The 120089-nt window shown below is 36.1% G+C and overlaps 1 protein-coding gene and 2 pseudogenes across 1 annotated transcript; 1 reads left to right on the top strand and 2 right to left on the bottom strand.

Annotated features, from left to right (window-relative positions):
* Positions 1-8429: 8429 nt before the first annotated feature.
* Positions 8430-9414, top strand: LOC122749532 (annotated as a pseudogene).
* A 37416-nt stretch (positions 9415-46830) lies between these two features.
* Positions 46831-111175, bottom strand: ARSF (arylsulfatase F). Its single transcript, XM_043993441.1, has 10 exons — positions 110997-111175; positions 77760-77909; positions 74888-75009; positions 66245-66376; positions 60193-60616; positions 55644-55780; positions 53354-53488; positions 49887-50049; positions 47794-47915; positions 46831-47198 (listed from the first exon to the last, which is right to left on the bottom strand). The coding sequence occupies exons 1-10, from the start codon at positions 111173-111175 to the stop codon at positions 46831-46833; spliced, it is 1932 nt and encodes a 643-aa protein (XP_043849376.1).
* On the bottom strand, positions 76350-77138 carry LOC122746018 (annotated as a pseudogene).
* Positions 111176-120089: the final 8914 nt, after the last annotated feature.

Raw genomic sequence — 120089 nt, forward strand, 5'->3', positions numbered from 1 at the left:
TCCAAGTTTCTATTCTGCATGCCAGGAATGCATTTCTTCTTACCCTAGCAACCTAGACTCCCCTTCTGTAATCTTCATCCCACCTGAAAGATGGAAAAAATGTCTCTTTCTCCCATCATTTATTTATTGAGCACACATAATATGCAAAAATATAAATAAATAACATTTATGTAGCACTTTCAGTTTTACAAGGCATTTTATATTCATTAATTCAATCCTTACAACTCTTCTGTTAAGTTAGGTACCACAGATTATATTATTTGCATTTTATAGATGAGAAAATTGAGTCCTAAAGAGACTTGTGACCTGACAATGGTCACATAGAGTTAAAAGAAAGATTCCAGCCCAGATCTTTACTAATTTCAGATCCAGTGTATTTTCCACTCTACCAGTCAGCATACTGGTATGTTATCAGCTAGCTGGCAGGCAAGGGGAGGAGATGAAGATGAATAAATCTCAGTTACTTGTTAATTCACATGTCATAACAGGAATGATGTGGTGACTGCATGGACAATTTCAGAAGGACAGTTCTACAGAGACTCCACTTTGGGCAGTGGAATGGTGGTGGTAGTGGTGATGGTGATGATGACAACAATAACAACAAAATAATAATAGTTAACATTTATATTATCTACTACTATATGACAGTCATTGTTTTAAATGCTTTAAAATATAAGCTCCTTTGATTCTCACCATAACCCTATGAGGTTGGTGTTATTATTTTTTTTTCATTTTACAGTTGAGGAAACTAAAACAGGTTAAGTGACTTGTCTAGGGTCACATAACTAGTAAATATCCGGAGGCTGGATTTCAACTCAAGTCTTCCTAATTCTGTGCTACCTAGATTCCTATAAAAGAAAATAGAGATGTGATTTTATATAGTCTGTAGAAGACAAGGGGTCCATGGTTGTCAGTTCCAGTGGGTTTCCATCAGGATTTCCTATGGTTGGGGAAAGACATATAGTGATAGTTGTTGGCAATCTATAAGTAGATGAAAAATTGAGTATTAATCACAATTAATCCCCTTTCATCTTTTTTGGTGAGGCAGTTGGGGTTAAGTGACTTGCCCAGGGTCACACAGCTAGTAAGTGTCAATTGTCAGAGGCCAGATTTGAATTCAGGTACTCCTGACTCCAGGGCCGGTGCTCTATTCATTGTGCCACCTAGCTGCCCCAATACCCTTTCATTAAAAAAAAAAATTACCTTTAACCAGCAGCTGTCTCTGATTAAAATGGTTATTTCCATAAAGATCATCTTTCTAGTTAATTAACTTATTAACATTATATAATATGATGTCATTTTACCAGTAACTTCATGTATGAAACAGCATGCTGAATTTTTTCATTCAAAAAATTCATCTAAGGGGTAGCTAGGTGGCACAGTGGATAAAACACTGGGCCTGGATTCAGGAGGACTTGAGTTCAAATCTGGACTCAGACACCTGACACTTACTAGCTGTGTGCCCCTGGGCAAGTCACTTAACCTTCATTGCCCCACAAGAAAAAAAAAGTTCATCTAATAACCGACAATTTGTTCTTATGAAATGAATTCTTAATAATGCATATTTCTTCAGGATTCATTAGTCATAGAATCAACAAGTTGTTATTAGCATTGACTATGGCCTGGTTAATTAACTACATCTTAACAATTTTCTTATTCACTTAATTTTATTAAATTCAACTATTTTTTATTATGTGCAATGTGCAAAAGACAAAATATTAGGTCCAAATATCCTGCTCTTAAGCAACTTATACAAATGAAGTTTAAGGCATAGTCAAAGGATTTAGAGGTGAAAGGGATTTTGGAGTTCATCTAATTCAACTCTATCATTTTAGTTTTGTGGAAACCCAGATTAAGTTAAATGACTTGCCCAAGGATAAACAGCCATTTTCCTTAAAAGTTACATTCCTGGGGCAGATAGGTGGTGCAGTGGATAGAGCACCAACCCTGGAGTCAGGAGGACCTAAGTTCAGATCTGGCCTCGGACACTTGGCACTTACTAGCTGTGTGATATTGGGCAAGTCACTTAATCCCAATTGCCTTACCAAAAAAAAAGGTACAGTCCTTGAGATGAAGGGTTTTAGAGTTCTTATTGTGTTTGCTTTGTTTTGCTTGTTTTCTTTGTATCCTCAGTGCTTTACACAGTGCTTGGCATGAATTGAATGATTAGTAAATGTGTTGACTTGATTTGACTCAAGGAGTAAATGGCATACCTAGTTAAGGCAAAGTCCTCTGATTTTAGACTCAAAGATCTTACCAATATGCCAAGCTGTCTCCAACAAAATAAATAAGTAACTGTAACTCAAATTAGAATACATTTATCCCTTTCACATTATGACTGTCTTCATCTCCATTTCAATATATCATGGGTCAGCATAAGAGATTAATTTTGGGAATTTGGGGAGGGTTTTGTGGAAGCTGCAGGTGACACACAGAGGCCATCACATGACACAAAGCCTATGACCAAATATGACAAAAATATTCTGTAAACATCCCATTAAAAAAAGAAAAAAAATATCAAAGTTCTTATCTGGTATAAAGGGAGGAACAAAAAACTTTATGCAGAGTTTTCCAGATAGTGTGATGTGAGAGGGATAGCTGTAATTTGAAATATACAGAGAAGGTCTAGAAACAAAAGAATTAAAAGAGATCTGATAAGGAAGATATTTGTTATACTTAATTTTTCTCATTTTTATATACAACAAAGCTTAGATAGAAATGGTTTAGAAGAAGTCACTATTAGTATTCATATAGTATTACCTGAATAGTTGGACAGGTGATTAAAATAATTGATTTTTGAATGTGTCGGGATGCAAACTTATTGTCTATAAACTCCCTGAATCTGATTTTGGGATACCCCCATTACAAAATAGGCTGAGAGATATGCTATATAACTTTCCCACATGGTTTTGATTTCCTCTGACTAGTCTATTTTTGTCCCAGAATTTGGAAGTTATGAGTTCTCAGGATGGAAACATTTATAAAAAATTATTGTTCTTAATTTTTTGTAAGTCAATGTTATATTCAGATAATTGTACATGATAATTCTGCAATAAGCTCTGGCTCCAGTACAGTGTATTTATTGAATTCTCAAGGATGTCTTGGGGTTTATACTTGTAGTACAGAGATTTGTCATTTTTTTTTTTTTTTTTTTTTAGGCAATGGGGGTTAAGTGACTTGCCCACAGTCACACAGCTAGTAAGTGTCAAGTGTCTGAGGCCGGATTTGAACTCAGGTACTCCTGAATCCAGGGCCGGTGCTTTAACCACTGCGCCATCTAGCTGCCCCCGATTTGTCATCTTTTAAACTATAAAGAAAAGAAACCATTTACTACAAACTTTTTATCTTTTTGACTGTTTCCTTGTAAGTATGTAGTGGGTACTAAATGTTTGCAACTAGCAATGAATGATATGTTGGACAATTTCTTCTGTTATCTTTGAAAATCTTGTAACTATCTTGAATTCTGGACTTTTTAAGGATGCATATTTGCTAATTTCTCATAGCAATAACCTGACTATTGCAATCATGAGCCCCTTTGTTTCCATAAATAGAACTAGATTCTTGATGCAACCATTTGTGTTCAATGTACTTTGTTAATATATTATCACCTAATATTATGGAAATCATTCCAGAATTATGTAGAGAAACTAACTATAATTTCCAAACCCTTTGGCCCAGAAATTCCATCTCATGGTGCTTACCAACAAGAAGAATATCACTGGGATGAAGTTGGTAATTTCCTAGAGCCTAGAGGAGCCTCCATCCTCTTCAAATGACCCTTTGAGGCTTAGAAAAGCACCAACATAAAAATAAATAACAAGAATCATCTGTAAATTCCTCTACCTTGATCTGGGATCCACAGAAGGACCCCAGAAATCCTCATGAATCCATGAGGTTGACAAGCAGGTACAGGTACAAAGCAGACCTCAATGAAGCCTGGAGAAACTTGGGAAGGATCCAGGCTGTTAAAGGGTGGAGAAAGGCCCCAGACAATGATCTACATTGGTGTCTCAAAAGTCAAAAGTATGTGGTTTGGCAGGGAGTCACAAGTGACCTGAGACCAGAGGCATGAGAACATCCCTAGACAAAACCTAGCCTGGTCTCCTAAGTCCTTGGCTGGAGCTCAGTATGTAGGAAGAACCCCTGAGCCCATCAACAAGGGAAGAAAGACAGCAGGCAGATTAGATCATTGGAATAAGTCATAGAGTCCTTGGAAAAGACATATCAGACTGAGTTCAGTTCTTGAAAAGCCCAAAGTCCCTTATAGTAGAAACCATACTCAAGACATAACAGGTCTACATCATTACATTAAAATGTGAAGTCTAGGGGGCGGCTAGGTGGCGCAGTGGATAAAGCACCGGCCCTGGATTCAGGAGTACCTGAGTTCAAATCCGGCCTCAGAAACTTAACACTTACTAGCTGTGTGACCCTGGGCAAGTCACTTAACCCCAATTGCCTCACTAAAAAAACAAAAAAATGTGAAGTCTAGACCAAGGACAGGACTGGTTTAGCTGCTAAAATAGCTGAGATGAACAAATTAAGGACATCTCTGAATGTTATGAGAAAATACCTTTTGTTTGAGAGATAACCAAAGGATAAAACCTCAGTAGGATAGTGATCCTATAACAAGATTGTGTAAAGCCTCAAAGAAAAATAAATGTCCTGAACTGAAAAATTACAGGCCTTCCTGGAAGAAATAAAGCAGGATACAAAATGGAATACTCAAGGAAGAAAGAATTGCAAGAAGTGATACCTTTGAACAGATTGTGGAAAATTTAATAAAAAAAATGTTCTGAAAATTAGAATTGGTCAAAATGAAAACTACAACTCAATAAGACAAAAATAACTATTAATCAAAATCAAAAGCTTTAAAAATTATCAGAAACAATGTATGAAAAATATACTGGAAAACAGGTCAAGGAGAAATAATCTAAGAATTATTGAACTATCCGAAAACCACAACCAATCAAAAATCAAATCAAAACACAATTCAAGAAATAAATTACAAGTGAAAACTGATGGGAACTTTTAGAACAACAAAACAGTGAAAATAGAAAGACTATACCGTTCACCTCCTGAAAGACACACCAGAATGAAACTCTCAGGAATGCCATAACCAAAAGCTAGAGCTTCACACTCAAAGAAAAATTATATAAGCAGCCAAAAAGAAACAGATGCCAAGGAGCCACAGTAAGGATCAAACAAGACTTGATATCTGCCACACTTAAGAAAAAGAGAATTTCAAATAAGAAATTTCAAAAGGTAAAGAAAGTTTAAAATAAAGAATGATCTATCTGGCAAAATTAAGCATAATCATAATTTTAAACAATCTTTAATGGAATAGAAGATTTTCAAACATTCCTTATGGAAAGGCCAAAACTAAGTAGACAATTTGAAATTGAAATAAAGGCACCAAAGGAAATGCAGATACATACATATATTTGCTTAACTGGAAGAATATGTGGTGGTTGTTTAGATAATAGTAGGAACCCTAATGCCTTTAAGGTTCATAAATGAAAAAATTACAAAGTAGCTGTTGATTTTTTTTTATATGTTTGATGATCTTAGTGGAAGACAAAAATGTGAGGGAAAGGAACCTAAAGAAAGGAGGAAGAGCAAGTTTCTCTGATAAAGATCTTGTATCCAACTGACTCAAATTTATGATTAAGAGTAATTATCCAATAGATTAATGGTCAAGGGATATGAACAGAGTTTTCAAAGGAAGAAATCCAAGCTATCACTAGTCATGTGAAAAAATGCTTAAAATTACAAATAATTAGAAAAAAAAAGAAAATTAAAGCAGCTCTCAACTTCTAACCTACAGTCATCACACTGACAAAAAAGAAAAAATAAAATTACAAATTTTGGAGGGGTTATGAGAAAATATACACAATGATGAACTGTTGGTGGAGTTCTGAAATAATTCAGCCATTATGGAAAGCAATTTGCAAATATGTCCAAAGTGCACATGCCTTTAGATCCAGCTAATAATACTGTTACTAGACCTATTCCCCAAATAAATCAAAGAGGCAAAGAACATATCTGTACAAAAACTTTTATAGCAGGCTCTTTTTATAGCAGCCAAAAAAAATGGAAACCAAGGAACCATCATCTTATTGGGTAATGAATAAATAAATTATGGTATATGAATATAACAGAAAATTTCTGTGCCATAAGAAATGATAAAATGAACCTTTTAGGAGGAAACTGGGACAACCTTTATAGAGTAATGCAGAGCAAAATGAACAGAAAAAACAATTTATAAAATAAGAACCTAAGGTGGGGGGTAGGGAATCAACTATGAAAGATTTAAAAACTGTTCAATGCAATGACAACCCCAAAGATGAAAAGACTTAAGATGAAACATTCCATTCATCTCTTGTTATAGTGGTACAGAATTTAAAGCTACAGATCTCTATCTCTATACATATACATATGTATGTATATATATACATAAACATATACATATATATGTGTATATACGAACATGGCTAATGTGGATTTGGTTTTGCTCAACTATGCATATTATGATTAACGTATCTTCTTCCTCTCTTATTTTTCTTTGTTCTCCATAAGGGTAAGAGAAAACACAGATTCTAAATGAATATAAAATAAATATTTTAAAAGACCTTACTATATGCAAAAATAGAAATACTCTAAATAATTCATAAGAGCACTTTTTGTAGCAACAGAAAAATGTGGACAATGTTTTAATCTGTGATAATTGTATATTGGATTAGTTTTCAAAGATCTTTTGAGGTTTGTATTTTTGTCATGGAGACTTGTCATCTGTTGGTTCATGAAAGATAGTGAGCTTCAAATGTGTAATTCTGACCACCAGGCCATGCATTGCTAGGTATTCGGGAGGGTCCAAAATGTATAGCCTTCAGTGATGGACAGTATTTTATCTCTATTATTCCTTTTCATAATCTACATTGATGACTAAATCTGGTTTCCTTATATAAAACTTCTGTGGCTTTAGTGGCAGTGACTTGATGCTGAATTACCATCATAAACCACTCCATTTCCATAAACATATTCACATGACTAAGATATTCGTTTTATTTTTCTTTGTGACACATTGGTGGTTGGGTTCATGTGAATTTCACCCATTGTCTTCATTTCAATTATGGATGTTAGTCATTCCACAAACTATCTGTAGCTAAGCCATTTATGTATACATTAAATGAATACACTGTTGTGTACCTGATATCACCTTTTTTTTTTCAGTTATAAAGTGATATCTACTAATGCTTTAAATATTTCTTTGGTTTTTAAACATGTGTTCTGAGTGCCTATGAATTATTTTACCCTCTTTTGTTACAGAATAGCTAATTTGTCTGTTCTGTTTAATGATGAGGATTATTTAGAAACAAAGCCACAAATCATGCTACAATAGATTAATTCTGATCCTGTGTTTGCATTAGAACCCCCCCAAAATTCCTTACATGCTACCCCTTGACTTAAGTATAAAGAAGGAGGCTGATGCTCCATAAATATATAACATTAATAAATATAACATTAGCACAACTGGTGATTTCACTGAGGGGAATGTACCAATCTCTGATTGAATTGATGGTATATCAATTTCAAATAACATATAGCCATCAAGTGACCACAAATAGATATAATCTGTACTTACCCAACTATTACCACCAAAAATAATGTGTAGATGAGGTAAGATGTGGGCAGCATGACTATAGCAGCAAATAATAGCCCTGAGAATCATGCAATCCTTGTGACTGACTTCTAGAGAGGGAGACATAAAAATTGGTGCTATAGTGTTTTTAAGTCTAACCCCTTATACTGTCAAAAAAGTTTGTATCTGACTCTCCCATCTTCCAAAAGCTGTTCCTACATTAACTTACATTTGGTAATAGATTGTCTTTATAATATAAGTTCTTTCAAGATAGGGAGCATTTGGATTGTGTTTTGTTATTTTATCTGTGTATTTCTGGAGCCTATTAGTACCCTTTCACATAGTAGTTTAGAAGTAGAGAAAGGATACAAAACATAGGGGAACAGCATGAGCAAAGACTGGGAGTCTAGAACTTGTGTTGTAGTTTCAGCTACTGTATGACCTGAAACAATTCAATTATCTTCTTTGAACCTCATCTGTAAAATGAAGAGGTTGACTGAGATATCTCTAACATCTATTCCAATTCAAAGAGTATAAGACTATGATTCTGTGTCCATTTTTCAAGACTGATCTATTTCTTTCTGGCCTATTTTTTTTTCTAAAACACAGCTGGTCGATAAGCACATTTTTAGAGGTTCATTTTATTCATCTCTGGTTCTAGAGCTGTGAGTCAGCATGGCATAATGTTTAAGGAATTAAGAGTTAGGAAGGGCATGAGTCCAGAAGCAGCAGTCTCACATCTAACTCAGAATTCCCTGCAGCCTGACGAGGACACTAGATTTCCCCCAAAATGGCAACTATTCTCAAGGATCAGCTGATTCTGAATGTCCTAAATGAAGATCAGGTTCTCCAAAACAAGATCACTGCAGTTGTCATGGCATGTGCTATCAGTATCTTAATGAAGGATTTGGCTGATTAACTTGCCCTAGTTGATGTCATAGAGACAAACTAAAGGGAGAGATGATGGATCTCTAACATGGCAGTCTTTTCCTCAAAATATCAAAAATTGTTTCTGGCAAAGATTACAGTGTGACTATGAACTCAAAGCTAGTTGTCATTACCACTGGGGCACATCAACAGGATGGAGAAAGTCATCATAACTTGGTCCAGTGTAATGTGAATATATTTAAGTTATCATTCCCAATATTGTTAAATACAACCCTAATTGCAAGGTCCTTATTGTTTCCAATCCAGTGGATATTTTGACATATGTGGCCTGGAAGCTAAGTAGCTTTCCTAAAAACTGTGTTATTGGAAATGTTTGCAATCTTAATTCTGCCCATTTCCATTACCTAATGGGGGAGAGAGATGGTGTCCATTCTTCAAGTTGTCATGGATGGGTCCTTGGGAAACATGGAGATTCCAGTGTTCCTATGTGGAGTGGTGTGAATGATACTGGAGTGTCTCTGAAGAATCTTTATCCTGCTTTGGGAACTGATTCTGATTCAGAGAATTAGAAAGATGTTCATAAACAGGTCACTGAAAGTGCTTGTGAGGTGATCAAACTGAAGGGCTACACTTTCTGGGCCATTGGCTTGTCCGTAGCAGATCTGGCAGAAAGCATTATGAATAATCTTAGGAGAGTGCATCCAATTTCCACCATGATTAAGGGTCTATATGGCATTAGTGAATATATCTTCCTTCGTGTCCCATGTATCTTGGGGCAGAATGGTATTTCAGATGTAGAGAAGGTAAGCCTGAATACGGAGGATGACACCTGTTTAAAGAAGAGTGGAGATGCCCTTTGGGGAATCCAGAAGGAACTGCAATTTTAAAGCCTTTTAATGTGCTGCCACTTTATTGTCTAGAGAACACGACAGTGGTTAGGGGAGTAGTTATGATGTGCTTTTCATCTAGGTCAAATCTTTCCTCTGATTAATGACACCAGAAATCTAAAACCTATGAACACACTCTTCTTAAACTTAGAAATGGGGGAATAATACAGTGAGGCTATTTGTTAAACCCTGTTTGCCTAGTGATGCTGGATATGGCTTGTACAGTGTTGAAGTGGTTGCTGTTAAGTAGAGCCAGCACTGCTCCCCCCAGGAATATAACTGCCTGCCTTGTAGGTGCTATAGGTTCCTGTAGGTCTAGAACACTATATAGTAGTAATACTTCATTGATACATTGATTATGTTTGATTAGCCTCCTTTAGGGCTCTCCAGCATGGCTCCATGTATCACCATTCCAGAGGACCTGATTTTGTATGTATGTATGTATGTATGTATGTATGTATGTATGTATGTATGTATGTGTTTACACACATAAGTATATACATGTACATGTATACCTACATATACATATATATATGTATGTACATTTCCATTTTGTATTAAAAAAATCTATCTACAAAGATTCAATTCCTCAAGTGTCAAACTAACCCAAATATTGAATAAACAAAAAATAACTGGGGAAAAAAAAGAGTTAAGAAGATCAGGATTCAAATCACTCTTCAGATAATACCTAGGCATATGACCCTTGTGCAAGTCACTTAAATTCTTTGTGCCTCAGTTTCCTCATCTGCAATATGATGGCATTTGACTTGATAGCCTCTATAATTCCATCCAGCTATACATCTATGATCCTATGATTAGCATCTGAAACATAAATGTGATTAGAGCAGAGGGTTCCCCTGAGGATAAAGGAAGGACCAATGGTTATCACAAACTGTTATGGCCACCTCACCATATTGTAGGCATGCCTGTGATCTAAATCTATTATCTTAGTGGTCATGTTGCCTTAATAAAATATATCATATTTCTCAGGTGTCTGTCTGCATTATTGCATCAGCTCCTTCCAAGAATGAAAAATAGCCTCTATCTTATTTACTTTAAAGTACACTCTAATCTTTGGGACCATTCCCTAAATGTCTGTTTTTTGCCTCAGAAACAGGTCATTTGAAGAGGATAGATGTCTTTTGTGTCCCGAGTTCCATGAATGATTGGTCAATGATTCCCCACTTCAGTTGAATAATTGTACATGCACATATGTATATGAGCACAGATGTATAAACACATAGATTTAGACATACATGTGCATGTAAAAATGTATAACAATTACATATGTTTATCATATATTTATTTATTAGCTTTATGGTACTTATTCTCTCCATTATTAGAAGGTAAGCTCATTTCAAGTAGGTGTAATTTTATTATTTGTACTTGTATTTTTAGCACCTAGCAAAGTGACAGGCACATAGTAAGTGATTGAAAAAAAATGCTTGTTGATTGATAGATTGATCAATGACTCATCATTCCAGTGTCCCCAGGGGAAGGATAATCTAGAATCCATCACTATGATTTTATAATAACTAAAATAAAATAAAACACAAAACAACATCCATGTTTTCTCCAAAATATGAGGAAGTTTCCTTGGTCTCTGTGTTCAGCAAATATTTGTGAATTAATTAGTTCATTAGATATACATATATAGTGCCTTCGATTACCTATGAAACTTGAATTTCCATTTGAGTTACTTTAGAGAAGACAATGAAACCTGATCCAGTATGATTCTGGTCATTAGCAGAAAATTTAATTATTTCCCAAATAACTACCTCAGGTGAACAACAAAATATATCTTCTAATTTCACAAAATCTTTTAAGCAACAATCTTTACTCACAACATTTTATATAGATCAAGGCTGAAGCTTGCATTATACCACACTTGTGAATTAACTAAAGTCATTGAAATATCCCACTATTTTACAAAAATGATGCCAAATATCTAGTGTGTTTTTCTGTGAGTTGACTACATTGAGATGTTGTTTTGGCTTTATATAGACAGGCCAAGTAGCAAAAGCTTATTCTTAATGAGTTCCAGCTGTTTGTTAGTTAACAAAAACCATACTAAAATTTCAAAACACACAAATTAAATTCAACAATAAGAGGAAGTTTTGGCTTCTGAAAGATTGGTAATAGGCATCAAGAAAAAGTATGAAACAATTATTTTTTCTGGGGCTCTCTTTGTCAAGACTGATGTTCATCTAGCCAGTCTAACAAAATGGTCTTCATACCAACTCTTTCAAGGAATAAGGTTGTATCAAATGTGAATATTTTAATTTTCAATGAAATGCACTTTTCAGAAGGTAAAAATACTTCATAATTCAGAAATCTATCATTTTGTTGATATGAGTGTACATGTTTCACTAATTGTGTGCTGAAGCTTCTCAGATGTTCCCTGAGAGTCACTATGTCCTTAAAACTGATTACCCTATGGTCAACTTAATGATGAGCCTGAGCTTACTTACCTAGGCTAGTGCTCAGGCAACAGACATACAACACAACACCAGGTTTGAATTTGGTTTTGGAAACTTTCCTGGTTAGTAGAAGCTGTCAAGCTTATATTCCACTCATATTTCTTTTGAGAAACTGGGATAACCTTCACAATATGATGAGGCATTGAAATTGGACTTGAGGAAGAAGTTAAAAGTGAAAAGAACCATATAAAAGAACATGGCACAGGTAGGAGGAGATGAAAAAAAAACATCAAAGATTTAATTTGGTTAGTGCTAACATAACATTTTGGTCTACTGTTTCTAAATGTTTCACTCCATCTTCTATCTCTATGCCATTTTGCCAGATATTTCTGATGCCTGGAATTCACTCTCTCCTCCACTTGATCTTTCTGAATACCTAATTTCCCTTTAGATTCAGTCTAAGCACAGCCTTCTACAAGAAAACTTTCTTTTTCCTCTCAAGTGGTAGTACCTTCACCCTAAAATTACTTTGTATTATTATATGTATTTGCACATGTTTACCTATACATATATCACTTTTTATTCACATGTTTATGTATGTATGTATGTATATATAGAGATATGTATATACATATGGACTCAGCTAGGTGGCTCAGTGGATAGAATACTGGACCTAGAATAAGGAAGACCTGAATTCAAATGTGGCTTCAGACAATTACTAGCTGTGGGACCTTGGGCAAGTCACTTAATCTCTGTTTGCCATAATGCAATGGAGAAGGAAATGACAAGCCACTCCAGTGTCTTTGCCAAGAAAACCTAATGGACAGTTTTATTTTGCTATGGTCCACAGAGCCATAAAAAGAGGGGATGACTAAATGACTAAAATCCAACATACATATATACACACTAACATTGCTTTACTTGACTAGGTTGTAAATTGATAAAGTGAAGAGAGTGTTTCAATTTTGTCTTTATATCCACTAGCATATGGATGCTAAATAAATGTTCAGTTGGTTTATTCAAATTTAGAACACATAATCATGAAAAGGTTTGAAGGAGGGGGCTGCTGTGCCGAGGTAGGAGTAGAGCCCCACAGTCACAAGCATACTATCCACCTCCAGAGAAAGAACTGATATTGATTGAACACAGATTAAAGCATGCTATCCTGTGCTTTCTCTCTTTTTTACTTGATTTTTAAAATTCAAAATGATTAATGTGGTAATGTTTTACATATTTACAAATGTATAACTTAAAAAATAAATTAAAAAGGAAAAAGAATATATATTCACTTTAATGATTAACTCTACCTTTTCTCAAATGAAAGTTATATAACTTGAGTATATATAAATCCAAAACCTGATTTTGATTGTAGAACCTCGGGAATAAAAAAGAATGAAAAGAAAAATGCTAGAATAACTAGACATGTTGAAACAAGAGAACTCTTTATTCTGAGAAGACTTAAGCTTGTCTACAGATAAATAGAAAAGAAGCAGTAGGAAGGGAAAACTTGAATGTGTTACAGAGAAAGGCTAATTGATGGAACAAAGTCTTGAATAAACTGAGATGGAATCAGGGGAGCAGATGGGAGAATCATCCTTACCAAGGAATATTTTTATATATGTACCTTATCCTTTCAGAAAGAAGGTAGGGGAAGATAAAGTAATATGCCAAAATAGTTTCAAGTATGAAGAGAGGAAGTTAATGGAATCCACATAGGAGAGACTTGATCTTCCAAATGAAATAGATGAACTCATTTGCTATCTGTGTGTTTGCATATGTGTGTGCATTTGAGTGTGCATGTGCCTGTGTGTGTGTGTGTGTGTGTGTGTGTGTGTGTGTGTGTGTGTGTAAAGAAGTGAAGTTGGGAAGTTTGAGAAGATATTTTTTTGAAGGCTCTGAATAGATGATGTGAGTAATTATATAAGTAATTGGTGATTGAAGAATGAGGTTGCTAAGCAGTAGGAAAAGACAGCTTAGGTTCTCCACAAAAAAAGGACAATGGGTGACATTCATCTTGACTGCTACAGTGATGCTCAATAAGCATGGTACAGAAATGAAAAAAGTCAGATGGTGGGCTACTCCCATTTGATAATTAGCAGGTGTGGAACAATGAAAATTGAATGTTTTTATGGATAATGGAGAACACTGGTAAAACACAATTTTGTCATTCTGGGCATCCTAATCTTCTGTAGGGCTAAGAGGTTTTAAATCCATCAATGTGTTTGCAAGGAAAAGGGCAAGTGAAAACCTTGTCTAAGCATTTCTCAATGTCTTCTCCTTAAAAAGCCTTATGTGGGGGCAGCTAGACGGTGCAGTGGATAAAGCACCGACCCTGGATTCAGGAGTACCTGAGTTCAAATCTGGCCTCAGACACAACACTTACTAGCTGTGTGACCCTGGGCAGGTCACTTAACCCAATTGCCTCACCAAAAAAGAAAGCCTTATGTGGGACACCTAGGTGGTGCAGTGGATAGAGCACCAGCCCTGGATTAAGGAGGACCTGAGTTCAAATCCAGTCTCAGACACTTGACACTTACTAGCTGTGTAAGCTTCATTGCCCTGCCCCCTGCCAAAAAAAAAAAACAAAAAACAAAAAAACAAAAACCAAAAAACACCTTACATGGTTCCTTGGAATGAAGGGTAAAAGAAAGCAGAAATGGGGAAACACTGATTCCTGAATATGAAAATTTTGAGCAGAAAAATAAATTTCAGAGCAGTTTTATTTAATCTGTATGGACTAAGATGAATGACATATGTCTATTATACTGTTATTTATAGAATTGTTTCCAACTGATTTTTTTCCAGGTGACCTATAGCAAATGTGGCAGAAAAAGTAAAAAAATCACAGGCTCATGGATTTAGAGATGTAAGGGATCTTCTTTCCCAAGCCTTTCATTTTATATTTGAGGACATGATGACTAGTTAAGTGACCTGTTCAAGGCAACACAGTATGCAGCTGAGCCAGGATTTGAATTGAACTCCTCCGACTCTAAATTCAACACTTTCCTCATTGTACTACATTATAATATAGCTTTGCGACCCCCTCCCCTACTAGCTAGCATGGGCTTTGGTAAATACACCACAGTCTCTAAGGATCTGTTAAAGGGCTAAAATTCTAGCTAGTCTGTCTAAAATATCTAATGAGTGGTCGCCAATAAATTATAAGCTTTAGCAAGAGTTAGACTTTTAAGCATTTATTAAGGAGAATAAGAATTTGGTAAAGAGAGAGAAAAAGGCCTAGATTCCTATCTATTAAAGGGAGAGCACATTTCTAGCTCCCTTCTCCGCCAGAGTCCAGAGGAAAGAACACGAGACTGAGCGCCAGTCTCTTCCTTCCTCCTCCCACTAGCCCGCGTCACTTCCTGACTCCTGGTCTTGCCCTCAAAGACCTTCCCTTCATGGGCAGAACTCTTCTACAGTAAGTATCCAGCAGGTGGCGTCATTCCAATCGTTACAGATCCCACGTCCCATTTGTAAAATCAGGTAATCATGACTTTTTAAAGTAGGATTCAGGGATTATAGAACTCCAGATTTAGAGCTGGGACTTAGTCCAATACCTTTATTTTTCTGATGAGGAAACTGAGGCACAGAGAAGTTGATAAATTGCCCAAGATAATATAAGTTCTAAGTTGGAGAGTCCAGATTCATCTAGCTTGTTTAATTGTATCACTTAGGCACCTTTGATTTTACTCATTATGCTTTTTTAGGTGTATCAACTGATCTGGGCCCTCACTTTTACTCAACAATTCTCCTAAAACTTAATCATGTGATATTGTGAAAGACTGCAAGTTCTAAATAAGAAATCTGCTGAATGAATTCCAATGAAATTTATTCTATGTGCCACAAATTTGTCATATCATATATTGTCTTGTACTGTTAGCAAATACTTCATGTATGCATGACAATTTCCAAATGACCTGTGAGAAAACTAAGGGCTATGGTTTCTTTCTTTCTTCCTTTCTTTTTTTTTTTGTGGGGCAATGAGGGTTAAGTGACTTGCCCAGGGTCACACAGCTAGTAAGTGTCAAGTATCTGAGGCTGGATTTTAGCTCAGGTCCTCCTGAATCCAGGGCTGGTGCTACCTAGCTGCCCCCCAGGGCTATGGTTTCTTGGCACCCCTCTGAATGCCTCAGAAGGTGCCTTTCTTCATGGAGAAGACACTAAATAAAGACTTGTTTCACTTAAAGGAATCCTCAGCTTTGAGCTATGCTAATATTCAAAAATTCTCCCTAGGCAAGGTATTAACAATTTGGTACTTGCCTTCATATCTGAGAAGCTACTAAAAAACATCTTCCCCTGTGCATTTCATAGATTTTTTGTTATCTGTGAGCTCAGCAAGGAATAAAATCTTAAATTGGAGCAACAGAAATATACATTGGGCATAAGAAAGCTGTTTCTGGTGAACAGATAGCAAAATAAAACATCAAAAAACAATGGCACATTGTCTCTTACTGACCCTTAACTGCCTATTAAATGAATAAATGAATGAACCTATGAATGAATAATTTAATGAAAATATTGAATGTGTTATTGAACAAGGTATTAACTCCCAATATCCAGAAATATACAATAACTATCTGTCAAAAAAAAGTTTACTCATTCATTTACCTGAAGACTGGAGAAATTTCTTGAAGACGCCACGTGAGAGAAAAACAATTCTCTTCTCAATAATTCTCAGGAACTCAACAGCAATGTGACAAAGGCTCTTTTATTTCCTTCTTGTCAGAAGGAGGCACCCTAGTGTGCAGCTAGTGGGTGCAAAGAAAGGGGGCTTGCAGGCCCTGTTTTACACCCTAGTCCCTAACGTGAATGGACCCTCCCCTTTTTCATCATGGGTCCAATTACTCAAGGGTTACAATCTATGCACAAAAACTAGCTAATCAGAATGCAGTATTCCCACCCCTCTTCCTTGTATGGGTATAACTCAGGGGTGGACCTTATTCTTCCTTATATGGACACAACTCCTGAGACCAGGGCTCCTTGAACCATGTGATTTTGTTAGCCAGAGAGGGGGGAGGGGATCTGAGACCTTTGTCCTACAAACAGGTCAGGAGGAATATGATTGACTATTATATCCTCCTTGAGAGGAGACAACTACCCATTTTCTCACACCCCAGCACTTCGATGATTTTAGGATTTTTAAATGGTGATCCTGTTGCCATTAATGACAGTGGGTAAGGCTAGCTCCAACATACTTTTTATGGGTTAAAGCCCACATGATCATAGCTGATAACATGTTCTCCAACTCTTACCTCACTATAGCCACACTAGATATGAAAGGTAAAATCTGAAAAATCCCACACAAAATTCATTTTTGATAGTTTTTTTAAATAGATTTTCCCCTATCCCTCCCTTTCTTTCAAGGGCACGAGACAACAGCACATATTCACTGACTGTCACCTACCTCAAGGAGATTGTTGTTGATAGTGGCTAGGTAAATCTGAAAAGATGGAAGTTTTCTGACCTAGTTCCTAAGTCGCATTTGGTGACTGTCTTGTGTTTACCACTCCTTCAAAGTTTACCTAAGACTAACTAGGTATTTTTATGCAGAAAATGACCTATAATGACCCTTCACCCTTTCTGCCACCACTAAGCCTTAGAATCATTCCTCTCCTATATGCCATATCCTTTAATTCCAATGTGTTGGGAACTAAACTAATTCAGGGTCACCAGTATGGAGTGTCCACCTTGCATGAAAATTTCTGCCAATCTCTGATCTTAAAGAAGTTTACTCAGCAACTTGGGACCCAACCCATCTTTGTTGTGTTAACATTAGTCTCCCTCTTAAGCCTCCAGTTAAAACTAAGTGACTCCAAAGCACAGTGTATCCCAGTCACCAAGTCAATGGATGTCCCCCTAAATAAGCATGCTCTATCTTTGCATTTGACAAAGCTTCCAAATTTCTCCATAATTATCATTCAAGAGCCTAAGACCTCCTAGGGCAGGGTTATTCAAATTATTTGGTCTGCTTTGCACTACATAAAGAAGAAAGGAAGACTACCAATCCTTTACCATATGCTGAGAAAGTGGAGAAAAGAGAGGGCAATTTAGAGTAGAATCATGATAATATAATGAACAGGAAGTAATATAGGCATAATAAAGAGCATAGCTCCATCAATTCTTTCTAGATCCTAGCCCACTAATATTTTTCTCACTTTCCCCAACATTCCATCTTATTTTCTTTCTTTCTTTCTTTCTTTCTTTCTTTCTTTCTTTCTTTCTTTCTTTCTTTCTTTCTTTCCTTCTTTCTTTCCTTCTTTCTTTCCTTCTTTCTTTCTTTCTTTCTTTCTTTCTTTCTTTCTTTCTTTCTTTCTTTCTTTCTTTCTTTCTTTCTTTCTTTCTTTCTTTCTTTCTTTCTTTCTTTCTTCCTTCCTTCCTTCCTTCCTTCCTTCCTTCCTTCCTTCCTTCCTTCCTTCCTTCCTTTCTTTCTTTCTTTCTTTCTTTCTTTCTTTCTTTCTTTCTTTCTTTCTTTCTTTCTTTCTTTCTTTCTTTCTTCCTTCCTTCCTTCCTTCCTTCCTTCCTTCCTTCCTTCCTTCCTTCCTTCCTTCCTTCCTCCCTCCCTCTCTCTCTCTCTCTCTCTCTCTCTCTCTCTCTTTCTTTTTTCTTTCTTTTGCATCTATCCCTTAATTTAATTTCACACAACATTGACATCACTTAAGTGTTTTCTTATGGGTTTCAGTGAATAAAAAGCAGCAATGTGAGGAAAAAAGACACATAAGAACCAGTACCACATGTCTTTGGCTTGATGGAGTTTTTGATTTCCCATCCAATCATCAGAGCCCTAGTGGGGCTGGGTATAAACATCGAGTAAACAATACAGCATGTCTCTGCCTCATAAACCAAATAGAGTAATTAAATCAAGAAGCACAACTACTCATTCTAATTCTCAAACCTCTCTTCCTTTCATCTATGGCCCTCCTATACAACTTCCCTGGCCAGATTTCTGTCTGCATTCTGCTCAGTTTCTTTGTCCTTTTACTATGAATGAGAAGAGAGCTTCACAAATTACTTATTGCTTCCCCCATACATTCTCTTTTCTGACTATATCTTTTGATTTGAAAAGTCCAGCTGGAGTTGTAATTTGAGTCAAATTACTCCCAAGTGTTGTTGGAAATTTGTAGGTGGAACGAGAGCTTCTGCAGATTCTTTTCCTTTTTTCCTTTTCCCATTTTTCTAATCTTTGTTTCCTTACCTTGTCCCCCACCAGCCCATTGAATGAACATTTTCTAGTGCTTTTCCAGAAGATCATCTAATGTTTTATAGATGTGGAAACTGAGACCCAGAGAAGTATAGATTATCCAAGCTCACATGGGTATTATTAATGTTTAATTGAGGTTAGATCTTAACTCCAAATTCTGTGCTCTTGTCACTATTCCAACAATACTTCTCTGGTTTTGCTTTGTGTTTTGTTTTTGTTTTTCATCAGTTTAGGGATCTTTGAAGCAACTAAGTGATATTAGAGTAAGTAAGGCCTGATTTTAAATACAACCTCAGACACTAACTACTTTTGTAGCCCTGGGCAAGTTACTTAACTTCTGTTTGCCTCAGTTTCTCTATAAACAAAATGGGGATAGTAATAGCACCCAGGAGTTTTCCTGATAATAAAGTAAAGTAATATTTGTAAATTACTTTGCAAATCTGAAAACTCTATGTAAATGCTGGCTATTATTATATTATCATATTTGCAATCATGAATAAGCCTCACAAATCAACCAACCAGAAGCTTAGAACTGCAACAAATCTCTTATTTTAAAGATAAGCAAACTAAATATGTAGAATATGAATTGTCTTATCCAGGGTGACAGTCAGATGGTTCAGACCTTGGAAAATGTGAGGTTCCCTCATTGCTGGAGGAGTTCTTTTTGTATTATTTCATGTTACTATCTCTAAGTCCATATGCCTCCAAACTCTTCTATAAAACCTATATAGCGTTCCATGGCTCTTATCCATATGACAATACCAAAATAATATTTGTATTAAAAAGATGAACCTTGATTTTAGGGAGAGATTTGGGGTCATTAAAATAGAAATGTTATAATTGGCCATAGAAAATCCAATTGGGCTTTATAATTTCTCATAAACAATCCCATAATTCTGACCCAAATCTACCATTCTGCAGTTGCCACCCATTGTTTCTAGTTTGGCCCTTTGGGAAAGAACAGTAGAAGACTTATCTTTCTTCCACATGATCCATTTCAAATTGGTGAATACTTTTGTCATGTCACCTCTAAATATTCTCTTCTCTAGATTAAACATGCTTAGTTCTTTCGAGCAATTTCCATATGTTATTTATACTTGTCAATCTCTCACCAACCAATTATACTCTTGTGATAGGAAAGTTTTCTTAATGTCTTTCCTAAATTTTGACTGCTAGACCTCAACAAAAAACTTTAAATCCATCCTAACTAGGGCACAATAAAGCAAATTTGTTGTCTCCTTTGCTCTGCATGTGACTCTCTTAATGTGGCCTAGTATGGAACTAATTTATTGGCTGTCAAGACAAACTATAACTTGTTAATAAATTTCCAGTCTCTAGATCTTTTTATAGGAATTCGTATTACCTTGTGACGAACCCAGAGGGCTCTCTGTCACCCCTCTGACTGAGTTCCCCCTCCCCATACTTTGGCCGTGGCCAATGAAGCAGCAAGAGTTTCCTGGGAGAGTTTTGCTTGGCCGGTCTCCCAGGGTCCAAGGACTCAGTTGTGCTAACCTTGCCCTGTTAAGGCCTGGAACAAGTTATGACAGGTCAATCCTGAAAGGTTGAAAATTTATTCTCAGAATTATTCTTGCAGAGACTTTATTTGATTTCTTTGTGTTTTTTTCTTTTTTTGCTTTAAATACTGAGCTATCCTGAATAAAAATCGCAAACAGTTATTCACCCATTAGGTGGTGCCGATGTGTCAATTATTTATTGTCTCTGATCCTCAAAACCCATCGTAGAACCCACGACCAACATTACCCAGCTAAACTTCCCTGATTTTTGACTTGTAGTGAATTTTTAAACCCAAGTTTATAATGTAATCTTTATTCAGATTAAATTTCATCAAATTCAGTTCATATTATATTTTTCAACCTGCTGAAATCCTTCATCCATATCCTCCTCATCATCCTCTTATTTGCAAATTTGACAAGTATGCTTAGTATACCTTCATCTAAAACATTGTCAAAATTTAATACAATTATAAAAGCAAAGGTCAAATTCCTGAGGCACTCATCTAGAGACTGTCTTCTAAGTTAATGGCTAATGTCTATCCATTAATGACTAGTCTTTTGGGTCTGGTATTTCAACCAGGGAAGCTAACTGGCACAGCAGGTAGAGCACCAGGCCTGGAGTCAAGAAAATCTGAGCTCAAATCTGGCCATACTAGCTGTGTGACCCTGGGCAAGGCATTTAACACTGTTTGCTTGTTTCCTCATCTGTAAAATGAGCTGGAGAAGGAAATGGTAAAGCATTCCAGGAATTTTTCCAGGAAAACTTCAAATGGGATCACAAAGAATCAGACATGATTGAAACAACTGAACAATTTCAACTAATTTATAACTCAACCTTACATAACTGTAATATAGCTCCTTCTTCAATATTGTTCATAAGAATATGATAAATATGTTACTTTTTCAGTAATTTGCCCATTCGTTCCACTCCTATCATTCGTGTATTTTTTATCATTTTCACATTTTCCTCTTGCCATATTTTCTTTAACTTCAGCATTTTTGTATTCAAAATTTCTCTTTCTCTGAGCTTCAACTTCCTTGGAGATATTCTCTGCCACATATTCAAATTTAACTCTGTCATTTGTAAATTGTTGAGACTTTCACTGGCAAGTGAAAGTCCAAGGGGTTGTGACTTCTTACTGTATTATTCATAAGCTTTCACTCACTGAACTTCTCCTCTGATCTGAATAAATCCAGTGATTTCTCATCAACATCAATAAACCTGTTGCTATAAGGAAGCTTTTACAAAAGTATATTACTGAGAAGGTTGGGGTGGGAGGAGTGGAGAAATATTTCCTCATTCCAAGAAAGGCCCACTTCCTTTGGGACAGAGACCTCAAAAATAGTGTGGTAGCCTCAAAACATTAGCCCACCAACTGGAAGGAAGAGAAAATAGAAGACTTCTGATCTGGGATGTTCTGGTCCTGGGAGATGTCTTTGCTATTTATAGAGTCACCACCAAGTTACCTTCTTAATGTGGAATGGGCGATAGATGACTTATTTCCTTCCTTGTAAAATACAATGTCTTTCCTATGCGGGGGTGGGGGTGGGGTTCAGTAAAGCAGATTGTTCCTTAGAGCAGGCCCCTTAACAGATCTGGCTGTTGCAGTAAGCATCCTGTTATTGACTCCAATTGGCTACATCTCTGATGGCTCTTCTAATCTTGTTAATTTATAAATTCTTAACCCTGGATGATCATACAACCAAGATCAGCAAAGAATAAGCATAAGGGACAAAGCAGAGGGAGCATGTCCTCCTACCTGGAGACCAACAAAAGTTCTTTTTCCTCACTAAAAGGCCAAAAGAAAAGAGAAAACATGAAATTTTCCACAATTTAAAAAAATTCATGCTTAGTTCAAGTTCTGTGGAGAATTAAAAGTGTCTTATCATTATTGAGTAAGCCTATCAAAATACAGGATGCCTGTACACAATCTAAAGTTTGTTTGTGTACCTGTGTACTTGTGTAGGTGTGTGTGTGTGTATGTGTGTTGGGAGTTGTGAGGAAAGGTCCCTCTGTTATTAACATGTGTAAGCAGGCTCACCAAGCTTCGATATGTACTGGAGCCAAGCTCACATGCTCTACAAACTGGACTCTGACTTATTGCAGATTTTAAAAAACAATGCATAAGTAAGCTTAAAACTTCATTAAAATTTTTGTACAGTGCTTATTCTTTAATAGAAAATGAAACAATAAAGTGGGCCATCAAGTATGCATTACATTACTGACTATAACCCTACAGCATCCTATTAATTCTTGGTTACTGTCTTCTGGTGATAGAGATGAAATTTCTGACCACTCTCTTATTTTTTAAAAAATATATTTTTAAACGATGAGCAGGCAAATTTCAGAGAAACCTGGAAGGACTTGCATGAACTGATGATGAGTGAGATGAACTGAAGCAGGAGAACATTGTACACAGTATCATCAACATTATAGGTTGATCAACTGTGATAGACTTGATTCTTCTCAGCAATACAATGGTCCAAGATAGTTCCCAAGGACTCATGATGGAAAATGCTCTCCAAATTCAGAAAGAAAAAAAGAACTGTGCTATATGGATATAGATTGAACCATACTATTTCTCTTGTTTTGGGTGCTGTTGTTTTTCTTTTTTGAGGTTTTTCCTTTTTGCTCTGATTCTTCTTTATAACATGACTAATGCAGAAATATGTTTGATGTTATTGTACATATATAACCTATATCAGATTACTTGCTGTCTTGGTGGAGGAGGGAGAGGAGGGAGAAAAATTTGAAACTAGGAATCTTATAAAAACAAATGTTGAAAACTATTTCTATATGTAACTGGAAAATAATAAAATACATTTATAGTTTTAAAAATATATGTATTTATTTATTTGTTAAATATTTCCCAATTGCAAGTAAAATGTTAACACTCTTTAGGATTTTGAATTCCAAATTCTTTTCCCTTTCTCCCTTCCTCCTCCTTGAGAAGACAAGTACTTTTTAATATTTATACACGTAACATAATGCAAAACATTTTCATATTAGCCATGTTGGAAAAAAACAGACTAAAATTTGAGCAAGGCTTTGTTTTTGTTTTTAGTATGCTTCAACCTGCATTCACAGTTTATCAATTCTCTCTCAGGAGATGGATAATATTTTTCATCATGGGTTTTTTGGAATTGTCTTGGATCATTGCATTGATCAGAATAGCCAAGTCACTCACAATTGATCATCCTTAAAGTATTTCTAGTACTATTTACAATGCTCTCCTGGTTATCACAATCATCTACCCTGACTCATTCATCCATTTCCCAACCGATGGGCATCCCATCAGTTTCCATTTTGTCACTATAAAAAGAGCTGCTATAAATATTTTTATAAAAATGAGTCCTTGTCCCATTTCTTGGTTCTCCTTGGGATACTGATGCAGTAATGGTACTGCTGCACAAAAGGGCATACACAGTTTTATAGCCCTTTGTGTATGGTTCCAAATCCTGCTTCAGAATGGTTGGACTACTTCACAGTTCCACCACCAATACATTAATGTCCCAATTTTTCCATATCTTGTCCAGTATTTCTCATTTTCCTTTTCTGTCATGTCATGGTACCTCAGAGTTGTTTTAATTTACATTTCTCTAATCAGTAATGATTTAGGGAAGTTTTCCTATGACAATTGATAGTCTTGATTTCTTCTGAAAATTGCCTCTTCATATCCTTTGGCTCTTTCACCAACTGGAGTTTGATTGAGTTTCTGATTTGTTTAAGAAATGAGGCCTTTATCAGAGGAACTTGCCATAAATTTATATGATTTTGTTGTGGATCCTGTAACTTTGCCAAATTTGTTCATTGTTTTAACTAGCTTTTTCATTGATTCTCTGGGTTTCTTTAATTATACCATTATATCATTAGCAAAGAGTGATAGTTTCATTTTGTTGTCTTTTATTCCTTCGATTCCATTTTCTTGTCTTATTGCTATAGATAGCAATTCTAGTACAAAATGGAATAAAAGTGGTGATAATGGATATCCCTGCTTCATCCCTGATCTTATTTGGAAAGCTTCAAGTTTAACTTTATTATAAATAATGCTTGCTTTTGCTTTTAGATAGATGCTACTTACCCTTTTTTTTCTTTTTCTTTCTTTTTTTTTTTTTAGTGAAGCAATTGGGGTTAAGTGACTTGCCCAGGGTCACACAGCTTGTAAGTGTTAAATGTCTGAGACTGGATTTGAACTCAGGTACTGCTGACCTTCAGGGCCAGTGCTCTATCCACTGCGCCACCTACCTGCCCCGCTACTTACCCTTTTAAGAAAAGCTCCATTGACTCCTGTGCTTTTGAGTATTTTGTGGGAATGGCTGTGTTTATTTTACCAAAGCCTTTTCTGCATCTATTGGTATAACCATATGATTTTTGTTGGGTTTTTTATTGATATGGTCAATTATGCTGATAGTTTCCTTAATATTGAACCAGCCCTGCTTTTCTGATTTTACAATCAACTGGTCATAATTTTTGATCTTTGTAAAATATTGCTCTAATTTCCTTGCTAGTGTTTTATTTTAAATTATTCTATCAATATTCATTAAGAAAATTGACCTATAGTTTTTATTCTGTTTTTTATTTCCTTGGTTTAATTATCAAAACCATATTTGTGTCATAGAAGGAATTGAGTAGAACTCTTTCTTTACCTTTTTTTTCAAATAGTTTATACACTATTGGGATTAATTGTTCCTTAAATGTTTGTTCCAAATTTTGTAGAATAGACTCTTAAATCATCCTATTAACTGTCCCACTGAGCTAGTGTTTCAGGTACTTCAGTTAACCATTTGTAATCTGGACCTGGACCCTGATGTCTAGCATTTTGTTGTCTTCTTAGGGTTTTTAAGGATGGCTAATTGTTGTTCAATCGTTTCAGTAGGGACCAACTGTTCATGACCCCATTTCGTGTTTTCTTGGCAAAGACATTTGGCATGGCTTATGATTTTCTTTTCCACATCATTTTATAAATGAGGAAACTGAAGGAAATAGGGTTAAATTACTTGCTTGGAGTTATACAGCTAATAAGTATCTGAGGCCACATTTGTACTTAGGTCTTCTTAACTCTAGGCCCAGCATTCTATCCACTGGCCCACCCAGTTTACCAAGGATTAATTAGGCAACTGGTAATTCAGCCTTTTTTTAAATCTATTCTCTTGTATACCCTGACATAAAGTACTTGGGGGGAATACTATATATCCCTAAGCGATAACACTGAAACAAGAAAGGTTAATTCTAAAGATATGGAATCTGATACAGCTTGGACCAGAGCCAGCTACCACCCAACTTTCCCTGACCCTCTTTTCTATTGCTTTCAAATTTTAACCCTTTGACACAACAAATGCAATAGTAATAAAAATTTATTAAAACTGATACAAAATATAAGTCTTACTCTAAGGCTTCAACTTAGCGTGGAACAGAACCTGAGTTTTCAAAGGTTATAACAACAGATACAGATTGTTATCTCTTGTCCAAGAAACATTCTGTCAACCAGCTCATAGTGGGAAGATTGATCATATGGTGATAAATCTCTCTAGCCACTGTTACTCTTGGAGATAATGTCCTAGGGTACTGGGTATACTAAGGCTTGAGGATTTATTAATAGAATTAATTAATTAATTAATTATTAATTAATTAATTTATTAATAGAATTAATTAATAGAATCATGTGTTTATATATAGTGCTAAATACTATTGATGTATTCCATATGGCACATCAATATTCTATTGATTGTTTCTTCATACTGAGTAATTGTCCACTATCAAAGAGAATGAAAATGACACCACTAAGTTGGGGTCAAGGTACAATGTGTCCAGCTATGGCTCATAAGACCAATATGTGTTCAGAAAGCTCTAACACAGGTTGGTGCAAATAGTCCAAAAATAGTTGAAGTGGAGATATCCCTAAATTTGTACGTCACTTTCTTTTGAACTACTGCAATTCTGGTTCATTCATAGAGCACAGCATCTTCTCTGATGCAGATATGCCATGCTGGGTGGTCCTGTTCCAGTGTTTCCCTTGTCTCACAATCAATTCCAAAGTTCTTTACTGAGAACTTGAAAGTGTACTTTTATGTCTTCTTCTGACTTCCATTTGAACACTTATCTTGTGTGAGTTCTCTATAAAATAGGCTTTTAGGCAAATGTATATTTGGCATTTGGACAATATGGCCAGCCCATCAGACTTGCCTCTCTGCAGTAGAGTTTGAATGCTTGGCAATTCAGCTTGAGAAAGGACCTCAGTATCTAGTACCTTGTCTTGTCAGGTAATCTTCAGAATCTTCCTAAGACAACTCAAATGGAAGCAATTCAGTTTCCTAGCACAGAACACATATGAGAAATAGAAATAAGAGGCATCTTGAAAGACTGCTTTTCCCCTGCTGAAAATGGGTGTTCCTCCTTGTTCCCATTCACTCTCCATATAGAACACAATGTTCCCCCAAAGGAGAAAAATAAAAGACTCTCCTACACATCATCATGTTCTCTCTTAGAACTGAGCTAATTCTAAGGGTCTATAAGTGAAAAATGTATCCTAAGTAAACTATTTGTATATAACTATTGTATGCTCCTGACACTTTTTCAATGTCAGAAACCAATGGTTTGGCACCTGTTAGAATACAAGCATGGAACAATTGTGCACAGAGACATTCAACTCCCACACAGATGTTTTCCCCTCTATCACTTCCCTCTTCAGGCCAAGTTTGTGTCAAAAGATTTGCCTACCAAACATAACAAAGCCTTGGACTTACATTGTGTGTCTACCCCCAAAAAATATTTAAGGAACTTTGAGATATGATTTCTAAATACTGTTTCATCTTTTTATATAGATATATGTAGATTTGTGTATGTTTTTTTATCTGTGTGTATAACAGTGTGTGCATATATATTCAAGAGAAAAACCTTCACATAGAACACAATATCTAAGCTTATGAGGCTGGATACCATTATTAGTCTCAATGTACAGAAATATAATCTCCTACCCTGAGAATTTATGTGTTCTGCTCAGGTTCCACAGTTTAACCAAGGGCAGAGAACTAGAATGAGAACCTAGGTTTCATGACTTCCCAGAGTCATCATCTTTCTAATTGCCAAATCAATCAGGCTATAATAAAACATATTTAAGCAGAATAAAATTCTGCCTTCAGAATGGAGTGGAATGGAAACATACCACACCTGATGCTATTGAGATAAAGCCATATGTCATTTATATTCCTGGCCAATCCAGTCATGAGATCAATTAACCTTTGTCTTCTTCAGTTCCCTCATCTGTAAAATTGGGGTAATAATTTTACCTATTCACAGGTTTGTTGTGAGGATCTGAAACTTAAATCATATATGTAAAACATTTTTCAAACCTTTAAGTATTATCAAAATGTTAGTCATTATTGTTGCCAATAAATAAAAAACTGAAATCAATTGGAAATGAATCACATCTATTAATGATTCTAGGATGATTCAAGGACATCAAAACAGCTTGAGCTACCTTGTAGCCACAGTGGAGAAGTACATAAAGCTAAAATTTCCCCTTTATCTCACTGATTGTTTGAAATGTATCCAAATTGGCACACCAGCAAAAAGCAGTTGTTCAAGATTGTACCTGGATAATTTTCTCCAAGAAGCAGGTAGTGAGAAAGGAGGTATTATAGCATGCCCCTGCAAAGCTGAGCTTATACCCATCAGAAAAATAATGATGTGGAAGGGGGAAACAGTGAGTGTAAAAGTACAGTGCCCTAGTCCATTGCAGTTGTCTATTTAGTACTTAGGCCATAAACGAAGCAAACTGACCAATAATGTTAAAAGATCTTGGATTTTGGCCTGTTTTGCCCAAAACAAAGAAAAGTATTTAGTTTGAGACATTAAGAAGAGGCACAATAGAAGACAGGAAGAAAGGGCAAAGGTCCTGTCAAGGGTCTCTGTCACACAAACACAAAAAATGACACAGATGAACCGCTGGAGGGGGCAGGTTATATTGGGTCTTAGATTTGAGTGTGTTGATTTTTTGACCTAGCAGCTAGAAGAATGGAGACCAATGAACTAAGTGAAAGATGCCCTCCTTCCTTGATACCCATATTATTCAGGTTTTCTGACATTCTTCCAGTTCTTCAGTGTGGGACACCTAGAATATTCTATTTTATAGGGTCAGGCCTCAATGGTCATAGAAAAGGTTGATGGAGTGTTGTCTACAAGGAACAGAAGGTCAGTATGATTTGGCCAGAAAGTAGATTAAGGGGAGTGATATGTGAAAAGATAGGGGAAAATATGCATGTGCAGCATCCATGGAAAATAGCTGATACAACTTTTAAAAGAGGAAGGGAGAGTACACATATGAAGAGATTACACAAATTTTCATCTAAGATACTCATTGTCAAAAGGGGAGAAGGTTCTGGACATTGGATCAGAAACTACACCTGAGCAAAGAATCTGCTAGCCAGGTTGCAACAATCCTTTTCTCAGCCAAAACATCCACACACACAAAAATACAAAAAAAAAAAAAAAAAAGATTTTCTGATTTGCTTTGCCAGCTACCTTGATTATACCTACAGGGTATTTAAAACATTTATTTAACTCAAGGGAATAATCACATAGAGGAAGAAGGTAGGGAGGTGGGGAATGAGAAATGCTGATTGCCCTCTGCTTCTGAAAGATTGTATGATTCATGTTTTCTAAGAAAGGAAATCAAGTTCCTTAAATATGGTCTGTTCTTTATATTCATGTCCAGTCATTTAGAGAAGAAAATTTTATTTTTATTTCTTTTAATTTCAGAAAAACTCATGTGTTATTTCCCATATTACTACTACATGGACCTAATAAAATGAAATCACCAAGTAGCCATTATATTTTGATCAGAAATGTGTTGTAGAGGATGACTTAGTGAAGATTTTTCATCTCTCTACCTCCAGGAAGTGATCTGAGCCATTTGGCATCCAAAGCTAGCAAAGCTGGGATTTCATTTGGACTTAATAAACTTTTCCATGTAACTCTGCAAAAACAACAAAGGAATCTAGATTTCATCCATAGTGTCGCAAGGTCTGGAATATGCATTAAGAGAAAGCAGTGATTAATTTAGCATTTGCCCATCCTAAAGTAAAATGTGCTATTTATCTACGTTAATTGGAACTCAACTTCAGTTGCAGCATTAATTTCATTAACATCTCTCTTGCCAAGTCTGGGAAAGATTCATTCATGACTAACTCCATATGAGAGTCAATCCCCACCCCCAAAAAATATATGAGCAGATAAATCCTGCAATAAATACTATTTTTAAAAAGGATACTACCCAATTCAATTCAGAGAAAGAAGTATTTATTAAGCATCTAGTGTGTGCAAAATACTCTAACCTAACAGGTTCTCAGAGAAAGACAATTTTCAGATGAGATATATATTCCTAAGCTTCAAAGAGTTTATATTCTAGTAGAGGGATAAAAGACATGCATAGATAACTATAACATATACATGAGAAATACATTATAGAGATGAAAATAAAATACTAACTTAGGTTTGGAGGAATGTTTGTTATAATACAGGGACATGATAGAAGGCTTCAGAAAGGAAATGCCATGTGATTTGGTCTTTAAAGTATGGTTAGAAATTCAACAAATAAACAAAGGAAAGGAGGAAATTCCAAACATAAGGGAAAGAGTGAGCAAAGCAACAGAAGTGGAAATTTGTAGCATATGTTGGGGGAAAGAAACTAGTCTAATAGAGGTAAATGTGTGGCTAAGCTGGGCTGAGCTAAAGCAAGAAAAATTGGATGGCATCAGATTGTGCAGAGCATTTAATTATAAGCAAAAGGTTTTGAACTGTATTCAGTAAGCAAGAAAGACACACTATAGACATTTGAGCAGTGTATAACCTGATCCATGCATAAGAAAGATTAATTTTGTAACAGTATGAAAAAATGAAGAGTAAAGGTAGGAAGATCTAAGCATAGATGTCCTATAGGCAGTTTAAGATAAGAATATGACATTCAATAGAAAGGTCAGAGTTAGCTGCATAGATAAGAGTCATCTAAGAAAAATTGGTAATTGAAGGTAAAGAATTCTTTAGAAAGAGAACAAGGGACAGCTAGGTAGCACAGTGGATAAAGCATCAAACCTAGACTCAGGAGGACCTGAGTTCAAATCCAGCCTCAGACACTTGAAACTTACTAGCTGTGTGACTCTGGGCTAGTCACTTAACCCTAATTGCCCTGACCCAGAAGAATAAGGAGGAGGAGGAGGAGGAGAAGGAGGAGGAGGAAGAAAGAAAGAAAGAAAGAAAGAAAGAAAGAAAGAAAGAAAGAAAGAAAGAAAGAAAGAAAGAAAGAAAGAAAAAAAGAAAGAGGGACAGCTAGGTGGTGCAGTGGATAGAGTATGGGCCCTGGAGTCAGGAGAACCTGAGTTCAAATCTGGCCTCAGACACTTGACACTTACTAGCTGTGTGACCCCGGGCAAGTCACTTAACCCTAATTGCCTCACCAAAAAGAAAGAAAGAAAGAAAGGAAGGATGGAAGGAAGGAAGAGAGGGAGGAAGGAAGAACAAGAAATACCCACATTAAGGGATAGGAAATAGGATGGGAGTTAACAAAGAGTAGAATGGTAACAGGACAACCAGAAAAAGGAAGTGTCTCTAAAGTCCAGTAGGGAATATTTACTAAAATAAGGATGATTGATAATATCAAATGCTAAAGAGGAGTCAAGGAAGATAAAGACAGTTAAAACATGATGGAATGTGAGGATTAAGGAGCCAACAGTGATGTTGGAAAGAAAAGTTTGTGATGGATATTTTTAATAGCACAAGAGAATAAGGACAGAGTAGATGGTGGGAAAGTACAGACATTAGATGTAGATACTTTTAAAAGAAACACTGCCTCAATAGTCTAAAATCCTAATTTTCTAGATGAAGAGGCCATTATAAGGTAAACTTTAAGGCTGATTTCAAATCCAACATTATAACAAGTGTTCTTCTTGTTGTTGTTCTTGAGCTTTAATTCTCAAAAAAGGACCAATGACAACATGAGGGTGATGTCTTGACTTACACATGAATTGGATATGAGGGCAGAGCTGAACAAAGTTGCCAGAATCACTTTCCTCCAGCGTCATCAAAATCCAGTACTGAGACAAAGTTCAAGATGACTGGTGATGACCTGGGATCTCTGACAAGTAAAAAGATTAGATATAGTGATGAATAAACACACATCTTCTATGGAAAGAATTTGTGGGGCAGGGTAACAAAAATTAATATGATGCTAAGAAGATAGGAGATTTAAGAGAGGAAGCTTAAGATACTCACACCATATTGCCTCAAACTTCTCACTAAAATGTGAAACTAAGTCTCCTGTTGTAAATGTTCTGGGTAGAAGTTTAGTTAGGAGTTTGAGGAAAGAAGTCTGGGAGCAAATATTCAAGATTTATAAAAGCTCAATTACCTTGATTAGAATTAAGCTTTGAAGTACAGTTTCATTAAAGGTTTTTAGAAAAGTTTGGCTATGAATATTATATATTTAGCTTTTAACAATAACTCTATTTGATATTGCAGTGATACTTTCAGAATGGAATGCTATTAAGAATATTGGGTGGGGGGCAGCTAGATAACGTAGTGGATAAAGCACCAGCCCTGGAGTCAGGAGGACCTGAGTTCAAATCTGGCCTCAGACACTTGACACTTACTAGCTGTGCAACCCTGGGCAAGTCACTTAACCCTCATTGCCCTGCCCTCCCCCCCCAAAAAAAATGAAGGGAAAAAAAGAATATTTGAGGGGGGGTACTACATTTTACATGTTCTAAAAGGAATCTCATTTTGATTCATTTAAAGAAGAATGTGAAAGATGAAATTTCAGGGTAAAAAAACCCTTTCTGTCTGTTCCACTCTAATATTACTGTGCCTTGGATCCTCACTGTGTTATTATTATATGATAGCTAAGGCCAACTGGATGACACCAAGCATAAGGCTCCTTTCCCTTATAGAAATGTGCTCTTTACTTTTCTTGATCGCTGAATGAATAATGGTTGTTTTGAATGAGAAAGAATCCTGGAAATTACTCTTTCTTCATTTTTACTAGCCTTTTACCCTTAGTTTTTTCCCGTATTGACATTTAAGTTTATTTATAATTCTCTAGGGAGATTATTTTCATTTGGAAGTATAGCATATCTTCATTTTTGCAATGCGAAAAAGAAGCTCATACAGTTTGAGAAGAGGGAGTAGACCTTTCTATCAAAAATACTGAATTAATTTACATCACCTTAAATTATAAATAAAATAAAACCACATTAAATTGCAAACTACTGTACTTAGAAGTTAGGAATATTTCCTTTCCTGGTAGGCTAAGATCTTGGGGACAGAGATTTCTAGATTAGGCCAGTACTATTCTTTCCTCCATTCTTTGAAAAGTAAAAAGAATTGAGTTGGCCCCAAGGTCCTTCACCAAAAAAATGAAATGGTCTGCTTGGGTAGCTCAACCCTGTCCATCAATGGGAACATAAGAAAGGAAATGTGTGTGTGTACATGTATGTGCTTTTTTGTTTTTGGCCTTTACACTTAAATAAATTTCTTCTCCCCCAAATTATAAAAGTAATATATATTCCTATATTGAAAAGCAAAATAACATCCTCCTTTTGCTTTCTCATTCCCAATATTCTCATCTTGTTATCCTATTTGAATAATGTCTCTTTTACAATCATCAGTATCCATGATCTGTGGCAACACAAAATCCCTTAAAGATTTTTTAAATTGCTTTGGAGAAATAGAGACATTGTAGCTTTGGTAGAATATCTGATTTTGAGGGTATCTATCATTCTCACTGATTATTCTCTTATAGGTCACTTGGCTGGCCACATTTGTGTAAGATAATTTGAGTCATCTTTTCCATGCACTCTTATGCCCTTACCACTTTGAACCACAGAGTGACTCAGACTATCTTCAGAGACATTCATGCATTCACTATGTACCTTGTGGATGAATTTCTACATCCATACATAGTCTTTTTTTTTTTTAAGTGAGGCAATTGGGGTTAAGTGACTTGCCCAGGGTCACACAGCTAGCAAGTGTCAAGTGTCTGAGGCCGGATTTGAACTCAGGTACTCCTGACTCCAGGGCCAGTGCTCCATCCACTGCACCACCTAGCTGCCCCCATACATAGTTGTTTTGTGAATTGAAGGACAGAGTCCTAGTTGCCAAGTGACAACCCTATGCTTCTATCATTGATCAAAATCACAAAGGACGACATCTTTGGAAAGCTTTCATCTCCCACCTCTTACGTCAAACTCTGCCTCCCAAGCTTAGAAATTCATAGGATCATAAAATTTTAGAGGGTAAGGAACCTTATAGAGATAGTCCAATGTCCTCATTCTCCCTAATGACTTGCCATTACAAGAAATTTCTTGGAGATCATCTGGTTCTACCTTAAGTAGCTCCTTCTTTCTCTATATCTATAAACTTCTTTACAAGTTCCTTCTCATATGAACCTTATACCACCACAAACAAAAAATTATGCATGTTAATTTTCTTTGACAAATTTTTGCCAAAATAAAAACCTTGCAATGTTTTTTTAAAAAATACTATCCTAGGGCAGCTAGGTGGCGCAATGGATAGAGCACCGGCCCTGGAGTCAGGAGTACCTGAGTTCAGGTCCGGCCTCAGACACTTAACACTTACTAGCTGTGTGACCTTGGGCAAGTCACTTAACCCCAATTGCCTCACTAAAAAAAAAAAAAATACTATCCTGCTGTTATTTCACCAAATAGTACCTCTTCTGAGGTATCTATGTGCCTATTAAATAACAAGTAATCTCTTTCTAGTGGCAAATACATCATAAAAATAAAATAATTATAGAGGAAATTTTCATTTTAGGAAAGTGATATCTAAGTATAAATCAGCCTTTATGATCTTTACTTCTATTTAGGGGAAGTAAATTAGCAGATAAAAAGGATGAAGAAAGGCATCCTGAAGAAAGTGGTATTTGCATTGAACCTTGAAGGAAGCTATCATTTTTGAAGGAGAAAGTTAATAGGGAAACCATTCCAGGCACTGGGATAGCTAATTCAAAGGCACAGGGGGAACACTTGTATTGGAATTGTTCTGTGCGAAGAATGCCAAGTAGGCCAAAATGGTTTTACCATAGAATATATGGAGTGGAATAATGTGTTAGAACACTAGCATGATGGGAAGGGGCCAGAGTATAAAAAGCAGGTACTGTCCAACAGAAATGTTAGCCGCAGGAGTTTCTTAAAGGGGTAACACTGTTAGAGCTACACTTTAGGAAAATCACTTCGGTAGCTATGTGCGGGATAGATTGGAGATATGAGGGAGTTGGGACAGGTAGGTCAATTCAAAGGTTGTTATAATAATCCAGGCTAGAGGATATGAGATTTCAACCTAGGGTGGTTACTGTGATATTGGAGAGAAAACAACAATATGAGCCATATTATGGATATAGAAACAAGATTGTATAACTGATTAGACATACAAGGTGCCATAAAGGACTTTTAAGCTTCGAAGGTTTGCAAGTTCACTAAGACTTTTTGGGTACCAAAGTGTATAGGGTAAATGAAAATTCAAAATTGAGGATAATGCTGGGGTTTGAACCTAGATGATTAGAAGGCTAGTGATGCCCTAAATGGAAATAGGGAAGTTTGGGAGAAAAATAATAGATAATGTTTGGTGCATATCAAATTTGTGATGCATACAGAACATATAATTTAAAATGTTTAGTATATGGGAACTTGAATTTAGGAGAAATACTAAACCAAAATATACACATACACATGTATATCACATATATGTGTATATATATACACGAATATCATATACACACATATGGTCTATACCTGTGTATATGTATATATGCTTGGTGGGAGATATGAAGAATAATAATTTCAGGAAAAATGGAATCTAGTGAGTTTTAATAATGTTTGGCAAGGCAAAGACATTTGTAAAAGCAGCTAGGAAAGATTCAGCAGATAGAAAAATTGAAGAGTAAAAACATATTGGGAATGATAATGGGAGGAAATCTACTTGAAAAGGATGAAAGGACAACAATCAAGGATACAAACAGGAGAATAAGCCTTGGCAAAGAAAGAGTCATTTCTTCCTTAGAGACTGATACAAAGGAGAAGATGGAGGGAATTCTATAAGGGGCATATAAAATAGGGAAAAGAGAAGAATGGAGACATCTGGCTGAGTGACCTCTCTTTTTTTGGTGAATTATGAAGTGAGATTTTCAGCAGAGAGGGTGGAATGAGAGGATATGGTAAGAAGTTTGAAGACAGAGAAGGACCTTGGAAAAATACTGTGGTGAGTGGGATAAAGAATTGATTAGAAAAGATTAGAAGTATTGCCTTGCTCCTGTGAAAGCCCCAATGAGATTACATGCTATAAATTCTGTAGCTGACTCAGGTAATATGCTTTTGTTGTTTCTTTCATTCAATGGCATGTGAATAGGAGCATAAGAAGTAGATGGTAGGACAATCCAAGGTTGGGAGCTGGATGTGATTGATGATATGACAAATTGGGAGAGATTTTGAGTGTATGTGATAGTGTAGAATTGAAATGGTTCAAAGTGGGTAGCAATTGGAAAGGGAAAAGAATAGAGTCAGAGCAGGGGAAACAGTCTGGGAGAGTATTGGGGGACAGAGGGATTGGAGGTCATGATGTGAACAAGGAAGTGGGTCAGGGATCACTGTGCATAGAGAAAGATCTATATGTATATATACATATAGATGTAAATAGTTTTATATATAGATATACAATTACACTAATAGGTATTTGATGAAATATATAAAACATATAATTTATATATGTATATATTCCATCAAGTATCTAATTCCATCAAAAATCTCAATTTCTCAGTTCCTCAATCTATTTAGCCCCTTTGACTTATTCCTTTACTCAATCTCTGCTTTTACATAACAATAGTCTTACCCTTCATCTTGCCATTACTTGCAAATATTCCACTTCTATGTCAACAGCCTCTGAAATTTCTATTTGGGAATATATGTATATGTATGTATGTACATGTGTATGAACATATATTTATATACATGTACACACATGTGTGAGAATATACACATGCATGTATTGTATTTGGCATGTGGGACACTAGAGGAAATGGAAGTATAATAACTTCGGAGAATCAATCCAGTTAGAGGTGGAAAAAGTAGGTAGAGGTCTACTGAGGAAGGTAACCTATAAGAAGGTTTAGGGTTGCTCCTTCTTCTTGTGATGTCTTGTTTGGTGTGGTGTTTTTTATTTATTTTTTTTTGTGGGGCAATGAAGGTTAAGTGACTTACCCAGGGTCACACAGCTAGTAACTGTCAAGTGTATGGGTCCGGATTTGAACTCAGGTCCTCCTGAATCCAGGGCTGGTACTTTATCCACTGTACCACCTAGCTGCCCCCCCCCTCCCTTTTTAAATTTTTTTTAACATTTTTATTTAAAGTTTTGAGTTCCAAATTTTATCCCTCCCTTCCTGTCCCTCCCCACCCCCACCCCCAGGACAATAACCAATCAAGTATAGGTTACACATATGCTATTATGTAAAACACTTCCATATTAGTCATTTTGTACAAGAAGACTTTAATGAAAGTGAAAATAGCATGCTTCAGTCTGTATTCAATCAATATTGGTTCATTCTGTGGAGCTGGATAGTATAGTTCATCATTCATCCTTTGGGATTGTCTTGGATCATTGTATTCCTGAGAATAGTGAAATTATTCACAGTTCTTCTTTGAACAATATTGCTGTTACTGAATACAACATTCTCCTGCTTCTGTTCATCTTACTATATATCAGTTCATGTCTTTTCAGTTTTTTCTCACATCATCCTGTTTGTCACTTCTTATAGCACCATAATATTCCATTACAATCATTTATAACAGCTGATTTAGCCATTCCCCAGTGAATGGACATCCCTTTGATTTCCAGTTCTTAGCCATCCCAAAACAAACTGCTATAAATATTTTTGTACAAATAGTTTCTTTCCCCCCTTTTTGGCTGTCTTTGGAATATAGACCTAGTAGCAGTATTGCTAGATCAAAGGGTATGCACAGTATTATAGCCCTTTGGGAATAGTTCCAAATTGTTCTCCAGAATGGTTGGATCATTTCACAACTCCACTAATAGTGGATTAGCCTCCAAGTTTCCCCACATCCCCTACAACATCCAACATTTTCCTTTTTTGTCATATTAGCCACTCTGATAGGTGTGAGGTGGTACCTGAGAGTTGTTCTAATTTACATTTCTCTGATCAAAACTGATTTAGAGCATTTATCATATTACTTTGTCTGAAAATGCCTGTTCATATCCTTTTACCATTTATTAATTGGGGAATGCCAAATATTTTTATAAATTTGACTCAGTCCTCTATATATTTAAGAAATGAGGCCTTTATCAGAGATACTTGTTGCAAAAATTCTTTCCTAGTTTTCTACTTTCGTTATAATTTTGTTTGCATTGGTTTTGTTTGTGCAAAAGCTTTTTAATTTTGCATAATCAAAAATTGTCTCTTTTACATTTTGTAATGCACTGTAAATATTATTTTCTCCTAAATTCTTCCCCTGTCCATAAATCTGACAGATAAACTATTCCATGCTCTCTTAATTTGCTTACAGTATAATCCTTTATGTGTATCATTTTGACCTTATTTTGGTATACATCTTTTTTTCTCTTATTGCTATAACTAACATTTCTAGTAAAATATTAAATAATAGGGGTGATAATGGGCATCCTTGGGAACTCATGAAATGATCGCTCAAAAAAAACCTCTAAATAATGCTACAGGATAATGGGCATCCTTGTTTCACCCCTGATTGTATTGGAAAGGCTTCTAGCTTATCCTCACTAAGAATAAAACTTCCTGATAGTTTTAGATAAATATTACTTATTTTAAGGAAAATTCCATTTATTCTTCTGCTCTCTAGTGTTTTTAATGGAATGGATACTGTGTTTTGTCAAAGGCTTTTTCTACACCTATTGAGATAATCATATAATTTCTGTTAGTTTTGTTATTGATATAGTAAATTATGGTGATAGTTTTCTAATATTGAACCAACACTGCATTCTTGGTATAAATCTCACCTGGTCATAATATATGATCCTTGTGATATATTGCTGTTATCTCTTTGCTAGTATTTTATTTAAAATTTTTTCTTCAATATTCATTAGGGAAATTGATCTATAATTTTCTTTATCTGTTTTTGCTCTTCCTCGTTTGGGTATCAACACCATACTTTTGTCATAAAAGGAATTTGGTAAGATTCCTTCTTCACCTATTCCCCCAAATAGTTTATATAGCAGTGAAATTAATTGTTTTTTAAATGTTTGGTAGAATTCTCTTGCAAATCCATCTGGTCTTGGGGATTTTTCTTAGGAAGTTCATTGATGGCTTATTCAATTTCTTTTTGTAAGATTGGAGCATTTTAGTATTTTATTTCTTCTCTTAATCTGGGTAATTTTATTTTGTAGATATTCATCCATTTCATTTAAATTGTCAAATTTGTTGTCAAAAAATTGGGCAAAATAGTTCCTAGCAATTATCTTAATTTGCTCTTCACTGGTGGTGACTTCACCCCTTTTAATTTTAATACTAGCAATTTGGTTTTCTCCTTTCCTTCTTTAAAAAAAATCAGGGGGGGGGCAGCTAGGGGCACGGTGGTTAAAGCACTGGCCCTGGATTCAGGAGAAACTGAGTTCAAATCTGGCCTCAGACACAAAACACTTACTAACTGTGGGACCCTGGGCAAGTAACTTAACCCTCATTATCCACCCCCACCCCAAACAAAACAGAAAAAGAAAAAAAAAAGAAAAAAGGGAAAAATATAGGAGTCCTTAATTTTCTGTATGATAAAATGTAAACTCATTAGCCTAGCATTTGAGGCCCTCTAAAATCTGGGTAAAAAAAAAAAAATCAAATTAACCAATGGTTTCTCTGTTTTTTTATTTATTCTATTCAATGGTTTTCTTACTTTCAATGTTATTAATTTCAGGGCAGCTAGATGGCGCAGTAGATAGAGCACTGGCCCTGGATTCAGGAGTACCTGAGTTCAAATCCAGCCTCAGACACTTAACACTTACTAGCTGTGTGACCCTGGGCAAGTCACTTAACCCCAATTGCCTTACTAAAAAAACAAAAACAAAACAAACAATGTTATTAATTTCTCCTTAAATTTTCAGGATTTCCAATTTGGTGTTTAATTGGGGATTTTTAATTTGTTCTTTTTCTAGTTTTTTTTTTAATTTGCATGTTCAATTAATTCACTGATATGTTTTTTCTCTGTTTTATAGATGTAAGCAATCAGAGATATAAAATTTCCCCTAAGTATTGCTTTGGCTACATCCCATAAATTTTGGTATGCTGTCTCATTGTTGTCATTTTCTTTAATGAAATGATCAATTCTTTCTTTGATTTGTTCTTTAATCCACTTTTTTTTAGGATTAGATTATTTAATTTGCAATTAATTGTTAATCTCTTTTTCTATTGTCCATTATACAACATATTTTTATGCATTATGATCTGAAAAGGATGTGTTTACTATTTCTGCTTTTCTGCATTTGATAGTGAGGTTTTTATGTCTTAATACATAGTCAATTATTGTGTAGATTCCATGTACTGCTGAAAAGAATGTATATTCCATTCTATTCACATTTAATTTTCTCCAGAGTATCATATCTAACTTTTCCCCAATTTTATTCACTTCCTTAACTTTTTTCTTGTTTATCTTTTTTAACTATTCCCAACTTGCACAGTTTAATTAACTATTTCCTCCTGTAACTAATTCAACTTCTTCAAAAATTTAGATGGTATGACATTTGGTTCATATGTTAGACTTCATTGTCTGGCGTACCTTTCAGCAAGATATAGTTTCCTACTTCATCTCTTTTAATTAGATCTATTTTTACTTTTCCTTTGTCTGAAATCATAATTGCAAACCCTGCTTTCTTTATTCAGTTGAATCATAATATATTTTATGCCAGCCCGCTACATTTTTCTTGTGTATATCTCTCTGCTTCAAATGTGTTTCTTTTAAATAAAATATTGTAAGATTTTGTTTTTTAATCAATTTTGCTTCTTTCTCCGTTTTATGGGTGAGTTCATCCCATTCACATTTATGTTTATAATAACTATATTTCCTTCATGATATTTTTTTGCTTATTTATTCCCCTCTGTCTGTTACTCCCCACCTTTTTCCTACTCACAAGTGTTTTACTTCTGATAACTGCCTTCCCCAATTTACCCTCCCTTTTATCAATGCCCCCTCCCTCTTCTATTATCCCTGTCCCTTTTTTTATTTCCTTATAGGGTAAGATAGATTTCTATATGCAACTGGGTGTTTATGTTATTCCTTCTTTGAGACAGTATTGATGAGATTCAGGTTTAAAATTTGCCTGCCACCACTCCCTCCAATTTTCCCCTCCATTTTACTAGCTTTTTCATGCCTCTTTTATGTGGGATAATTTACCTCATTCAATCTCTCCTTGTCCTGTTCTAGTGCAATTTTTTTCACCCTTTTATTATTTGGTGGGGGGATATCACCACATCAAAGGTACCTTATACCCCCACTCTCTGTTTACATATACTCCTAATTCCTTTTTTTTCTTTCTTTTTTTTTTTGGCAGGGCAATGGGGGTTAAGTGACTTGCCCAGGGTCATACAGATAGTGTCAAGTGTCTGAGGTCAGATTTGAACTCAGATCCTCCTAAATCCAGGGCCGGTGCTTTATCCACTGTGACACCTAGCTACCCCTAATTGCTTTTAAAGTAATTAAATTTGTTAAGAGTTCCAAATATTGTATTGTCATATCAAAATATAAAGTTTAAACTTATTGAATTTCTTATGCTTTCTCTTTCTTGTTTCTTTTTTACCTTTTTATGTTTTCCTTGAGTCTTGTATTTATAAATCAAATGTTTTATTTAGCTCTGGCCATTTAATCAGAAATCCTTGAAAGTCCTCTATTTTGTTAAATATCCATTTTTCTGGATGATTTTGATTACATTAAACTAAAAAAGGTTTTGTGCAAACAGTAGCAATGCATCCAAAATTAGAAGGGAGACAGAAAGCTGGGAAATAATTTTTATAGCCAGTATTTCTGATAAAGGCCTCATTTCTAAAATATATAGGGAACAAAATCAAATTTATAAGAATTCAAGTCATTCCCCATTTGAGAAATGGTCAAAGGATATGAACAGGCAGTTTTCTGATGAAGTCAAAGTTATCTATTGCCATATGAAAAAATGCTCTATATCACTATTGATTAGAGAAATGCAAATTAAAAGAACTCTGAGGTTCCAACTAACACCTATAAGATTGACTAATATGACAAAAAAGGAAAATAATAAATGTTGAAGAAGCTATGGAAAAATGGAAACACTGATGCATTGTTGGTGGAGCTCAGAAATGATCCAACCATTCTGGAGAGCAATTTGGAACTATGCCCAAAGGGATATAAAGCTGTGCATACCCTTTGACCCTGCAATACCACTATTAGGTCTTTTTCCCAAAGAGATCATAAAAAAAAGGGAAAAGGAACCACATGTACAAAAATATTTATAGCTGCTATTTTTGTGGTGGAAAGGAATTGGAAATTGAGGGGTTGCCCATCAATTGGGAAGTGGCTGAACAAATTGTGGTATATGAATGTAATACTATTGTGCTGTAAGAAATTATGAGCAGGCAGATTTCAGAGAAACTTTGCATGAAATGATGCTGAGTGAGATGACCAGAACCAGGAGAACATTGTATACAACATCAACAACATTGGGTATTGATCAACTGTGATAGACTTGACTCTTCTCAGCAATAAAATGATCCTAGATAGTTCCAAAGGATTCATGATGGAAAAATCCAGAAAAAAAGAACTATGGAGTCTAAATGCAGATTGAACCATACTATTTATATATTTTTTTTGTTTTTCTTTTTTGAGGTTTTTACTTTTTGCTCTGATTCTTCCTGAAGGAAGAACATGTGAACAGCATGACTAATGCAGAAATATGTATAATGTGATTGTACATATATAACCTATATTAGATTGCTTGCTGTCTTGGGGAGGAGGTAGGGAGGGGAGTCAGGGAGAAAAATTTGAAACTAGATATTTTATAAAAACGAATGTTATCTCTACATGTAACTGGAAAATAATAAAATACTTTTATGAAAAAAAAAAAGTCTGTTTTTCTCCCTGAAGGATTATATTCAATTTTGCTGGATAGGTGATTCTTGTTTGAAATCCTCCTTTGCCTTCCAGTATATTGTATTCTAAGCCCTACAGTTCTTTAATATGGAAGTTGCCAAATCCTGTGTAATCCTGACTGTAACTCCAGGGTGTTTGAATTACTTCTTTTTGGCTGCTTAAAATCCTTTCTCTTTGATCTGAAAACTCTAGAATTTGGCTATGATATACCTGGGAGGTTTTATTTTGAGATCTTTCAGGTGGTGATCTCTGGATTCTTTAAATTTTTATTTTGTTCTCTGGTTCTAATATATCTGGGCAGTTTGCTTTGATAATTTTTTTTTTTTTAGGGAGGCAATTGGGGTTAAGTGACTTGCCCAGGGTCACACAGCTAGTAAGTCTTAAGTGTCTGAGGACGGATTTGAACTCAGGTCCTCCTGAATCCAGGGCTGGGGCTCCATCCACTGCACCACCTAGCTGCCCCCTGATAATTTCTTGAAAGAAGTGGGATTTTTTGTTTGTTTTGTTGTTGTTGTTTGTTTGTTTGTTTTTTATCATGGCTTTCAAGTCGTTCAATAATTCTTATATTATCTTTCCTGGATCTATATTCAAGGTTAGTTGTCTTTCTGATGAGAAAATTTGCATTGTCTTTTATTTTTGTTTACATTTTTATTTTGTTTTTATCATATCTTAATGTTTCATAGAATCATTAATTTCCACTTCTTCAATTCTAATTTTTAAGGAATTGTTTTATTCAGTGAGCTTTTGTACTTCTTTTTATACTTGGCCAGTTCTACTTTTTTAGGTGGTAACATTCTTTGTGGATTTAAAAATATCTTTTCCCATGCTATTGCATTACTCTCATCTTTTTTGCCAATTTTTCTTCTACTTCTCTAATTTCCTTTTTAAAAATCTTAATAGGGGCAGCTAGGTGGTGCAGTGGGGAGCAGCTAGGTGTCACAGTGGATAGGGCACCAGCCCTGGATTCAGGAGGACCTGAGTTCAAATCCAGCCTCAGACACTTAACACTTGCTAGCTGTGTGACCCTGGGCAAGTCACTTAATGCCAATTGCCTCACCCCCCCCAAAAAAAAAAATCTTAATAGCATTGTATTTTTTCCAGTTACATGTAAAGATAGTTTTTAACATTTATTTTTATAAGATTTTGAGTTCCAAATTTTTCTCCCTCCTTCCCTCCCTTTTCTCCCCTCTCCTCAAGATGGCAAGCAATCTGTTATAGGTTTATATGTATAATCACATTAAGAATATTTCTACATTATTCATATTGTGAAAGAAGAATCAGAACAAAAGGGAAAAACCTCAAAAAATTAAAAAAACAAGAACCCAATAACACAAAAAGTAAAAATTGTATGGCTCAATCTTGATTCAGATTCCACAGTTATTTTTCTAGTCGTGGAGAATATTTTTCATCTTGAGTCCTTTGGAATTGTCTTGGATCATTGTATTGCTTAGAAGAGCTTAGTCTATCACAGCTGACCATCACACTAATTTGCTTCTTAAAATTGTTTTTGAAGCTCTTCAGGGAATTCTTTTTTGGCCTGAGACCAAATTACATTTTTCTTGGATCCTTCACATGGAGCCATTCTGGAACTATCGTCCTCTTTTAAATGTATGTCTTGATCCTCCCTATCACCATAGTAACTTGCTATAGTCAAACTCTTTTTTTTTTGTTTGTTTGTTTTTGCTCATTTTTGTTGCTTTTTTGTGACTTCTTGTTTTTATGTGAGAGTAGGACTCTGGTCCTATATATACTGTCCCAAGCTTATTGTTCTTGGGCCCTGGCTCTTACTGTTGACTTTCCCTGGGCTTCAGGGCTTAGCTCCTTGCTTTCTCTTAAAAGCAGACTTCCCTTCTGATTTGTACTGGGTTAGGAATCCCTGTTGACCTCCCCTAGGTGTGGGATTTAGTTGCTGACCTGTTCCAGGGGTAGGGCCTTGCTGATGGGTTGTCCAGCCCTAGAAGGGACTCTCTGCTATTAGGCCTCAGGGTCAGGTTCTTGATGTTGGCCATTCTTGGGACAGGGCTTCACTAATGATGAGCAGTGAGGTCAAGGCCTCCCTAGTGGCTTGTGCTGGGATTGGCTCATGGGGGTAGGGCCTTGCTGTGCTTCACAGGCTGATCATTTCCCTAGGGGGCTGCTGGTTTGCGGGTGGGCAGGGCATCACTTGTGAATTGCCCCAGGTTTAGAGTCTTGCTTCAGGCCCCCTGCTATGAGGCTGGCTACTACTGCTGCTGCTGCTCTTGAACCTCACTCCCCTCCCACCCCACTGATACAGACCATTCTTGCTGGTCTGGTAAGCTGCTTCCCCATTCCTGGATCAATTATGAGGCAGTAATATAGTTGTTTGGAGGGGAAACTGGGGAGACTTTCAGAACATTCATTCCTCACTCTACATCTTAGCACCGGAAGTCTCCTCATGATGCTTTTTTGCTGTGTATTATGGGACCTCAGGCTGCCCTCTTCACAGTATGCAAAAGCAGAAGCACATATGTCCTGGGGAGTTTGGTAACCAATCAGGAAGCAAGAGGCTGATTGAAATTTTTCCTTATGATGAGTCAACGTCTTTATATACACAACATTGCTTAGATATGGGTGAGAATCAATTATAGATCATAGCTTTTGGAGTTAAAAATGAAGAAACTGGTTACTACAGAGTTAAAGTGATTTGTTCAGTGTGACACAGTTAGGGAAAATGTAAGGATTCCTACTCAGGCACTTAATCCTCTGACTTTAATTCCCTCATTCTTTTCACCACACTGTATATATCTCAACAATGATCTCAGGTGTTCCACCAAAGTACACAAAAGCATTTCATGAAATAGGTAGGGGCAGGAAAGGGCCTTTTGCAAAATTTTGATTATTTGTCATTTAAATGTATGCTCCTGATTAAAAAAAATAATAATAAAGTCTTTAACATTTCCCCTCTACTATGTTGTACCAGCTTGCCCTCTAGTGGTAAAAATTAAATGTTAAAACTTTACTCATGTCTAGTTCTATGAATTACATTACACTACAGGAAGAGAAGATCTCAGAATTTAGTTTAAATGAAGAAGACATTTCATACCTTCATTTTATGGATGGGATAGATTAATAATAATAAAATTGCAGCTTTATTTTTTAGTCAAGAGGAGACAATGCGGGGCAGCTAGGTGGCACAGTGGATAGAGCACCGGCCCTGGAGTCAGGAGTATCTGAGTTCAAATCCGACCTTAGACACTTAACACTTACTAGCTGTGTGACCCTGGGCAAGTCACTTAACCACAATTGCCTCACTAAAAGAAAAGAAAAAAAAAAAGAGGAGACAATGGGGTAAAAGATCACAACTTAAAATAGCACAACAACTTATTGCAATGGAGAAATGTATTGATTTATTTAAGAATTAATAGTATGAAAATATTTCTGTTCATATACATAAAAATCAGGTATTCATTCTTTACTTGGAAGGGGACATAGAGATATCATCTATTCTATCTCCTCATTTTACAGATGGGAAAATTGGAGCTCCAAAAATATCACTATAATCTGAGAGCCAGTAAAGAACCTCAAAGATCATCTAGTCTAACGTCTTAATTTTAGAAAGGAGGAAATGTCCAAGAAGATTTAATGACTTTTCCAAAATTACATAGGCAGTAAGTATCACAGGTAGCAGATGACATGAGAGCTGTCCCTCATTTGATTGTACTCCAATACTTCTTCCCATATTATTTTATCTAAGGTAATGCGGCTACTTGTTGATGGCAGAGATAAGACTAAATGCCTGACCCAGATCTATACTTTTTCTCCTAAATCATAGATACAAGAATATAGGCCCTAATCCTATATTCTAGTCCTGGTTCTGCCACTTACTAATTGTGTGTTCTTGAAGAAATTACTTTGCCTATCTGGTTTCCCATTTTCTTCATCTTTTAAGTAAGGAGGTTGGTGGTCTCCAAGGCCATACATGGAGTTAGTGGCAGCCCTGAGATTTGAACCCAGTAGGTTTCTAACCTCAAATTGGGCAATCTATCCATTGTATCATGCTGCCCCTGAATATTAAAGATATTGACTGTCATAACTTTACTGGAAGGCTAGTCATTCGTCATTAAAATTTGGAAAGAAGCAGTTTTTAATGGGAAGTATCTTAGATTTTTAGTTATAATTGCATAGTTAAATTTCCAACTTCCTTATCACACAGACAGAATGGGAAAGTACCACAGCATGGCCTCAGCCATGGTAAATCCTTGTTATACAAAGTAAGTTGCTCTGGGACTGGTGTGAGTGTCTTTTGATGCTTCTTAAATGCTCTCTCTACTGTCTCTATTACTGTATCATAGAGAGGTTCATTGTCTCGGGAAAGGATCTTTGATTCAGAAGGATCCCTTGAGAGGTCAAACAACAATGGTGGATCATGATGTGTAACACCTTCCCCTACACATGGGCAATATAATTTATCAAAGCAACCTATTGCTCCTTCAGGTTGGAAAACTGGAGTCACATAATGGACCTTCCAAACAGCATCACCTAGAGGTCAAGTGGGAGAAAACATATTCTGTTAGAGAATCCATGTTACATATAAAACCTTTCCAGTTTTTCCAGGTATGCCACTGCCAGTCCTTTGTCCACATTACAGCAATTGTTTCACATATCTCCTTTCCAAAATTGATAAAATTATAATCTCATTACTCTTTGGGAGTCATGTTATCATTTCCTTCTTTTTGGTAATAACCCTTTGATACAAACCGACAACCCTTCTCATTTTCTCCCCAAATGGTATTGATTCAATCCATTCCGCAAAAAAAAAAAAAAAATTTAATTATTCCCTACATCTTAGACTAATTATAGTGACTTTAAGGAAGGTATGAAGTTTTTAAAAGAACCTTCAAAAATCATCATGCATCTTATTGTTGGATTGCATCAGGTAATAATTTGGAAATTCAGACTGGTTTGGAATTTAGAGGGCAACCAACACAATCCCCTTATTTTTCTGAAGAAGAAGAAAAAAAACTGGTCCAAAAAAGGATAAGTAACATCCTCAAAGTCACATATCCAGAACAAAGGACTAGATTTCTGATACTACTTCAGTCCATTTTCCACTACATAAATATTTTATACTCACTGTTCCTTGGGTGCCACCTCACAGCATGTAAAAATGGGCCACAGTAGTGGTACATGAATTCGTGCTCTGACTGTTGGACTTCTCCCTTCAATAAGGGCATTAGATCTTTGCCATCAATCACTCTGAAGTAATAAAAATAACTGGTTTCACAATCTTGGAAATATCAAAGTGTTACAAAGAAAGTAATTCCTTTCCTCAAGGAGATTATAAACTACTGGAGAAGGCAAAACAAACTCAGACATTAAGAACAAAATAATAGAAATCTATACATATTTACGTGAGCTTTAAAGACTAATACTGGGCAATATCTACTGCAACAAAGTTAGCTTAGTGGAAATTAGTAAATCCCAATGTATTCAATTTCCCACAAATGTCATTAAATTTCACAATTTATACTTCACAAGCAAAACTTTCATACAGTCCAATTCCTATGACTGAAACAGCACAGAATCTTAAATTAACAAGTGATATTTTTTATTCAATTAACACTTATGTAGTGCCCACTACTTGATGCTTGTCCTGGAGAAAATCCTTGTAGAATGAAAATATTCATGATTTCATAAAAGTCAGTATTTGTTCCATCAACACAAATAGCAAACCCTACCTGAACATTATAATAGCCTTTATGTTCATGCTATACCTTTGCTCCCAAATAACTCACTACCCAACAAACAACTTTCTGTTGAGAAGCCAATCTTTTCCATATTTACGTAGGCTTAAACCTTGAACTGCAGGCAATACTAAATCTATACTCACAGTGAAGAAGAATATTTTAGAGCTTATGATCTAATACAATAGCATTCAAGAACAATGGGTGGTCTCCAAATCAAATGATTCAACAGAGTATGACTTTAGTAGAAGACTATAGGCAAATAAAACATGGCCTTTGCCTAGATTTATAGTCCAGCATGGGAGTTCAAAGTTGTACATACAACACATATAATAAACATAGTACAAACCAGAATGTGATTGAGTACAGAGAAAGATGTACAAGGGACAGTGCTGTGAGAATAGTTTTTTCCCACATCAATGCCTAAAATAAGCACATACAGAAACCTAATTTATTAATCTACCAATCATTCTGTGTTGCACATTAGCTATGTACAGTCTTTAAGTCAATTCATATGTGCTACCATTCAGAATGGTGAAGGAAAAGTTACACATATTACCTAAAAATTGGAGTTAGTGCCACTGGGGTTTTACAGTTTAAACCATTTCACTTACTCACAAACTTAATAGTCTTTCCTCTGAATCACACTGATTCCTTAGATAACACAAGTCATAGACATGTTGATAAATCTTTCAGAGATATACAAGGCAATATATAACCAATGGGATCATTGGGTATTCATAGCAGCAAAGTATTCATAGTCTACATTGAGTATTTAAAAGAGCAGCTTCACAACTATGAACCATGTTTGATGTAATTTTCTTTGAAGGATTGTTTCATCTAATTTGGATTTGTGTTCCTTTTATACATTATCCCTCCTATGATCTAACAGGTAGAAGAAAAGCAGAGTTTTATTTAGAATATTTAAAGATTCAGAAAAACAAAATAAATTCTGGCCCCCAATGTAGTCTTCAGAAATTACAGAATGTTCATTGCAAATAGTTTATCAATCATGTACACGTTTATAGAAAAATACCCTTTACCATATTTCTTGCATCACCTTCACTGAACCAGAAGAACACTAGTTGTTTGTGATCATCAGTTTCACCCTCTTTCTTACTTCATGATGACTTTAATCTAGAATATTGGACACTGTAAGAATAATTACCTACTTATATAGAAAAAGAGTTAGCATCATCTTCTATGTTCATCTATCCTATACTTTCTCAACTTCACAACAATTCAAAAAAACATGATTACTATATCAAGGTCCATTTTTGCAAATCTGCCCTGCATTGGTGGAATCAGATATTTCTTCTTTCTCTATGTAATCAAAAGATACAACCATATGCAAAAGGAAAAATACAAGGATATTTGGCATGGAAAGTCTTCTTTGAGAAGAGAACTGAACTTTTAAAAAATATTTCTTTTATGAGAAAGTAAAGATTATGAGTATTTATTTTAAATATTGTTATTTTCTTACCTATCCTGGGGTAAAGTTTCTCCTACTATTGAAGCTAGAGTTGGGTAAATATCCATTAAACTTGTAGGTTCCTCAATAATTTTTCCAGCTGGCAACGTTCCTGGCCACCTAATAATCCCTGGGACTCGAATTCCACCTTCCCAGCCTGCCATTCCTTTTCCACCTATATGTTAAGAAAAACATATCACCATATTTACCTAAAATATTTTTAACAGTGAAAATTCTTATAAAATGTAATAGAACCAAGACTTTTGAGACATACTGGGTATATCCATCCATCCATCTATTCATCCATCCATCCATATATACACACATGTAGACTTGTATGTGTGGGTATGTGTGTGTATCCAAATGTCAGTCAGCAAGCATTTAAGTATTTATTATGTGTTTGGCACAGAACTAAGTGTTGGGAATACAAAACAAGGCAAAGGCAGCCCCTGTGTTCAAGGAGCTCACATTCCATTTGGAGAGATATATAAACAATTTTCTACAAACCACATAGATAAAGATTAGATTGGTGTAATGCCAAAGAGAAGTCACTAGCAGCTAGGAAGGACAAGAAAAAGCCTCTTGCAGAAAATGAGATGTGACTTGAGTCTTGAAGGAAGCTAGGGAAGTAATTTGGTGAAGGTAAGAAGGAAGAACATTCTAGGCAAATGATACACACAGTAAAATGTAATGGAAAGGTGATAAAGAGTCTTGGGGGAGGAACAACAAGAATAGTTTTGCAAAATAATAGAGTATTTGGAGGTAAGTAAAGTATAAGAAAACTGGAAAGGTAGGAAGCCCTCACCCTGACCCTAACCAACAGCTAGATCGTGCCCCTCAGGCCTACAATCAGAGAGACTCTCTCCCCATAGCAACGCAGCAACAAGGCCCACTTCTGGCACATATAAGCAACAAGATGACTCCTCCAGGGCCAGCCACCAGAAAGATTCTGTTGCTATAGCAACCCAGCAGCTAGGCCCCACCACTGGAAGAGGCCACAAGCTAAATTCCACACCTAGGTGAGACAAACAAGGAGCATCTATTCCCTGCAGTAAAAGCCAGAAGGGAAGCCTGCCCTACTGAGAAAGTGAACAGCTAAGCCCTGAAGCCCAGTGAAAGCAAGCAGTAAGAACCATCAGAGCCACAGCATAAAAACTTTAGGACAGTGAAGGACTAGAACCCAGTTCTCACATATAAAAACCAAGTCATAAAAAGGGAGAAAATGAGCAAAAAAAAAAAAAACAAAAAAGCTTGACAATAGAAAGTTACTATGGTGATGGGGGGATCAAGATATAAATTTAGAAGAGTACTTTAGTGCCAAAATGGCTACATGTGAAGGATCCAAGAAAAATATAATTTGGTCTCAGGCCAAAAAAGAAATCCAGAATAGCTTGAAAGGGGTTTTAAAAATCAAATTAGAAGGGGCAGCTAGGTGGCTCAGTGGATAAATCACTGGCCTTGAATTCAGGAGTACCTGAGTTCAAATCTGGCCTCAGACACTTGACACTTACTAGCTGTGTGACCCTGGGCAAGTCACTTAACCCCCATAGCCTGCAAAACAAAACAAAACAAAACAAAACAAAATCAAATTAGAGAAGTAGAAGAAAAATTAGGAAAAGAAATGAGGGTAATGCAAGACAATCATGAAAAAGGAGTCACTAGCTTGGGAAAAATATATAAACACTTACTAAGGAAAATTACTCCTTAAAAAATTGAATTGGGCAAATGGAAAAGGAAATACAAATGCTCACTGAAGAAAATAATTCATTAAAAATTAGAATTGATCAAGGGGAAACTGATGACTCTATGAGACATCAAAGTACAAAAAACAATATCAAAAAAGTAAAAAAAAAATAGAAGAAAATGTGAAATTTCTCATTGGAAAAACAACTGATGTAGAAAATGGATCCAGAAGAGATAACATAAGAATTATTGGACTACCTGAAAGTCATAATTTAAAAAAAAAGCTTGGACAACACATTTCCAGAAATTATAAAAGGAAAATTCTCTAATATATTAGAACCAGTGGGCAAAACACAAATTGAAATAATCCAGCAATCACAGACTGAAAGAGATCCCCAAATAAAAATTTGCATGAACATCATATCCAAATTCTAGAATTTTCAGATCAAGGAGAAAGTATTGAAGGCAATTTGGAAATGTGATCAAAGGGCAATAAAACTATACATACCCTTTGGTCCAGCAATACCACTACTAGGTTTATATCCCAAAGATATACCAAAAAAGAGATAAAAGACCTATTTGTACACAAATATTTATAGCAGCTCTTTTTGTGGTGGATAAGAATTAGAAATCAAAGGGGTGTCAATCCATTGGGGAATGGCTAATGGTATAGGATCATAATGGAATATTATTCTGCTATAAGAAATAATAAACAGGGGGCAGCTGGGTGGCACAGTGGATAAAGCACTGGCCCTGGATTCAGGAATACCCGAGTTCAAATCCGGCCTCAGACACTTGACACTAGCTGTTTGACCCCAGGCAAGTCACTTAACCCCCATTGCCCCGCAAAAAAAAAAAGAAAGAAAAAAAAAAGAAATAATAAACAGGATGATTTCAGAAAAAAAAACTGGAAATACTTACATGAACTGATGTATAGTGAAATGAACAGAACCAGAACTTTGTACACAATAAGAGCAATATTGTTCAATGAAGAACAGTGAATGACTTAGCTCTTCTCAGTAATGCAAAGGACTAATGATGGAGCATACTATCCACCTTCAGAGAAATAACTGGTATTGATTGAACACAGACTAAAACATGTTATTCTTCCCTTTCTTTCATTTTTTTCTTTTATTTAAGTCTTATTATACAAAAGGACTAATATGAAAATGTTTTACATAATTATACATGTATAACCCATATCTTATTGTTTTCCATGTCAGGGAGGGGGAGGTGAAGGAAGGAGGGATAGATTTTGGAATTTAAAACTTTAAATAATTTTTTAAAGACAACAACAATAACAAATCTGGTATATGTGACACCAGGAGTTAAAACCAATTTAGCCACTCTCTATCTCCTACTCAATGTTCCTTTTCCTGGGCTTTGATTTTCCTATTATCTATAGAAACCAGGCAATCAATGACACCTAATTATTAGAGGCATTTGCAGAAATCATCCCTACTGATTCCTTCCATGTTTTTTTTTTCCCTTTTTAGTGTTGCCTGATACTCTGTTTGTACACCTTCCTTCAATATGTCCTAAAGTACAAGAATGAAAAGGAATGTCTACACAAGAAAAATCCCTTTTATAGATGTGTGTACTTATCCTTTATACATTCATGAATGCAGGTTTGAAACCCTGCCCCCAGAATTCTACAAGTAAGCTTTATTCCATAGCATCATTAGCTGATTTGAGTCAACTTGCTTTAATATCTACTTATTTTATTGACCAAGAAGAAAGTAGCATCAAAGAGGTTAAGCCTAAAACAACCCTCCAAAACTCTTCACTCTTCTTACCTTTGTATATTCCATTGAAGCCACCTAAGTGAACCCTTCCTCTCATGACCTCCAAATGCCCTCCATGGTCTGAGGTAAAGTAGACAATTGTGTTGTTTCTCAATCCATTTGCATCAATGGTATCAAGAAGTTTGCCTTTGGGGGAGAAAATGTGCAAATGTAATTGGTGGCATCCATTAATTATAATACTTTTGATATTTTTATGACCTAATATTAAATTTTGTTTCAGGGGCAGCTAGGTGGTACAGTGGATAAAGCACCTGCCCTGAATTCAGGAAGACCTGAGTTCAAATCTGGCCTCAGACACTTGACACTTACTAGCTGTGTGACCCTGGGCAAGTCACTTAATACTCATTGCCCCGCAAACAACCCAAACAAACAAACAAAAAACGATCCTGGTGATCCTGGGCAAGTCACTTAATCCTCATTGCACCCCCCCCCAAAAAAATTTGTTTGTTAAAACTATAAAAGAATCTTATATACCAGTACCTTCCCTCCTTTAATTATTTCCTTTATATATTGTATACATCTCACATTGTATATATTTTTGGAATGTTGTCTGCCTCATTATATTGTAAGCTTCTTGAGGGCAGGGATTATCTTTTGGCCTTTTTTTATCCCCTGCACTAAGCACAATGCTGACACATAGTAGATGCTTAAAAAATACTGATTCTGATTGATTACCATATGAATCATCAACATTTCTGTAAAGTTAAATGATTTTTAAAAGCCATCTCAATTATCAACTGACAGAAAATGAAATTAATTTTGAACCATCAAAATCCCATTTTATAGAAACTACTGTAAAGCCAATATAGATATGCAATATACAATTTTCTGTGAGCTAAATATAAGTTATACAGGTCACACAAAATATCCTATAAAATGGCAATATTATTTCATGAAGCTGTAACACATTTACAAACCCCTTCAGATTGCTAAACTCTTATAACTACTCCATGTGACTAGCCCACCAGAATTAGTTACAAGATACTCCACCTGTATTCCATAATCTCTCTAATGCAATTCACTTACATGTCAAAACAATTCTCCTGAAGTAGCTACCAAGGGTCCTTCATAGGGAGTAGTGGCATAAGCCACATGAGCTGCACCAGATCCATTAGGCTTAGATTATTCATTTTTTTTCAAAGTATAAATTCCATTTTACCAAGTTGTGTTTTGTTTTTTTTTGTTTTTTGGGGTTTTTTTGGCAGATATATGATTGTATTAGTTTAGGTAACTCCCAGGAAGGAAACCCCTCCTGCCAATATACCAGCTTACCTGCTTTGCAATTTATAGTCTGAGTGCTAGCTGGGCCATTAAGTAACTGAGATATTAAATAATACACCCAAGGTCACACAACCTGAATGTGACAGAGGTCAGACTTGAACCCGGTTCTTCCTGTTCTGAATTCAAATCTCTATCCATTAACCTCCTTCTTTCCAATACTATTTGCCAATAAATCCACAAATAGGTGAAAGATAATTGTGCCTACATTTAAACCAGTTGTTAAACATTCCCCATATCACTCCCATAGATAGATGAAAGATAGATAGATAGATAGATAGATAGATAGATAGATAGATGAAATTCAATTCTTCCCTATCCAACATAGATGATCTTAGTAATTTTTCTATATTATTAAAAAAGCTACTGGGGTTTCTAATACATAGGGAATGAGAAAGAAGATTTTGATAAGTGAGGGTACAAGGAAACACTGAGAACAAAGGGTGCTCCCAAGTCCTGGCACTGTTCCAAAGAAATAAAAAGACCTCAGCGACTTAAGATAGTTAAATGATATGGAAAGATTTGGCAATGGGAAGCAAAAGCATACTAATGAAGACCTCTTTCCATAATTATTATTGGTTAGATGAATTTTCAATCACTTTCAGGCCAGTTCTTTAGAGTTTTCATTGCATATCATATCTACTCTCATGCTAATTGATATCTCTACCAGTCAGTGAAAATGGAGAACAATGTATGTGTCTTCTCCTTCACTCCACTGATACAACCCAAGAATCAGGGCAGCAGCTTGAGATGCAAAGTGTTCCTTGCTATTATAGACTCCTTGTAGCTATAACCAATAGTCCCAAATCTGCTGAAGGTTGCTCGGGTGTCTCCCAATGTGAACAAGGAGGAAAGGAAGAGAGGAGGAAGATGCTGGTAACAAAAGAAAAACAGGGAAGGGAGACCTTTCCAAGGCAACAGGGTATAAAGACAAAGAAGGGAAGCTTCATCATTATGTCTCAGACTATCCATGTTGTATAAAGGAAAAGGTTCTTTTACTTACCCACCAGAAAGTCCATCTCTTCTACAAAGTCCCCATAAAGTCTATAGTTGCTACTTCCATAAAACTCATTTGTTGTGGGAAGAGGTACATGGACATGTAAAAAAGAATAAAATAGGAGGAAAGGTCTATCTTTGTTTCTAAAAAGACAGAGAAAATGGAGTTTTGCATGAGATTTTTTTTTAAATCTTAAATTTACACTTAGATTAATGTTACTATATGTTATAAAAATCTGATAATATAAGATGATAATATAAATTTTCCTTATCTCCACATCTATTAGATTCTTCTTGGTGTTCCCCTTATAATTACAATAAAGTCCTACATAAACAAAAAATTAGGGAAAGTACTATTTATAAATATATATTCCATAGAAACCTAGACAATTTAGAAAAAAGCCTGTAAGTAAAGTTTATAGATAACATTAATAAAGACCTCTTTACAAATTGTTCCTCTCATCACTGCATGGGTATCATGATCATAACAATGATGACGGTGGTGCTATTAATATAAACTTTAAACTTTGCGAAGTTATTTGCATATATTATCTTAATTGAACCTCACAACAATCCTAGTAATACAAACATACTTAGAAGGGTATACTGGCACACCATACCGACTGGGTGTGGGGATCATTCCCATTGAATCTCCCATCTTCCTTCAGAGGAGGAATGTGGGCAGTCTACCAAAGGCAGACTGGCACTTCCTTCTTGGCATGCCTATGTCTGTAGAGTATTAAAGTTATTATCATCTGTTATTATCATCTGCATCTTACACATGAGTAAAGAGAGAGCTTAAATCCCATGCTCTTAGTCACGTAGCTAGAAAGGGTCTGACTTGAGATAGTTACTTCAGGTTTTCTTGACCTCAAATATTGAACTCTTCCCACTATCCCAACCTCCTTCTCTAAAATAGTAACTCAATCAAGAGCCAAAAAAGTTTGGGTGAAAATATTAGGAAAGAAGATACTATCAAAGAATGTGTCCTCAATTCCTTCATTAATCTATTCTAAAATCTACCAAACTACTAGACCTTTATGCCATGATTGTACTTTAGGATTTTTGAAAAGATTGAGGTAAAAAATGTTATAAAGATGTAGCAACTATATAAGGGTTTGGCTTTGTTGTTGTTTTTCTCCCATGAAGCTGATTTTGGGGAGATAGAATCATGATCAACATAATAAATGCTAATGGTTTACACTCAAATTCACTTGGAGATTTTTGCATAAAACTAGTTTATCATGCTATACTAGATGCTTTCACTTTAATGAATAGCAAGTGTTTCTATTACTATTTTATAATAACAGGGGACAAGGGGGCAGTTAGGTGGCACAGTGGATAAAGCACTGGCTGTGGATTCAGGAGGACCTGAGTTCAAATCCAGCCTCAGACACTTGACACTTACTAGCTGTGTGACCCTGGGCAAGTCACTTAACCCTTATTGCCCTGCAAAAAAACAACCAACCAACCAAACAAACAAACAGGGGAAAAATGGTTGGCACAGTGGATAAAGCCCTGGTCCTGAGTTCAAATCTGACCTCAGACACTTGAAATTTACTATCTCTGTGATCTTGGGCAAGTCACTTAATTCTCATTGACCCCCCCCAAAAAAACCCACAACCTATTTTATAATAACAGCCAGAAAATATTCATTTAAAAAATGGCCACCCATATGAGGGAAAGCAGGTAAAAGTTGGGGAGGTTATAAATAGAAGAGGGAGGGTCTATCCAAAAAGTATTGTGATATGAGTACAAAAACATTAATGAAACCCTGAAATACTGAAAAAAAATGACAACTCAGCAAAATGAGAAAGCAGATTCAAATTGATAACTGACTGATGTAGACCTGGAGCACTCTGAGCACAAATGTTCACAGCCACCTATGCCACCTCCTAATGTGTAAGTTTGAGTAACTCATTTAACCTTTCTGGACTTCAGTTTCCTCAATTAAAGAATGAAGGAATTTAGATCATTGCTCTAATGCTACTTTCTAACTTTAAATCTATGATCCAAAGGATTCACTCAAAATTTTCAGAATTCTCTCAAAATTTTCAATAACAATTTGGACTAACACGAGTTAGAATAAATGAATTAAGAATTAATCTCAAAGGCCTTCCTTATGTGACTACCATATGTGTGTGTATATCATTTTTGTTTGTTTGTTTGGGTTTTTTGCGGGGCAATGAGTATTAAGTGACTTGCCCAGGGTCACACAGCTAGTAAGTGTCAAGTGTCTGAGGCCGGATTTGAACTCAGGTCCTCCTGAATCCAGGGCCAGTGCTTTACCTACTGCGCCACCAAGCTGCCTCATGTGTGTATCTATATCTATCTATAGGTAGATAGATATAGCTATAGATATAGATTGATATTGACCTTGATATCTGTATATTTTCTGCTTTTCTGTCCATAGTTGTTTACATGTTATCTCCTCCAGCAGAACGGAAGCTCCTTGAAAACAAAACTCGTGGGTTTTTGTTTGGTTTTCCCTTTCTTTGTATCCTTAGTACTTGCCTGGCATATAGTAGGCAATTAATAAATGCTATTTGACTAACTGACAATAAACAAAAGGACTTACGGCAGTTCTTTGTATACTTTCAGAGAAATCTGAGCTGGGTAATGACCAATGTTAGGGGCATTTAGGTGGCACTGTGGATAAAGCACCAGACCTGAAGTCAGGAAGACCCATCTTCCTTAGTTCAAATCTAGCCTCAGATATTTACTAGTTGTGTGACTTAACCCTGTTCAGCTCCATTTCCTTATCTGCAAAATGAGCTGAAGAAGGAAATGTCAAATTACTCCAGTATCTTTGCCAAAAAAAAACCCCAAATGAGGTTACAAAGAGTTGGACACAACTGAAGTGACTGAACAACAACAATGACCAGTGACAATGACTTATATTCCTGCAAAATAATAATATCCTGATATTGAGGAAAGAGCTGGTACTTAAAAAATGTGGAAGAAATCTGTGAAGTTGGATATGAAAAGCTATGGAAAAATAAAATAGGAAACTATACCTAAACACAACTTTCTTTGTGTAGAATTTCTGAGCCTGGCACAAATACAAAGTCAGATTTCATGAGACTGCTGCTTTTCTTGGTTTGGTTTTCTGATGTCATGATAGCTCTCTAGGAAATTTCAGGATAAGAAAAAGCTAACTAGATTAAAGTGAAACTAAGTGGTTCTTTACTGGGTTTCATGAGTATTTTTTTTTTTTTAGTGAGGCAATTGGGGTTAAGTGACTTGCCCAGGGTCACACAGCCAGTAAGTGTTAAATGTCTGAGGCCGGATCTGAACTCAGGTACTCCTGACTCCAGGGCCGGTGCTCTATCCACTGTGCCACCTAGCTGCCCCACTCATGAGTATTTTTTACCAGCATGAACCCGTTGAACTAGTTGCTTATAACTCCTATAGAAAGAGAACATTTTTCCTTGATGATTCAGATGGAAGAGTCACTGCTTCTTCCATCTTTTTTATTGGGGTTGGGGAGAGGGATTGTTCCTTTTAGTTTTGCTACCTAACTTATCAGTAACAGTAAACTGTTCGACAGTATTTATTTTCCCTCTTCTCTCACTTTCCTTTCTTATTTTTGCCTTCTCTAAAGGATTGTTCAGCTCCAAGGTTTGAGTTGGGCCCCAAAGTTCTGTTTTATATACCGAATTGCATTGTAAATAATGACTAATCACTGGAAGAGATTATATCATTTAAAAAATTTTTCCCCAGATAATTAAAATAACTCTGTCAGAAAACTCCTAAGAAAATATTGCTGTTTTTTTATCACTATTAATCAAGAACATAAAATATTAAATATTTTCAATGTAAAGTAATTTCTTATATCCTTTGATATCCTCATTCTGGAATGGCTTTACCTAAGGCTCCTTTTTCCAAATATTAGTCATTTTTCAAGGCCTAGACCATATGCTGCCACTATCATTGGACCCTTACTAACCTAACCCCCCTCCCCCAAACACAGGAAAAATAATGTAGAACCGATTCTTCTTTGTATTTCCTGTAGTGTTTATCACAAGGTGTTGCACAATATTCCTCTTCAGTAATTTGAGATGAAGCTTATCATAGGGAATAGTGATAAACTGGTTATCAGGAACATCTGGGTTCAAACCTGGCCTCAAAGTTCTTCTAGTTATGTGACCCTAGAAAGTCACAACCTTTCTGATGCTCAATTTCCTGACCTATCGAATAAATATGTCAATAGCATTACACCTTCACAAGGTTGTTGAGGTATATAAAGTTCTGTGGACTTTAAAGCATTGTATAAATGTCAACTATTATTACTCTGAATGTCTGTAAGATGTTAGAGGAGCATAGGGCTGGAGCTCAAAGATTAATTTTGGATTTAATTAATTCTGAAATCCAGAAAAAAAATCCAGTTCTCTTTCTACAGAACCACAAAGCCATTCCATTGTCACAGGCAAGGGAGTCACTGAATTCAAAGTCAAAGTCAAAGTAAAGAATTCATCATAGTGAAGCATCTAAACTAAAGTATGAGTAAGCATGGGACCAAGGGAAGAGGCCTCTAAAGAAAATGTAATTGTTACCTTTTGATAAAAGAAACTGCCTCCTTCAGCATAATTAAGCCAGCTCTTTCTGCCTTCAAAGGTTGCTCTGTAATTTCCTGTTGTCTCATAAGAATGCAACTCCAATACAAAGAAGATGTAAAACTGGAGTACCAAGAGAAGGCCACAAAGAAGCCAAATAAAATCATGCAGATAATAAACAGCCAGGGTATGGAAACCCAATGAAAGAGTTTCCCCACGGTCAGTGTGAGCACAGCGATGATGAGTAGCTCCATGCAGAACCACAGTTTACTTGATATGGCTAATTCTGTATCACGGGAGGGATCTGGCCAACTAGCACTATTGAGTGTGTGTGGCATGCCGTAGAAATAGTCAAAGCCATAGTGGTTAGGATGATGGCAGTAGTCATATCGGTATTTACAGTTTAAACCTTGGTGCCATTTACCTGAAAGTAAAAATGGAAAAAAATTACCTTATACTGTATTAAATATATTCTTGGTGAATCTTCCTTTTCTTGCAGACAAAATAAGAAAGAAAAAAAAAAAGAAATCATCTAAAGCCACATGCTTAGGCATACGATAGGCATTGAACAAATGTCTATTGAAATGAATATAAGCAAAGTAATTTTTCTCCCTATAAGCTTTCCTTTAGCAGATTCATTTATTGTACAGTTTTGTTCTGGGTTTAGGTTTTTTGTTTGTTTCAAATTAGCAGAAAGGATACATTTTTGGTATGGTAGTGGAAAGAGAGATCAATAGAAGGCATATAAAGTATTTTACAACCCTTATGCAACCATGTTAATGTCAACTTTTTATTACCAATTATTTAAAATCCTTGGTGAATGACACAGGATCATAGGTTTTCGGTAGACTGTGGAAGCAGGGTTATTTTCATTTTTATACTTGTATACCCAGTACCTGTTACATATTAGATGCTTAACAAATGTTTGTTGATTTTAAATAAGAATCAAAACAGCACATATCCTAAAACATAATGGACGAATGAGTGACTAGAATGAGTATATTGTAGTATGTTGCCAATAAAATGGTCAAAAAGGTATATAAAGGCTATATTTGAAGAAAACCATAATTGGAAATAGAAGTGACCTTGTCAAAAGTTGCCTTATTTATATACTCAACTGGATTTGTTAACTCATCTATTTGGGAATGTCCTTCAATGATGCATATCACAATCTATCCATGCATGTCCATCTCATATGACTCCTGTCCATATTCTTCCAAACATTCCACCTAGAAAGTCCCTTCAACATATTGGAGGCCTTCTTTACTATATCCAGATATTGTCAAGGTACAAGTAGAATGCTCTACTATCTCCTCAATCTTTACATGTAATCAATTCATCTTTTCATCCTTTCACACCATTCCTTGATGCTGTTCTTTATTTCTATACTTCTTTGAAGTTCCTTATTGGTTATATATTGAAGCCCACTCACACCCACCATACACCTTTTAATCATTCTCTCTGTACTTCCATCTTTAGTTTTTTGGGGAGCACTCATTTTTTATATCTGATTGCCATATAACTGCACCTATAAAATGCTACTTATTGATTAGATGGTACTTTGGTTTTGTGTGAAACATGGAGTCAGTGAAAGAGCTTTACAACTCTATGAAAGCAATGTAGCCTGCTTTCCTACTGCTTTTCAGCACTGGAATCAGCTCATTGGCCATCTGTACTGTTTGTCCATGATATACATACTGCTGCACAGGATCAAGAGAGTGTCAATTCAAATATTTGTTGATCTATACAATAGGAATTCTTTACCTACTTGGTCTTTTCTATGTTGATGGAAAAGCCAAACTCCTTTGAGTGATTATAGGTTTCTTCCTGAAGCCTCTACAATATCCAGTGGCTTGATAAAATCAGTGCAATGTCATCTAAATACTAGAATATCTGGAGCATCTTAACTTACCTTTTGTTCTGGCTTAAATTCATTTGTATGAAAAGCAAAGAGGATCTTAGGAATCTAAGGAATTCTATTATAAAGGAATTTATAATAGGAGTGTCTATTATAAAGGTATAGTTGTCTGTCTAGTTCATAATTCAAAAGAAAATATTTAATCTTAGCCTGGAAGTACTCTGCCTGACTTTTGTAAATTGAATATGATAATATTCATAGCAAGAGAAAATTTTTAGTAACTTTCAATCACACTATTTATTCATGATACAGTTGTTCTAACATAAATTGCCCCATACATCCTTGTGAGGTGATTGGAGCAATTTTGTTATTCTCGTTTCAAATATTAGTATACAATGAGAGTTAGAGTTGGCTGGCCAAAATTATTCACCAAAGCAATAATGATTTTGCTACTCACACACATACATAATAAGAACAAGAATGATGGAAAATTGAGTAGAGAATACTCCATAGCTTATTTTGTTTTGTTTTGTTTTTGTTTGTTTTTGCAGGGCAATGAGTGTTAAGTGACTTGACTAAGGTCACACAGCTAGTAAGTGTCAAGTGTCTGAGGCTGGATTTGAACGCAGGTCCTCCTGAATCCAGGGCCAGTGAATTCAGGAAATGGTGTTTCCATTATCAGCATTCATTAACAGCTATCACAAGACCAATAAGGACCAGGGGAATAATATTCCTTATCAGTAGGGAGCAGGCCCCGTGAGGGCCATGTGATGACATTACCAGGAGAGTGAATTGTCCCTCATCATGTATCTCCTAGACATATAAGTTCCCTATGTGTATATTCCTCACTTATGATGCGTATGCACGTCACATATCACCGCATATGTTTTTGTTTGTGGGACAGAATGCCCTAGGTATATGGGAACATTCTCTATTATGCCATTTCTTTTTTTAAAATTTTAATTTTTTTCATTTTGAACTTAAGAAATAAAACAAGCATTTCGATAACAGTTGAATTTTTAAAAAAAAGATGATTGTGGGGCAGCTAGGTGGTGCAGTGGATAGAGTACCAGCCCTGGAGTCAGCAGTACCTGAGTTCAAATCCAGCCTCAGACACTTAATACTAACTAGCTGTGTGACCCTGGGCAAGTCACTTAACCCCAGTTGCCTCACTAAAAAAAAAAAAAAAAGATGCTTGCACACAAAACTGAATACCTATTATGTCCAACTTGCTACTCCTTTTAAATATATAATAAAGTTATCATGCAAATTATAGGTCAATTTCATTCATGAATATGGATATCAAAATAATCAAATAAAATATTGGCTAAAAGATTACAATATATTATAAAATTTATACATTATGCCATTTCTTACTATATCTTTATGCCTTTGTAGGGAAATAGTAAAGTCATCTGTCAGATTGGAGAAGTTCAATTATCACTGGGAATTGATGAGCTATTATTTTCAGTGGATGCAGGGCCACATAGTCACTTGAACTTAGGATCATTCTTAGGCCCTCATTCTGAGGGCCTCTCATGAGAGAATGGAGTAACAAAAAGATGAACAAAGGGACAGAGCATTTCAGCAAATTGTTTAAAAAAATACACAGAACATGGGAATGGAGCTTTAACTAGAATTAGGGGATAAGAATTCTAGTTCCTCCTCTGTTCTCTTGTCATATGACTCAAATATCTTCATTTCATACAGAATCACATAATGATAGACTGGAAAGAGACCTTAGAGACTGTGTACCCCACCCATCCTAATTTTACAAATGAAAAACCTTGAGCCCAGAGGGATGAAATGTCTTGCCAAATTCACACAAGTTAGGACTTGAACCCAGGTCTTTTGTTGTCCAAGTAGTTTTTATATCCTGCTCCTCAAAAATTGCTTTGTTAATCAAAGATAACTGAATTGCTCAAAGTTACTCAAGGTTAGCTTTGTTCTTTCTTTCTTTACCTTTAAACTGAAGGTCCTATTGTTTTATCTAGCTCACAGGGGGTGTGGGTGAATGTTAAATAAGAATAATAAGAATAAATAAGATATTGAAGGGGTATTTTAAGTGTTGTAGGAATACAATAGGTAAGTACTTGTTCCTATATTTATTCATCTACAAATAGATATTAGCGAGATGATAGACAAGAAACAAAATTATAGATATCTCACACATCTTTATGGCTGGAAAAGATGGGGGAAAGATGGTAAAGCAGGTCAGGGAGTAACAATCACAGCACAGCTGGGATGGCTTTCTTTTCTAAAAATCTGTGAATAATAGTGTGATGTAGTGAAAAGCCCAGTAAAATGGGAGTCAGGAAATCCTAATCTAAGGGTGATTTTGCACAAATGAGCTGGATAACCTTAGTCATTGAGTCCCTCTGAGCCTTAATTTCTTTACCTGTAAAATGAAGTCATTGGATGAACTGGTATCTAATGTCCCTTTCAGCTACAAATCCCTTAATCCCTTATATTTTCATAGAGGTAAAATATAATTGCACATGTATAATCTATATCTGATTATTTATGGCCTCAAAGCTTTAAATTTAAAAAAAGAAAGAAATTTTAAAAAACACTTTTCTCCTATGACAGTATGGGAGAGAGGGAATGGGAAGAGCTAGAGTACATTAAGTACTAATGTTGGTAAGATAGATTGTGTGTGTGTGTGTGGGGGGGGAGAAATGATCTTGTCCCAGTTCCTGATTCTCATGAGCAGGAATGTGGGGTAAAAGCCTTCATCAGGTGGGCAGCAGTGATTCAGAGACAGAACAAAGATGGGCATCGAATCCCTATGTCAATGAAACACACGTGGTATTGCAAGTGCAGTAGAAGACAGTGATCAGTCAGGTAGAGTTGATGGATTAAAAGGCTTTGAATAGGGGCAGCTACATGGCGCAGTGGATAAAGCACTGGCCCTGGATTCAGGAGTACCTGAGTTCAAATCCGGCCTCAGACACTTAACACTTACTATCTGTGTGACCCTGGGCAAGTCACTTAACCCCAATTGCCTCACCAAAAACATTTTTAAAAAAAGGCTTTGAATAATAGAGTTTTGATTATGGATTCAGATCAGCAAAGGGAAGGGCATTTTTAAGAGGGAACAATAGCAATGTCTGGAGCAAAGAGAAAGCCTCATAAAGATGTATTACTTTAACTTGAGCCAGCATTGAGGTTAATAGAGAGGCATATAGTGCCTATGAGCAGGTTACAGCTAGGAGTCACAAAAGAAAATGATAGTAAAAGACACTCTTAAAGAAATGGATAAGAGAAAGTGAAGACTTGATTTGAGCTTCTTCTTTTTTTTTTTTTAACAATGTAGAAATGTTTATTAATCACTTGTTACTTTCCAGGCATTGTGCTAAGCACTTGGGATTCCAGCAGTAGAGATACAAAGCTTTTTTTTCTTTTTGGTTGGGGCAATGAGGGTCAAGTGATTTGCCCAGGGTCACACAGCTAGTAAGTGTCAAGTGTCTGAGGCCAAATTTGAATTCAGGTCCTCCTGAATCCAGGGCTGGTGCTTTATCCACTGCACCACCTAGCTGCCCAGATACAAAGCTTCTTAAGGGAAGGGAGAATACATTTGCATTCCCTTGTTCCCCCAGTGCTTAACACAATGCCTGGCATAATGTAAGTGCTGAATAAATGCAGTTTGACTGGTTGTATACCAAAAGTGTGGGATAACCACTGTCAAACACATCAATCAATCAACCAATAATGAATTCCACTGCTATAGTCAGATGCCAGGACAAAAGGAAAAATGCTATCAGGACATTGGGCAAAGCCTCTGGATCAAACTGATGAAAGGGCAAGAATAATGGTTGCCCAGAATAGGAAATCATGAATGATTTAAGACTTGTCTAAGTGGAGGGAATACCTACAATGATGAAATCTCAGTTGTATGCAAGTATTTTCAGTATTTCTAATGTTAAACTAGAAGAACACAAAGAAACATTTTAATTATTTGCCAAGATTACACATTTGATTATACATTTCCAAACTCCTATCTAAGCGAATAGTTATTTTCAATTTCTCAATTTGTTAATGTCAACCAACACTTTTAAAATGAATGGTCTTCCCTGAAATGAACAGTCTGCCAGTAATAGTCTCATACTTCTCATAATTTGGGGGGAGAACTGGAGAGGGTAGGAAGAAAGAATGAGAAGGAAAAACAATTTTGAAAAAGTGATTTCCACATACCTATCAGTGCTGTGCTGTAACCATGCTTCTTCAGGGTGGCTGCAAATGTGGTTTCATTCCGAGGGAGCCCTCCATGGACCCCAAGAGAGCCGAAGACGCCATGGGAACGGACAACATCTCTAGAGACCATTCCTGAAATTAGAGTGAAAAAAAGCATGGTTAGCCCAGCCATGAGGCATGTGAGTTGGTTTTTTGGGGGTTTTTTTAGTGAGGCAATTGGGTTTAAGTGACTTGCCCAGGGTCACACAGCTAGTAAGTGTTAAGTGTCTGAGGCCGGATTTGAACTCAGGTACTCCTGACTCCAGGGCCGGTGCTCTATCCACTGTGCCACCTAGCCACCCCTGTCATGTGAGTTTTTATTTTTGTTCTTGTTTATATGTGTGTGCATACATACATACATATGTATATATACACATATATATGCACACACACATGCACATACACATTCATATATAAAAACAAGAACCAAAAATATGTACGTATATTTATATAAATACACATAATGTATGTATATATGTTTATATGCATATATTCATCTGTATATGTATATATACCTTCATCATTCAGAGGTCATCATCACATTTAGCATGTGCTGTACCTAAACACATTGTTTTGATTCACACTGGAACTGGAAGCAATCAATATTTCATTATGCATTTGGATGAGCCCTAAAACTTTCTTCTCACCCCCAGTTCCTGCTGCAGACTTTATTAGTTCTCAGCCTAAGGATGTTTTTGTTTTGTTTTGTTTTGTTTTGTTTTGTTTTGTTTTTTCCCCACCAGGATTTCCTCATCAGTGAACTCTCTCTACAAATGCAGATCAGTTAATCTTCTACAATTTACAGTCTTATAGAATTGTTTCCTGGAAATGAGGGGTTAATTGCCTGTGGTTACACAGCCAATACATTCAGTGGTGGGAACTTAACTAGGTCATATTGACTCAGAGATTGGCCCCTACATTGCCTATGTCTAACTGTCTCTATTAATAGGTGAAGGATATATGCTGTCCAAATCCTAACAGTCCTCACAGTATTAGTGACATTGGCTCTGCTTCTGCCAATAGAAACCCAGTTCCAAAGAGCTTTGGAAAATACTGCTCCTGGCTATCTTAGGTATTTTTCTACTTTCTATTTTTTTCTGTCTCTCTCTCTCCCATCTCACTTCCTCCCTCTTTTACTTCTTTTCTTCCTTTCTCTCTCCCCTTTCTCCCTCTCTTTCCTTCTTCTCTCCCTTCCTTCCTTTATTCCTTTTTTCATTCCTTTCTCCCTTATTTTCTCTTTCCTTCTTGAACTTTCTTCAAGTTACTCTTCCTTCCTTCCTTCCTTCCTTCCTTCCTTCCTTCCTTCCTTCCTTCCTTCCTTCCTTCCTTCCTTCCTTCCTTCCTTCCTTCCTCCTTTCCTTCCTCCCTCCCACCCTTCATTCATTCCTCCTTTTATTCTTTCTTCCCTCTTTCCTTCCTTCCTTTTTTTTCTCTCTTACTTCCCTAGGGAGAGTTTTAGAGGTTTCATGAGTGATCCGGCATTTGATTTCATCAGTACAGGGAAGCCTTCTTTAATAAAGATGGAAAATCAACAATTTGTCTATAACTTAGAGCATTGCCTCAGATGTCAAATGACTTTCCTATGGTCACAGAGTTAGGTGATGTCATAGAATCATGGATCTGGAATTGGAAGGGAACTCAGAGGTCATCTAGTTGAACTGCTGTTCAGCCCTCTCATTTTGAACATGATTAAATGAAGCCCAGAAAGGATAACCACCTTTCCTAAGGTCACACTGGTAGAAGTATCAGAGGCAATATTTATTTAATCTATTCATTCATCTATTCATTCATTCATCTATTCATTTATTTGTTTTTTATCTATTTATTTGTTTGTTTATTTTGTGGGGTGATGAGGGTTAAGTGACTTGCCCAAGGTCACACAGCTAGTACAGTGTCTGAGGCTGAATGTGAGCTTAGGTCCTCCTGAATCCAGGCCCAGTTCTTTATCCACTGTACCACCTAGCTGCCCCCCAGAGGCAATATTTGAATTTACATCCTCTGACTTCAGAGCTAGTATTTATTCCATAGATCAGAAGCAGGATTTTGCTGCTTTTTGACTCCAAAGCCATTTCTCTATCTGCTATACCATGACACTTTTCTCTTTTCCTCTCTGAAAAGGAAATCAGAACCTAACCCAAGAACCTAATGCTCACTGATTTGATTTTGCCTCTCAGGGGAGGGAGGCAGAAATAGTCATGGTTTCACCACATATCAAAGAAGTATAGCTCTCACACTTGGAAAAACATCAAAATCTTCTCCTGGAAAGCACACACACACACACACACACACACACACACGCATATGCACAAACACACATACACACAAGCATGCTATCACATTTTTGCATATTCCCCTAGACATTCATTCATTTAACAACATACTCTTTTGTTTGTGGAGTAGCTCCTGCATGCCCAAAATGATTTCAGAACCTTCACAAACAAATGATAGGATGTGGAGAAAAAAAGTATTATTTCCAAATAATTATCCCTTCTCCCCATATACATGTATGCTAAGACATCTGAAGTACTTGTAATGAAGTAGTACGCATCCAATGACATAAAGTAAACAAGAAAACCTCAAGATCCAAGAACATTTCTAAATTTAATGACAGTAACTTTCCAATGTTTGTTTACCTTAAGAAACTAAAATGTGGTTCTTTCAAAAATCTAATAAAACTGATAATCTGATTAAGAACAGAGCAAAAAATGAACAAAATAAAGAACTTCAAAAATATAAAAAAATTAGTAAAGCAGATAAAGATCTTATATAATCCAATCTCAGAAAAGGAAATAGATCTAGCTATAAAAAATCTGCTAAAGAAAAAACTTCTGTTCCTGATAAATTTTCTGCAGGAAAATTCTATCAAAATGTTAAAGAACAATTAGGAGCCATGCTTTATAAATTATTCTCAGAAATTGAGAAAGCACCCTACTAAAATATTTTTATAAGGCAAATACATTCTTAGTACTGAAACCAGGGAAAGATAAAACATTGAAAGAAAAAAAATATTGACCAATATAATTAATGAATAGTTACTAAAATTTTTAAAACAAAATCCTGTAAAACCGATAACAGAAAGTTATCAAAGAACTCATTCATTATGACCAAGTGAGATTTCTACTAGGGATTCAAAGATAGTTCAATGTCCTGCCTATTAATTTTTGTTAGCTGTCTCTGGTGCTTTGAGTGGGTTGAGTTTTGTGAATCCCTTGAATAACCTTGTTTCCTAGTTTTTCTGGTTTTAGGAATCAACTAAAATTCCATCTTCTGCAAGAGGCTTTCCTAGTTCCCCCTTAGTGTTTTTCCCCCTTGCTTAAGACAATGCTTGGCAAATAGTAAGATTTTATTAAATGCTTATTTAATAATTAATTGATACACTGTCCTGGAAAAAAAATCTTTGAAATAAAAATGTAAGTTTAATTCTTGGTTGTGTTGGTGCTGCTTTTGTGACCCTGAGTACAGCACTTATACATTGAGGGTCTTAGTTTTCTCGAAATCTAAAATTCTTTATCACACTTTGAGAATCTATGAAAAAATTGCCATTTTAGGGTAGCTAAGTGACACGGTGGTTAGAGCAATGGGCAACAAGTTAGGAACAGCTGAGTTCAAATCTGAGCTTCCAAGCTATATGATCCTGAGCAAGTCACTCAACCTCCATCTGCCTCAATTTCCTCAACTTTAAAATAGTGATAACAGTCCCTAGTTCCCACAGTTGTTGTTAGGGTCAAATGAGATAATATTTGTAAAATGCTTAGCATAATGTCTATCACATTGTAGATGCTATGGAAATGCTAGCTAGTATTGTATGTGAGCTCTTGTAAATGTATATAGCAATCTGTTATTTTGTTTTTAATTTAGTCAAAAGAATAAACAAGTTGCCAGCATGCAGATTTCTCTACTCCACCAAAGTTATCCATAGTGGGCAAAAAGATATGATAGACTGAAATTTTCCAATTGTATTTCTTTACTCATATCTTCACATTCATATCACAGTGAAATGAATTGGTCTACTCTTCCTAGGGACCACGTAATTAGTTATAAGAGTGGCATTCCAACTTTCAGATATTATTAAAAACAATATTGATAAGAAAAAATGCTATCATCAGAGAATTGTTTCTTTGAGAAATTATGCAATAGTATGTGAGTATATGTTTTATATCAAGAAATGATAGAGTTGATATAATGGAACTTTAAGAATTTTTAGAACTTTAAGATTGTTCCCATCAATATCAGTCCAAGTGATAACATCAGTTTATTGTGCTCATTCTTATACTCCCTTGGTGAATATGTTAAGCATGATCTGTGTATGAAGGAAAGAGAAGATATGAAAATGTATTCAGAGGGGCAACTAGAATAGTTTCTTTGGTTCTGCCTTTGTCAACCTGGCCCTCACCATGGAATATGCTGATAGCACTCTGAAGTGCCAATGTTATAACTCCTAGGCTAGAACTCAAGATAAGATCTGTTTTGCAAATGATTTTTTTTTGTTTTTTTGTTTTTTTTGGTTTGTTTTGGGGCAATAAGGGTTAAGTGACTTGCCTAGGGTCACACAGCTAGTAAGTGTCAAGTGTCTGAGGCCGACTTTGAAATCAGGTCCTCCTGAATCCAAGGCTGGTGCTTTATCCACTGTGCCACATAGCTGCCTCTCAAATGATTCTTTGTTAGAGACCCTTTTTTAAAGACAGGATCTTCTTTCCCCAAGGGGATTGCTTCCTTAACTCTAAGAGAAATCCCAATTACAACTGTTTAAACTCAAGGAGCTATCTTATTACCCTTGACATGAAGAAATTCCTGGACTAGATGAGCTACACTGAGTACAACTGACCATTTAGGGTCATCTAGAGATTATTAACTTCTCTCTATGTTTATATATCTTTCAATCAAACTTATACAAGCAAATTAACCATAAACATGTTCTTTAGGTCAGACCATGGTAACTCTTACAGCTCAATAGCTCTGGCAAGATTCATGGCTGCCTGACAAGTATGGCCTTTTCTCTCCCCAATTAGGTTGTGAGTTTCTTGGACATAGTAATGCTTATGTCCTCATGCCATATAGTATAGTTGTGAGTCTTTGATAAACATTATTTACCTGGAAAAATCAAATTTAGGGGCCCTAAAAATCCAAACATAGCCAATCTCCTAATTTCTACAAACACCCTTGCCATATAGCCCTTCTGTGCATTGACACATAGCAAATCATAAATAACATCTAAAGCATAATCTATTATGTATTAATTTTATATAAAAATATGCTCTAAAAGGTTGCATAACAATTTAGTGGAACACGGAAAAATTCCTATCAGATCTATGAACAAGAGAAAATTATATGCCCAGACAAGAAATGGACCTGATCAAATAAGACAAAATAGATAATTTTGGTTACATATTTTTTTTTCAAAATTGCATAAACAAAATGAAACTATGAAACTATGATTAAGATTTAAAGGGGGCATAGGCAAGATGACAGAGAAAACATAGGAACTATCCTGAGCTTTCCCCACATTGCTCTAAAGACTTTTAAATTATGAATGACCTAAAACAAATTCTGGAGCATCAGAACCCACAAAAGGCCAAGGTGAAACAAATTTCCAGCCCAAGATAACTTAGAAGGTGAGCAGGAAAGGTGAGAGTGGAGCACAGTCCACTACAGACGATGCCAGCCCAGACCCCAACAAACCAGGAGTAGGCCTTGGGAGTGACTGAAATAGCAATGGCAATGACTGATTCCAGAGCTCTCAAACCATAGATGGAAGGAGAGTTTAACAACTGGTCAGAAAGAGGTTACAAGGGTCTCTTTGCTGGCACTGAGGGTAGAACTCTGTTACTTTTGATCTGGGCCATAGTCCTGGGTGGTAGACCCAGGGTGAGACAGAGTAGTAGCACACCAGAGGTTGTGGCCCCAAGGAAACCAGCACCCTGGTCACAGTTCCAGGGTAGAAAAGACTGCTAGTGATCACTCACAGAGCAGAGTAAAGGCCAGGAGAGTAGTAAATGCACCTCTTCTTAAATCATACCACCTTGGAAGAACTGAAAACTTACAAATTCCTAGAAGTATCTCTGAAAATATCTGCACAAAAGCCCTAAAGCTTGGGGGAGTATGCCCTCCACCTTGAAGAAGAGCCCCACATTATCAAAGAGTAAAAAATCAAGAAATACACTGGAAAAATGAGCAAACAACAGAAAAAAGAATCTGACTATAGAAAATTACTGTGGTGACAAGGAAGATCAAAACATGTAGTCAGAAGAAGAGAGCAAAGTCAAAACCCCTATATCCAAAGCCTCAAAGAAAAATAGGAATTGGTTTTAGGCTATGGAACTCCAAAAAATAATTCAAAAATCAAATAAGAGATGTGGAAGAAAAATTAGGAAGAGAAATGAGAGTGAGGCAAGAAAATCATGAAAAAAAGTGTCAACAGCTTGATAAAAGAGGCACAAAAAATACTGAAGAAAATATACCTTAAAAAACAGAATAGGCCAAGTGGTAAAAGTGGTACAAAAATCCAGTGAGGAAAAGAATGCCCTCAAAAGCAAAATTGGCCAAATGGAAAAAGATATACAAAAATTCTTTGAGGAGAAGGACTCCTTAAAACACAGAATTGGCCAAATGAAAAAAGAGGCCTAAACATTCAATGAAGAAAAGAACCCATTAAAAACAGAACTGGCCAAATAGAAAAGGAGGCACAAAATCTTACTGAAGATTTTAAGCAATAGCTTAAAAATTATAATTGGCCAAGTGGAAGCTAATGCCTCTTTGAGACATCAAGAAAAAACGACAACAAAAAAAAAATGAAAAAATAGAAGACAATGTGAAATATCTCATCAGAAAAACAACTGACCTGAAAATAGATTGAACTTCTGGAAAGCTGTGATCAAAAAATAACCTAGACATAATCTTTCAAGAAATCAAGGTAGTTTTACCCTGATATTCTAGAACCAGAGGGCAAGATAGAAATTGAAAGTATCCTCTGATCACAAAACCCCTGGAAGAGATCACAAAATGAAAATGCCCATGAATATTATAACCAATAACTGAACAAATAATTGAAAATTCATGAACTATGTTCAATTCAATGATCATACTTGATTCAAGAGCACCAATAATTTGTTATCCATCGTAGAGATGTGATAGATGTTGGGTGTAAAATGGGATTTTATATGTATTTATACACATAGACACATACATATATACATATATATGTTTATACATACATAAATCAAACCTTACACATATGTATACATATTTGTATACAACAATAGAGGGAATTTGTTTTCCTTGACTATACACATTTGTTAGAAGAAATGTTTTTCTTTTCTTTTTTTAAACAGGTTGGGATGAGGAAAAGATAAAAAATAATTTTCTGTGAATTAAAAAAATAGAGAGGTGTAGGTATACTACAGATGTGCAATTTTCATGCACTTTCAGATGATGTCTTAGTATTATTAGTTTTACTTGAATGTTTTAATTTGCTATAAGAAATTTCTCAAGAATGGGGAGTAATCTATGACAGTTTGTAATGAAAAAACATCTGACAGTTTGTAATGTTAAAACAAAATGTACCAATAAAACTTTTTAAATTATTTTCAGTGATCCAAAGAAAAGAGTGGATTTAAAATAATAGGGACTAGGTTTGAATTCTGTTTCTGTCATTTCACACTTATGTGAGTTTGAGGAAAAGTCACTGAACCACTTTGCACTTCAGTGTCCTCATTTGTTAAACTTAGGGAATTGGACTAGGTGACCTCCAAGATTACTTCCAGTTTTAAATCTGTGATACTATGGCCTAAGAAAGTATGACAATCATTTCTGGAGTTGTAGATACATAAACTAGATGATAAATATAGTGCCTTTGTTCCTATCAGTTTTAGAAGTTATTCATAGGAGTTAATGATAATAATGATAATAATAGTTAACACTTATATAGTCTTACTATGTGCCAAGCACTTTACAATTATGACCTCATTTGATCCTCACAACAATCCTGTCAGGGAGGTGCTATCATCATCTCCATTTTCTACATGAGAAAACTGAGAGGGAAAAAAGTGACTTGACCATGGTCACACAACTAGTAAGTATCTAAGAGTGAGTTTGAACGTGTCTTTCTGAATCTAAGCTCAGTGCTTGATTCCTTGCACCATCTAGCCGTCCCCCACTAGAAGGAATATTAGAACTGACCTGGTCTAATTCACTCCTTTTACAGGTGAAATCACTGAGGCTCAAGGAGACTAAATATGTGTCAGAAGCAGGATTTGAACAGAAATCCTTTAATGCCAGAGCTAGCAGTACTCTTTCAACTACTTCATAGGTGTCAAAAACCCTCACCAGTTGGCCACATACAATGCTTCTGAGTGTGGTTCAAATCAGATAAAAATATAATTGGGAAATATGTAACTAAATGAGTTAAACATCTGACAAAACATAAACATCACATTTCAAAACTAAGCTAATATGTGCCATATAGAGATCTTTATCTAGTAGTTGGAAGCCCCCATTTCTCTTTGAGTTTGACAGCACCACACTATTAAGATTTATGCTACTTTCTGATATCAATGGAGCAAAAGTCTACAAGCAATTAATGGCATAATATTTTAAAGATCTTCAAACCTGTTCGGACTGGGTATCTGCCTGTGAGGAAAGCTGATCTGCTGGGGGTACACAATGCCTCTGAAGAAATATGCTGAGTGAGTTTTATACCTTCTTTGCAGAGGCTGTCAATATTAGGAGTCCTAAAAAAGTAGAAGGGGAAAAAGCACATTTTAAACTAAAGTTATACCAGAATGTTCACTTAACGTTGCTTGAGTTCAAACTCACAGAACATTTAGACAATGTAGATTTTCCAATATCCCTTTCCCCTCCTATCAGCGTACTACATTAACTGGGAATACCTTAGAGACTGAAAACTAGGATCAAAGTATTGGAGGTTCCATTTTTATTGTGTTTTTTTTAAATTCTTATATGGCTACAGACATATTTAAGTGCATTTTCACCAATTAATAAAATAATACTTTATCAGAACTGAGAGGAAATATTGGTTACTCCAACATCTACCCCAAACATTAATCTCCTCTACTCGATCAACACAAGTGATTATATAGCATGTGTTCAAATACCACCAGTAATGGAGAATTCATTACTCTCCAAGGCAATGTATTCAATTTTTGGAGTCCTCTAATTGATGGGAATTACTTTTTGTTGATCTTACATCTCTCTCTATCTTCTATCTACTGATAGATATTCACCTTCTTGATTCAAATGAAATACAATAGATTCTTTCTTGAAATGACAGCCCTATAAATATCCTTATCTCCCTTTTATGTCTTCTCTCTTCCAGGTTAAATATCCCTCAATTGTTTCTGGATTCATTAAACTGACACTGGCAACACAGCATCACATTATTTGCAAATCCTTTATCAATGTAGATTTTAAAATGTGATACACCAGTCTTTAAAAAATCATCCTCTTCCCGTCCCCCCAAAAAACCCAAAATAAAACAACAATAACAACAACAACAACAACAACAATAACAACAGCAAATACTTTGGACTTTCCGATTAATGTTCATTTCATCTTTTTTTTAAAGTATTAGTTATTTTATTTCAAGATGGCAGACTAAGCAAAAATTAAAATTTAAGATACAATTTGAGATTTTCTGGTAGTGTTCTAAACTTCATTAAAGTTTTTCAATTACATCAAAATCCAGAGCAGTTAAGCTAAAAGATGACCTTTACCTTTCAATAAAATAACTGTAAACTTCCTATTTCCAAACCTCATACTTTTTTGGGGGGAGGGGGGAGGTGAGGCAATTGGGGTTAAATGACTTACCCAAGGTTATAAAGCTAGTAAGTGTTAAGTGTTTGAGGCCAGATTTGAACTCAGGTCCTCCTGACTCCAGGGTCGGTGCTCTATCCACTGCACCACCTAGCTGCCCCTAAAACCTTATACTTCTAATAAATGCTTAGACTCAGCTTTAGGAGGGCTGGTAATGCAATGTTGAGAGAAAGATTTTTATTGAGGGTCACAAAGAGTACAGCTTCTACATTGCTAGTAAAACCTGTTTTTCACTCTCTTAATTATGATGAAATAGTTTTACCAAATCCGACTGTGCTTGTGCTCATGCTTTCTTTACTGGCAACTTCAGATCTGTGATACATTTGGTTTTCTTTCCCTGCTGAGTAGAGATGCTCTCCACCACATGGTTCTCTACCCATGTGATCATGTGTTCTTGCTCCTTGCACCACCTCATATTCTGCTTTGTGATCTGATAGTCCAGGCCATTCTTCACCTCTGTGTACACCTTGTGCAGGCTCTCACCGTAGAAGACTTCTAGTGTCATGGCAATGTTGTTTCTCTGGACATCAAAAAGGTAGTGACACTTGGCAACCAGGGCTTGCTGGTGTTTTCCAGGTCAATTGCATCTTGAATACTTTTCATGGAAGCCTGTTTCAGCCCTTCTGCCTAAGCCATGTGGTCTTCTCTGAGTTTATCAGCAAAAGCTGCTACGGAGGCACCATATTTTTTTTAAGTATATAAATAAAGAGTTGCAATGTTGACATGACAACAAAAGTATCAGCAGTAATAACATGGATTTCTTTGGAGAGAAAATACAGGATAAGTCCTTTGCCTGATACATAAGGACCTGTAACTCCAGTTTTCAGATACACAAACTCAAAGAATTCCTCAGGAATCAACTTATGGCAAACTTTCCTTCTGTGTTTAGGAAGAGGCAAAGGTGCCAGATGGGGCGAAGCTGTGTGAAAAATTCTGGTTGCCTTTAGTACCCCTGGAGCCAGAGTGCCATGTTCTTCAGTGCTGGAGCCATGGCTCCAGCAGCGTGCCGGGCCAGCTGGGACAGCATGTTGCCTGAGGATCCGTTCAAGCAGTCTCTGTGTCCCTGTGATTCAGGCCTTTCATCTTTTTTTTTGGGGGGGGGGGCAATGAGGGTTAAGTGACTTGCCCAGTGTCACACATCTGGCAAGTGTCAAGTGTCTGAGGCCGAATTTGAACTCAGGTCCTCCTGAATCCAGGTCCAGTGCTTTATCCACTGTTTCACCTAGCTGCTCCACATGCTTTCATCTTTTAACTAATAGTGAATAATAGCTGGTGTTTATGGAGCATCTACAATGTGCTAGGCACTGTAATAGGCACTTTACAAATGTTGTATCATTTGATCCTCACAACAACCTGGCAAAATAGGTGCTATATTATTCACAATGGAGGAAATCAAGGCCATAAGAATGACTTGTTCAGGATCTTACAACTAGACAATGTCTGAGGCCAAGTTTGAACTTAATATCTTTCTGACTCCAGGCCCAGTGCTCTATTCACTGCATTGCAATTATTTCTGATCACTTGGCATGACCATTTTGGACAAATTAATATGTTCATTCAGTCAAAACAAAGTACATGTACATGTATCCACAGATTTTATCATAGCTTTTAGGCAACAAAACAAAATAAAAACTGACTAAGTCCGTACCTAATTGTATCATTGCCAAAACAACCTAGGTCACCAATCCCTAGATCATCTGCCATTATCAATAGCACATTGGGTCTGGAATCCGCTACAACCATTGATCCAGATATTTTCAACAACAGACCAACCAGGGACAGAATGATCAGGGAGTGCCTATGAAGAAAAAAAAATTATGTTTTAATGAATTAGGAATTTATCAAAATGACTTTTTGATTATAAAAATGAAGAAGTATATCTGATTCTGCTATGAGCCAAAGCATGAGTACCATCATTTCAGGCATTCAGTCCTGTCATTTCTATCCACTACTAAGGAAAAATTAATTTTAAACCAACTAATCCCAGAGGGCATTTGGGGGAAGGGTTGTGTTAAGAAACTAGCTGGTTTCATAACCATTTTGGTTTAAGAAGGATACAAAATACATAGCATAAATTTAATATAATCATAAACATAGATGTCCAGGGAAATTGTTGTGAGAACCTATGAATGATTCACAGGAGAAAATGATGGGAAAAATTAGAAAATAGAATACCAAAGCACCTTTGGTAGAATTAATCTTTAATGTCCTCAGTCTTTCCTTGCTCTGTCCCTTTGCAGTGTCCAGAGCTTCTCCCCCTATCCCACTTTCAGATAGCTAGTATCCATCTTCTTTTGCCCCCATCATCCACAAAAAGAATCCAGAAAGACTTTAGGAGTTTAATTTAAATTCTCTCTTTCAAGGCCAGTTGCATGTTAAGACTTGATTCTTATTGGGCAAAACACATATTTGCCTTTTATTAGAGACTATTATTGAGCTATTCTTGAGCAACTGGAGTGGGTAAGGTGGGGTATATTCTGGGCCAGGGGAAATCTATATAGTTCTCTTGAAAATCACTCTACCAAGTCGTCATTTTGTCAACCTAAGTCTAAGGTCAGCTCTGGTACTAAGAGAAGCCAATGAAATTGATCAACATAGACCTCAAATTCTATTACTCTTTTATTGCTCAAATTCAGGTCTTTTATCCCATTCTAATAATATCATTTCATATTCTATCATTTGTAAAGCCAGATGATATCTATAAGAGAAAAGCAGGAATAAGTATCAGGGAGTTTTATTCCTTGTATATCCTTTCAGAAGCAAATGGGGACAGAATCTCTGGTTATATCCAGGCTATCATTTACAACATAGTATTAATAAATGTATTCCCAGCTCATTTAAAGTAGGTTCATGCAATAGCAATATTTACATAATCTGTGACTCACTGAATCATTTCAGGCAACTGGAGCCAAAATAAAAGTTAATCTGAAAAGTGGAATGGTTCCCAGTCCACCAAGACTGCCAGACTGATAGGTGCAGACTAATAACCTGATCCTATTGTCAGGTTGCATGCATGCATAAAAAAGTAGATGGACAATAGCCCTGAGTTGTCACTCCTCAATTTGGCCTTTAAAAACAGTTGGTGTAATAATGCCTTTGCTTTGAGATCTTGACTTTATTCAGCATAAAGGATCTGGAGAGAAGAATGAGGAGAAGTAACTGTTTCAGTGTGACCTTCAGGATCTAAGAAAGGATGCAATTGCCAGCCTTTCTCCTAAAGACCAATGACTATAGAACCTTTGGGTGGGTACAATGAATAGAATAATGCCAGCATAGACTTGCTCAGGTTCACAAAGCAACTTTTATTTCTTCATCAGCTTCATTTACTCAGTTCATTTTCTACTGAATAGGTACCCAGAGCTTCCCATGCCAGGAATAACTGTTTATCAGAAGGAAGCATGCCCTTATATTGCACATGAAGCATAAACCTTGTCCTTTGCATAAGAGAGATTTGGAGAAGGAAAGATTGTCAATGACATTGTCTCTTACCATTGCTCCATCATGTGTCTCCAGTTTTATGTTTGCATATATTTCTTTTCTTCTTGGGGAATGGGAATAAACACCTGTAAAAATCAACTCATTACCTTTACCTAGATTAAATTAAAAACTAAATTAGTAATTAAAGTTAGGAGCTTCTAGGCTTCTAAGAAATTTGGACTAATTCCTATAAATGTCAAATGGTTTTAGTTGCCATATAAAAATAAAGCAATACAGTACTACTTGACTAACCTCTTTTTTGTTTTCATTTTTATTTTTTCCTCTAAATATTTGTCAAATGCATAAATCTATGACAACTCTAGAAACTTTGGGATCCCCCAAGCACTTTGAGAAAGTCTCATTTGGTATAGATTTGGATCCTCATAGCCTCCAAAGTAAAATGAGAGTGCTCCTAAAGGAAGGGAGGACTTGGAAGCCCAAACTAAAAAAAAAAAAAAAGATTCTATCAAATGACATTGGAATATCAGGACCTTTTTCCATTTTATGTTATTATTCACTTTTTAGTTACTGTGAGTTCCTGAAGTCCTAAAGATATCTGAGGCTTAAAGGTCATTAAATATCAGAGTACATCTGTATATGGGACCCCTTAGAAGCCCAGCACCAAAGAAGGGCTGTAAAACCTCAATGTAAAGAAAGACCCCTCCTTCTCCCCCCCCCCACTACATACATACACATTTATACATCTAGATTTGCTTTCAATCATTAATGTCTAAGAGCTCTGTCTTTCAATTTTCATCATCCTGAGTATACCCAACACCATTCATTCATTTCCGAGACTATCTACTGGGAATCTTCTCCAAATGATTCTCTTGACCCCGATGAAATTGAATTGAACTATGTTTATTGAAGGACTACTGGCTGCCTTCTTCTCCTATATTTCAATGGGATATCAATAATTCTGGAAAACATGACAATGGAACTTAACCAAGTAACATAGTTTTGTCATCTCTGCCTACCACAACCACAAAGTCTGAATTTCTCCAGTGAAAAATATGATCTAGTCAAATGTTCCCAACTTACCTGTTTTTAATCTTCTAGAACAGGAAATAAATGTACACTTTATGAAGTTAATCTTTCTTCTTGAATCTTATTGGGGAAAAAAATGTTTGCCGGATCTTTAGCAGTGTATTCATCCTCTGACATTATATAGAGATAAATCTGGGCAGAGGTTACATGACTGATTCAGATACAAGTGTGTGTGTGTGTGTGTGTGTGAGATTTGCATTTCATTGCAAGTCTAGAGTTATAAACTCTCCAGGGCCCCACCCCTTTTCCTTCTTTGCAGGAAGTATAACATTCTTCAATTAATCATATAAGATTATCAGCTCAAAAAGGACACACCCAAGACAAAGTCTGCTCCTATCCAAATTATAGAAGTTCAGCGCAATCTTGCCAAATATGTAAGAACATAGATTAAAATGTCATACATTTAAAGCTGGAAGAGTTGTTATTGACCATTGAGTTCAACTACTTCATTTTACATATAATAAAACTAAAGGGAGGCTAATAAACTTGTCTTAAGTCACACTGCAAGTTAATGACTGAGGTAAAGTCTTTTGGAATTAAGAAGGTTAATGAAAACTGGGAATAATGCTTCTTTCTCTGGTTTTAGACAACTAGGAATGAGTGAAAATAGCTTAAAAGGAGAAAATGGATGTCCTCATTTTCTTAGGAGAATAAGATCTCAGGTGATTTGCTAATGCAAGGATGTTCATAGGATTCATGATAATGCAAAAATTAAAATTTTAGAAAGAGTTTCTGGAGAATGATATAGAGAATTCATCTCTGTTAACTAGATCAATGAGAACAATTGCTGAAGCAATGTAGATATAAAGATATAGATGTTGAAATCAATGCAATTGATTGAAATTCCTCAGTGGCATTTAGAAACCAAGAACCAGCAAAGGTTGAAAAGGAAAGAAGTATTGGTATGTCATTTTATATTTGATTAGCAGAGCAGATAAAGGAAATCAATCTAATTAACTACATATAAAGTGTTAATCATTATAAATTAAGCTACTTTATGAATTATTACATATCAATGTGATAGAGTCATATCATTCATCTTAGATTCTTAGATTTAGAGATGGAAGGGACATAGAATTCATCAAGTCCATGCTTTATAGATTATGCTTAGAGAGTTTATAATAGCCTATCTTCTTTTATGCTCCCCTCAAAATAACTTAACCATGCCTTATTGCCCATGGTCATTGATGCATAACTACAAAATTGAAGTGTGATGGTTGACTTTTCTTTGTCTGTTATAGCAGCCAGCCATTTCAACATATAGAGGAGATAAACACCAAGTATATAGAAAGAGAAAGTAATGTCCAAGGGATGGAACCAAGATGGCAGAGGAAAGGCAGTGACTTGCTTGAGCTCTCCTCAAGACCTCTCCAAATACCTTCCCATAATGTTATAAGATAATTCCTCTATAAACTAACTCTCCTTAAATCATATGACTTTGAAAGAACTAAAAATTTACAAATGCCTAGAAGTATCTCTGAAAACAGCTGCACAAGTCCACTGAAGCTTGGGACAGTGCACCCTCCACCCTGGAAGCAGTGCACTTCTTTAACAAAGAGTTAAAAATCAAGAAATAGGCTGGGTAAATGAGCAAGCAGAAAAAAAATGCTAACCACAGACAGTTTCTATGGTGAAAAGGAAGATCAAAATATATCCTCAGAAGAAGATAACAAAGTCAAAGCTCCTACATTCAAAGCTTCCAAGAAAAATATGAACTGTACTCAGGCCATAGAAGGGCTCAAAAAGGACTTTGTAAATAAAGTAAGAGAGGTAGCAGAAAGATGGAAAGATAAATGATAGTGATGTAAGAAATCATGAAAAAAGTCAACAGCTTAGTAAAGGAGACACAACCAATAATGAAGAAAATAACACCTTAAAAACAAACTAGGCCAAACAGTAAAAGAAGTACAAAAAGCCATTGATGAAAAGAATGCCTTGAAAAGTTGAATTGGCCAAATGGTAAAGGAGGTACAAAAGCTCTTTGAAGAAAATAATTCATTAAAAATTAGGACTGAGCAAATGGAAGCTAATGAGAAATCAAGAAACAATAAAGCAAAACAAAAAAAAATAGAAGGCAATGTAAAATATCTCATTAGAAAAACAACTGACTTGGAAAATATATCCAGGAGAGATCATTTGAAAATTATTGGATTAACTGAAAGCCATGATCAAAAAAGGAGCCTAGACATCATCTTCCAAGAAATTGTCAGGGAAAATTACCCTAATATTCTAGAACCAGTAACTAAGATAGAAATTAAAAGAATCCACCAATCACCTCCTGAAAGAGATCCTAAAATGAAAACTGCCAGGAACATTACAGCCAAATTCCAGAGCTCCTAGGTCAAGGAGAAAATATTGCTAGCATCCAGAAAGAAACAATTCAAGTATTGTGGAGCCACAGTCAGGATAACACAATATTTAGCACCTTCTACATGAAAGGATCAGAGGACTTGGAATATGATATTCTGGAGGGCAAAGGAACTGGGATTACAGCCAAAAATCACCTACCCAGAAAAATTTGTATAATCATTCAGGGGGGTAAAGGGAATTCAATGAAAGAGGGGACTTTCAGACATTCTTGATGAAAAGACATAAGCTGAATAGAAAATTTGACTTTCGAAAACAAGACTCTAGAGAAGCATAAGAAGGTAAACAGGAAAAAGAAATAATAAGGGATACTAAAAAGTTAAAATGTTTACATTCCTATATTGGAATATGATACTTGTAACTCATAGGAACTTTCTCATTATTAGGGAAGGTGGATGGAGTATATTTAGACAGAGGGTATAAGTGTGAGTTGAATATGAAAGGATGATATCTTTAAAAAGTTTTTTAAATAAAATTAAGGGGTGAGAGAGGGATACACTAGGAGAAAGGGAAAGGGGGAAGTGAAATTAGGTAAAGTATCTAAAAGAAGCAAGAAAAAGTTTATACAGTGGAGGGGATGAAGGGAAAGGTGCTGGTGAGTGAGTGAACCTTACTCGCATTAGAATTATTTCAAAGACAGAATAACATACACACTCAATTGATTATAGTAATCTATCTTACTCTGTGGGAAAGTAGGAGGGAAGGGGATAAGAATGGGGGTGAGAGGAGATGATAGAAGGGAAAGAAGATAGGAGGAGGGGGTAGTCAGAAGCAAAACACCTTTGAGGAAAGAAAGGATGAAAGGAGATAGTGAATAGAATATATGACATGGGGAAGGAGTTAATGGAGGGAAATTCATTTAGCAATAGTAACTATGAAATGATGAGCAGGATGCTCTCAGAAAAACTTGGAAAGACTTACATGAGCTGATGCAAAGTGATATGTACTGTATACAAAATAACAGCAATATTATAAGATGATTAGCTATGAATGACTTGGCTATTCTCAGCAATGCAATGATCCAGGACAACTCTGAAGGACTTAAGAAAAATGTGATCCATCTCTAGAGAAAGAACTGATGATGTCTGAATACAGATTGAAGCATATTTTTTTTTACTTTAGTTTTCTTAAGTTTTCATCAGTTTTTTCACAACCTGACTAATGTGTAAATGTTTTGCATGACTACTTATGTATGACATATTGAATTGCTTTCATTTTTAAGAGAGAGAGTGAGGGAGGAAGAGAATTTGGAACACAAAGTTTTAAAAATGGATGTTAAAATTGTTTTTACATATAATTGGGGGAAAAATAAAATTCTAAATAAAAAGTTAAAAAAAAAGAAGTAATGTCCAGAGGGAGAAAATACTACCAGAGATACCAAGATTGTGAAGCCATCACCTCCCCATTTCTGGACAATTTCTTGATTCAACCTAAATTCATAGTAGCTTTTTTGGTTACCACATCAAACTGTTGACTCATATTAAGTTTATAAGTTCACCATAACCCTCAGAAATTTTACATATGACTTCTGCCTAACTATATTCTCCATTCTGTATTTGTGACATGTATTTATTGAGCACAACTGTATGACTTTGTACCTCTCACAGTTACCTTTAGTCATGTTAGAAAGAGTTTATATTTCTCATCTATTGAGATCATTTTGGATCCTGATACCCATCAGCTAAAGTTAGAAAGATAGATGAGACAGTGAATAGTGTGTTAGTCCTGCCATCAGGAAGACAAGTTCAAATCTGACCTCATATACTTACGAGGCATATGATGTTGGGCAGGTCACTTAACCTTTGTGTCAGTTTCCTCAACTGAAATATGAGAATAACAATAGCTTCTCTTACAAAGTTGTTGCTAGGAATAAATGAGATCATATTTGTAAAATACTTAGCCTGAAAATCTGTTATATAATAGATCCTATAAAAATACTAGCTAATCTTCAAAGGTTATTCTCATATGCAAATTTGATTATTAAGTCTTCATAAATCATTGATAAAAATGATAAATAGTACTTTGTCTCATCCACAAGGGCATAATGAAATATTTTGTCAAGTCCTTCACTAAAAATTTATTTATAGTATGTCTAAAAAAAAACATGCTGGCTCTTGGTCATCACCACTTCCCCTTCTAAATGCTTAAAAACCAGGTTTTAATAATATATTTCTATTTTTTTCTGCAAAAAAATAGAGTGAATTCACCAGTCTATAGTTTATTAGATTCTCTTTATTAAAGTCAATAGACATTTCTCTCCTTCAATTCTGTCCCCTTTTCATTTTTTTTTTATGATCTTTCAAAAATCACTGTCATTGACTCAAGAATCATATTTGAGAGCTCTCTGAGATGTAATTTGTCTATGGCTGGCGACTTGAACTCAGTGAGACCGACTAAGCTTACAGGCTTTTAAAATTTATTTTGAGTTTCAACCTTTAGTTATCATTTTTTGTTAAATCAAATAATCTTAATGTTGAAAGGAATGGTTGTGGTCATCTAGTCCAACCTATACCTGAATGATGAATCTCATCTATGACAGATATGAAAAATGACCCTCTACCCTCCACTTGAGGGGCATTGTCTTATAATGGAAAGAGTTCTGGGAATAGAGGTACAATAGAAGTGAGTTTGAATCCTACTTTATATACCTATCAGTTGGGTAGTCAGGAACAGGACATTCAACCTCTTTGAACTAAAGTAGCCTCATCCATAAAATGGCTCTAATAATGCCTACAGAATCTTTTCAATGTTACTATGAAAATTAAATTAGACAATATGTTTAAGGAATTTTGCAAACCTAAAAGCACAATACAGGGGGTGGATAGGTGGTGCAGTGGATAAAGCACTGGCCCTGGATTCAGGAGTTCCTGACTTCAATCTGGCCTCAGACACTTGACACTTACTGGCTGTGTGACCCTGGGCAAGTCACTTAACCCCCATTGCCCCACAAAAAAACAAAAAGCAAAAAACAACAAAAAAAAGCACAGTACACATCAGCTTTCATTACCAATGTTTAGTGCAGGAAGAAAAAAAAAATTCCGATATCATCCTTCGCAATCTGAAAATCTTTCTCCACAGAGAAAATGGTATCTACTTATGAAACTTTTCACAGTTATATTTAATAATAGAATAATTGTTGAACAAAGCAACCTAAGAAAGTTTTTTTTTAATTGATCCCCAAAATAAAAAAATAAAGTAATGGTAATGGAACGTGTCAATGTTATTAACAATGTTAATGCTATATTTTTATCTTAAAATATTAGTTTAAATATTTTTTAAAGTTCCCAAGGTACCAGTACTACTTGTTTGTAATGTTTACCACTGACAGTTATGAGGGCACACCTATGGTAGCTTTTTTATCTTTCTATCAAGAAGAAAATGTGAACAAAAGGTGATTAATTATTTTGCCCCAACTAACTAAAACTTTAAGTTTTAAAGTAACTTTGACCTGTTAGCTGAGGATATATTCAGATTAATGAAGTAAATAATCTCTTCAGTACTGAAGTGAAAAACAAAAGTTTCATTACTCAAGTATAGGTGAATTTATTTCATTTTTTAGAGAGGGAGGGAGAGAATTTGGAATTAAATATAGGTGAATTTAAAGAAACAATTGTAATTATTTTTTTTCTTTTCATATTTTCAGAGATTCATTTAGGTAGAAAATACTTTGCAGAGAGGAAATACATCATAAAACAGAATATAGTGATGATTTTAATGTATTTTATATGTGTGTAAATAGAGTAAATGTTAACATATAAAAAACTTATATAGATAAATATTTTAAAATATATACAAACTCTTTTTTTTTGCTAATGTGTAAGAAGTAGCCTAAAATGTATCATCCATGGGATCATAAGAAAAAGAGGTGGCAGTTTATATACTGAGAGTCCTGGAGGACAAAGTTAAATCTAAGTGATCTTCCTACATTTTTGGTAGTTACTTTTCAAACTCTTTTGAAGTACCATTATTCTTGTTCTAATCATTATTCATCCATGTGTCACAGGGTTTTGTCCTGGGCCAACTTATTTGTTTCCCTTTGTCCTCTCTCTCAGTGATCTCATCAACTCTCATATGTTGAACTATCATGTCAATGCTAATTACCCCAGGATTTATACTTTTTTTCTTAATATTTCTCCTCAACTCTACTTTTGCATTACCAGCTGGCTAGTGAGACAGCTAGATGGTGTAATGTATAGAGTGCTGAGATTGGAGGCAGGAAGACCTGAGCCCAAATATTGTCTCAAATATTTACTAGCTGTGTAATCCCAGGCAATTCGGTTAACCTCTGTCTGCCTCCATTTTCTCAACTGCAAAATGGAGATAATAATAGCACCTACTTTCCAGGGTTGTTGTTAAGATAAAATGAGATAATATTTGTGAAGCACTTGGTACAATGCATGGTATATAGTAGGTACTTAATAAATGTTTGTGCCCCCCTCCACCTTCTTGTTGAACTTCCCCAACTGGGTATCCTATAGGAATCTTAAATTTAATTCATTTAAAATATAATTTTTATCCATTCCCCCACCCCCCACACGCAACTTCCTACTTCTCTTTTTCTGCTGATGGCATTATTATTCTGTCAGTCACTGAGATATACAGCTTTAGAGTTATTCTTGACTTTTCTTTACTATCCATTTTCCTAACCTTTACATTCAAACAATTGTTAAATATTATGAATTCCATCTCCACATTCTGTTTCACCTGATTTCTTCTCTTCACTCTGATGGACACCATTTATTTGTATACCTTCTGTCCATTTTGAGTTCTAAATTTTTCTCTCTCCCTCACCAAGACAGAAAGCAATCATGTTAAACACATTCTACATTAGTCATGTTGTGAATGAAGAATCAGAACAAAAGAGAAAAAACCACAAGATAGGGGGAAAAGCAACAACAAAAATTAAAATAGTTTGCTTTCATCTGCATTCAGATTACCTCTTCCATGTTTGACACATGTTATTCTTAAAACACAAATCTGACCAGGTCATTCACCTGCACAAGAAATGAATGCCAGTGACCTCTCTTGTCTTTAAACTAAAATGCAAACTACTTTGTTTGGAAAGCCCTTCATATTGATCCCCAGCTTCTCCTTCAGAACTCTCTCTCTGAAACTCTGCACTCCAACCAAATTGGACTACTTGCTGTTCCTAATATATGACAATCCATCTCTCATCTTTGTGCTTTCCCATGGACTTTACATTATGCCTAGAAAACATTGCATCTTTGCCTCTTCCTTTTAGAATATCAAGCTCCTTTCAAAAAATCAGATCTAGTTCCAGATTTTATAGGAGGCTACTCCTGACCTCTCCAGTTAGTGCTCTTACCTAGAGAAATTACATTGCCTCTATTAGTTCCTTGAAGGCAAGGACTGTTTTTGTTTATTTTTAGCCTAGCATTGAGTAGCCAAGTCAAGCATGTATTTATTATATTGAATCATATGTTCATGTGTGTGAATGTGTATGAGGTTTGATCAGGGGAACTTTTGCTTTAGTGGACTGAGGTATCTCCCATCTATGAAACTGGGCGTGTACCTTGATGAGAATAATACAGGAAACTACAAATTGGACCCCTGTCACTCGAGCTGTGATGAAGATTGTTGGTGACTGAAGGTAAGGAAGATGGATTTTTGTCTCAAGGGATTCTTTCCTGTCATATGATGTAGGAACAATAGTAGTATTGATTATATCACTGTTCCCAGAGTCAGATGTGGAAAGTGGATTGAAGAGAAGTATTCTAGCACATAACAGGGCAGTTAGCAAGATATCTGGGGTAGATAACTTGATGGGAAGTGAAGTGAAGCCTAAGACTAATAATATAATATAATATAATATAATATAATATAATATAATATAATATAATATAATATAATATAATATAATATAATATAATATAATATAATATAATATAATATAATATAATATAATATAATATTATATTATATTATATAATAGTATATAATATAATATAATATAATATAATATAATATAATATAATATAATATAATACAATATAAATATATATAATATAATATAATATAATACAATACAATATAATATAATATAATAGAATTATAATATAATTAATATAATATAATATAATATAATATAACATAACATAATATAACATAATATAACATAACATAATATAAACATGATTATAACATGATATGACATGATATGATATGATATGAGATAATATTACATTATATAATATAATATAATATAATATAATATAATATAATATAATATAATATAATATAATATTATATAATATAATATTATATTATATAATATTATATTATATAATATAATATAATATAGATATAATATAATATAATATAATATATATAATAAATATAATATAATATAATATAATATAATATAATATAATATTATATTATATTATATTATATTATATTGTATTGTATTGTATTGTATTATATTGTATTATATTGTATTATATTGTATTATATTATATTATATTATATTATATTATATTATATTATATTATATTATATTATATTATATTATATTATATTATATTATATTATATTATATTATATTATATTATATTATATTATATTATATTATATTATATTATAATAGGTTAGATGACTTTTAACTCATATGTCAATCAAGACAGCTCAGGACCAGGATGGAAACAGAAATCTGAGTCAATTAATTTCCCCAAGGAATAGGGGCAAGGTTCATGAAGGTCTTGTCCAGAGAGTAATGTCATAGGTGAGGACAAAGGGGAGGAGGTAGCAGCTGAACAGATGGCAATACAGAGTGGATTAGATGGATAGATCCTTCTCAGGGTGATCTTCAACATATACCAATATATATTGGCTCAGGAATTCTATAGCAGCAATCTCTAACAGAAGGAAAAAAGATAAGGGGGGAGTTGAAGAGAAAGGAAGTTTTAAAATCAGAAGAGATGTTAGATAGTATCTAGATCAACCCCCTCATTTTACAGAGGTCCCTTCATCATGACATACTGCAAACCAAGGCAGTCCAAAAGCCTTCAGCTGTAGCTAGATTATTCTTCCATCTAGCAGAGTGCTGAGTGGATCCAGTACATGACAAGCTCATCCAGAATCACAGAATGTCAGAATTTAAAATGCCCCTAGACATCACCTAGTCTAACACCCTCATTTTACAGATAAGGAATTATGAGACCTGGAGTTAGTGACTGAGGTGACACACAGAATGAAAGAGCCAGTTTAGCAAACTAAGTTAGTGTTTGATCCACTGTAACATGCTAGGAATGCAGTTCACCATCAGTATTCAAAGCCTGGTAGCTTTTTTCTGGAGTATGATATACTTTTGCCACTAATTTCTCTAAGACCCTCAGAATCCATAAAACTGTTAGGCAGCAAAAGGACAAAACTATTAATAGCAGCATTTTGTTGTTGTTGCTATAGCAAAGAACTGGAAAAAATGTGAGTGCATATCAATTGAGGAATGATTGAACAAATTATGATATATTTATATAATTAAATATTATTTAGTCATTAGAAATGAAGGGAGGGGTAGCTAGGTGGCACGGTGGATAAAGCATTGGCCTTGGATTCAGGAGGACTTAACCCTCATTGCCCCGCAAAAAGAAAGAAAGAAAGAAAAGAAGGGATAATTTTAGAGAAACCTAAGAGTTATGTGAACTGAATAAGAGTGAAATGAGAAGAACCATATTTTATACAATAGTAACAACAATGTAAAGAAAAACAACTGTAAAAGATTTAAGAATTCTGGTAAATTCAATGACCAATCATGGCTTTATTAAACTAATGAAAAAGTATGCATCCCATCTTTTAGCAGGGAGGCAATTGACTAGAGATAGAGAATGAGACATACATTTTAAGACATGGAAAATCTATGGCTTGGGATTTTTAAATTGACTGATCATTAATATTGATTTGTCATTAGTGCATGATAAGATGATTAAGTCTTTTTTTTTAGTGAGGCAATTGGGGTGAAGTGATTTGCCCAGGGTCACACAGCTAGTAAGTGTTAAGTGTCTGAGGCCGGATTTGAACTCAGGTACTCCTGACTCCAGGGCCGGTGCTCTATCACTGTGCCACCTAGCCGCCCCAGATGATTAAGTCTTAATAAGCTTCCATTCTATTTCATTGGGCTGGATCAACCTACCATGTATTAGTTGGGCCCCTTCATTATGTGATTTTGATCTCCCTTATGCCTATAACTTCAGTTGCTAACTACACCCTTGTAGTTTGCCAACAACATCCTCCTAAAAACTTCCTGATAACATCAGCAACTGAGGAAAACAACTCCAGATGTCATGTTTATGGTTTTCCTTTTCTCAGTGATTTCCAACTACAAAGGTTCCAAATCTATCCCCAAGTACTAGCATGTAGACCACAAGTGCCCTGCCCCTCCCTGGAAATTGCTAAATACAGGACTTTCCACATGTGGGAGTTAAGTTGGTCATAGGATTTTTGTTCACCCTGGGACTTCCAGAGGATGTTAGTCAGGTAATGTTAGACCCCCTGCTGAGGAAATGCGAAAAAGAGGGCAACAACCAATGAGAAGTGAGGTATGTCTATATATTTTTTTAAATATAATAACTGCAAATTCTATAAAAGAGTTTCTCTGACTGCCAAATTTGTCCTTGGTAGCTGAGGAATCTTGGAGCTCTTTTATTGACAATTGTTACACTTGCTAATAAAATGATCATGCTTAGAACTCTGTGCCTCAGTTTCTCTTTATCACCGATTTTCATTGTAAGAGTTGCCAACTTGTATGGAATTCAAATGAGGAACTACAACCCCCAAGGACACCTCTCCAGAGAATGAAGTTTAGATTTTCCCACAGGTTTAACCTAAATTCTTCTGAGCTAAGGTAAGATAAGTAGCTATGGTAAAGTAAATAGGAGACCTCGTATTACTAGGAAAAATCTCTTAAAACTCCCAGTTGGGGAATTCCCACAGACTGGGTAGAGAAAGTTTTTCCCTAAAAGCTCTTGGGAAGGCCCCCTTAAAGGAGGTAAAAGCACCTTCAAGGATAAACTAAATCCTTCTCATTGAGAAGGAAGATAGATGCTAGCCCACAGTCTCCAAACTGACAATCTAGAGGAGTAGAGAAAAGTTCTCCCAACTAGCAGAAACTTAACTCTCACTAATTCCCATAGGTCAAAAAAGAAAACGTTATTTTTTGTTTTCTCTCTTTTCTTTTTGTGAATTGGTGTGTCAATTGCAGATAGCTTCTTTTTAGTTAGAGTTAGTGAGGAAAACTTTGCCATTGGGTGTTTGAGAGGATTTTGAAAACCCATATATTAGGGCAAAAAGTTCAGCTGACAAATTGCATGAAATTTCATGAGTCCTTAATCTCGCCCAAAGAAAGGATTTCTAAATTACTACAAACTAAAATTTTAATTACTTCTAAACTTTTTGAGTAAACCGATTAGAGATAAGAAGGAAAAAAAAATTTTGGAAGTGTGGCGTGTGTGTGTGTGTGTGTGTGTGTGTGTGTGTGTGTGTTTATGTGTCTCTCTTGATAATTAAACCAACCTTTTCCTGTGGTCTGATCAACCAAAAGAAAATAGTATAGAGAATAAAAAGTTTCCACAGAAATTTTAAAAACCCTACAGAAAAAAATATTTCTTTCTCTTCTTTTCTGGCTTTGGCCAAACTGGGAGATTGAGAGGAGCTGGGGAAGGGGGAAGAAGGCAGATAAAAAACACAGATAAGAAGGTAGGAATCTTTGTTCCTAATAGTAGAAAAGTAAGAAACATCATAAACTAATTGGAGACCAAAGTTTATTTCCTATAATCTCCAAATTGTGATTTGCCTGTTTTTATAAAATCAGTACTTTGAAGGAGAAAACTCTGCTTTATTATCAAAGAGCTCGTGAAATTGACATATCTGTTTAATTTTTTAAAAAATGTATAAGTACACTAGAATCTGTCAAAGATACTGTTGTTTAATTTACATTTGTTTTAATTAGAACTAATGTGATGTTTGCTGTTCATTGCATCTCAGAAATACTCTCAGAATCACTTTTCAATTTATGGGGTTAAGAAACCATAATATATATTTAAAACACTGAATTGTTCAAATAAAGCATAAACTGAATAATCAAGCAATAACCAAAAATTAAAAATATTTTTATTTAAATATTATCATCACAGATTATAAATCTGGATTTCATATTGTTGAAATTTTGTTCTGAAACTAAATTATAGTTATGATATGTAAAAGAATTTAATCAGTCATCTTTATATGTAAAGGCAATAATAAATAATAGCATGTACCTCCCAGAGTTGTTGGAGAAATAAAATTATTATGTGTGGCATAGTAAGAACTGTATAAATGTTGACTAATGTTATTGGGTTTTGAATTAAATAGCATATCAAAAGCAATAACATGAATACTTTTCTAAGAAAGACAAGTTAATATTTTAGCCAAGTGCATAGATGAATTTGACTTGAGAAGTTTAGCAGTATGTTTAAAAAAAAGATTTTTTTTAGGGTTTGAATTTGGAATAATATCAGCTATGATAAGAAACATTAATTATCTTTTAGTTAGGAGAATGTGCTTTCAATTACATACCATTGTGGGAAATTTCTCCCACAAAAAATGCAAAATGCTATTAAAAAGGCCACTTTCCTGTTTAGTTATTAAAATAAATGTGATAACAGTCTAAAAATTTTTAATGATGAATTGCTTTTTGCCTTACAATGTAGAATTCTATGCTTTAATAAGAGGTTTGTGGACCCATCCAAACTAAATTTGTAACTGTGCTTAGGTGGATAAAGTTATAATATCGTATCAAAGGTATGAAAGAACTTAGTTGTAAAAGTCTAAAACATTGATTGGTCACTAAAATTGACTAAGTTTTGACTAAGTTTTATATGTTATTAATCAGACTACAAAAAAATGGCAAGATTAATTTTAAACTGTTCAACATTCAATGGGTTATATTTTCCTCTAAACTAGCTTGCTGAGGGGAAAGACTTTAGTCTTATTATTTATAACTGCTCTATAATGTAGGTTCGCAAATGCTTTAAATAACTGAGAAATCCAAAACTAAACATTCTAAAGTTCTACAGGAAACAGGCTTCTGAAATTCTTTAATGTAATCTTTATTTATTAAGGAAAAAAGCTTGGAATTTTGTAAATACTATGTAAGTGAACTATTATCACTTCTTTAATTGATTGTAATTACTCCAAGCCAAATATATCTATACTGGGTTTTAGATGTCATTGGATATGATTAGTAAAATACCAGAGATAATAGAGATGCTGTTCCCTATAACATAATTTTAAAATCCATTCTACTGAACTGTTTTTTTTAAATTACTAATCACTTTCATGTTTTAAATACATACTATTAGCTTTATATTTAATGAGGTATTTTTGTTTTAAATTAAGAAAATAATAATAATGACAAATGACTTACCTTTGGGAGAAAAGCAAGAGATGTTTGTGAGATTCCTTAGCACTTACTACTACACTTAAATTATGAAATTTTACCAACCCTGATAACTGTGTGTGGTGAAACTCTGAGATGCTGTTGTTTAAGGAATTAGAACCTGTCCTAGCCAAAGCAGAAAAATATACAAGTTAAACTTTAAGTGACTTGAGATCATTTAGAAAATCATTTAGTGAAGTTACACTTTTGAACCACCTATTAACTGTATGAACTGTTCTGTGAACTAGTATTCACTATATTTGTGTGAAACTTGTCCAATTTATCAAACATTTAACGATCTTGTTTCTCTGGCATTTCCTTCACTTTATGCCGCATGTGAACATCTACATATTGATTTCATATATATGCCTGTCTGGTCACTATAAAGTCTCCCTTCAACTTATTTGAGGAGCTAAAGCTTTTCCTACAACTTAAAACTCCATTGGCAAGCTGTACTCTGGAGCTTATGTAAAATGGCACGTGAACTCCCCCTTCTTTTAGCCTATCTACAAGGCAAACCAAGGAGTAAGGTGCATTTCTAAATATTAAACCTTTTTCATATTTATTTAGATACACATTAGAATATATGTGCATATGGTAAATTTTGCTTCCCACAACTATATTGAATATATGAAAAGTGCATCTATTAATAAATATTGTGTGAACTTAAACCAATACTGCTAATGATTATTTTTTTTAAACGGGGCAATGGGGTTAAGTGACTTGCCCAGGGTCACACGGCTAGTAAGTGTCAAGTGTCTGAAGCCGGATTTGAACTCAGGTACTCCTGAATCCAGGGCTGGTGCTTTATCCACTGCGCCACCCAGCCGCCCCACTGCTAATGATTATTGTCACAAGAATACAATAATGATACCCCACTCTAACATATGATTAATGAAGTTTTGCTATTTAAGGTAGAACTTGTGAGACTTTAATTTTTTTAAAAATATATTTTATTTCCCCCAATTACATGTAAAAACAATTTTTAACATTTGTTGTTTTTAAAAGTGTTGAGTTCCAAATTCTCTTTCTCCCTCCCTTCTCCCACCCCTTCCTGAGATGGTAAGCAATCAGATATAGGTTATACATGTATAATCATGAAAAACAATTCCATATTTGTAATTTTGTGAAAAAGACAGAGAGATAGAGGGGAGGAAAAAGGAAGGAAAGAAGAAAGGAAGGGAAAATAGTATGCTTCAGTGTGTACTCAGACAACATCAGTTGTTTTTAATTTCAGGGATACTTAAAAGATTGCAAAGTCAATAATTTACCATTCAAAGAGTTGCCATATCTTTGAAGCTTACTATCCACCCCCATAGAAAGAACTGATAAAAAGAGCACTTGTGGATTGTACATATATAACCTGGTTTCTGTCTTGTGGATGGGGAAGGAAAGGGAGGGAGGGAGGGAGGGAGAAAAATTTGGAACTCTGAATCTTATGAAAATGAATGTTGAAAACTATCCTTACGTGTAACTGGAAAAAATAAATGTTTGTTGCAAAGAGTTGTCATATCCTGCATCCTGAAGACTGCTACAAGAGGATGTTTACCCTTGGAAGAAAGGTGAGAGGGTTACCTTGCAAAGGTAAGATCCTCTTGACTTGGTTTTCCATTGAGCTACTTCCTTTCTCAACAGAAAGTTTTCCCACCTAAATAATTTTGAGCCTGGAATTTGGTAAACAATTTGGAGCTTTACCTGACTGTTAATTATCACTTTTACCTGAGGTGAGAAAGTTTTCCCTTGCTATGGTTTCTCCATATCATTATAACCATGTCTTTCCTTTTCCTTTTATAGCAAATTTCTTTCACTAGAAGTTAGAAAATTGGGAGTATGTGTACAAATTAAAGCATATCAACTTATAAAATGGAAACACATTCTAGAGATTTAGGACACACAGAAAGTTATTAGGACCAAAACAGTGAATTGCTTCAACAGGATGTACATATGTAATATCTTCCATGATTTTCCTCAGGGTAATAGTTTTATTTGTGTATATGATATAGGAATAACATTGTAAGGAGAGAATTAGAGGGAAATATGAAAGTTTCCAAAATTGAATTGAGGATTTTATATGGAAAATTGCATTGATAATTATGAAGAAGGTGAAATTATTTCCCTATGTGAAGAATTCATCCAATAATTTTAAGAGAAAAAAGAACCATTGTCCAATTTAGGTCATCATGATATAACTATTGAAATTCTCTGAAGTCTCAGGTGCATTATGTGTTCTTAATTTCATGTTTTTATAGATTTATTAGTAAAATCAGAATCATAAGATGAGCTAGAAAGTTGCATTAAATTGTGTTCAGTTTGTATAGTCTTTCTACATGCTTTTAGAGCCTAAGAAGCAGATCTGGAAGGAAGAGCCTCTTCAAAGCTGTATTGAGAACGCAGCTTGTTCCAGAAATGTACATCTGTTGCTTTCAATATCTGAGAATTACAAAGCAGGCTGAAAGAACTCCATGGTGTGTAGACTTTAGCACAAAATTGACTTTTGAATTTTTACATAAAAGAACTTTCAATGGACTGGTAGAACTGAAATCACCTGAAAAGCCCTGCTTTACTGCTGACCACTTCAACCAGCATGGGGGAAAGGACTTTTGTACTCTTCACAAAAAATTATACATGATTTTTAAACATCCTCTTTCTATGAGGAAACTTTTCTTCTTCCTGATATAAAATTGACATTTGTTTCTACAGATTCTATCACTTTTCTGAATACTGTGACTGAGTTCAAGAAATTCCCTGTCTCTTCAACATGACAGTCCTTCAAATGTTTGAAAGCTATTGTAATCAAACTAAGTATTCTCTTTTCCATGTCACAAGGATGCCATGAAATTCTCTGGGTACATCTAGGTATATAGTCAGTTTCAAAGAACTTGTTCCACCTTTTGATAGAATTAAGCAAAATGAACCTCTTTACCAACCTACCACCTTTCTGGGGCCATATAGTCATCCTTGTTATCATGTAATACTTTTCTTGCCTCTGTCAAAAAATTTCTCAACTTATGATTCTTTCTTAAGGCTCGACATGTGGCAACACCTTTCCATAGACAGACGACAGGATACTGTTGCAAGTGGGTGACTAAAATGCCAACACATTTTGGAAGAGAGTATAGATATTATCAAAACTTTGCTAATCCACAGCCTGTTTATACATAGATGGACGGGTTGATCATATAAATCATTTCATTGCCTTTACCTCCTTCTTCTGCTCCTCCTCCTCATCAACATCAACATCATTGTCATCATAAGTGTTAACATCTATATAGTGCTTACTGAGTTTTAGGGACTATGCTACCTATCACTGTCCAAAAGAAGAAGCATGGGGGCAGCTAGGTGGCACAGTGGATAAAGCACCAGCCCTGGATTCAGGAGGGCCTGAGTTCGAATCCAGCCTCAGATACTTGACACTTACTAGCTGTGTGACCCTGGGAAAGTCATTTAACCCTCATTGCCCTGCAAAAAAAATAAAAAGAAGAGGAAGAAGCACTGGCTAATTATCAGAATTCCTTAAAAACCCAGACATTAATTTGGCACTGAGGACAAACCTCTCAAGAGAATAAAAACTTCTTGAAGCTTGATTTTTTTTTCTTTTCTCTTTGGATCCTTATTATCTAACCTGATGTCTGGCATTTAATAGTTATATAACTCATATTTGTTGAATTGAAATGAGTCACATTTAATATTATTGGTGTATTTATTATCTGGCTGTATTCAAATGATATCATGAAAATCAAATGGATGGCAAACCTTGGAAAATAGCTGAATGATTTGAAACCTGAGTTTCATGGAAATTAATAGCTTTAGAAATGTCAGGAAACTGAAAAATAAAAGAATCAGCACTGCAGAGAATACTTACACTAGGAAGTATGGAATAATGGAAGGAAAACAAATGCTTTCATTAGATTATAAACTCCTCAAGAGCAGAGACTCTTGTTTGTCTGTTGTTGTTGTTGTTTTTAACCACAGACATTAGCACAGTGCCTAAAATATAGTAGATGCTTAATAAATGTTTATTGATTGATTCATTTTCCTATGTGAAGGCTACTTCAGGGATCCTTACTTGAGATCATGTGTAAAATGATGAGTTAATGTGTGAGAAATAATTCATTTGGACACCTCCTCTATTCCAATCAGTATTAGTCAATTTGATATCATTCCATAGGGGTAGTAATTCTAAGTTCTGTATATTAGGCCCCAGAGCTCTGAGTTCTGAGATTGTAAGTTTACTTGCTTAATCATAGGAAGTTAGCTAGAGGCTTTCCACCCTTGTTTTTCCTTTTCATGGTCACCAATCCTAGTGTGGCAGAGGTAACTCAATTACATGGACAATCTTCCAACTTATTTTTGTACCTCTGGACCACTCTCTCTTGTCCAACATGAGCAAGTGGCCACCTCATGACCATCTAGTTGGTAGAGATACTCTTTGCTTTGTCCATAACCCCACTGATATATCCTTTTTGCTAATTATAGCTTATGTATCATATGACAATCAATGGAATTATGTACTTTGTATAGCGACTTTAAAACATTCAGGTAATAGATCTGGTATCAAACATTATAAAGATAAGTCCCTGGAAGAAGGGGGCATCTCAGATTGTGAGGAAGAAATTCTACTTCATTAGAGGGAACCATAGACCCTTTGATAAAGTGTCATTGGCTCAGAATTTTGCCTCAATATCTTTTATTATAAATTAGGCAAATTTAATTCTCAAATTAATGACATCCTAAGATGGGACTGTGATGCTTGGACCTCAACCTTTTTAGGCTTGTGCCTACAAAAGATCCAAAAAAGGAGCTACGCCAGGTCAAATTTTCACCAACAGCTCCCCCATGGACACTGGCCCTGGGAGGTTGGACTCCCCTTGCTGTATGTACCCAAATTCTTTGAGCCTAAGGTAAGTAACTTCAAGATTGTTTAGTCTACCTTGATTTACCCTAAGTTCATTTTATTTAAGAAGGGTCCCTGATTGGGCTGAGGGACTACTTGGATTTGTGAGTAATCTGTCTAAATTTATAAGCTCTAGAGCACTCAAATTCAATTTTTATAAAAATTATATGGCCATAATTTTAAGTTTTTATATACAGACTCTGTTTTTCCTTTTTCCTTTTCTTTCCTTTTGTACTGTTAGGACCAGGGAAATTCAGCTGTGGAATTACTAGTTCCTCATTTTCAGCCAGCTATTCATGTAGTTAACTTTAAAACTTCTTGTTTACAGGATTGAAGTATATCTTTTTTTGGTTTTAAATTCTTTTAACAAAGTGTTAAGGTTAAAGTTCTAGCTATACTGTCTAAAATATCTAATGAGTAGTCGCCAATAAATTATAAGCTTTAGCAAGAGTTAGGCATTTAAGCATTTATTAAGGAGAATAAGAATTTGGTAAAGAGAGAGAGAAAGGCCTAGATTCCTCTATCTATTAAAGGGAGAGCACATTTGTAGCTCCCTTCTCCACCAGAGTACTCAGGAAAGAGAGAGAGTCAGAGTGCCAGGCTTCCCCTTCTTCCTCCCACAAGCAAACATCACTTCCTGATGCCAAAGAAAAGATGCATGGTCTTGCCCTCAGATACCTTCACCTCATGTCGGAGCTTTTCTACAGTAAGTCTCCAGCAGATGGTGTCATTCCAATCATTATAGTCCCCCCTTTGTTTCTTCAAGAAACGGGGTGTTTCCTTGATGAAACAGTCAAAAATAACAGAATATAATATCCTATGCTAACTAACAATATGTTAATAACAATATAGAAAAGGAAGAGAGGAAAGTTTTGTCCAGAGGGGAGGTTTTTTGTCCTCATGAACCAACACTTTGACATTGGTCTTGCAAAGGGAGGGCCTCTGCAGAGAGTACATGTTACAGATGGTGTATATTATAACAGAAAGAGAAAAAGAAAACCAACAAAACCAAACTGTTCATTTAAAGTCTTTGAAAGTCTTTCTTAGATGATTCTTGTGACGTCCTCTGGGTCTAGTCATGGAATGGAAGTCTTTTCCGGGGGTGATGTGTGGATGCTGGTAATCAGCCAGGAAAATTTCCTACAAAATTGAGCATAACAAAACTTTAAAATAACTTTGTCAATAATCAAATAAAACAATGAAAGTTCTCAAAAAATGTCTAAGGGAATTCAAAATCTTAGTTGTTACACATGAAACATATAATAAAACAAAAATTGAAACATTCTTTAAAACTTAATATTACTATAGTCCCCCTTTATGGAGGGTAAATTGAGAAGACAATTGCTGCGATTTTAATTTCTAAAAATAATTTTTATCTTTGTATCATTGCTTTTTGCATCATCTGCCTAATTATCCTCATGCCATTATGAGAAATTTTAAAAATCTAATATAATTGGTAACAGATGTCAAGGCCAAATTCAACACTGTATCATGACACATGAGATAATATGGGGGTTACCATAAAAGAACACAGAAATGATGGAATATGAGCATTCCCACACTTGAGCAATATGTACTACCCATGTAGTATGTCAGGCTTAAAATATGTGGATGGAATATTATGTCCATGCCACCGAACATATTGGAGGAAACTGAGTCAGACTTAATCAGATGCATGGAATTGAGATGTCCATGGCATCAGACATGTAGGAGGGGGCATAGAAGCCAGGTATAGAATGAGATGGGTGGGATCAAAACTTCCAGCCATCTGTACAATATTATGGGGAAAAAGAAAAAATTAAAATTAAACCAAGAGAATCCAACCTCAACATTTGTCAAAAGCCGTTCCCTCGGCCATACCTTGACTTCATGCATGTCTCCCCTCATGTGACAGTTCAATGTCTGTTCTTGCATGTATTCCTCTTGTGATTGGATGGCATCTTGGCCAACTGGCATCTGATAACTAATAACAAAGGCAATTAATGTCTTAAATGATGTTACCATATTCCAAATCTCCTGTGGATTTAAAAATTGAGGATAATAAATGATTGCAAAAAAAAAACGTGAATACATCTTGACTCAGAATATAATATATAATTATGAAACAATTTCAAATAATACCTTTTTTTTTTACTAAGTATACAATTACTTTTGTGAAAAATCAGAACATATTTAAATACAAGTTAAAGCACAAGAAAACTTTTTTTTGAAAAAAGAAAACTTTTACAAATGTTCCCCTATTTTTTTTTTTGGAATATGCTTATCAAAAATAATGCTTCTCCATGGCAACCCTTTTCCAGTGACATGCTTTATAGAGTTGAATCAAATAATCAGTTGAGAGAAAAAAATAACAAAAACAAACAACTCAGAATATGGGAGCACAATACTCGTAGAATTAACATATTATGAAATCAAAACCATCTTGCAATGTTTCAAAATTAGATAGATGAATGAATAGAAGAAAATACACATGGAACAATAAAAGAAAATGAAATTCAAACTAGGGAAATCTAAATGAATATGAACTTAATATTAATAAGAGTATTATAAAATATAAACTTGATCAAATGACTATGAAAAGCTTTTACAAATATTCTTTTTGTTAAAAAAGCTAAGTTTGAGAAAATAAGTTTAGGATATTGTTTTGACCAAAACATTGGAACTTTTGATTACTTAGAAAGTTATTGAATATTATTGAATAGTCTCCCAAAATTGGCTTAGGACAAATGAAACATTAATATTGCTAAATTCTTCATCAGTCTGATTTTTTCTTCCTGTGATTATATTTCAGCAAAAATATAGAGGAATGGATCTTTAACCAGCTCTTCTATCTATTAGGAACTTGTTCTAACAATACAAAGTACACCTTAAATGGGTAAACCCAATTGGCAAATAATACTAAAGAGATTTTGTATTATTATAAAATTACATTTTGTATGAGATTAAAAAATAATTAACATAATCAGGAAACAGAAGAATCCTGCTGACAGCAGGACCCCAGCCACAAGATGCTCATAAGTTCTTTACTCAAGGAGTGGAGACAGGTGAGTTCTTAATGTAAAACTTATGTTGAAACCAATTGATTAGTGAAAATGCATTCAAATTGTAAAAATAAGTCACTAGTAAGTTAGGGAAAGAATTATTGAAGATAGAATTAAACAAGAATTTTTTTTGTTTTGTTTTTGTTGAGGCAATTGGGGTTAAGTGACTTACCCAGGGTCACACAGCTAGTAAGTGTCAAGTGTCTGAGGCCAGATTTGAACTCAGATCCCCTGACTCCAGGGCTGGTGCTCTATCCACTACAACACCTAGCTGCCCCAAACAAGAATATTTTTAAAAGATAGATATAGGAATAAGTTGAGTGCATGTATACCTAATAGAGGGAGCTCAGGTTAAAAAAGATCAAATTAAAATGAGTATATCACTTACAAAAGTATAAAATACTGAAATTTTGATGGAAAACCAGAATTTACAAATTATTTACCAATATCTGTGACATTCCTGTGCCACAGTGTGGCTTTGGCTGATCGCCTTGGACATTGTCAAAATAGCTGGATAAATGTTTTTCCAGCATAAAAGAAGTTAACTTTTAGAAGTAGATAGATGATTTTATTTTCTCCAAAGATACCCTAAAATGAGGAACTTCTTGTGCTAAGTGGCTTGTTTTGGAACATATTTCCCTATCACTTACAAAAAAAGAATATGTGATTGTAACCAATCTGATGGTCCAAAAGCACTGTAACAATTGGAATGACACCATCTGCTGGAGACTTACTGTAGAAAAGCTCCACCATGAGGAGAAGGTCTCTGAGGGCAAGCCATGTGGTCAAGGTCCTTAGCGTCAGGAAGTGACATTTGCTTGTGTGTACTGTCTATCAAGCCTACCAGCCAATCAACTTGAGGAGCCTCCCATTTCTGGGAGGGGGACAAAAAGTAGGAAGCGGACACTGGCAGAGGGCTTCTCTCTCTTTTTGGTTCCTGACCTCACCATGGTGGGTCAGATGATAGGGTCTCTTAGAAATAGTTAGATTATTACCTTTCTCTCTGATCCTAATGCTCTTTAATAATTACTTAAACATTTAAATACTCTTGCTGAAGCTTATGATTTGTTGGTGACTACTCATTAGATTTTGGATAGTATAGCTAGAATTTTAGCCCCTTATATAAATTGGCATGAATTGCACATTTGGAACCATTAGAAAACCAAAAAGGGATTTACTAGAGGAATTAAGCAAGTAGAAGAAAAAAAGAATAGTGTTGCATAAGGAAATAAGAAAAGTTGAGAATGAGTAGATGGGTAAAGAAAATTGGATTTTGTTTCCACTGATAGCATAAATTCAGGGAATGAAAGTAAATAATTTTGAAGTTTTGAAAAGGAGATTTTAGAGAGCATCATAATCCAACTGAAATGAAAAAAAAATTAGAAATATTTTTAAAGCAATATCCTTTGAGAGTTTCTTCATGTCTTCCTTCCCCAATCAATATAATAACACAAAATAAGTTTCATAAGATGCATGTTAATTGATCAAAAGCCAAAGAATTATCTCTTTGCTCTGGTTTAAATAGTTATGTTAAAATATTAGTAATTTAGAAAACTTAAAGAATTTGGTTTGGTCCTTTGGCTAATTCAAAGAAACAAACAAGTGATAATTGAAAGTTAGAAGTGTCCCCATGAATTTTTTTTAACATAAGCCAACTAAAAATAATGGAACTCCATGCAAAATGAAGTTTGGTTACTGCCACTATCATTAGAAATACAAATTGATTGGGTTTAAAGTATTGTAATAGTAATAAATTAGAGAATCTAATCAGTCTTTGTATATACAAAGGGGATGATAAAGATTTATACCTATCTCCCAGGTTGTTGGGAGAAACAGATAATTGTGAAGTGCTTAACACAGTGCCTTGCTTGTGTAAAATGTGTGCATTATAATATTCATACCTTGTGGGAATAGAGTTGAACAAAATGCTATCCCATTTATAGGTACTTTTTCTAATTGGCATAGAATGTTAACACAATTGGGGAATTATTGACTAAATATTTTAAAGTATTACTATAAATAGGCTTAAGCAACTTTCAAGACAGAAAAAGCACATCATGTAGTAGGTACTACATAAACTACTATGGATAGCATGAAAATGCCAAGGGGTAATAAGATAAATGACTTTCTATGAAACGATATATTTGAAAGGTATTTAACTAAATTATTATCATCTGATTGGTGATGCTTGACTATAGCAAGGCTAAGAGAAGCTGTTCAAAGCAAGTTTATTCTTTTCAATGTGAATATTATTATGTTATAAATATATCTGTTATATGATTATAGGAGTATATTTTCTTCTTAAAAACCTAGAAAATGATGATGGTGGTGGTGGTGGTGGTGATAATTACTATTGAGAGGAAAGCATGGTAAAATATTCTTAGGAGATCTTTGGTTATGAGGTTCCTTGAGATGAGCCCTGCTGACAGGGTATTATGAAATAGTAACACTGCCACTTGGCGACCTAGGACCTCTCCCACCCAAATTGAAAAAATGAAACTTTTGAATAAAAGTGTGTATCATTTAGAATCATTTGGAAACTCATATAATTCTATCTTTTAATGCTATCATTTTGAAGCAACTATTCTGTGTGTATGAACTTGTGATGAAGAAGTGGGTAATTATAAATACCAAATAAAAAGTTTGTGTTCAGAATTTTAATTTTTTTCAGTTGTTATTTGAATTTGCCAACCTAAAATGTAAATTCTCTGGTCTAAAGATGTTCATATTAATGCTATTACACTTAAACCCAATTGCTTCACAAAAACAAACAAAAAAATAAAATAAAAAACAAAAATTTGTATTAAGACCTATTTTGTCAGAGATTTTTAAGAGAAAGGGATCTCCTCAAATGACCTGAACTGGATAAGTAAATCCACCAGAAGCTATCCTGAAGCCCTACTCATTCTAGTATTCTAAAGAGGAGAGTTTGCCAGAGAACCACAGAACTGTCTCAGAGGATGTTTCAGAGACTTGACAACTGTATAAGATGGGGTGAGGTGAATTTTTCCATAGCAGTTGATTTTTCTTCATGTAATTTGTGGTGGATTTGCTATAGACTATTGCCATGGGACTCTGTGTTGTGATAGTTGTGGAAACTTTTTAAAGTCTGCTTCAAAGAAGCCATATACCCCCATATGCCCCTTCAATAATAGTTGTCCTATAACTCTCACTACTTGCCTCAGTTGTGCTGCATGTCACCTGCAAAAGTGTTACTTTAAGGGCATGCACCTTGGAGTCTGCAAAGTCGTAACATTTACAGAATGTCATGAAATTTCCATGAGACATAGTGAATTTAATCTTCCTCCATTAACACCTTCTCACACTCTGCCTTATGTTTTGGTAAGCATGTCATCTGAGATATCGTTACGTTCATCATCCTCTCCACAAATGGATTCTAATCCACTTATTCCTGAATCTGTAGTTAGGAACTGAATATTCCCTTTCAGTCTCTTATTTTGGCTTTTGCTCTACCATTGACAGTAATTATTAATAATTCCTTTGTTCACAGAATGTATCCTATTCCTTATTTTCCTCTACTTCCTATTCTTTAGTCATCTAGATTTGTTTGTGCTGTCTGCTGGGATGTTACTCTCATCATCATAGTGGAGTGGCTGTTTGTCAAAATTGCTTCAATCACTCTCATAAACTCAAGAGCTCTCTAGAACATGCATACAGAACAAACAATTGCCCTATGGTCCCTCAAGTTACATATTTTATAGGGCATGTTTTATTAAGAGGTACCTGTCCCTAATGGTCAGTGAGAGAATGACCAGCATTTAGTGTATATTTAATATATTATGAGTTAATGTTAAATCAAACAGAGAACAATCAGTATAAGTTGTGCCCATTTCCCTCTTCTCTAATGTCACCTTTGCACTTCAGTAAGGGGACTGCCCCCTTCTCATTTTGTGTTGCACTGGAAAACTGCCTTCCTTGCATTTAGATTGTAATGATCCAAAAAATACTGGGATCTTCCCGTGGATCAAAGGTGGGGAATGTGAAAAATAATTCATTTCGATCCCTATTTTATTCCAATAAGTACTAATAAATTGGATATGATTATAAATTCTATATATTAGGCCCCAGAGCTCTGAGCTCAGAGACTGTAAGTTCACTTGTTTTATCATAGGAAGCTAACTAGAGGCCCTCCACTCTTCATTTTCCTTGTCATGGTGACTTAAGTCCAGTGTAGCAGAAATGACTCAATTAATTGGAAAGTCCTCCAACTTATTTTTATATCTTCAGACCACTCTCTTTTGTCCAACATAAGCAAATAACAATCTCATAACCATTTAATTAGCAGAGATAATCTTTGCTTTACCCATGACCCTGCTGACATACCATTTTTGCTTATTTTAACTTATGTATCATATGTCCACCAATGAAATTCTGTACTTTGTATAGTCACTTTAGAGCATCCAGGTAACAGGTCTGGTATCAAACCTTATAAAGATATGTCAGGGAGCTAGGTGGCACAGTGAATAAAGCACTGGCCCTGGATTCAGGAGTACCTGAGTTCAAATCCGGCCTCAGACACTTGACACTTACTGGCTGTGTGACTCTGGACAAGTCACTCAACCCCAATTGCCCCGCAAAAAATAAAAATAAAAATATGTCCCCTGGAAGAAGGGGCATCTCAAACCATGAGGAAGATTTGACATCCACTTCAATAGAGGGAACCATGGACCCTTTGATAAAGTTCCATCGGCTCAGAGCTCTGCCTTAGTTTCTTTTTTGGTAGACTGAACAATTTTAATTCCACAAATGTAGAGGCTCAAATTATCTTTTGAACACATAGCCAGTTTTCCATTTGTCATACTTAAGTCCAACTTACCTTATGAAACTTATGTGGTAAAAATCAGCTAATTTGACTACCTCTCTTTCCTAAGGATGGACACATACTAAAAGTGTTTAGCAGAAGTCAGGCCTCCATAGGAAAAAGATATGCTAGGCAGGTCATTCTGAGTTTAGCCCATGTGTCCAGGACCCCAGGTGTATACAGACTTAGAAATCATACAAATTGAAAGGCCAGCTTGCCTCCTCAAATATTTCTGAGATAGGAAGAGTTTGAGAATCCTAGGGTTGGATCTGAAGTTGTATCTGGGACACATCTCAGGTCACCAATCTCAGTTGTTCTTTAAATTGTATTAATAATTATTTTGTGAGGAAAAGTTTGGTGAATGAATCAGCATGGCAGATAGCTCCTTAAATTCTCTATTTCACTTAGGCTCCTTAGTGCCTTTAATTGTATGACATTGTAGGTATATGACTTGACTACACCAAAATGATTCCCCAATATCAGCGTTGGTACAGGAAGAACAATCTAGAGATCTATACAGAAGAAAATATATGCTCTATTGCAATTATTTTTTTTTCATGTCACTTTTCTCATGGACTATATCATTTGGAGTGGAGGGAAGTGTGGAATGTTAAGTTACCAGTCTCCATGATCTCACATGCATCTGGTCCCATATCATTTTGTACTCTTCTTATATACTTATATCAATTTGTAATTCACTTATTTTTTGCATGTTTCTATACCTCTTACTAATTTATAAGCACATCGAATGTGGGGCCATTTGTTACTTATCTTTTTTTAGTACCTCCAAGATCCTAGAACCTTATGAGAACATTTCACATCAAAGGTACTTGACTGGGGCAGCTAGGTGGCACAGTGGATAGATCACCGGTTCTGGAGGCAGAAGGACCTGAGTTCAAATCCAGCCTCAGACACTTAACACTTACTAGCTGTGTGACCCTAGGCAAGTCACTTAAGTCACTTAACCCCAATTGCCTCACCAAAAAAAAAAAGGGGGGGTACTTGATAAATATTAACAAATGAACTAAAAGGGAAACTTTATAAATACTTAGGAAATGAATATGTGTATAATCCTGATGCATGGGTGTTACAAAGGTAGTGCACAAGGCTTGGGCTTCAGCCAAGAATAATGAGCAATTCATTCTTCATTGAAAGTATAATGCTTGAAGGACAAATGATGGATTTGTTAAGAGGGTGTGTTGATCATACCATCTTGTATAACACATATGTTTCCTTGTTTAAAGAGTTGGGGTGGTTTTACTATAAACACTGTACTCATCTGTGTGAACTGGGATAAATGTCAAAATTTATGCAAAAAGTATGCTTACTTAATAGCCTTTTATTTCTATAACACTGTCAAATCACAGCTTGGATTACTGAGCAACTAAAAAAAAAATCTATACCATCCCTTGGAGATCTAGATAAAAAATTAAAATAAAAAAAGAAGAGGAGGGGCAGCTAGGTGGTGCAGTGGATAGAGCACTGGCCCTGGAGTCAGCAGTACCTGAGTTCAAATCCGGCCTCAGACACTTAACACTTACTAGCTGTGTGACCCTGGGCAAGTCACTTAACCCCAATTGCCTCACTAAAAAAAAAAAAGAAAACAAAACAAAACAAAAAAGAAGGGGACTAATTGAAGCAATAACTTTTATGATGATCCATAAAAGTATTGTCCAATTCATCTTTATAATAAGAACTTTTATACTGCACATTCCCCAAAATGCTTCCTCCAAATGATTTTCCAGAGATGTCATCTTACACTTTAAGTTGTTCTGGAAGAAATGTAGAACAGGCTTCATTACTACCACTTATTACTAAGGATGGTGGGGTATAAAATGGATAACCCATGATTCAACAAGTCTGAAACAAGAATAAGACTAATATTGTACTCAATTCACAGCTTCACACAATTAAGAAACTAGTGTTTTCTGGGTATTGAATAAGAAGCAAACTTCTTGGGACATCATGCTAATGATACTGGTATTCCCCTACTTTTTTATGAATCTCAAAATCAATTCCTTCAGGTCACAGTGTTTCAAATTCAATACCCTACAGAGCATCTCTGAAGCTACACTTTGAAAAACACCAAATAAAATTTAGCTCTACCTTGAATTTTACTTTCTTTTTTAAAAATATTTTTATCATAAAATTATTTTATTATTTTCCAGTTACATATAAAGGTAGTTTTCAATATTTGTTTTCATAAGATTTAGAGTTCCAAATTTTTCTCCCTCCCTCCCTTCCCTCACCCCTTCCCAAGACAGAAAGCAATCTGATATATGTTATATATGTACATTAAACATATTTCTGCATTAGTCATGCTGTGAAAGAAGAATCAGAACACAAGGGGAAAATCTCAGAAAAGAAAAACACAACCAAAAAGTAGAAACAGTATGGTTCAATCTGCATTCTGAATCCACAGTTCTTTTCCTCTGGATGTGAAAGACATTTTCTATCATGAGTTCTTTGGAATTATCTTGGGTCATTGCACTGCTGAGAAGAGCCAATTCTATCATAGTTGATCACCATACAATGTTGCTGTTACTGTGTACAATGTTCTGCTAACTTTACTCAGCATCAGTCCACTTAAGTCTTTCCAGGTTTTTCTGAAATCTGCCTGCTCATAATTTCTTACAGCACAATAGTATTGCATTACATTCTTATACCACAACTTGTTCAGTCATTCCCCAATTGATGAGCATTCCCTCAATTTCCAATTCTTTGCCACCACAAAAAGAGCTGCTATAAATATTTTTGTACATGTAGGTCCTTTTCCCTTTTCTATGATCTCTGTGAGATACAGACCTAGTAGTGTTATTACTTGGTCAAAGGGTATGCACAGTCCCATAGCCCTTTGGCCACAATTCCAAATTGCTCTCCAGAATGGTTGGATCATTGAACTTTACTTTCTAAATAGAATGGGACTTTGTCTATACCATCTCTATATTTCTCTTTTACTATTTTCACAAATCTCGTATCAATTCTTTTATCATTAACAATGATAGCATAGGCTATGCCCACCCTAGGCAGAATTATAGATTAGAGAGTTTGTCTTTGCTGTCTTTCCCAATTCCTCTTCTAAACAAGAAAATTATCATGACTCTGTCCTAAAAGCTCTGAGCTTAGCATGAAAAGAATTATTTAGAAATCTACATAGAAGGAAATATATGCTATACTGTAATGTGATGATGATATTTACATGAACATTAGGAAAATGAAGAGACAGAATTAACAGTGACATGAATGATAAACTCTCATTTTGTCAAAGATATGTCCCCAAAATCCTCAAGCAAAATATAAGCAGCTTTATAAAATGTATACAAGCCACAAAATAATAACTTCCTATACCGTTAAATCGTTGGGTGAATAGAGTGCTGGGTCTGGAGTTCAAAGTCAGCCTCAAATACTCACTAGCTATGTAACCTTGAGAAAGTCATGAAATCTCTTTTTGCTTCAGTTTCCTCAACTATTAAGTGAGCATACTTATAGCACCTACCTGCTAAGGTTATTGTAATAATCAAATAAGATACTATTTGTAAAATGTTTAATACAATATCTGGCAGACTCATAGTAGGCACTATTATTAATTATTATCAATGCTAGCTAGGAAGAGAAGGAGTTGTTATTTGCTATCCAGTTGGGTACTTTGCATTCCATATGTCATTTTTAGAAAGATTTCCTTTCCGGGGCACCCACTAGCAGCACACTAGGGTGCTTCCTTCTTATGAGAAGGAAATAAAGAGCCTTTGCCACACCCCTGTTGAGTTCCTGAAAATTATTGAGAAGAGGATGGATTTTTCCCTCACAACTGGAGGTCCCACTGAGATGTAAGGAGCTGTGAGGCCCTCTGGGTTCCAGCACTCCCAGCGCTCTTTGTCAGTGATGGTCGCTCTTTGCCAGTAATGGTCGGAGCCCGGAGGGGGCTACCCCCAAGTCCTGAGTCTGAGGAATTCAGCACAGATGTCACAAATACAGGGTGGAGCATGCTCACCAAGGGGATAAGAATTTATAAAAACAGGGACTGCCTTGGGGAGGAAAGAAAAGCCAGTGCTCTGGTTTGTTAGGCTCATGGTTGGGAGTCCCTGCTATATATCTTTTGCAGGGGTATTGGGTGAATTTATGAATGAAAGCTTACCTCCCAGGATTGTGAGGATACAGCAAAATGTCATTGGGGTTTAGTATAATGTTTTGTTTGGGGGGGAAAGCCAGGAGAGAGGTCCCTGAATTTCATCTCTTGAGAAGAGAGCATGGTACAGAGGTGTGGCTCTCTGGGATGCCTTTTTCCCTGAGTAGGAGATGAGCCGGCATGTGTGTGTGTGTGTGTGTGTGTGTGTGTGTGTGGTGGTGGTCCTGGTCCTGGTCCAGTGTTGTCATCATCTTGGAGGGCCATCCCCCACTGGTGGTGACTGAGGGAATTTGGGTGAGGAGCAGCTCCAGATCCCTCAGGTCATCTCTCTCTCCCCTTCACACCACTGGGACAGCAGCCACACCTAATTCTGTCTTCCCTGGAGGTGGAGGAGACTGGAGGGTGGTGGTCCTGGAGTTACTCAGTGTGTCTGTCCTTTGGTTTGGTTTACTGGGGAGGGGGTTCTTTTAATTTGCCCCAGGGAACTTCTCTGGTAAACTAGGTCCATTAGAAAAACAAAAGGGTTTGCTTGGGGAAAGTGGGGGAGGCCCATGGGTCCTTCAAGAGTCTGGGATTAACAAAGATCAGTTAGCCCCAGGCAATTCATTTGCTTGGGAAAGGGGGGGTGTGAATTCAGTGCCTTTTCTTAGAAAAGAGTAAATTATGTGTATATAATACTTGTGGGATTTAGGAGGCTCATTCTATTTGAGAGTTAATTTGTTGCAAAGAAATTAATACTAGGGCATCCAAATTGCTGCACTAAACTGTGAAAGGGATTTTGCTGTTTTAATCTGAACTTATTGGTATATTACCAAAACTTTATTATTTGGTTTGCAGCTTTTGTGAGAAATCATTTTTTAAAAATGTTTGAGAATTCCACTTTAAAATCCTGAGAAAACTGTTGATTCCATGTTTTAATTGGCGAACTGTTGACAGATGGAAATTATGGTAATATTTAGCAATTGTTGCATGCTATTGTAAATTGGTCTTATGATTTTGCTAAGGGTTAAATACTGTTTGAGTTTATTGATTAACTGAAAGTTTTCACTGCATCTTTTGTGTAAGAAATTATACCTATTTAGCCCTCCTCATTGATTCAGATAAAAGTTTTCTATTCATAGAGATTTTCACTCTTTTACATTAATTGCCTTTATTCTGAGTTATCAGATCTGAGCAAACAAGGTGCCAACTATCTATGGGGAGAGAGGACTCGATTTCCCCTGCACTGTATTCCATGAGGCTTGGCAACTTCTGTTCTTTTATGGTAACCACCATGATCATCCCAGGTGGCATGATAAACACAATGTTGAATTTGGCCATGGCATCTGGTACTAATGGTATTGTCATGGGGCGCAGAGCACCCCAGAATTTCTCTGGGGCACACCGAGGAATCTTCTCCTTGAGAAACTAAACCAGAGGACAGATAAGGCCTAGAGGAACCAAATCGGACTGAGCTAGTTTGGGATTCCTACCCTTCATTCCGGTCTCCCTTATCCTGGGGAGATAAGTTTGGGTGTGGCTTCGGCCTTTGTGTTCTGAAGAGGGATCCGTAGCCACCCCTCACCCAATTCCTCTAGTCACTACTAGTGGGGGATGGTCCTCCACTCCTCACCCAATTCCCCCAGCTACCACCAGTGGGGGATGGTCCACCTTCATTAAAGGAACTTTTCACAGGCAGATGGTCCACCCCCATCAGTCCTCTATAAAAGTACCTTCCGGTCTCCTGTTCGAGGAGATTTGGTACCTCTGAGCCATGTGCTTTATGCCAAATCTCCCCATGAAAAGTCTAAGGATTTCTTTCATGGTTTCCCTCCCCCCACCCTTCCCTTCCCTTGCTCCTAAATAAACTATCAGCTTGTTCTAACTAAGTTTTGTGTGCAAGAGGGTGTAATTCTTTAAAGAGGAATTCCCAAGAACCCCAACCCGTACCCCATTTTTCCACTATATCAGTATTAGATTCTTTATGAAACAAAGATGAAAAGTCTATTCTTAATTGTCTTATATTAAATTAGAAGGGTATTAGGAGTATAACTTTATGGACTCCTTTGCAAGTGGCTTGGGGAAGTTTTTAACATCTCAAGTTTGTTTCAAGAGAAATAGAAGACTTCAGAAATAACCTCTCCAAGTCCAGAAAGGAAATTAGGAAACCCTGAAACTCCTGAGTTACAGGCCAATGAAGTTAAGGATGTGAGACAGACAGCAGAGACAGAGATTGGGTTTGGAGATTCAGATGCTTGGACGGAATGGGTCAGCGCTTTAGGAAGACCAGCTGCCCATAATCTAAATCCACATTTTAGCCCAGAGGGGTTCCAGTGTCTCCTTCAATTATACCAGAACGGGTTGGCAAAGTGTGGGAGTTGCAGGGATTTGAAGCTACTCTTCCCTGTAATAAAAAGGACAGCAGAAAAGATCATACCCACTTTTGTTGGAGTTCCAGGAAACGATCCTGCCTGTCTCTCCAGATGGGTGAGAGAAGGTTTTCTGGTCTTGGGTAATATGAGTTGCGTCCAAACATGGGAAGTAACCGAGAAAAACTCGGTATATTTTTCATCCCTGATCCTCCCCCGAGCTGACCTATGGTGGTATTGTGGTTGAAGACCAACCTTACCCCCTAACTGGGCTGGGACTTGCAGGTTGGTGTGGCTGGCCACCCCCTTTACCAAGGTCATGCAAGTAATGAGTATCAAAAGTAGTATTTCTGAGCATTTCTCTGAATCTGAGTCTAAATCAAGAAAGAAACACAGCCCAGAGGGGCAAAAAGGGTCACCTGACACTCTAATCTGCCTAGATAGCATAGGATTCACAGATTTAGACCAAAAGGAAGAGGAGATATTCAATAAATGGAATGAGAGGAGCCAAATAGTCAAAAATAAAGAGGAGGGATTGTGAGAAAATAGGTAGTTGTCTCTTCTCAATGTGGATATAACAGTTAGTCATACTCCTCCTGACCTGTTTGTAGGACAAAGGTCTCAGATCTCCTTCTCCCTCTCAGGTTAACACAATCACATGGTTCAAGGAGCCCTGGTCTCAATAAGGTCTGCTCCAGAGTTGTGTCCATATAAGGAAGTATAAGGTCTACTCCTGTGTTATGCCCATACAAGGAAGAGGGGTGGGAATACTGTGTTCAGATTAGCTAGGTTTTGTGCCTAGATTGTAACCCTTGAATTTTTGGACCAGTGATGAAAAAGGGAAGGGTCCATTTGCGTTAGGGACTAGGGTATAAGACAGGGCCTTTGAGCCTCCTTTCTTTGCACCCACTAGCTGTACACTAGGGTGCCTCCTTCTCATGAGAAGAAAATAAAGAGCCTTTGCCCCCCCCCCAAAAAAAGAAAAAGATTTCCTTTCCAACTAACAAAGTATTTTCAATCAGTAGGATCTAAAACCATTAGCAAAAACAATATACTTTAATGGGGAAATTGCTGGCTTTAAAACCCATATAGTTCTAATATTTTTATACTTACTACTTTTGATACTCATTACTTGCATGACCTTGGACAACTCCCTGAACTTTACTTGGACTCATTCTTCTCTTCTCTTAAATAAAGACTAAAACTCTACCTTTTGATCTAGCATATCTTTTGATCTACCTATATTATTACTAGCCCCATATCCTAAAGTGATCAAAGAAAGAGGAAAAGGACCCATATATAAATATTTATAGCAACTCCTTTGTGGTGACAAAAAACTAAAAACTAAAGAGTGCCCTGGAAAATTGAGGAGTGGCTCAACAAATTTTCATATATGAACTAAAAGAAGACTATTATGCCATAATAAATAGAAATAAAAGGGATTGTTTCAGAGAAATCTGGGAAGATTTGTATGAACTAATGAAGAGTGATATAAACACAACAAAAAGGACAATTTATACAGCAACAACATTTTAGAAAATGACTTTGAAAGACTTAAAAATCCTGATCAATACAATGAGAAGGATTAGTTCAGATTACCATAACTAAAAATGTTAATAGACTTAATTCATCTTGTATGACTATGAGTACTTGTTAGAATGTTTTTGTCTTTCTTTTCAGTATGGGGAAAAAGCTGGAAAGGAAAGAAAAAATGCTTATTAATTGATTAAATAAAATTTAATTAAATAATAAAATGAAGACTAGATGATTTCAAAGGTCCCCTCTAGCCCTAAACCCTATAGTCCTTAATGAATTCACTCATATGATGTCACCACCTTCATTAGATTTACAAGTGTTTAGTTTTACTAATCCTTCTGTCATAGGGTGCAGAGCACCCCAGAAATTCTCTGGGGCACATCAAGGAACCTTCTCCTTGAGAAACTAAACCAGAGGACAGATAATGCCTAGAGAGATAAACTGAACCAAATCAGACTGAGCTAGCTTGGGATTCCTACCCTTCATTCTGGTCTCCCTTACCCTGGAGAGATAAATTTGGGTGTGGCTGTGGCCTTTGTGTCCTGAAGAGAGGTCTGTAGCCACCCCTTACCCAATTCCTCTAGCTACTACCAGTGGGGGATGGTCCTCCACTCCTCACCCAATTCCCCCAGCTACCACCAGTGGGGGATGGTCCTCCCTCACTAAAGGAACTTTCCACAGGCAGATGGTCCACCCCCATCAGTCCTCTATAAAAGTACCTTCCAGTCTCCTGTTCGAGGAGATTTGGTACCTCTGAGCCATGTGCTTTGGGCCTATCTCCCCATGAGAAGTCCAAGGATTTCTTTCATGGTTTCCTTCCCCCCACCCTTCCCTTCCCTTGCTCCTAAATAAACTACCACCTTATTCTAACTACTTTTGTGTGCAAAAGGGTGTAATTCTTTAAAGAGGAATTCCTAAGAACCCCAACCCCTGATCCAACCTGTACCCCATTCTCCCCCCATTACATTTTGGCACCCTGAATGTCTGTAGGGACACGGGAATTTCCTCTTTCCTCTTAGCACACAAAACTGGGGGGGTGGGAACCTCCCTTCTGGGTTTCCTTTCTCCCTCTTCCGCCTGACTCAACCTCCCGTTTGAGTCACAGAGAGGTAGAGAGAGGGTCAGCTTCCACGCGACAGCGGAGGGCAGCCTGAGTCTCCCTCCCTTGCCAAAAGCTCAAACAGACATCTGGACCACGCTTGGCACACAAAACCTGGAGGTAGGGCCCTACCTTCTGGGTTTCTCTTCTCCCTCTCCCACTGGACTCAACCTCCCATTTGAGTCACAGAGAGGTAGAGACGGTCGGCGTCTGCACGACAGCAGAGAGCAGCCTGGGACTGTTAGATATCCAAACCACACTCAGACCCTCAGACTACATGTTTCTGGGTAAGAACATTTATGCTTATGTGTCTATCCCTTACCAGCGCTCTGCTCTTGGTTCAGACTATTCTCCTTAGACAGTAGTTATGGGACAGAAAGGGAGTGTTCCGAAAAATTCACCTCTGGGGTGCATCCTAAGAGGTTGGACTAAATTGGAACTTAAAAACCTAAGAAAGAGATGTATGATACATTTTTGTAACAATTTATGGCCACATTATCCTCTAGGAAGTGAAGGAAATTGGCCTGTACACGGCACCCTTAATTATAATACCATCTTGCAATTGGACAAGTTTTGCAAGCGTGAAGGGAGATGGACAGAGATTCCATACATATCAGCTTTTATGACTTTAAGCCAGAAGTCAAAGGGAAAGGATGAGGTCCCCTTGCTGGCTGATAATCACTGCAAGTCCAAGCAATTAGCTAACCCTTAGGGTACCTCCTCTGAGACCCCAGCCCCTCCTCCTCAAACTCATTCCCTACCTATTTCTCCTTCCACTCCTTCTTCCCCACCTGCTTCCGTACCTATGGGTCTACCACAGTCATATCATTCTATGACTGAGACCTCTCCTTGCCCACCGGCTGATCTCAGAACCAACTCCATGTGCCCTCCACAGCCGAGGTCCAGACACATGGGGAGTGGATGTCAGTATCCTTCTATTTTCCTTATCCTGCTATACCCCATTCACAATCTAGGGGAACTCCAATACATTCCCCATTTTCCTGTGTAGCTGATCCCATCTGCTTTACCTAATCTGCAGTCGCCTACGCCCATCTCCCTTTCCCCATCTCCACCCACGCTGCAGCCAAAGACCGGTTCCCCTCCCCCACCTACTCCACAGCCAAAGGCTGTCACCCCTCCCCCACTGGGTCCTCCGCCAAATCCTCTGTCTAGGCCACCACCTGAGCTATCTCCCCAACCCAGGTCCTTACCAGCATCTCCCACTGCTTCCCTGCTTCCATTAAGGGAATTTCCCATTGGGAAGGGCACAACATTAAGGCATGTCCCTTTTTCCATAATCAGGTTATCTCAGATTAAAGAAATTGGGGAGCTACTCAGAGAACCCCACAAAGGTCATAGATGGCTTTAAGTCTGTGACACTGGAGTTTGACCTTTCCTGGACCGATTTGCAAATTATTCTTGCCAGCTGTTGTACCCCTGATGAGAAAAAACAGATTTGGGACCTGGCGGTACAAGTTGGGGATGAACACTCACAGGTTGGAAATTGGGTTGGGGTCCCTGGATTTACAGCTGTCCCGGTCATAAAACTGAGATGGAACTATGATAACAGGGAAGATAGGGCTCATAGAAATCACATGGTCACCTGCCTAGTTGAGGGAATGAGAAGGGGGGTTAAGAAACAAGTCAATTATGGAAAGGTGAGGGAGATAACACAGGGGTCTGAAGAAAATTCTGCTGTCTTCATGAGCCGCTTAACGGACTCTCTGAAAAATTATACAAACCTAGACCCCCAAAGAGATGTAGGAATAACTGTCCTCAATATTCATTTTATCAGCCAGTCTGCTCCTGACATTAGGAGAGAACTCCAGAAGTTAGACTGGGGTCCCCAGATCCCATCCTCACAACTCCTTGATATTGCTTTTAAGATTATTAATAACAGAGACCTTGCAGTAGCCAAAGAGAGAGAAAAGATGGCTCGTGCATGCTCCATAGACCAAGCTTCTATAATATAGCAGCAGCCATTACCACATCTGCTACCAGCAGAACTCCGGCTGGCCGAGATTCTGGCAGCTGCAGTAAACCGGGACACAGAAGTGGGGGATGCTGCAGGAAGGTGAGGCCAGCTCTCCTACCTCTTTGTCCCCAGGGCAGCACCCAAGAGATCGGCTTAGCGAAAATCCAGCACTCTGCAGCTTGCTCTCCTGACCAGCACCTTGTCAGGCCCATGGCCAAGCTGGACATAGGAGGCAAGCCTAGGAATGGTTTTGGGGCTACCTCTGTCTTACTCTCTGGTTCAGGTCCTAGCATGCAATCAAGGCACAAAGTGGGGATGGGATAAAAGGACCCTTAATGTAGACAGACACTGCCCCTCACAGAGTACTTAACTTCTGTAAAGCAGGCCACACCCTGTCCTGCATTCAGCTTTTCCAGCTCTCCTGATCTGATATAGTCCCTTTTCATTTTTGCTCTGGTCAGTTTTAATTTTTTTGTTTAAGTATGTTCCATCTAGGCTCAAGGACTCATGGCAGATACCCATTGTGCCTATGTGTCAACTCTGAACCCTCTGGGCCTCTCACAGCTCCGTGCATTCCAGGCCTTCTCCACTTCTCTCCCCTCCCCCTCCCTTGCCCTGTGATTTCTTCGACCCCCAATCAGCAAGAAGCAGTTTCAGAAGAATCTTCGTCCCCTTTCCTTATATATAGAGAAGTGGGGAAATGTCATGGGGTGCAGAGCACCCCAGAAATTCTCTGGGACACATCAAGGAACCTTCTCCTTGAGAAACTAAACCAGAGGACAGATAATGCCTAGAGAGATAAACTGAACCAAATCAGACTGAGCTAGCTTGGGATTCCTACCCTTCATTCTGGTCTCCCTTACCCTGGGGAGATAAATTTGGGTGTGGCTGGGTCCTTTGTGTCCTGAAGAGAGGTCTGTAGCCACCCTTCACCCAATTCCTCTAGCCACTACCAGTGGGGGATGGTCCTCCACTCCTCACCCAATTCCCCCAGCTACCACCAGTGGGGGATGGTCCTCCCTCACTAAATGAACTTTCCACAGGCAGATGGTCCACCCCCATCAGTCCTCTATAAAAGTACCTTCCAGTCTCCTGTTCGAGGAGATTTGGTACCTCTGAGCCATGTGCTTTGGGCCTATCTCCCCATGAGAAGTCCAAGGATTTCTTTCATGGTTTCCCTCCCCCCACCCTTCTCTTCCCTTGCTCCTAAACTACCACCTTATTCTAACTACTTTTGTGTGCAAGAGGGTGTAATTCTTTAAAGAGGAATTCCCAAGAACCCCAACCCCTGATCCAACCTGTACCCCATTTCCCCCCATTACACTTCCTACTGTCAAAAGGAAAATAGGAAAAAATCCACAATAATTTAAATTTGTTGTGAGATCCAATCATAAGGGGCAAATGCCTTGAAATCAAAGACTTCCTTTTTCAATGTGTATCCCCATAAGAAGCAATTAATATTTTTCATTCTTTCTTTAATTCATGCATTCATGATGCTAGTAATTTGTATAATTTAAAATTCTAAATGTGGGTCCTAATCTGTTCCCCCAGTTTTGGGGGAAATGTCTAAAATCACTGATAAAACGAGTTTAGGTTTTTAAGGGTTTATTGAAAGATAAAAAGAGAAAGATTGAGAACAGAATTCCTACAGCCTGGTAATCCTATCTTTCCTCAATTTCTCTGTGAAGTCCTCTGCCACCACCACGAAGTCAGGAACCAAAAAAAAGAGACAGAGCTCCCTGTGCAGGCTCTCCTTCCTCCTTCCTGTCCCCTCCCAGAAATGCGAGGTTCTTCAAGCTGGTTGGTTGACTGGGC

This window comes from Dromiciops gliroides, chromosome 3 (genome assembly GCF_019393635.1).
Source record: "Dromiciops gliroides isolate mDroGli1 chromosome 3, mDroGli1.pri, whole genome shotgun sequence".
In the NCBI taxonomy this organism is placed as follows: domain Eukaryota; kingdom Metazoa; phylum Chordata; class Mammalia; order Microbiotheria; family Microbiotheriidae; genus Dromiciops; species Dromiciops gliroides.

Bases quoted from the DNA above. Each gene is read 5' to 3' on its own strand.
- ARSF (XM_043993441.1), bottom strand. From the start codon at position 111,175: ATGCTCCACCCTGTATTTGTGACATCTGTGCTGAATTCCTCAGACTCA. The intron at 66,377-74,887 runs GTTTGAAGATCT...CTCTAATTTCAG, and splicing joins CAGATACCCAGTCCGAACAG to GAATGGTCTCTAGAGATGTT. The intron at 47,199-47,793 runs GTGAGTATAAAA...CTTGACCTCTAG, and splicing joins GAGGTGGCACCCAAGGAACA to GTGATGCTGTTTGGAAGGTC.